The 121,896-nt window shown below is 47.4% G+C and overlaps 1 protein-coding gene across 2 annotated transcripts; it reads left to right on the forward strand.

The window, feature by feature from the left end:
• The first annotated feature begins 11,342 nt into the window (after positions 1-11,342).
• LOC135909563 (protein Wnt-4-like) lies at positions 11,343-118,722 on the forward strand. 2 transcript variants are annotated; one of them, XM_065441548.1, is made up of 4 exons: positions 11,343-11,472; positions 99,318-99,574; positions 111,070-111,625; positions 115,550-118,722. In XM_065441548.1, exons 2-4 carry the CDS (start codon positions 99,328-99,330, stop codon positions 115,749-115,751), a joined length of 1,005 nt encoding a protein of 334 aa, XP_065297620.1. In that variant the 5' UTR covers positions 11,343-11,472; positions 99,318-99,327; the 3' UTR covers positions 115,752-118,722. The 2 variants fall into 2 exon arrangements, with proteins under 2 accessions (XP_065297620.1, XP_065297614.1); XM_065441542.1 differs by lacking the exon at positions 11,343-11,472 and adding an exon at positions 53,706-54,025.
• The last annotated feature ends 3,174 nt before the right edge of the window (positions 118,723-121,896 follow it).

Genomic DNA, 121,896 nt, shown 5'->3' on the forward strand with positions numbered 1-121,896 from the left:
AGGCCAGTGGTGCCTAAATCGACCGCTGGGTAGACGTCTTCACATTCTAATAGAACATGCTCCACAGTTTCCCTAGCTTTACCGCAGCAAGCACATGCTTCTTCTTCCTTCTTATATGTCGCTTTATAGGTGCGTGTTCTAAGGCATCCCGATCTCGCTTCGAAAAGTAATGAGCTTCCCTTTGAGTTATCATAAATGGTTTCTTTGCTGATTTCGTTTTTTCCTCTTACGTAGTTACTTATGGCAGGTTTCTTTTCCATTGCCGCCACCCATGAGATTATTTCAGCTTCTCTGACTTTCCGCTTGACCTTCTTTGTTGCTGTGTTGCCCACCCTACAGGCCGCGTACTTGCTGGTAAGCTTCCTAGTTCTTTTCCTCCACTGTGAATCAATGTTTTTCCTGTACAGATACGGCAGCGCGATCTGAGAGCGCGGCATCTCGGAGGGTAAGCTCACCACGCCAAGTTGACGTTCATCGAGTTTGTGCATAAACGTTTATTCACCTCTATTGATATTCGCAAAATTTACTCGCCGTACACGACTTATATTGCAGTCCTGCGTCGTCTTCAGGGGATGGCTCGATTATTCCATTCAGCTTATGACCAGCGTTTCCTTTTTTTGTTTTTTTGTTTTTCGTTCCACAAGCGATTATTTTTGCATCCTTGCTAGAATCGAGCTTGTATAATGCTCTGCTAGTGAAAATAACCATTGTCACGGTGACTTTGATTGTCTGTAAGGGTACAGGGACCCTGTCAAGCTTGTCGACTGACAAAGCATTTTTTACCTGTTCCCTGCATTTCTGATGCATGAAGTGCGGAAATAAATTGAAATTGAAAATGTAAAATTATAGGTAATTGCAGAGAAAGTCTCGCACTGTGCGTCTGTACCCTTAGCCATACCTGGTCAAGTTGAGTGCGGATCTATTCTTTTTGTTACAGAGTAACACCCAGAATTTTTAACGAAATGGCAGGCTATACGGGATGTGTGACCGGTACTAAGGAGAGGCACAAAGCGCGGAGTTACGGAATACGCTGCGTACGACTCTTTCATCGCTAAAACTCGACGTCTCGCGTGTCTCCGACCCTCACGTTTCAGCAGAACACAAGGACTAAATATCACGAATTAAAAGAGTGTCACGTGAACGTGTTCTTTGTCAGACCAATTATTCCGGAATTTTTCCTGATCTCGAAAACCGTGCGTACAAGGATTCGTGCATTGCTGAGAAGCACTTGATAAACATCCACAAGAGATAGAGAGGATCTAAGAGAAAGAAAGGAGGTTAACCAGGCTATAAGGCCGATTCGCTGCCCTGCACTGGGGAAGGGGCAGAAAGAAGAGAGAAGTTCACACTCTGCAGTGTACGAACACAATGAAGCGTTTCAAAATCTGCAGCTAGTAAGGAGATGGCATGTTGCGATGGCGCCAATCTCCACTATTGTGAGTAATCTCTTTGAATGAAATTGGAAACGTTCGCAACTATTTGAATAATTGGGAAAAAACGCCCGCTTTCGGAAGAAATAGTTCCATAGGATCTTGGTTGTGACTGGCACCTGTACTTAATGCTTTGATAACCCTACTCCCATGTTTAAGTCCATGGCGTCGTCTAAAAAATGATAATTGTTGTGCGCGCTTTCTTCTTGTTCTTCGTCACCTTCGTTTAATTATTATTATTATTATTATTATTATTATTATTATTATTATTATTATTATTATTATTATTATTATTATTATTATTATTATTATTATTATTATTATTATTATACTTATTATTATTATTATTATTATTATTATTATTATTATTATTATTATTATTATTATTATTATTATTATTATTATTATTATTATTATTATTATTATTATTATTATTATTATTATTATTATTATTACAACCTTCCACATTGTTGCTCACACTAAACGCACTGCTATGCGGTATCTCCACTCTCTCAGCTCTGTTTGCAGGCTATCAAAAGAAACTCTCCATCACCTTTTCCCGCAAGTTGTAAAGAACAACATTTCTGCCTCAACTTGAATAACGCGTCGGTGGTCTGTAATGGTACTTCTAAATCTGAATTTCTAAAATGACATCACAGAATGGGTAGAGAAAATTTTCTAAGGATATACCATCACCACTTTCCTAACACCGGCACTGGATCTGGTTCTAGCATTGTTGAATTATCATCACTGCCATCACTTCGTTGCCCGAAGCAATCATGCTGATCTACTGTTTCGCTTCGAATTTCCTCATAAAACCCTTACTTGCCCCCAACTACTCAGTTGCATCGTGCTTCAAATAGCGCGCAAGATCACCAGGAAGCATACATCCTTTCTATATGTGTTCCTGCTTGCCATAGCCAACGTTCAACTGCCCACCAAATACAACGTCCTTATAATGTTTTTTTTTTATCTCGACATTTTTCACATGCCACTATCATTGTTTTTTTTCTGAGCTTTCCGTTGTTGTTTCATAGTTAATTTCACAGATTGTCCAAGTCCTTATTTCCTCCTTTTCCTATTGAACTTTCCTTGCGTTTTGTTGTGTGTAAACTGTTTTCATATTTGTCCGTTTACATTGTACGTGGTTGTTCTCACCTAATATACCCAATTGTTCTCACTTTTTGTTTACCTTTTGCCCCTTTTTTACTTATATTCTCCGGTAGCTGCTTTTTGTTTGGTTTTCTTAGTGTACGTGCGTGCCAGCACTCAAACCTCCATGGTCTTGCTAGGCACGTTAAGTAATTCATTCATTCATTCATTCATTCATTCATTCATACATTGATAGTACAGAATATTCAAGGCGCTATTTTGTCTTCACCTGATGAATAACAGCCGGACGTACATTAAAATTAAACAATGCGTTAAATAAGATGGCTGCTTGATTAGTGAAATCAAGACTGTCAAAATACCGTTGAGAGCGTGGTCCAGAAAAAAAATCGCGACACAGTTCGACAGGTACACCAGGCCACCAATCGCATGATGCTGTTATCAGATATAGGTCGCATGTGAGCTTCGGTTGCACATGAGCTGTGGAACATCTCCACCCTGCGACGAATATATTGCGCAGAATGGATTGAGTCCCGAATTTCACTATAGATACGGATAGTCTAAGGATGACAATGAGAAAAACGAATCCCTCGCTATTTCAACTTTTCGATTTCTTTTCCGGTGCTTGCACGTCGGCGCTGAATATTCAGAAACTATTAGAAAAATATTCGGGGTTTCGAATGACTCTTTGATTCGATCACTGAATCCAACAGAAATATGTTCGATTCGCTATTCGAAATCTTGTAATATTCGTCCGCCCCAGCAATGATTTCTAGTATACTGGGTTCATAAAGCATGAAGGAAGGAAAAATACTAGGAAGAAGTGTCACGTGACAATTTCACATCCTATCCGTAGAAAAATATGAACGGAAGCCTAATCGGGTATAGATCCTCACCTCGCGATAGGCGAGCGGTAATTTCTAGCCACCGAGCATGTGCAATGTGCGGGGAAGAGCGGAGAGGAGAATGGGACGCGATCGCTGACCGTGTCGAGATCGTCCCGAAAAGTTTACACATGCCAATACTTCAGCAACATCGAAGGGCCTGCTTCCCTAGAGACAATGCACATATAGGCCCCGAAGCCCCAAAGGGAGGGAGGGGAGGCGTCCGAGGAGGTTGGCTGGCCGATAGTTGCTTGACGCCACACTCCCTCCTATATGGCTCTTTTTTTTCATGTTGTTGTCCGGGTATCGTACACGGCAGCTGTAGCCTAGGGTGTTCCATGTTGGCCGTTTATGTGGTGCAAGCATTGTAGCGTTGGTTATGATAGTGCTTGTGCATTTTAGCATACTGGTTGCGTCTTTTTCTGTTCGGTGCGAGATGTTCGCTGCTCAAGCACGTCATGTTCTTGCTGGGGTCCTTGAGTAGGTGTGTGCGTGTTTTGTGTTATTGTTCACGCTTTAAGTACGGGTCCCATTCTTCAGTGCCAGTATTTGACAAGGAGCTCTTACGCCAGAATTGAAGATGTCAGCCAATCCTGACGCTAGACATATAATTAGCGAAAGTGGCCGGCCAATTGCAAAGAGCACTTACGAACGAAAAGCTCCGTGCAGTGGGGATCCCGACGGTTCCTTCTATATACGGCATCGTTGTCCGTGGCCACGAAAGAAAAAAATGAAGAGGGCCCCGGTATCTAAAAAAAAAAATAATCTCTCTCTAGCGTCTGCACTATTGTTGTTTAGAAAAGATCGAGCACAGCCTGGATGAATTGTAAATTTAGGGGCCAAAGCAATGCACAAAGCCTGTCGTTCGGAAGTGCCCTTTACCACTGGCTGGCCGCTTTCACTTTATGCAACGCTATTTGCTGGAATTTTCTCTTACGAACTCTACTAGCGTAATAACTTTTTTATGGATACGAGCCTAGATTTACAGTACAATGCCAAGATTTCACACTTACAGATTTTCAACAAAGTGGCTTGCGGCATTTTACCACCCTTCACATACATTATTCTGATGGCCAACGAGCAAGTGACCAATCGTAAGTCTTGACGAATTGGCGACCGAGCGTCGATACCGAGCCACCAACTGGGAACGAACGCACTGCGCGCGCGCCCGCTCGCAGGTGGACCGAAAATACTACGTGATGTTTTGCGGTTGCTCCTCCAGCTGGCGCTGAGAACGAAAGCCGAGAATTTTGGCGCACCAATTTGTCGGTGTAGCCGCGGTAGCGATTGATGCGGTGGTGACATGGTGCTGGCCTATACCAAATTTAATTGATTAACGCAAATCACTGCAGGGTCAGCCGAACATTAAGGCGCCACTACTTGCCAAACTTAGCAGCGCTGCCACTGATGAAAAATATGTAACATCTCGTTGTGCCGTGACGTCCAACAGTCACATCTATTGTTCATGTGAATTTCCAGCAGTGAAAGCTTAATATCCACACTGATATCAGTAGAGCCGCAAGCTGTGACCGTACGGTATTACGAAGCACGATAACGCCAACATATTAGTCTCCCACTGCAACACACATCCGTGTTCGTCCGTGTCCGCGCTCGTCCTGAGTTGTTCCTCCTATCGGGCACGTACCCAAGGGGGGGTCCGGGACTCCCCCTGCCCCCCCCCCCAAATTTAAGTGGCATACCTCCCCCCCACCCCCTTGCCCGCACCACCACTCCTCACAAACATTCCTATACACGCATTCCTAAAGCACCGCCAAATCAATCTTGAGACTTGACAGCTATTCGGCGGTCAACATTTTGCTGCCTCTTTCCCTCCTTTTGGAGAGCAGTAGTCACCGGCATCTCCTGGGGTGTGAAGGCCAGTTTTCCCATCGATTCGGTGCCCGCGCGATTAACTCGAGATGGGTTCAGTTGTCACCATCTATTGCAACGGACTTGCGCATCACTGTTCCTTCGTTAGTTCAACATTCTTTGTTTACACTCATCCAGGGACCAGGAAAGGAATTCAGTTTGTAGTAAGCTGGTCTGTATGCTCGGGGAACGAGTTGCGGCCGGAGAAAACGCCAGCTGTGTTAAACTTTTCCTTTTGCCATATTACTTCCTCGAGTGACGGCTCGCCGCGATGCTGGCAGAGCCTCAGAGCCATATAACATAGCCATATATATATATATATATATATATATATATATATATATATATATATATATATATATATATATATATATATATATATGGGTGAGAGAGATGAAAAAAACAAGATCACGTGGAAGAGCATCCGTCATCAAACCCTGCAATAACCATTAAACCCATAAGCAATACGAATGTCACCCGTTACCTCGTCTGGTTTTTCCCTAATTCTACAGCCCTTTTCGCGCAAATTGGCAGCTGGAAACAAGAATCGCAACGAGTTTAGAAATTACACGACCTGCTAAGGGAGAGAGCCGAGGCAACAGCCAAACAGGAAGGAAAAGCGAAAATAAACGAAGTTAACCATTGTGAAAATATTTATGGGTCAAAATCTTTTGGTTTAAAAAGGAAGTAGAAAAAAACACCGCCGGAAGTGGAAAATGATTCCGTGTGTTTTTAATGACGCTTGTGCAGTTATCGGTCGAGCCGCCTGACGTAGCCACTTCACGCTGGGGGCAGTACGTCTAGCGTCCGGCGCTCTACGCGGTTGTACGGGACCGGCGGCCTCGCATCGTTACGCAACTTCCCAATTAACGATACGAGTCCGTTTTGGCACTTGGTAGAGCAGTAAATGAGGGATTCAAAAGGACTGTGACTGTTCCGCATATATATATTTCTTTATAATTCTTACAGACCTAATTCAAAGAACGCTACCAGAAATCTTTATTTTTTTTCGCTTGTTTACTTGTTCTTGGCAGTGTTCTTCCTGCGCGAGTCCATTTGATGTTGTTCCTTGTTTGTAAAGTAAAGGAAAGGTGTCTCTCACAGGCGTACCTGTAAGATACACCTTATTTCATTTGATTTTTCTTTTGCGGGTTTACGCATTTCCATAGCGAACGGTAAGCATTACTCACGCTTATACTAGTAAAAGTACCGATCCCCCCCCCCCGTTATTTTCATAGAAAAGTAACCCTGGCTTGGACCTAGCACCCGAAAGAAAATCACCGGTACGTGGCTCCCTCCTATTCGTGTTTTTAGCGCTGTTTTTCTACCATGGATGCACACCAACGATGTCGCCTTCAGAGCATTTCAAAATATATTTCTTAACACATTGCTCGACGTGCTGTGTTACTTCAACAAAACTGAAATTTCCCAGAAATATGGTAACGGGTCACAAGCTTGTTAATTTACCATCAAACCGCAATAAAGTAAAGAGAAGATTCACCATTAACAGGCGCTATTTACGTTGAGCTATTGTCAAGTAACTATAATGACACAAAGGTATTTCGCTCTCGTGAGCAGCAGTCCTTTGGACAGTTACTCGGGCCAGCTTCCCACGCTAAGCGTGCCGCGCTCGCACCTGCTTAAGCTTTTCCAAGTCTCTAGAGCCGCTCGAGTTCCCTCTCATCGACGGGCGGCCATTTTTTCCAAAAAAGTATGCCTTCCAACCACTGCCTTCCAACATGTAACCTGGCGCTTGACGGACCAACCGACTGAGCTATCTCTCTGGGCAACATCCAAGGGTCACGAGTTCAAATCCCCTGTTCTCTTCCTTTTTTGTTTGTTTTCTTCCTTTTTTCCCTTTTTTATCTCTTTTCTTCTAGTTTATCACTATACGAGGGAATTGCATATCTTCGCCACGACCGTCCACACGGGGACCCCCTCCTATAATATGTAATGCCACTCATGTGCAGGTCATAAACTACCAGGTTTCTCCAGTTGAGTGTCATCTGTGCGGTTTAACCAAGCTCAGATTGGTCCACCTTGACTAATCGAAGAAGGCACCACTGTAGGTTAAATGAGGCGTACAACTGCGGTGGCGAAGAGGTAGAGTATCCGCCTCGCGTGCAAGAGGACCGTGATTCGAATCCCGGTGCCGCGCAATTTTCCACCGGAAAAAAAAATATCTGCGTGTTGAGAAAATTGCATAAACAGGCCTGGAGTGCGGCCTGATCCCGATGACCAGAACCGGTAACGCACTCTCTCACCGGAGCAGGATTGGCCACCCTGGTGCAGTACTTCGCCACAACCTCCGATATGAATACAACAATCAAACCCCGGCCCTCAGTCCCCAGCGGCCACGAAGCAACTGACCACGGCGGCGGTCGGATCTGTGACTCTGCAGAGGGTGCTAAGAATACCTGGCTCCGGACCGGTGGCCATTGGAATCTGAACCTGGCAACGTTTAACGTTAGAACGCTATCTAGTGAGGCGAATCTAGCAGTGTTATTGGAGCAATTAGAGGGTAGTAAATGGGATATAATAGGGCTCAGTGAGGTTAGGAGAACGAAAGAAGCATATACAGTGCTAAAAAGCAGGCATGTACTGTGTTACCGGGGCTTAGCGGAGAGACGAGAACTAGGAGTCGGATTCCTGATTAATAAGGAAATAGCTGGTAACATACAGGAATTCTATAGCATTAACGAGAGGGTGGCAGGTCTTGTTGTGAAACTTAATAAGAGGTACAAAATGAATATTGTACAGGTCTACGCCCCTACATGCAGTCATGATGACCAGGAAGTCGAAAGCTTTTATGAAGACGTGGAATCGGCGATAGGTAAAGTCAAAACAAAATACACTATTCTGATGGGCGACTTCAATGCCAGGGTAGGCAAGAAGCAGGCTGGAGACAAGTCAGTGGGGGAATATGGCATAGGCTCTAGGAATAGCAGGGGAGAGTTATTAGTAGAATTTGCAGAACAGAATAATATGCGGATAATGAATACTTTCTTCCGCAAGCGGGTTAGCCGAAAGTGGCGTGGAGGAGCCCAAATGGCGAGACTAGAAATGAACTAGGCTTCATTCTCTGCGCTAACCCTAGCATCATTCAAGATGTGGACGGGCTCGGTAATGTGCGCTGCAGTCACCCTAGAATGGTAAGAACTCGAATTAGCCTAGACTTGAGGAGGGAACGGAAGAAACTGGTACATATGAAGTCGATCATTGAGTTAGCGGTAAGAGAGAAAATCGAGGAATTCCATATCAAGCTCCAGAACAGATATTCGGCTTTAACTTAAGAAGAGGACCATAGTGTTGAAGCAATGAACGGCAATTTTATGGGCATCATTAAGGAATGTGCAATATAAGTCTGTGATAGTTCCGTTAGACAGGATACCAGAAAGGTACCGCAGGAGACGAAAGATTTCATCAAGAAACGCCAATGTATGAAAGCCTCTAAACCTACAGCTAGATTAGAACTGGCAGAACTTTCTAAGTTGTTCAACAAGGGTAAGACAGCTGACATAAGGAACTGTAATATGGATAGAATTGAACATGCTCTCAGGAACGGAGGAAGCCTAAAGGCAGTGAAGAAGAAACTATCAATAGGCAAAAATCAGATGTGTGCGTTAAGAGACAAAGCCGGCAATATCATTACTAATATGGATGGGATAGTTCAAGTGTCTGGGGAGTTCTATAGAGATTTATACAGTACCAGTAGCACCCACGACAATAATGTGAGAGATAATAGTCTAGAGGAATTTGAAATCCCACAAGCAACGCCGGAAGAATTAAAGAACGCCTTGGGAGCTATGCAAAGGGGGAAGGCAGCTGGAGAGGATCAGGTAAAAGCAGATTTGTTGAAGGATGGTGGGAACATTGTTCTAGAAAGAGTGGCCACCCTATATACACAATGCCTCATGACTTCGAGCGTACCGGAATCTTGGAAGAACGCTAACATAATCCTGATCCATAAGAAAGGGGACGCCAAAGACTTGAAAAATTATAGACCGATCAGCTTACTGTCCGTTGCCTACAAAGTATTTACTAAGGTAATCGCAAATAGAATCAGGAACACCTTCGACTTCTGTCAACCAAAGGACCAGGCAGGATTCCGTAAAGGCTACTCAACAATAGACCATTTTCACACTATCATAGAGAAATGTGCGGAATATAACCAACCCTTATATATAGCTTTCATCGATTACGAAAAAGCGTTTGATTCAGTCGAAACCTCAGCGGTCATGGTGGCATTACTGAACTAGGGTGTAGAGGAGCCATATGTAAAAATACTGAAAGATATCTCTAGCGGCTCCACAGCCACTGTAGTCCTCCATAAAGAAAGCGACAAAATCCCAATAAAGAAAGGCGTCAGACAGGGAGATATGATCTCTCCTATACTATTCACAGCGTGTTTACAGGAGGTATTCAGAAACCTGAAATGGGAAGAATTGGGGATAAAAGTTGATGGAGAATACCTTAGTAACTTGCGATTCGCTGATGATATTGCCTTGCTTAGTAACTCAGGAGACCGATTGCAATGCATGCTCACTGACCTGGAGAGGCAAAGCAGAAGGGTGGGTCTAAAAATTAATCTGCAGAAAACTAAAGTCATGTTTAACAATCTAATGTTTAACAGTTTAACAGGTAGCGAGGCACTTGAAGTGGTAAGGGAATACATCAACTTAGGGCCGGTAGTGACCACGGATTCGGATCATGAGACTGAAATAATCAGAAGAATAAGAATGGGCTGGGGTGCGTTTGGCAGGCATTCTCAAATCATGTACAGCAGGTTGACACTATCCCTCAAGAGAAAAGTGTATAACAGCTGTGTCTTACCAGTACTCACGTACGGGGCAGAAACCTGGAAGCTTACGCAAAGGGTTCTGCTTAAATTGAGGACGACGCAACGAGCTATGGAAAGAAGAATGATGGGGGTAAAGTTAAGGAGATAAGAAAAGAGCAGATTGAGTGAGGGAACAAACACGAGTTAATGTCATCTTAGTTGAAATCAAGAAAAAGAAATGGGCATGGGCAGGACATGTAATGAGGAGGGAAGATAGCCGATGGTCATTAATGGTTACGGACTGGATTCCAAGGGAAAGGAAGCGTATCAGGGGGCGGCAGAAAGTTCGGTGGGCGGATGACATAAAGAAGTTTGCAGAGACAACATGGCCACAATTAGTACATGACCGGGGTAGTTGGAGAAGTATGGGAGCGGCCTTTACCCTGCAGTGGGCGTAACCAGGCTGATGATAATGATGATGATGATGATGACGACGACGACGATGATGATGATGATTGTCGAGTAAAAATACAATAAAGTTAACCATTTCTGCATTAACTTTGTGTTTGATAGCTGCAAATTATCATTGCCTAAGTAGCGCGTCATTGTTCTTGATGTCTATTTTTGTTACACCTTGCTATAGCTTGAGGTATGTGGTCTTGGTCAGTGTTATAGTGTGCATTTGCGGGACACCATTTAAGAAAAGGATAAGGCTGTCATTCACAGCCAGGATGAAATTTGGTACGGTAGCTATAGCTGGGCGAGTCAGTAGAATTGCATCTTCACTTACCGCGCGAACGAACCGACAAGGGCAAAGAAAAAAGTGTCAGCGCTCGTCTTACCTCTTTCTTCTTTGTCCTGGTTGGTTCGTTTGCCCTGTAAGTGAAGATGCGGGTAGGCTTAAGGACGTATATCCAAGTTGGCACACACTTCCGCTTTCGAGGTACCATGACATGCGCAGAAAATCATACCCTATACTAATATACAGGCTGCACAATACAGAAAGGCTGACCTCGTTCAAAGAAGGATTGTAGTTTTTACCGGTTTTGATATTACCTCCACAAGCGATACTGCCTAGTCTTGCGGAACATCACCTCTCTGCGCGCGTCAACATTTCGAGTAGTTCAAGTATTCAGCCTTTTCCTTTCCGGTTCTTGAACAATGCGTGTGTAATGTTATCTGGGTCAGTAATAGAACTAAACAACGAGGAATGGAATGGAATGGAATGGAAAAACTTTATTGTTATTTATCTCAGAGAGATTGTCGGTGGGGCGGTGTCTTCACGTCTTGAGTCCTGGCCGCTTCACAAGGTCGGCGCCCCTATTCCAGGACACCGCTGAGTCTTGCTGCCTCGCAGGCGTGCTGCACTATTGCCCGTTGGGCTGCGAGCTCGCTGTTGGTGAGCAGACCCTCACATTGTTCCGCACTTTGGTTATTTACTTTATGGAATGCGAAATTACGCTTGCGTTCCCACGTGATGTGGTATAACGTGGGGGTTGCCCCGCACCACGGACATGTATCCCTATACTGGGTAGGGAACATTTTGTGTAGTGTGTGCAGGTTGAAGAACGTACCTGCTTGCAGTCTTCGCCAGCTGACTGCCTCGTGTTGCGTGAGTGATGTGTGGGGTGGGGGAGGGGAGTATTTAAGTCTCCTTCCTCTGTAGTGGTTAAGTATTTCTGCATACGTCGGCTCCACCGTTAAGGGGACCTCTAGTGTTACAGATGGGCCTAAGCAACACCTTAGAAGAACTCGCGGAAGAGCAGCTCAACAACGAGGAAAATTGGCACAGGCGAAAGTTAATACGGTCTGCTTCAGATTCACGTATAAGTGGATACGAGAAGCGAAGGCAAGAATGAAATATTTAGCATCGCCAAAAGTCGGGAAAAGGCAACGAAGGACATGGTGCAGACCAGGCAGATAAAAGAGAAAAGGGCGGACGAAGGGTTGACCATAGTAGTAACTTGGCTTGACAAGCTATAAGCTTTAGAAGGTTCACAGGAATGGGCGATAACGACAGCAGAAAATAGGAGAGGTTTGCCGGTGGGCGACCACAGCCTGCCAGTAAGTCTGTCCTCCATTACAAATAATAAATCGGGGCTTGATAGATTCGTCTGCTATAGTTTCTCAACTAAAAGAGCGAATAATGTTGACTGAAAAGTGTAGAAGAACTTGGACTAAAGCACAGAACACCACGCAGAAAGAGTACACTGTTCGACTGCGCAATAAGTATCATGTGCGGAGATAGCACATGGATCGCCTCAAGTATATAGCTTTCACGGAAACACTTAACTTTATTTTTGATGTTGTAGAAAGCGAAGGATATGAGGAAAGCACATGATCAGGTTTTATCCCTGAAAAGCTTGGAGAGAGAGAGAGAGAAAGGCAAAGGAAAGACAGGGAGGTTAACCAGAGATTATCTCCGGTTGGCTACCCTGTACTGGGGGAGGGGAAAGGGGAAGCGATAGGTGAGAGGGAGAAGGATTAAAAAAAAACACGAAACTACACACACACGCACGTACACGCAAACTGTTTCTGTGGGCACTGTCACGCAGCCCGCAAAGGCGTTCCTACTGTGATGCAGTGCACCGTACAATCCTGAGTCACACAGTGAAGTCACAATCTGTCAGAAAGTCCAGTGTCTTTTAAATACCGCAGCAGCGCCTTCATGGCCGATCGCGCTGATGTTCGCGTAGGCCAGTGTCCAAGAATCTTGTTTTCTGACAGTGGGCGCTTGTCCAGTTTGTCTAGGGTGGCTGAGAGGACTGCTCTTTGCGGGTTGAAACGAGAGCACTCACAAAGAAGGTGCGCGATTGTTTCATTGCACCCGCAGAAGTCACAAAGTGGGTTGTCGGACATTCCGATAAGAAACGAGTACGCATTTGAAAATGCTACTCCAAGCCATAGACGAACTAGAAGGGTACAGTCGCGTCGTGGAAGCTCGGGCGGAATACGGAGTTGTAAAGTTGAAAAGCTTGGAAAGTTCAGAAATGGGACGGGAAGTAATGGTAATGAGGGATACCATAACGAATATCTACGAACGATAACATGTTACTTGAGAATGGAGAGCAGGCCAAATGTTTCCGCCGGCAAGTACGAGCCTGACATTCGGGACGCCAAGAACTACAGGAAGACCAGGTCTGCATAGCACACCATGAGGTCTTACAGATGGGCGATGAGAAAAAATACATCGAGAAAAGATCAATATCTAATACTGACAATTTTGGCTGGTATCTGTGGTGTCTGCTACCCATGCGACAATTATCTGCCGGGCACATGTGGCGAAGAGTTGTAAAGAACAGCTTCACATCATTTTTTTTTTCATTTGACTAAAGTCCGGAACATACTGCAATGCATGCACAAAGCCTGAAGGAAGCCCCAAAGCGGACGGGTATGTTCGGCTGCGTGGAGAAGGGCGAAAGTGCGGCTGCATATAGGCTAGGGTAAATAACCGGCGGACAACTAGAGTTACAGAATGAGTACCAATGGATGAGAGGCGCAGTCAAGGGCGGCAGAAAATTACGTGCGGTGGTGAAATTAAGAAATTTGGAGGTGCAAGTTGGAATCAGCTAGCGCAAGACAGGGGTAATTGGAGATCGCAGGGCAGTGGACGTCGTGGCAGTGGACGTTAAAATAGGCTGATGCTGATGATTGCAGGCTACACCGCAAGCTTGGAAAGGACGTACAGTAGGCCTCCACAAAGGTTTCGCACCATCCTTCTCGCGCGTAACACGATCATAAATGTACTAATAAGTATGTCGACTGAAGACTAAAAGAGAAGCACCGTGGATAATTCTCTGTGCAACTTGCAGTGTCTCCTGTCCAACGCAAAAAAAAAAAAATCAAGAGGAACGTCCTTAGATAAAACCGTAAACCCATTATATGTCAAGATAGATGATCAAGCTCTTTAGAGCAAATTCGTATGACGATAAGTACATGAGAGTGGCTTGTTGGGCTAGTTGGTACATGGTTATGCTAGGAGAATGCCAGCAAACTTTAGAGTAGGAAAAAATCGAGAGGCAGACATAGACAACGAGACATAGACCACCTTCCTGTCTCTTTGTCTATGTCTGCCTCTCGATTTTTTCCTACTCTAAAGTTTGCTGGAATTCTCCTAGCATGACGATAAGTACACTCAAAATAGAGTTTGTAGACTGCGCAACGACTAGTTGCTATTTGACGACCTCGGAAGCTTGGCAAGCTGCTGAGCAGATAAATCACTTTAAGCACTCTACTTCGTCAAAAGATTAGTAGATTCAAAGCACTGTAGAATAATTGAAAAGATTTGCCAGAATGAGCATGTATGACAAGGTACCAGTGAGGTCGAAGGCAAAAGTTTGCAAAACAGCGGCACGTTCAGCAATACATGCTGCTCATAGAAGAGAAACTATTCATGTGAAAAAAGGCTTAACGTCCAGATGATTCGAGTGGCCAAATTAAGTATGCCGAGATGTACACCTGAAGCGACAACAAAATATAGTTCTCAGGGACTACCGCTGCGATACGGTAGATGTCACATGCAGTACAGCAAGAGAGAGAGAGAATGAAGAGGAAAGGCAGGGAGGTTAACCAGATATGAGTCTCCGGTTTGCTACCCTACACTGGGGATGGGGGATAGGGGTTAGAAAGATGACAGAGAGGGAAACGCAAAAAAAAAACGAACGCGCACACATGGAGACACACACACAAAAGGCGTTCCAGTTAAAGTCGTTCACACAGGCCGGTAGATCGCAAGAAGCGCAAAAGCGCTTGCACGGCCTTCTTCTGTGACGGTAGGTCCTTTCGATGTTGCAGAATTCTTTTTTCGGATAGCGGTTGGTCGTCCAGTTGGTCTAGTTCCTGGCTGAGGCATGCCCTCTGTGGACTGTACTGCGGGCAGATGCACAAAATATGGCCAATTGATTCTTCATGGCCGCAGTGGTCACAGGTTGGGGTGTCGGTCATCCCTATGCGGAAGGCATAGGCTTTAGTAAAGGCAACGCCCAGCCAAAGTCGATATAAAAGCGTGGCGTCTCTACGGCGAAGCTGTGATGGCGCTCGAAGACTTAATGTTGGATCAAGTGAGTGCAGTCGCGGATTTCTTAAATGTGGCTCATTCCATTGCGACGCGGTGCACTGCCGAGCAAGTAGGCGGAGCTTCCGTGCAGCGTCAGTTCTAGAAAGAGGAATGGGGACGTGGCGCTCCTCAGTATGGGCTGAGCGGGCAGCGTGATCCGCCCGTTCATTGCCGACAATCCCGCAGTGACTTGGAAGCCACTGAAAGGTTATGTCGTGGCCTGCATCAGTAAAGTTTCCATAGGAAATATTGAGATGGTTTGACCACTTAATGAGAATATATGAGAGCTACAAGGGCGTCAAGGCTATGAGGCTGCCTAGGGAATGTCATAACGATATCGAGGATCATATCTGTGAGCAAGAGATTGAAGAAGGCGTACTAGACTGATTTGACATCAAGGTCACTAACTTATCGGGGTCACTAACTCTAGATTACGCATTAACAGTTAATATATTTAAACTGCGTAAAACATGGACGTAGGACGTAGGACGTACGAGGACGTAGAAAGAAACAGATACACAGACACAGCACTGTCTGTGTATCTGTCTGTTTCCTTCTACGTCCTCGTTCCGTCGCGCCTTTACACTCTACCATGGATTCTAACCAACTAGCCCGCTAACGTGTTTTAACCAAGTTCATGTGTAAAACAAATTTAATCACTGAGCTCATGGCTGTCCTTTGTACAGAATGCGTAGGACAGAGTGAGCGATATAGACCAGCTACTGGCTATTATTGCTGCCAGCTCGACGGGCAGGCACGCACCGCAATGAAAAGCTTTAGCGTTTAACAAAAGGCGCTGCTATCGGGAGTAACAGCACACGAAAAACACCTTTTTCTAGCCTAGTTCGCTGTGCACCGACCCCCTCCTCAAGGCATGCACATTTTTTTTGCGCAAGATGACAGCGTGGAACACGTAAAATGCAGACGGTCGCCTGAATGGCGTGCTTCGTGGCGATGACCGGACATTAGCGACGAAGAGATGGCTTTATTGAGCGCATCCGCCTTTGTTATCCTCATCCGTGCCCCCTCCTTCCGTTAGCGTAGCATGGCCAGCACGAACAGAAATCGAGGAGGCTGCAGGACAGCGGCTAAAGTTTTGTCAGATTTATATCTGCCGAAAGCCGTAGTCCCCGAGAATCGGCAGCACGCGTGCTGGGCCTGGCGGCCACCTATGTCCGTTTACGATCGCGACGAGGAAGACGAGTGAACGGGCAGAAAGCGCGAGAGGGAGAGAGGAGGCGGGATTAATGTCCATTGTGTCCAGAAGACGGGGCATAAAACACGCCGAAAACGGGGTTTCATCAGTGCGAAACGGTGAGGCGCGGATGCTAAAGAAAGAACGAGGAACGGGGCAGAAAAGGTAAAATGAGTAAAGAGGCGGACGCGCGATGCCTGGATGCGATGGCCCGACGTCGGCGGCTGCGGAACTGCTGCTCTTCTCACAAAGGTGGCACACACACGCACGCACACATGGTTCGCCCAGTCTGCTCCCCTGTAGCCATAAGCAAGACGCAGCGCCCCGGCGCACATTATAGGGATACGGGAAACTTAAGCGTGTCCCCACCATGAAAACGCCCTCTCTTTATTGGATCTATCCCGTTCTTCCCAGCCAGTCCGGCTGGGGTCCATAAAGACCAGCCGGCCAAACAATACCGGCTTTACGACTGGCCTCTTTCGCTTCCCCCTTTCTCCTGTACAAGCTAAGCGGCACCTTCTGTCTTCGTGCCGAGGCTAAGTTACTCCTTGTTTGTATGATCTGAGCTATACCTTTTGTTTGGTTGCTGGTTTATTGTCAAAGTCCTTTTTTCCTTTTCAGGCGTCTTTCTAACTTCTTTGTCTCGTCGTGTCGCCAAAGGAGTGGTATGCGTTCCCCTGTCGGAGGGGCTCGAGCCGGCGTTTTATGGTTCTACCAGCCGGCACTTTGTTGGTGTTGCCTGCCAGACGTAAAATCGTAGGTGCATGGGGGGACGCTTTTGAGCCCCCCAGACCGCCTCCCCTACGCCTCCCTCCTCCCCACAATCATATACTCCGGGAGGCGATCTGGAGCACTTTAAAGACAGTGTACTCCCTGGAGGTTACAAAGGAACAAAATCACTGCCGGAGGATCGTCTTTTCAAACACTGCGCAAATGCCTTTGGAACGAACAAACCTCTTCGGGATAAATAGATGGTACAACATGTTGGAGAGGTCCCGGTTTTTCTCGTTCTGGCAAATCCTGTAACGCCAGTACATCCGTGCAATACGAATGAATATAATAGGAACGACGCCAGGAGTGCGCACCGTATGATGATTACTCGAGTGATGTCTTCTGTTACAATCTCTCAGAACTAGAGAGCCCTCCCCACGAGGCGGCCCAGAAGGCATCATTCTCAGAGTGAACAAACGACCCGAAAATGTAAAGAAAGCAAGCGCTGCCCTTTCAGGTACCGACAGTCCTCTGGGTTGATTTCTGATGTGCCTTCGCTCGTAGAATTATGGGAAAGGTCTATAGGCATATCCGATTAGCAAAGCGTTTCGATGTGTGCCCAGCTGGTCTTTCAAGGCAATTTCCAGTATAAAATAAGTGTCGATGTTTATCTAAAGATGGCGTTTGTGCTACCCGTACAATGCGGTTAGTGTGTCGTGAAAGAGGTCGCGGAGTGATCAACTCATTTATGCATTGTATGAACATTCATGACATAGAAGTGCCTGCGAGATCTTTGCGTCCCATAGTGGTCGCCAATCCCAAAGTTACCTTCGGCTTCGTCGCCCCTTGAGAATTTGGCACAGCCCTGATCACGGGACGCTATACATTGAATTATTCTACACGTAGCAAATTATCGCGTCATGCTAAGTAAGGCACCCTGCCGACGCCGCAGTAACGCTCGCTGCGTCCGTACTAACTGCAGCAGGCAAGCGACGGCACAGGCAACATGCCGTGGCCTCTGAAGACGCTTCGCTCCGGACGCGTTCCTACAAATATCGGACACGGCGCGGTGTGCTTGGGTGCCGTAAATCTCGAAGCCGTGGCGTGACTTCTATTTTCCGCCGGTTTCCATGGGCGGCGCGAGTGGTGGTGAAGCCGGCAGCGCCGTTCTATCGGGGTCCCCGACGCAGCCCGAAAGCTCCTTGCTCGCCACGACAGCCGAGGTAACTTAAGGAACACGGGGGCCAAGGTCGATATCTGGAAACACTGCACCAGTCGTGACCCGCCGCTGGTCAGCGGTGAACAAAAACAATGCAGACTACACGTAATGCCCGCTATGAAAAACGAAAGCGTTTCATTAATGCACGCAGAAAAGCCAAACAAAGCTTGCGTAGTTTAGCGAAAGTGGTTCTAGCACACTGTTTTGTATTAACCACGGCCATGTATCGCACAAAGATGGCAGAAGGACAAACTTGGCATGATCTGTCTACTTACTATAGCGTCCAATAACGGCAGTTGCGACGCAAGAATTTGGACATGCCGTTTTGTTTAAACTCACTGTAATTTCTGTTACTATAAACGGCAAGCGTCTCACGTGGCAGACTTCCTAAAGAATAAGGCTGTAACCATTTTCTGTATATCCGAAAATGTCGGGAATAATTAGTCAGGATACTACTTGCTCGGAACATGTCTTGTGCCTAAGCAAAGCGGGATGAAATAAGATGTAGCATACCCCGAATTGAATCCTTCAAGAAAAAAATTCTGCCATCCAGACATTTCTGTCTTGTCATGACGGAAAGGTCATAAACACGTGACACGCTGACACCCATTTTTCTAACGGTGCGGTTCAGAGCGCAATAATGAGCGCAATATTCCAGCTTTCCGTTTATTTTATATTAGTACGTACTGGTAAGAGAATTTCTACTATTATCGGCGCCGGCCACACCTTTCTCACACGGCAAGCAAAACAAGAGCGCAAGAAAGTGACACGCATTGGCGACAGTCAAATAGTGCCCACGTTTGCAATGTTCTACATGCAGAAGAAAGCAGAAAGGACGCCAAAGGAATGCACAGTTCCGTGAACGAGCGAAAGCGCACAACAAGACGCATAAAAACATATAACAACGCCACAAGAGAGCTACAAACGTACAAGATATTATGCAACCTCTGGTATTTGAAGAATAATGTAATAGTGTGGCGAACCACGATATATATATATATATATATATATATATATATATATATATATATATATATATATATATACATATATATATATATACATATATATATATATATATACATATATATATACATATATATATACATATATATATATATATATATATATATATATATATATATATATATATATATATATATATATATATACACAACCTAATACATTTGTTCTTGTTTTTCAAACGTCTTTAATAGCCACAAGTGCTTTTTTCTGTAGCTCTACTGTTGGCCATGCTCCGCTCTGAGGACCCGGCAACGCAGGCCATCGCGACCAGCCGGGCTGCCAGTGTTATGGACCTAGGGAACATAAACGCTTGAGTGGAGTACGGTCGTGCGGGGGCCCAGGGGCCTGCGTGCCCCGAACACCTTTGTTTGATCAAAGTTTTTACCAACAACAACATGATCTAAGTTCTTTTTCCTTTCCTATTCTTTTTTTTTTATAGTGAAAGACCTGTGGTCTAACAACATTAAGTAGGCCTATAGTTTTCCCCTCGCCGTATCGTGTCGCGGGCCCTCGAGAAGAAGCTGTTGCACGTCTTTCGTCAACGTGGCCACGATGGCACTGGAGACTAGCAACGCGTTGAAGTCTGTCCCAAACCGCAGATGGTGCAATAACTTTACGAAGCTTCTACTGTCCATCCCGCCAAGCTGAAAAGTTTTCCATCCCGCCAAGCGGGATGGTCAACTTAATGCTAGATTCTATAAAGAATAAATTAGAAAATTTGATTTCTGAAAAAAAAAGCAGGTGTTTGTGCTGAATCGACAGGAAATTTGTCTCAGCAAGAGGCGGATTTCACTATGGGTAAGATGGAGATTTATGGTATTTTCACTTTCGTGCACCTGTTCTGCAGCAGCGTCGGCTGCAGTGTTTCCGAGAATATATTGCAGTGACCTTGAAACCACTGAAACGCTATAATGTGATTTCTTGCGCTCGCTTTTGTGTGTTCCCTGATGTTTTCATATACCAAAGGTGCATTTAACGTATCTGTGCTATATACTGACGTGAGGGAGGCTTGGGAATCGCTAGAAATAAGCCATTTCTGTGCGATATCTCTTGTTATCCCTTGTACTTGTAAAGTATTGCAAATAGTTCGGCCAGCGTAGATGTCACTATACATAATCTAAATTTTTGTTCGAACTTCAAGTATGGTATGATGAATGCAATTGCAGACAAGTTACTTTAGCACGATCCGTCCATATACACGTGAATATACTGTGTCTGTGGATGTATTTCAAATAATGCTACTTGTTGTGCAGCTGTGAACGTATCTCTCTTGCGTATGATATCCTCGGCTGATAATACTATCTTGGGCATTGACATCATCCAAGAGGGATAACCGAAATCTATTCAGCATATTTAAAAACTCGGTAATAATGTTCCATGGTCCTGAAAACCTTATGAATTTGACTTTTGTTTCCTCAGTGGATTCCCTTCATGTTGCGTTAGCATGCGGTAGGCGTTTCTACAAGTTTCAATTGTTCGCATAACTGGAAAAGGTGAACGACGAGCCTCAGCGATAACAGGACTCGAGGTTGTTTGAGGAACGCCGAGACACGCTCTAAGCCCTCTTGCCAATAAATGTTGCAGTTTGCCCTCCGAAGTTCAGAATATACCATGGAGAATGGGCGCCGAATAAGTTATTCCTTACTTTATCACTGCATCGTGAACTTGCAGTAGTGATGAAGATCACTACTGCAAGTTCACGATGCAGTGATCACTTCTTCAAGTTTAAGATCACTTTTGCAGCGAGATCATTTTAATACCGCTTTCTTTTTTCTAGAGATTTCTTGTCTGCTTTCACACCATTGCAACAGACAAAAATGTGCTCGACGTTTGGGTAACTAACCTCAAAGTTATCGCTGTTATGGAAGACGCGACTCGCGGACAGCGATCTGGAGGAGCAAAAAGCTCTTCAAGAATAGGTCCAGCGAACAGCTCGCGCTATTGGAGGTCTGTACCAAGGGCGCCAGCCTTAGGCGGCTTATTCTTTCCGTTATTTTAACTCTTCTTCAATAAAAATTCACACACGCACACACACACACACACACGGACGCGCGCGCGCACACGCACGCACACACACGCACACAAACACACACACACAAACACACACACACAAACACACACACACGCACACAAAAGCAATATTAGGCCAAAAGTATTTGGCCTCACTGTCCGTTTCATGTGGCTGCTGCTTCGCATCAATGCGAACTTTCTGCACCGATTGTCATGAATATTGCATGCGTAAGCAACAGGTAAATTCGAAATTTGTGAGTCTATAGATTACGAATAACCGACTGAATAAGATGCTTAGGTACACCGATCAACGACATCTGAAGCCACTTCACCGATTAATGATACCTTACACTAATACCTTGCTTCATGATGCGGCTTTCTACTGTAACCTCGCACAGCGCGTCGCTTTCAAACAAGTTAAATTGTCTGAACGCAAGTCAATGTCGCAAAATCTGAGCCTGGGGAAGCTGGTTTGATAACAAGGAAAGACATGCTGAAAGACATATGCCGACTTCTGGTCCCTCTAGAGGAGTAAGTAAACAGGACAAGAGGCGACAGCAAAGCGTTTCTGCATATACCTGCACGAGGCAGCGAGCCATAGGAGAACAAACGATTTCCGCGTTGAAAAGTCAAACAACCTCTCCCTTCCATGAGTAAATTTATCGAGTTTCCTCGTGGCATTCTGGGGCTCGCTGCCAGCGCTTGCACTAATCGCCGTCGCTGCACAATGGCCCGCTCAGCCTCGCACACACTGCACGGTTTGCATGGTGCGGTCGAGAGTGTTTGTTTTTGCAAAAGCACACCGGAAACAGCGACCTACGCGGTACGCGGCTCTCGCAATAGGCCTAGGCACGTGACAGTTGCGATGACGTCACGCGTCGCCTGGCTGCAACGAATAGAAACAAGGGGCACTCGAAAATAGCCCCTAAAGAAGTAGGTTCGCGCGGTACCCCTTTGAGATGTTTCCGTAATGTAAACTGTTCATTAGCAAGATCTCGAACGCAGGGAGGAGGCGGCGTACTGGAAAGTAATCTCCAGAAAAAGAAAACTGGGTCACCGTTTCTCGTGGAAGTGATGACAGCTCCTTTATAGAAAGCAACAACGAGGGACTATAAAATGCTCATACTTTCTTGTCTGCATACGACCAGTTACCGCACGCCGCCCTTGCCTGGCTTGCATTCAAGCACAGTAAAACCGTGCAGTACTGTGAAGTTTAAAGCTCGTCTCAGTCCTAATCAGCGGCTGAACTCGTGGAGCTGTTCTCACGTTAGAGCCCGTGCGTGAAGCCGTCACGTATGCGAACAGGGATGTGGTGGAAGAGAGCTAAGGCCGGATAATATATATATATATATATATATATATATATATATATATATATATATATATATATATATATATATATATATATATATATATATAGGGGTAAGTTTGCAAAGCCATATGTGCGTGATAGCTCATTACCATTGGTCGGCCGCCTTCATCAATATCGTGCCCTGCTCCATATGTCATCATCGGAGATTTTAATGCGCACCATCTGGCATGGGGAAGCAGAAGGACAAATGCAAGAGGACAAAGACTTGCAAACTTCGCCTGCCACCACGGCCTTTCACTCCTGAATGACGGCAGCCCAACGTTTATACGAGGCTTAAATTATGGCAGCTGTCTTGACCTAGCTTTCGTCCCCAGATCTATCACAAGATGTGTTAAATGGTTTTCAGATATCGAGACACATGGGAGTTATCACATTCCCACGTACCTTGTCATCAAAGGGATGTCCAGGACCTTTCCACGGAACACCATTCAATTATTTGACTGGACTAATTTTACTTCCACCATGGAAGATGCTTGTCGAGAGGGCTTGTCCTCTGGATTAGAGGAAACTATCAAGTCTGCAATGCGAGACGCCACGCGCATGGTCACGGTTTCGTCGTAGCACAGGGAACTAGATATAGAGTTGGAGCGACTTCGTGTGCTCCGTCGTCGTGCGGAGCGGCATTACTGGCGTAGAAAATCCATCGAAGACGTTAGGACAGCCAGACGACTACAAAAGAAAATTCAACGTCGCATGGATAGATTGGCATCTCGACGTTGGACAACGTTTTGCCAGTCACTAGACCCTCGAAAGCCACTTTCCCACACCTGGAGACCCATACGTGGTCTACGTTCCCTCCCTGAACAACGCTTCCCATTCAGAGCACTGGCGCTCTTCCAGGGGCGACTGGAGGCTGATGTTGCAGAAGACTCTTGTGCAAGGATCGCTGGCCAAGTAACCGGTCCAGGCGTTCCAGCCCCCGGTCACATCCCTGTTTCACGTGACTGCCGTGTGGATGTTCCTTTCATAATGGAGGAACTAGAAGCGGCTCTTGCTCTATGTAGGCGTTCTTCATCCGCGGGACCAGATGGAACATCCTACCGCGCCTTGAACAACCTAAGTGATGTCGCACGGAGAGAACTGTTATATCTATACAACTTATCTTGGCAAGATGACATGGTTCCCGAAGAATGGAAGACAAGCCACTTGGTTCCTCTCATCATCATCATCAGCCTGGTTACGCCCACTGCAGGGCAAAGGCCTCTCCCATACTTCAACAACCCCGGTCATGTACTAATTGTGGCCATGTCATCCCTGCAAACTTCTTTTATCTCATCCGCCCACCTAACTTTCTGCCACCCCTGCTACGCTTCCCTTCCCTTGGAATCCAGTCCGTAACCCTTAATGACCATCGCTTATCTTCCCTCCTCATTACATGTCCTGCCCATGCCCATTTCTTTTTCTTGATTTCAACTAAGATTTCATTAACTCGCGTTTGTTCCCTCACCCAATCTGCTATTTTCTTATCCCTTAACGTTACATTCATCATTCTTCCTTCCATAGCTCGTTGCGTCGTCCTCAGTTTAAGTAAAACCCTTTTCGTAAGCCTCCAGGTTTCTGCCCCGTAGGTGAGTACTAGTAAGACACAGCTATTATACACTTTTCTCTTGAGGGATAATGGCAACCTGTTGTTCATGATCAGAGAATGCCTGCCAAAAGCACCCCAGCCCATTCTTATTCTTCTGGTTATTTCCGTCTCATGATCCGGATCCGCCGTCACTACCTGCCCTAAGCAGATGTATTCCCTTACCACTTCCAGTGCCTCGCTACCTATTGAAAATTGTTGTTCTCTTCCGAGAATGTTAAACATTACTTTAGTTTTCTGCAGAATAATTTTTAGACCCACTCTTCTGCTTTGCCTCTCCAGGTCAGTGAGCATGCATTGCAATTGGTCCCCTGAGTTAGTAAGCAAGGCTATATCATTAGCGAATCGCGAGTTACTAAGGTATTCTCCATTAACTTTTATCCCCAATTCTTCCCAATCCAGGTCTCTGAATACCTCCTGTAAACACGATGTGAATAGCATTGGAGAGATCATATCTCCCTGCCTGACGCCTTTCATTATTGGGATTTTGTTGCTTTCTTTATGGAGGACTACAGTGGCTGTGGAGCCGCTACAGATCTCTTTCAATATTCTTACATACGGCTCGTCTACACCCTGATTCCGTAATGCCTCCATGACTGCTGAGGTTTCGACAGAATCAAATGCTTTCTCGTAATCAATGAAAGCTATATATAAGGGTTGGTTATATTCCGCACATTTCTCTATCACCTCATAGATGGTGTGAATATGGTCTATTGTTGAGTAGCCTTTACGGAATCCTGCCTGGTCCTTCACTTGACAGAAGTCTAAGGTGTTCCTGATTCTATTTGCGATTACCTTAGTAAATAGTTTGTAGGCAACTGACAGTAAGCTGATCGGTCTATAATTTTTCAAGTCTTTGGCGTCCCCTTTCTTATGGATTACGATTATGTTAGCGTTCTTCCAAGATTCCTGTATGCTCGAGGTCACGAGGCATTGCGTATACGGGGTGGCCAGTTTCTCTAGAACAATCTGCCCACCATCCTTCAAGAAATCTGCTGTTACCTGATCCTCCCCAGCTGCCTTCCCCCTTTGCATAGCTCCCAAGCCTTTCTTTACTTCTTCCTGTGTTACTTGTGGGATGTTAAATTCCTCTAGACTATTCTCTCTTCCATTATCGTCGTGTGTGCCATTGGTACTGTATAAATCTTTATACAACTCCTCAGCCATTTGAACGATCTCATCCATATTAGTAATGATATTGCCGGCTTTGTCTCTTAACGCATATATCTGATTCTTGCCTATTCCTAGGTTCTTTTCTTCACTGCTTTTAGGCTTCCTCCGTTGCTGAGAGCATGTTGAATTCTATCCATATTATACTTTCTTATGTCAGCTGTCTTACGCTTGTTGATTAACTTCGAAAGTTCTGCCAGTTCTATTCTAGCTGTAGGGTTAGAGGCTTTCATACATTGGCGTTTCTTGATCAGATCAGATCCTCTCGGAGCAAAGAAAGACCCTACTTGAACTCACCTCATACCGCCCACTAGCGCTGGTCAGCTGTGTGGGAAAGATAATGGAAAAGATGATCCTTGCCCGCTTGGAGTGGTACCTGGAACACTACATGTTATCAAATTGCATGGCGGGTTTTCGTCGAGATCACTCATCAGAAAACAGTGTTGTTGATCTCGCTACGTATGTCCAACATCAAAAGTCACGCAAAAGATTATCTGCAGCTTTGTTCTTGGATGTCAAGGGGGCATACGATAACGTATCTCACGAGGCTATCCCCGATGCTCTTGAGATGGTTGGCCTAGGTGGTCGAGTTTTCCGATGGATGTCTCATTACTTCTTTGTGAGATCGTTCTTTGTGTGTACCGGCGATGGTAAAACAGCACGACACTACACCTACCGAGGGGTTCCTCAAGGCGGTGTACTAAGCCGTACCATATTCAACCTCACACTCATTGCTCTCGTTGATCATCTGCCAGCAGCGATCAAGATATCAATGTAAGCAGACGACATATGTATATGGACTCCAGGTGTGACACGTCCTCAGATACGTGCAAGACTTCAAAAAGCTGCTACTCTAACAGCTATATACCTCCGCAACCAAGGTCTTGAAATGTCGTCATACAAATGTGCACTGGTGGCGTTCACTCGCAAACCAATGATACCCTACGCCATCTCAATAAATGGCCAGATAATTTCTTATGAGAAGACTCACAAATTTATTGGCATACTCATTGATAGAGATCTGTCACGGAGCCCGCACGTGACCAACTTGAAACAGCGTCTGACAGCAATCTCCCAGCTTTTCAAGTTTCTGGGCGGAAAGACTTGGGGAATGTCAATGCATGCAATGTTGTAATTGTGCAGGGCTCTGTTTCTGGGCTTCCTGAAATACAGTTTTCCCGTACTTACCAACACTTTCCAGACAAATCTTCGTGCTCTACAGGCTATTCAAGCTCGGGCTCTCAGGGTTTGTCTTGGTTTGCCAAAATGCACGTCGACAGTAGTGACTATTGCAATTGCCCGGGATCAACCCATGCAAACACACATTGTGGTGGAAGTGTTGAAAGTGTACATTAGGCACGTTGCCCGTGGCCGTTCCCACCATCTGGCAACACTACCGTCAGAAAGGCCGCAGGCATCATGTTGTACTATGATTTTGGATTATTACACCTGCCTTCCACCAGGCTTCACCCCCGCAGCTAAGCCATTGATTCCTCCATGGTGTCCGGCTCGACCTGCAGTGCACCTCACCGTACCAGGAATCAGGAAAAAGTCGGAGCTGTCATCACCTGCTCTTAAACGACTAACTCTGCTCCTTTTGCACGAGAGGTACACCGACCACATACATATTTACACTGATGGATCGGCAACTTTCAGGTGTTCCTCTGGAGCCGTGTTCTTCCCAGCGAAAGCCACAACTATCAGTTACAAGACATGTCACCCAACGATACCGACGGCTGCGGAACTTGCAGCTCTTCGCGCTGCACTTCGTATCGTCAGCCAAGAACAACCTCGAAGATGGTCAATATTCTGTGACTCGAAGGCAGCATTGCAATCTTTGCTATCAGCCCTGAGGCGCGGACCGCACGAACTGGTATTCGAGATTAGAAAGCTAATCCATACCTTGACTGAGAAAGGACACCACGTGACATTTCAGTGGCTTCCAAATCACTGCGGCGTCATAGGGAACGAACAAGCCGATAACGCTGCTCGGTCGGCTCTTCAAGGGGACGAAGAGGAGCCGATACCGTTATCAAGGACAGATGCCGCTAGAAAACTTCGAATGCTCAGCCGTGATATCGCGTTCTCCTTGTGGAACGCACGAAGTTTTCAAAACAACCGGCTGCCCAACCTTAACTCCTCTCTACGCCTTTGCATTCCAGCTGGACTCTGCCGTCGCGACGCTACCCTGCATTGTCGAATATGGCTAGGGGTGGCCTTCACCAAGTCTTTTGCTTTGCGAATCGGATCGGTTGACGACGCCTCGTGTGATGAGTGTGGTAACGAGGAGATTCTTCAGCATCTTCTCTGTGACTGTCCTCGCTATAATTTACAGAGACGATCGCTCGCAATCGCGATAGCGCGCTTTGACCGAAGATCTCTAACAGAGTAAGTTATCTTAAAATGCCACCAGCACAAGCCATCGAGCAGAGGGCGACGAGGGCACTGTTGCAGTTCTTAAAGGCAACAGAATTGTACAAGCGGCCGTAGCCTGAACAGATGTTTATAGTGCTGCAAGTGTTCCTGTGCTGTGCGGGGACGGTATGCGGCGACAGTGACCGACTGTGATTGTATTACTATGCTCCTTTCTTTCTTTATCTCTACTTTGTTATCACTTTACCTCCTCCTCCCTTCTCTCCCCAGCGTAGCGTAGCAAACCGGATCTTCCCCTCTGGTTAACCTCCCTGCCTCTCTCTCTCTCTCTAGCAGCCCGTTTAAGGATAAGACATGTCTGTTTTTGTCTGTTGTGTAACTGCCCACAACACATTTCGGCAAGAGAGAGAGACAGAGCAAATGATAAATGAAAGGTAGGGAGGTTAACCAAGACTGGGCCCGGTTGGTTACCCTGCACTGGGGGAAGGGAAAAGGGTACGGGAAGATTAAAAGAAGAAGAAAAAGTCCACTGGGTATATCATTAGATCACTCAGTCTGGATCACAGACGCTGACTCAATCCGGTATATAGCTTTCAAATACCGCAGCAGCGCTTTTGTGGCTTTTTGTAACTGCGATATGCGGGGCCATGGTCCCAAGATATTGTTCAAGATAAACGGCTTTCTATCTAACTGATTTCAAAAGATGGGCAGTAGCACAGTAGATGTTCTATAGTTTCCTCGACACCCCAGGCATTGCACTCGGCGCTATCAGCCATTCCAATTAAAGAAGTATATGCTTTGGTGAAGGCGACGCCCAAGCGTCGGCAACAGCCGCAGTTGCATTTCGGCAAAGATTACAGAACGGGCACGGTGCAGCGACGCCGGGCGACACCACGCCGAAAACACGTGGCAAATGTTGGATATCCGAAAAGTGTCTGTGTAGTGAGAAAATAAACAAAGAACATGATGATAATTAGGAATGACTTCGCAATCGCTGGAAACGATGAGGATTGGTCGTGTGTGTGTGCGTGTGCGTGTGCGTGCGTGCGTGCGCGCGAGGGTGTGTGTGTGTGTGTGTGCGTGTGTGTGTGTGTGTGTGTGTGTGTGTGTGTGTGTGTGTGTGTGTGTGTGTGTGTGCGCGTGTGCGCGCGAGTGTGTGTGTGTGTGTGCGTGTGCGCGTGTGTGTGCTCATTAGCTATACTCCTTATTACTTTCTTTTTCTGCAGCACACCTACAAACAATGTTTACGAAGAAGGGAGCAACCTACAGGAGACAAAACAGTCTACATTATGCCTACATTCTACATATTGCCAGCGAATGCGCAATTTTTGCTCGAGAGCCAAACAGCGCGAAACACGGGATAAAGAACGAGAAAACACACAAGGCGCCGCTGAAGTTGCGCGCACATAAGTGTGTAAGCTGAGTCGACGCCCGGTTTCGTACGCGGATCACGCACTTTATAGTGGTGCGAGACACACACGAAAGTGCGTGCGCTCGGGGACAGTGGGGGGGTGCCCTGGAAGGAGGGGGGGGGAGGGGGGGGGGTCTGTAGGCGACGGCCGCGGCGCATTCCACTCGTGCGATCCCCGCCGCGGTATACGCCGGAGAGGGCAGACACAGGCCTTAATGTCGACCGCCTGCGAAGGCGTCAGAGCGGCGGCGCGAACAAATTACAGGTCCTGATCGCGTTTGTATGGGTGTGGCCGCGGCTACGGTGACCGGCGCGACCGTGGGACGTACGGGAGCTCACGCTGGTCACGGACCGGCCGTCCGCACGTGAGACTCGCGTGAAAGGCAAGCAGCACGACGCGCAGAGTGTGACTCCAACAGTTCTTACAACGTGAATCTTTGCGTTCGATGGTTTCTTTTTATCGGACCGATGATGAAAGAAGGCTGAACGGCGTACCAAACTTTATCTAAGAACTCTGGTACTAAAGAATGTTGATAATGAATGGGCGCGTTACACCCACCCCAGTGTCGCAATGGGGCTGAGAGACACCGTGGCAGGAGTACAACGCAAGAAGGAAATGCCTTGTTTTACCAGCTAGCGTTGGTTGTATCACACTGTTGTTCGCGTGAAGCAAACTTATTTTAAGACAGTAAGTACTACTAATACTAATATACTAATATATATGCTAATATATTAAAAATATACTAATAAGTCACTGCGGGATGCAAGACCTCTTTTTATGCGGCTAATTCATTTCTAAAATAGTTTGCCTGCTTTATTTCACCTTCGAAGTAGCCTGACTGCAGCATATGCGTGCCTGACAAGTCTATTCCAGAAGCCTCGATGACTGGTCGATCCAGATCATGCTTTATTGCTTCTTTCACGCGTCTATGCTGCTGCAATGCCCGCGAAGTCCGGGTATGGAAGCTGAAGTTCTTCCACCGTAGACTTAATCCGTTGGTGGCATTGCGGTAAACGCGGGTGGCAACCCAGAGCTTGGACTTGATTCGAAGTCTTCAGGCCGGACGACTATCAGGGGAAGTTGCCGAGTCCCGGAGGAAGTCTGTGAGGCAATCGTGGAAGCCACTTGGGCAGTCAAACGCATTGTACGGGACCACTCGTGCAGGTAGGCATGTCTTCTCCCTCGCTTAATTGTCGCAAAGTAATTAAAATATGAGATTTACCGTACCAATATCGCAATCTAAGTCACGAGACACGCCACGTGTAGTGGTGGACTCCGGATCAGGTTCGACCACCTGAGGCGTTTCCATGGGCACCCAATGCACGGCACGCGAACGTTTCTGCAATGCGCCCAAAAGGGAGTGCGGCCGCCATAACCGGAACCGAATTATCGCAAGAGCGAGGCTCCACAGCCTAGACTATAGCGCGCACACCCACACCAGGTAGCCCAACTTTGCCGTTCAAGGTGGGACATCGAGCAAAGTGCGTGTTTGAGCACTTTGGTAGCTCACGGTAACAATTAAATTACAGCGCGTAACAGTAAAAACTTCTTATAAAATTCAGAATTAACCATTTTTAATTGTTACACGTGAAGGTCGTATCACTTAGGTAAATTCGCTATTTGTTTTTGTTGATCTGTTTGTTTCTGTATTTCTTTGTTTATTCTACTTTGATATGAGTAACTGTGATTCTTGCACCCGGTGATTCTTGCACCCGGTGTTTTCTTGCTTCCCTCTATGACAGCATATAACGTCGATCCGGAAAAAAAACCTATTTAGTAGTTGGAAGACCGAGTTAGTTATGCCGTTTTCCTTATCCATCGTTTTCCGCTCGAGCTGATATTTTCTTACATGGGACATTTTTCACGTCCGACGCGTGGCACCGTAAAAACGAAAAACTGGGCAAGTTGGTGGACGTCCATTATAAGGGTGTTTCAGCGAACACTTTCAAAAATGTTGAGAAAGTGCGCGTGACAGATAGGACAATTCTAGTCCATGCGCTTGTCTACTCGAAGATGCGGACATTACATGCACAAGAATGTAAAATGCATAATTCAGGAATTATCAAAAATTCGTCAATTAAGCTCTTATCTAATTACCTTGTGGGGCATATTGCAATTTACGAATTCCAGCTGGTGACAGCGCAAGGCATATTCACTTGAAATGAATTGTTTGGACGACACCATTTACGAGATATGCGCCGTCAAGCTTGCGGTAAGAATGCACTGTCGTTCCTCCTACTTTCTTAACAAAACGTCGTATTATGTATGGAAGCCCACAATAAACTAGAACGCCAATGCATTTCTCCGCAAAGTTTGGGAATGAATATCTCGATGCTGGTGTCATTCTGAGAATTCATTCCAATTGGAACCACCTTGCGAAATCTCTGGCTATAGAATTTGTAAAACTGTAATACGTGTCATAAACAATTAGCTAAAAACTTAATTAGGGTATTTTTGTTAATTATTCCATTATGCATTTCAATCTTTTTGTGCAAGTAATGTCCGCCTCTTCGAGCAGAGCAACTCATGGACTAGAATTGTGCTATCTGCCTCAAGCAAGCTTCAAAAAATGTTGAAAGCGTTCGCTGAAACACTTACAGCAGCGCGTTCAATAGAGCAGTCGGCGCCGATGCAGAAATTGTGGTGCCAGGCAACTAGCGACCTTTTAAACTATGTATCGCGTTAAAAGTGGGCGAAACACTTAAACTGCACTGCCTTTTAACAGCGCCTTCTAAGGAACGCAGCGATTTCGGGGTGAGAAAAAAAAAGAAAGATCCAAACCGAAACGTTATTACGCCAGCTGCTGCGACTATTTTGGGAGAAGTTATGATCGAGAAAACGGGATGATGGTGTTCGTTCGTAAATTCGCACTCACGCTCTGGTTCAGGCCCACCACAGAACGACAACGACGACACCAACACGATTACGTTGAAGACGGTAGCATGACGATGACGCTGGCACGGGTACAACATTTCGTTGAGTATAACATCTTCCAAGACTGCGATGACGCAGGACTCTCAAGATAACGTGCATGTCGGTACACGTATGGAGGAACCGGAGGCTGTAGTGGCTGCTCTTCCGCAGTCGTTGAGTCGTGTCCTGCGAATCAATTCCTCTCTTCGATACATACTTTGTTCAAAAAGCGCGGCTGCCTCCCCTTGAAGCTAGTACCTCCTCGAACCAACGGAAAGCAGCGAGAGTCAAAGCCTGCCTTCCATCTCAGTTTCCGCGACGCATGTGCAATTCATATCCTCAGGCACGTGCACGCTACGCAGAGTCATCATCGCGTGCCTGTTTCATTGCGGCGCCTGTAATGTTCCAGCGCCGATTTACATCAGCCGAGTGTCTGCCAAATTGAGAAGAAAAATGAGTAACAATCCTCCAGTGGACAATTTCCTTCTCACTTCTCTCCTGCTGGTGGTGCGAGGGAAATGGAGTGGTAACATGCGGCACACAAATCGACATTCGTGAGGTGTACCGACGCCGAGATCAATTTGGCGTGTCCTTACGCTTGAAGAAGTAAAAGAAACTCAGAACGGAACGGGGCTCGTGGTGTCAATGGGTTCTCCGCGCTGAGGTCATCTGCCTGCAATTACAGCGAAGGTTTCTTCGGTATCGTTTAACGAAGCAGAGAATACTGCATAAGCGCAACAAAAACCGTAAAACTTGCACGCGATCGTGGTATATTGAATTGAGACAACTTTTGGCCTGCTGGCGCGGTGACAGGCTCGTTCAACCAACAAATTCACAGGAAAAGAAGCCACTAACATGCAATTCGAGTTATAATGCTCCTATTCGTGCTGACCAATCCTCTACACTCCATATACTACAAAGATATACATCGATGCATGTGATTAATGAAGCACACCTACGTGCGTAAATCAGACTTATGTATCTACAGATCTTTCTGATCTTTTTCTTTCTTTTCTTTTTTCGCATGAATATTTCATGTCAGCACCTTGTATCAGGCGTGGTTGGCCTTCCTTCGTGAGTTTTTTTTTTTTTTGACGAAGTAATCTTCATCTCATTTTGGCGTGAACTACTTTCAGTAGTCGCTTGGACCAGCGGCAACGTGCTCTTAGTTGCGCACAGATGTATTGGAGGAAATGGAATTTGCAAATGGAGATAACGTACACGCTCTCTTGTGCTCGCACTAAACGAGCTGCTGAAATGCATCTGTCATGTTGTGCGCACAAACGCAAAAACTCAGAGCAGAAGAAAGAGGACAACGACAGGCAACGTTTTTATATGCAAAAAAAAATGAGGTCGATGCCACTCGCTGTAGGGGTTGGAGGACGGAGTTCGGGATGAAAACCCAAAACTTGGGAGTATTTATTCTACATTATGTACAGAGAGGTGAGCGTCAAGTAACAGTAGTACAGTCATTACGGGCCGGCAGCAACTCGGACGCTGCGGCCCGCGGCAAGAAGTTCGAGAGAGGTGAAACAGGGAATCAGGGCATGTCCCAGAATGTTCAGGTCTCTCTGGAAGGCTTCTTATAAACCCTTCGAGCACTGTAAGTCACGTCATGTTTCACCAATGGGAGAGTCCGCTCCGATGACGCCACTTTCAGCCAATGGTAGCCGCCCGTGTCGCGGTGTCACACCTGGCGGCTTTCTGCGGTCTTGCCTCGCAGACTGGCAATGCACTTCTAACGAGGAGAAGGGGAGGGCTGCTCATGCTCCATTGTCGGAGGCCCACCTGCTAATCCCGGCGGCGCACGAACTTGTTGGCACGTGAACTTGTTGCCTTAAACTTGTTTGCTCGGCCGCTTCTCTGGAATGCACTTTCCTGCTTCTGCATTCCTCAATTAGCTGTGCTGCCATCCGATGTGGTCTGGGGAACTCGAAGTAGCCTCAGGAAACGGCGCCATATCTAACAGCTCGTCCTCGCCCCGGTAGTTCTGAATGGCCGGTGAACTCAATTCGCTGGCCATGAGGAACGCTGAAAGAAGCTGCAGGGTACTGGGGTCGAGCCTCGTTTGACAACCCTCGGGATACTGGGCCCTGGAGAACATACGTCAAACAAACCAAACAACACAGCGCTGCCCCACGTGTAAGCGCAGGCTCTTCACCCCTGACTCGCCAGGCTATTACTGAGTCAAAATGAACCCTGATCTTTTATTTCCCCAATTTTGACAAAGCAGTTCCAACCACCCTTCCAAACAGCTATCCATTTCTCCTCGATTGCCGACAAGACCAGAGTACTATTGTTGTTACAAAACAAAAGGGTCGTTGACGATGCAAACAACAAATGAAAACAGCCGAACATAACTTAAGTGGCCTAACTACACGAACAGCATGTTTCCAATCTATCGCAGTGGCGTACTTATCGCACGTATTGGTGCCACTGAACAATCTGGTCAACCTCACAAGTACGTAATCACAAGCGCACTAGCCTTGTGGTCATTAAACAAAACGCGTACTTGCGTTGTAGGCAAACTCTTCATTACGCTTACTCACGTTTCTTTCCTGAAAGTCCTGCAGGACACGTGACGTAAACGAACAATTAAACTTGCGGGACTTACACACTCCGCAGAACCCTTAAAATGATGCGTCTTCTACTAACTCTTTCCACGCACGTTCACTAAAGAAGTCAGAATACGGCTGCCCTCAACACACACTAGCAACCCAGTCATAAAGTCTGCTTCCTTCCGTCCACACAGGACACGCGCTAATGGAACTAAGAACGCTTCTCCGTGCAAATCATGCACTCACTGAAAATCTACGCGCTTAACCTTAGAAAATTTAACACTTAAAAAGAAAAAAGGTTAATAACACACGCGCTTTACCATAGGCCTTTCGACTATAACCTTGACCTTCAGGTTACTCACACACACACAAAAAAAAACCTATCTACTTATTTATGAGCATCTCGCGAGACTACATGTTTACTTAAAACGCATCTTTCAAATCTCGAGCTTCTCGAACGAAAACACAAACAAAGCTCATACGTTTACATATTGAAAGAAATCCTAGTCTCAAATCGCGAAAAACTTTCCGATGCTCAAAAATAAAAAACAAGACTTCATTTCTACGGAAGCGCTCCTGGCCTCCCTTTCCAAACGCTTATGTCTGACTCATACTCTGAGCCGTCCTCGCGGTGGTCGCGGCTTGAAAGCTACTCTGGCTGCCGAGAGACAACAAAAGGGCTGACTAACTATCAGCTCCCCCAAGACGTTACGGTCTACTGCCAATTTGCGTCCCCGCGCCCCGCTTTCAACACAAACTCGATTGACCGCGTCGCTACTCCCCACCTGGTCTCGTCCTACCACCTTGCGTTTCTTCGAACTGCACGCTGAGCTGTGAAAAGAACTACGGAACGACGAGGAGCGTAACTGCCTCGTGCCCTTTGTCCGCGTCCGTGCAGAACATTCTTCGCGGTCCCCCTTTGACCTGTGGCTCGAACGTTTAGGATGCGTCAACATCGTCAGTGACGACCGCACCTTTCTTCTCCTCGCGCCCTGCCCATTTGGGTTTCTCGCCATTTTTGGCGGCGCTACATTATTTACCGACTTTCGGTCTTTACCGCGCTTCTTTTTACGACGCTTTCTCTTTGCACTCGCTTTCATGTCGCCTCGTGCCTCGTGCTGGCCGGTACACATTTCGTCGGCCCGGATCGGTCTCTTACCCGCACAGTCTGAGTGATTCTCACTTAAATCTACTCTCTCTCTGCCTCGACTGGCGGACAGCTCAACCGACTCTGGCACAATGCAGCAGGCTTTACTCGAGTAAGACAACTCGCACTCTTGCGAACTGCCCTCTACTACATTGCCCAGCTCACGCTGTGCATCGGCACACAGCCCGTCGGTATCGATCGCTGTCTCACGCGCACAGTCCGAATGATTAACAACTGAATCATCCCTATCTAGGCCATCTAGACTGGCGGAGAGCCGCACCGATCCCTGAACAATGCAGTTGTATTCTCTTGAGCTACGCAGCTCGCAATCCTGAGAATTACCCTCAACTGCACCGCTCAGCTCGCACTTCACTTCTGCACGCACATCTGGCTCTACATGGGTGCTCGCGTCCCTCGGGTCAGCAGTACCCTTTCCTTCGCTAGCAACCTCGCTAACCTTACTAGCGACGCACACACGCGGTAACTGTGCCAATTTGTTCGCAGCTGGCCTAGCTGTCTCCACAGTCATCTGTTGGCACAGCACCTCGTCGCTCTCACTCTGGCCTTTAACGGCCTCTATTGCCACTAAGGCATCGTTAGCAGCTAGCCTTTTCCCTTCACTTATGAATCGGCAGCCAATCTCACAGGCACTACTCTTTTCGTTGGCTTCTGGCGAAAAACCACTAGACACTTGCTCATTCTTTCGCTCTGTACTACCTACAGAATTCTCAGACAGCCGTTGTCTCTGTGCCAATAACTGATCACAATACTGTATCTCTTTGATCAGTGCTGCCTTCTCTCTCTCATACTTTTGTTCACGCTCAAGTTCGCGTTCATTCTCACGTCCGTGACGCTCACACCTAAGAGTAAGTTCTTGAAGCTCATGCTTCCGTTCATTCTCGCGTTCTTCACGCTGACGCTTACTCCTAAGTTCACGACGCTCTCGCAAACGTACACGACGCACACGCTCCCGTGGCTCCTGTATCACTTCCCAAGCAAGCTTAATGCTTTCATCATCATTGCCACTATCGTTAATCGCCTTTATGATAGCTGGCGTTTTCATCCGTTCGTCCGCCTCAACTCCCAAATCGTCGCACACCAACAACAAGTCTAACCTCGTCAACCTTCTAAGATCCATGGCAGCTGCCCCGACAGGTGGTTAAAACTGTTTTCCTTAATTAATTTGTGCAAACACACAATGCAACAAACTCCCGATTCCCAGAACTATCAAAATTGAACACACAACCTTTGAGTCTGGCGAATCATAAGGAAAAAAACCACGCGCTCACTTACGGTTGCAGCACCCTGCCATCCGGTTCATTCGTCCGCTGTCCCCGGTTCCTCCGGACTCCCTGGGTCGAAGGCTCGCTCCTTCTTCGCTACTCCCAGTTTCTTCGGACCTTTTTCGACGAAGGCTCTCTCTTCTTCGCTCTTCCCGGTTCCTTATGATCTCTCTCGACGAAGGTTGATCCGTAGCGCTGCCACCAGCTGATGCGTTCGGAGGCGATCCTACCGCTGCCAACCAGATATAGGGGTTGAAAGGACGGACTTCGGGATGAAAACCCACACTTGGGAGGAATTTATTCTACATTATGTACAGAGAGGTGAGCGTCAAGTAACAGTAGTACAGTCATTACGGGCCGGCAGCAACTCGGACGCTGCGGCCCGCGGCAAGAAGTTCGAGAGAGGTGAAACAGGGAATCAGGGCATGTCCCAGAATGTTCAGGTCTCTCTGGAAGGCTTCTTATAAACCCTTCGAGCACTGTAAGTCACGTCATGTTTCACCAATGGGAGAGTCCGCTCCGATGACGCCACTTTCAGCCAATGGTAGCCGCCCGTGTCGCGGTGTCACACCTGGCGGCTTTCTGCGGTCTTGCCTCGCAGACTGGCAATGCACTTCTAACGAGGAGAAGGGGAGGGCTGCTCATGCTCCATTGTCGGAGGCCCACCTGCTAATCCCGGCGGCGCACGAACTTGTTGGCACGTGAACTTGTTGCCTTAAACTTGTTTGCTCGGCCGCTTCTCTGGAATGCACTTTCCTGCTTCTGCATTCCTCAATTAGCTGTGCTGCCATCCGATGTGGTCTGGGGAACTCGAAGTAGCCTCAGGAAACGGCGCCATATCTAACATCGCATAGGCTTCTGCAAAGTGCTTGGTGCTCTATTCTACGACGCCATAGCAGGCTACAGTCCTGTAGTACTCCTTACGATTGATAGTGTAAAGAGCTACCGTGCCGTAACTCATAGTCCGCCTTTCCTTTCTTATAATACGGCTAATAACCTAACCGACCTCAGCTAACTCCTTCGCATTCAGGGGCAGCTGCTACGACATTGGTGTGTTTAAAGGGCAAGTATTTTCTAGGGCACTATAAGACTCTTACAGGACGTGGGCAGCGCGCGAGTTCATCTAGTTCTAGCATGCCGCTAATTCAAATCCTCATACAGTGTTTCCTTGTCAGAGCTGCTGGACGTGTGGGCAATTACGGCTGACTGGGAATGCAGTCCCTGCACGGCATTCGGCATCCGTCTTTGCCGCAAGCGCGCACATACAGAAGCTCCGGAGGGGGCTCTGCGCATGCTTCTAACATAGATGGGGTTTCACTAGCTGCCATAACCCGCCGTGGTTGCTCAGTGGCTATGGTGTTGGGCTGCTGAGCACGAGGTCGCGGGATCGAATCCCGGCCACGGCGGCCGCATTTCGATGGGGGCGAAATGTGAAAACACCCGTGTGCTTAGATTTAGGTGCACGTTAAAGAACCCCAGGTGGTCCGAATTTCCGGAGTCCTCCACTACGGCGTGCCTCATAATCAGAAAGTGGTTTTGGCACGTAAAACCCCAAATATTATATTATTATTAGCTGCCATAACGACAAATCCCAATTTTTACTTTATTCAAGACCGATTCTTAGTGATTTCGAAAGAAAAGATCCACTGCGTTGATCCTGCTAAGGTCCGTTATAACTGTCTCCCGGCCTTTCATCTCTATCTCTCTATCCATCTCTCTCTCTCTCTCGTTCGTTGTGATAACCATTGTCGCACTGTTACAGAGTTTGGGCCACTGTTTTCACTTTGAAGAAGCCTCAACACCACCACCCTCAAAGATGCCTTATACAATTCAATATTCCTATGTAGGCGACGATTTCAACCCATCTTCGGGGAAGGGTTGAGCTCTATAAGTCCGTCAACAATGGTTGAACGGTGAGCCACGTTCGTCTTACTCCGCCTGCAGTGCTGTCACATTCATCATGCGTGAGCCTATAGGGATCGAAACAAAAGAGAGCGGATGAACAGAGCCGCAGAGGACGACGCGACGGAAGGCGACCTGCTTTGCTTGCCGTCTGCGTGCCGAAACGCACACGTTTGTCCAGTTCGACATCACAGATGAAATCTTTCTCGATACCGGAAGAGAGCGCGATGTTCCCGCATCGAATGGGAAGCATGAAGAACGTAAAAATTCCCTAGCGTATATACCTTTGAATGGTCTCGGTGAGTGGGACGCGTATATAAGTACATACTGGTACGTGACGCGTGCGACATCGCCTACAGAAAGTATACGACGCAGGAGACACGCATCCATTGAGGCTCCCAACGTTATCGTAGTCCGAGCTACGTGACCGTAATGGCGACGTGCGTGCCTGGCTGTGTATAAGCCATAAGTTTCCGCGTGACCTCTTCGACGCAGCGTGGGCGCTGTCGTTGGACTCAACTTAGTAGATACAACGCAAAGAAAACGAGGTTGTTGCTCGGAAGGCTTGAGTTAGACTGCTTACCTCGCCCCGTCTTTGCTTGAAAGATATAGCTAAGCCTACGCTGCTTGACGTTTCTCCCCAGTGTGGGCGTGGTTAGGGTTCACGTTGAAACAATGCGAAACTGCAAGCAGGGTGCATTTGTAGGCACGTGAAATGCAACTCACAATGGCTGAGTTTGGTTTCCTGTTGCCGTTTCGCGTGACGACAGTGAGAAAGAAGCCTGCGCAGGTCAAGCGGACATGGCTTGTCAGCGACGCGAACAGCTTGGCGTTCGCTACATTCTGGCTCAAGGTATCGCCGGCCTGCACGATAAAGACGGGGCCTCGCGCTCTCGGCTCGCTCGGGTGGATTTACTGACGGAGCGAGTTACGTACCGGCTTTAAGACCGTCTCGAATTCGGCGCGCCGTTCGCCTTGTTTCTTATCGCGACTGAACATCGCATCTGAGTAGCACGACAGGATGCCTTCGGACCGTCCCGTGCGCACCCCGCTTCCACTCGCACACGCTGCACATTCTTGCCTGCAGTCTGCCCCACTCTCTCCTCCTTTCTGTTGCTGGTGTCTAATTTTGCGTTTCTTTGTTTTACTGAACACGTCGGATTTAGTGGGTACGAAACCGAACGGAGGAAAAGAAGTGATAGAGCGGTGAGGAGGTTTGATTTGTCGTGTCTCGAGGGGCAAATACCTGTCCTCGATGGAATCCACGAACCGGAAGGAGTTGCGGGCTTCTGTGGACGCAGACCGAGCGGGGTGCGGTGGCGCATCTCTGGCCGTCAATTTTAGGAATTCGTGCTCTACGCACGGGGAACTAGTCGCGTGGGCTCACCGGCTGTATCGCATCTTGAGAGCTAATGGTCGGCTAGTAAAGTTAAGCAACTCGTTAATCCTTTCAGCGCTGACGGCGCGTTACTGATACAGCCGATGCCCGAGTCGTCGTATGTTTGCTTTTGTCGTCGTCCGTAAAGATTAAGGTCCTACATCATCAATCCCCGCCCGCCGCTCTCTTGAGGATAGCACTCTGCAGTGCAACAGGACAGAGCGCGCACTTACCATGCCTGACATAGGTAGAATACGAAATGAGCACGAGGCTGCGCGAGCGTACTTCAGTATGAAATTGTGAATACCAAATACCGGACATCGAAGTTTCAGAGAAATCACTTTCACATAAGTTCACGCTGTTCAATACGTTAATATATTACATCAAGCGGATGATCGTCTTTCTAAAGAAGTTATGTTCAACTTCGCTGAATATTTCAGGGTAACGCGATGCCTTTGAACAGCGTTTTGATAAATTATAACTTCGCTTACATTATCTGATCTTTCTTTCGGTGTCGCATTTAGTCAGGAACTCCGTTAGCCATATCATAGGAGTAAATTGTCCGCTTGGTAGTTCTTCCTTCGTTGTTGCTGTACACCGCAGTCGCGTTATAAAGCCAGCACAAAGCAGGAACGCTCTACGCAAATTCATGAGTACACTTTAGCACTTCTGTATTTAAACGATTGGCCACTTTGCCCTTGTTCTCGATACAGCGCGCAGCGGCTGTCGCTAGCGGCCGTGTTGGCACGCCTTGACGAGAGGCCACTTTCAGAACTGCAGTCTTGGAATGCCGACATGAACTCTCGTCGCACCGAAAGTCGGTCAAGGCTTTGTTGACCTTCTTACGCGGCAGGGGCCTCTTAGAAAGACTATTATGATCCCGTTTTTCTTTTCTTTCTTTTTTCACACCTTTCTTTTTTGTCCCCGCTCTTCTTTCCGTCTTTACTTCCCCTTTCCCTTTCCCTAGTGCAGGGTAGCGAACCGGAGGCGTGAACTCTAGTCAACCTCCCTGCGTTTCTCTCTTTTGCATCTCTCTCTCTCTCTCTCTCTCTCTCTCTCTCTCTCGTCTGTGAGGGTCACGTATAATGCGCGTTCAACGACCGGTTAAAAAACTCAATAAACCCGTCAGTTCCCTGTGTTTTTTTTTCCTTCCATCCGTTCGCACTTAGTTCTGGCCCGATAGTGCAGTTCCAGCATGTGGGTTCAAAGGGTCGGCTTTTAAATGTGTACACGGCACACACGTTCGTCCTCTGCGTGAGGTGTCGGGTCCGTGCCGGGCACGGCGCCGCGCATTACGCACCCAAATGAGCGGCAATATCGGCCGGTACTGCACTGCAGCGGCGCCCACGTGTGCCTCGTTGCTCTCCCAGGCACGCCCGGGCTCGACACACGCTGCCTGCCCCCCCAGCTCCACCTCCTCGTCGTGCCGGCTGTCGCTCCCCGATATCCTCGGTTGTTGTGGGGCTCTCCCTCGTCTTGTTTCGAGCCGTTCCGCAGCGTCTCCCGGCGACGCGATGCCCAGCTGATGCTGCGCTCGATCGAGCCTGTTCGACCAGAGGGGCCACTCGGAGTAGAGGGCACGGTCGACAACTGCGAGACCTTATCAGTGACAACTTTTGAGGACGTGAGGGCTTTCTGCAATAAACCCCCGGGGAACGCGCGCAGAAACCGACTCAAGTGGGAGGGAGGGCTTCGCAGCGAAGGAGCAGGAGGAAGCCGGAATACGCGGGCGAATAAATGTCCACACGCCATAGCAGGACACCAGGGTGCAGGTACGGCCTAAAAGAGCCTCCTCGGGAGCTGGCCTGAGACTCCACCACGACGAAGGTGAAAAGAAAAACAGCTCGCTCAGATAACCTGCGCCGAGCATTTTGAGAGCGTCGTGGACACGAAGGGGAGGGGGGGGGGAAGCCGAGGAGGCCAGGTACACAATAAAGCGGGCAACCATGAGCCAAGAAGGGGAGAGCAAAGCGGGGGGGTATCGCTCTCCACTTACAGGCGAGCAGCAATGTCGCGAGATGACGTCTGTTGATAACCGGCGGTGGTGGGCTCTCCGCGGTGAGTTGTGATGATGGGCCAGACCGCGGGATCAGACCGTAGAAGAAGCTGACGAGGAGAAAGGGAACGGCTGCAGACATGATCGCTTCCACGGCAGACGGGTGTCACGTACAAGGCTTAATCGGGGAACAAGTGCATTCTGCGTCGAGCTACACATGTCTACGTGGCTGCCGCCCGCTTCTTCCCTCGTTCGCCAAGGACGAACGAACGAACCTCTTCGTAGCGATGCAACGGCGACCGGCCTACCCTCTCGACTTCTCTCCATTGCCGATACCTGCTTGCACGATCGCGCTGTATATAGAGAAAGAACGGAGCAAGTGCTGGGAGGGTGTTAAGCAAGCACGCGACAGTGGTGATAGCTCGCCTCTCGGACTGAGAGGAGACGAATGCTTCTGGAAGGGGGTCGCGCATAAGACGTTAAGGTGTCATCGCGCACGGTGTCAACGCACTTGGCCTGGTGCCCGTCAGGCCGGCCGGCGCTGATCTTATCTGCGGTAAAATTGAGCTCTTAGGATGGAATTATACTGGCGCGTTTTGAAGCTGTCGGAGAAAAGGGTGGAGGAGGGTGACGACGTGTTCTTCGCTTTCATTGGCCTTCGGAGTTCGCCTGTCGCGGCCAATAGAAGGCTCCAAAGTGCGACGTATTCGCTCAAGCTCCGCCACGCAGGAGAAAGGTCTGGCATAATGTCTTTGGCACATATTATTGCGCGGCCGGTGTCAACGCTGATGGAAGTATTCGCGGCATACAAATACTAAGGCGAGTAACCCATACTGAGGGAATGTGTTTTATTTCAAGCAAATAAAGCGTCTTGGAACCAAGTGCGGACGGCAGTTGTACTTCGGTCAGCATCTCGATTTTTTAGACGCAACCTTCATTGCAGAAAGCTTAAAGTAAATCAGCGATGATGTCTTTCCTTTAACTTGAGCAGACTTCATGTGAAGAATGCGTTACAAGAAGGGGTTAGAGGACTATGGTCGTGGAATGACAGCAGGGACACAGAAAATACCCGTGGAAATGTCCGAATAATCTGGCAGTCCGAAAAAGAAATAATTCATTGTGTGGGTAAGATCAATGTCGCTTATATTTACAGCGCCAGCGCACCGCAATTTTATGGTACATAATTTTGCTCAGTGTAGTAGTTTGCTCAAGTTAATTTCATTAAAATGAAATTAACTTCTCGGTTCTCAGTATAGTTGCCGGCTGGTCGCCCGCGGACCCAAGCTCTGCTTCGTGCACGTGACTTTCGGTGCAACCCGCGCGCGTGATTTCGCGCCCAATCGCGGATACGGTCGATTGGTACTAAAAATTTTGAAAGTGAACTTCCGGCAACGGCTTGCCACCCGCCGCGCCCGTCACTTCCACCTAAGCAGCGCCGCTTCGTGAGAGTCGGCGACCGTCGGAGTAGCGGTTTGTTGTCAAGTGCGCGTTACGATGATGATGTCGTCATCGGCAGCACAACAAGTCGCAGTTAATAGGGGGTTTGCGGAAATTAATCAGCACGCACGTGCACGCGTGATGCACAGTGAAACTTCATTTTTCAAGATTTCCGCACTCCGAACGAGAGAGAGAGAGAGAGAGGGGGGGGGGGGGGGGGGGGCTTTGCACAAGTATATACGGTATCTCTAAACTAGGCCAGCACCTCCTAGAAAAGTCTCTAGGAGATGTCGGCTCACTAACAATTGATATTCTCACATATAGTTATATGACAATGTGTATTTTTTTAAATTTTCTTGTGTCCTTTCCTTTGTTTCTTGCATAACGCATGTGAGATTTTGAGATAGCCGGCTCTGACGTAGCCTACCTTCCCATGCTTCTACACCGAAAAAAATTTTTAAAAACAACCTTTCGTGTTCTCGATATCGCGCCGAAGTCTCCCACAAATAAAGCATATATTTCTGTCGCCGGCGGCACCATGCGGATTGATGTTGCTGCGCCAGTGACGTCAACGCCCACCGCATTTAGGCGCTGTGATGATTGGTTCATGTTTTAGTTAGCAACCCAGTTGCTGTCTCGGTGCCAGAAAGAAACAGGGTCAGCTGTAACTGAGCACACGCAAATGAAGCGCCGTTAATACGGCAGAAATCAAACAGTGTCGAGTAGCGCCATTGCGATAAGTTGAGAAAGCTTCAACGTCAATTCGCTAAACGGTTAACAAAATTCAAGTACAGACAGAGTGCATGCAATAAACTGCACAGGTTTAAGCAAAATCTAGTGGGCATAATGCCATGGTGACAAATTTCAAGTGCTAAGAGGCTCTGAGTTGTTCTCAGCAAAACTTCAGGGTGGAAAATGGAGCAGATCCAATGCGCTGGAATCATGTGTGAGTGCGTGTGTACTCAGAACACGAGTGCACGCACACACACACGCACGCACGCACACATACAAGCGCACAGTAATTATACCGAGCCTTTTGATAAGCGGAGTTGCTGACTACTAGCCAGTGCGACAGACGCCTCGAACGCATCGTGATTACAGAGGCAGTATGCTCATACGCACGTAGCGCAATGCGAATCAATTTTATCCGCAAGGAGCATTTGCTACCTCACTACCCTGGATGCTTGAAGGCGAGCGTTCTGGTTCTCTTACTATGTTCACTATGCTGTGATTACTGTGTTCACTATGCAACAGCGCACCGCTTGCGTTGCCGCTGTTGCAGATGCGCAGAGGCAAGCGCCATCTGGTGCTGCTGCAAGGCAACCAGAGGCGCGCGCGGCCAACACCACCTAGAAGACTTCTCAGAGTGGTGTTGTGATGTTGTTGGCGCGGCGCGCGTGCTCCGCTGTGATTGGTTGGCCCATCCGGCAAGGGAACAGCCAGGCCGCAGCTCCCACGGTCACGTAATCTGGCAAGGTTCAGAAATAAATGGTTCGCTTTTAAAGGCTTAGCGTTTTTCTGCGTGTGTCTGTTTCGTTTTTTTTTTTTTAGAAGACCTGACAGTGAACCCTCAAGACGCATACTCTCAAGAATTGCGTCCGCTGTGCGATAGGACAAAACCAGCTATAGTTTTAGGATAGCGATTGCAAAGCAAGCGCTGGTGTAAAAAGCGTGGGTCAATATAAATGCCGTTCAGTTAGCCCAGCATGAGCTGGTTAGGACTCACGGGAGAAGAGCTCAAGGAAAGTGCTCAAAGGGAGCTGAAAGCGATCGAAGAGGAATCAGACCGGTGCAGCTGGTGCTCGGACGCCTCGGAGTGCCTCGGAACGTCCGCCGGAACTCTGGAGAGAGGCGTCATGCTTTGTGCCTGAGCTTCGCGACCTCAACCTCGGTAACTCTTTTTCGTGGTTTGCGAGGGTGTAGGGGCCACTTCAAGACTTCCCGACACGGCAATTCCCGGTGTTCACCTCAGGAGCGAGCGGGAACCTTCGTCGCTGCCTACTTTATACAGTCGTTACGCCAGAGCCGTGCGGCGTAACGCCATTCGGTAAACCGTTCTCCACATTTAGACTAGAGCTGTGCACGGGCCGCAATTCTGAGCCCGCGCCCAGCCCGGGCCCTACACTACCACAGGCGGCCCGGTCCGGCCCGACGCTAAAGAGGCCTGAGTTCGCCCGGCCCGGCCCGGCTCGGCCTTAGGCCGGTTTAATGCCCGGCCCGGGCCCGGCCCTACCTGCAATAAGGCTACGCCGACACAAAAAGAAACAATATCAGGAAAATCAGTTTATTTAAATGACCTTATAATGTTGAACTCCTGCATTCCATATGACAAAATCATGAATATATACAGATGCAGCGCGCGCACAGCATTGTTATTCTAAGCTATTGTGCAAAAACAACAAGTTGTCCATTGATGAAGGGTTAAGGCAAGTGCGGCGCTCCTGCAGTATGAATCCGGCAGCGCTGAAGTTTCATTCACTGCTTGAACTGGTGGCCGGAATGGCTAATAGCCTCTTAGCAAGAAGAGCAAGTTTTGGGTACGTGGCTTCCTTGCTTTTCCAAAACTGCACTAGTCCAGATTCCGAGCGCGGTGTCGATTCTGCGGCCAAGTAATCGGTCAGCTCGTCTTGTTCAGCAGTCTTGTTGCTGGCTGCGTCGCTCCACTCGCTGAAGAAGTCCATGCATGGCTTTTTTGCGGGAGGTTGTTCTTGCAGAGTGCACGAGTACTCCCGTGGTATCGACGTGAGAAGCTCTCTTACGCGATCGCATACCTCCTCACGCTCTTCGGCGGAAACCATCCGAAGGTGTCGAAATTGCGGGCACAACATTGTGGCCATCTTGTGCTCCATGCGAGACGACATGCATACTTTCGCATAAGGTACGCAGTCGAGATCGGGGAGCCCGACCGGTCCGTCCGAGACATAGAAAGCCTGGCCCGGGCCTTACTCGGTCCACGCCCGAGTAAGAGAATCTCCGAACGGCCCGAGCCCGGCCCGAGCCCGTGCACAGCTCTAATTTAGACTCCTTGGCTTCCGCATCCACTGCATAACATCATATGAACTTCGTAAGGGAACGTTTGATTTTTGAGCGGACAGTTACTTCTTTTTTTTTTCTTTGGGCCATTACGTGCAGTTCATTGGTTCGTTTAAGTAAGCTGTGCCATTTTTCTCCTGTTGCAGAAAACTTGTTGCACTCTTTATCGACGTGAAAGGTGCGCATGACAACGTTGCACATGACGCCATACTCAACTCCCTGGAGGCTATAGGAATCGGCGGCCGTATGCTTCGCTGGTTATCCGACTGTATAACTCGCCGGTAGTTTTTTTTTTTTTTACAAACAAAAGATGGCCCCCAGCTGAGCATTACACCTACTGCGGCGTGCCTTGAGGAGGAGTATTGAGCCTCATGTTGTTAAATAGGACACTCATTGGACTGGCTTACCTAAAGTTTTACCTAAAACAATCTACCTCTCGGTATACGCAGATGACATCTGCCTTTGGACTTCTGCGGTCACTCACCTTCAGGTTCGCGCGCGATTGCAGTGGGCAGGAACTCTGACATCAGCATACCTTCAAACACAAGGCTTGGCTGTACCGACCAAGAAATGTGCATTGATTGCATTCTCGCGTAAACCTATGACACCATACCCAGTCTCCATTAATGGACACACTATCACCTATGGAAAGACCCATCGATTCTTGAGTGTAATAATCGACCGAAATCTTTCCTGGAGCCCTCATTACACGTACCTGAAGAAAAAAACTCATCGATTGCCCATGGGGTGAGATTCATGTGCGGGAACACATGGGGTACGTCTGTACGCCCCATGCTTCAGTTGTGCAGAGCCCTATTCCTAGGGTGTCAAGGCTACAGCCCTCCAGTGTTGTAGAGTACGTGCAAGTCAAATATTCTATCATTGGAGAGCTTACAGGGCCAAGCATTAGGCACGTATTTAGGACTTCCTCGCTGTGTGTCTGCAGCTGCAACAATTGTGCTCACCAGAGATCATCCCATCCAAACATACGTTGCTGTGGATTGTCTCAGGACGCATAACCCTCATCTTTCCCGCGTCCCTGATCATCACTTGGCGTTCTTGCCATCGCAGAGACCTCGTGCAACGTTTTCTGAAATTATAATCACCCATAGAGATTGTCTCCCATACAAGTCGCAAAGCCTTCATTGCTCTTGTGGTGTCTCCAACAGCCTCAGGTGCGCCTAAGTATTCTGGGTGTAAAGAAGAAGGCCAATCACCCAAAAAGAGCTCTGAAACAGTGGGCACTGCTATTAACCAATGTGACATACGGGGACCGAACACATATCTATACCGATGGTTCCGTCTCACCTACCACCTCTTCACGTGCCGTTGTCATTCCGGCTACTATATATATATATATATATATATATATATATATATATATATATATATATATATATATATATATATATATATATATATATATATATATATATATATATATATATAACTTTCACTGGTTGTTTCCGGAGGCGCTCATGCAAAACTGTAACAGTCGAGAGGGGCGGCGTTCTACTCCGGCTGCAAATGCGCATGTAGCGGCTGCGCGCGGTCACGCGGTCGTATCTTGAGAGCGATCTGCGTTGGGAGCAGAATCTAGGTGCGTCGGTCGCTCTTAGCTTCGCGCGTGCTTTGTGCTCTCGGCGCTCACTTTGCGTTGAAGCGATAGACAGCAGGAAGATCACTTCGCTCGCTGCTACTGCCGCGTTTCCTCCCGCCAGCGTTTTGATAGCGAGTAGCCGTGGTCATCGAGTGTGATGTGTTCATGTGTTCGGTGCGCGCTGACACCATGTTAGTTAATTTAGTTAGCAAGCGAATCTTTACAAGTTGATGCGGCTGATAAAAGTGTTATCCTTACTTCGTATGGCTAATTTGCTATCGCAATCGATGCTTCGCCTTTCGAGAAAAACTGCGATATCTTTTTTATCTTCGGGCTGCCAGCTTGCGCAAGCGACTGCCCTTTGTGTTAGCGTGCAGATTATCTCTACTGATTTATTGGTTGTTGTAAATTTCCATGAACTTCGTTGCTCCGATCCTTCAAACCCAATGTGCAGTCTCTGTTTCTCTCACATTTTTTTGAAGGATTTAAAGGGACACTAAAGGTTAATATCAAGTCAACGTGGACTGTTGAAATACCATCCCAGAAACCTTGAAACGCTTGTTTCGTGCGAAGAAGAGACTTATTTTAAGAGAAAATGCGTTCTGAAACGTCCGCGTACCTCTAGCGCAGTTCAAATCGCCCGCCCTCCGACCGAGGAGTGATGACGTCATTGTCTCATAGTGACGTTGCGCCGTCAGTGAGTAAAACGGCGCCCGCGGACGGCGCTACGCGTTTTCTGCGCAAAACGCAAACGTGCGGCCAGAAATAGAGCCAAGACAGAGCCGACAGCAGCGCGAAAGCGGAACTATGGTGGCTAGCAGAAGGGAAAGCGCGCGACGGTAAGTTGGTTCTTTGTTTTATGACGCCAACTTCGACGCTCGTTGCAATGGACGACCCTGACAATGACACATTGGCTCGCGATGCTGGGCTCGACTTCAGCGATTTAAGCACTGACGAACGTGACCTGCCGCTGAGGGCTCGCGCTGCCGGCGTCGTTGCGTACCACTACGACGGCGGCCTGCTTTGAAAGGCACTCCACACGATTTCAGTAAGTCGGCGTTGAACTCGTAATCCTCTGGACGAAAGTGCAGCGAGCACACTACGTGATTTTCCGGCTCTTTGCCAGCGCGCTGTGGCATAGATATACGGCACCTAACCGCTTCGAATGGAGAGGTTCACTCGTTTGCATACAGTGATAAGTAACGTTGGATTCGCCGCTGCAACTGCCCTTGACCAAGTTCCGCAAACCGTTCGCGCATCCCACGACATCACATGGACGTGGCACTCTCGCTGCTTGTTCCAAATGCAAGTTTAGCGAGCCAGCAGAACCACCGCAGCACGACGCGATAACGAAACTGAAACTCCAAAGCGCGCGCGGCATGAAGTCGAGCACGCACAGTCGAGCGAAAATGAAACCTTTCGATCACACCCATACTACGCAAGGGTAACGTCAAAATGTTATTTTTTCTTAGAATCGAATAGAAGTAGACAAGTGGCATTTTCTTCCGTTGTATAACCTAATGAAACGATCTTTTTAATACGAGTAGTTGAGTACTAGTGACATAAATTATGATGAAGAGTGCTGGACCATATAGTTTTTACTCACACAGTGTTCTACTGAGTGTTATATTTTGTGTCACTATTCACCCTTTTTACGTAAATTTGTTTCGTTTGCCAAGTGACAAGGAGTAGCCGGTGCCACCATAAAGGCGCCAACCTCTCCTAACATTTCACTTCAATAAAAAAAAAAAAAAAAAAGATGAAGAGTGCCTTCGTCATCGACTGGGGAGTCTCAAATCGTGTCATGCATTTACCTCAATTTCTCGGTTACTGAAGCTCTGTTCGCGATTATATAGACACCCTATTGACGTTCTAGAGCATTGCTTTGTCACTTTAACTTGACTTCATAGTAAGCTTTAGCGTCCCTTTAAATTGTCCATATGTACTTTTTATTACCCTACGCCTGGTTGCCAACTTTCATCACCTCTTCCTACATTCTGCGTTCACGCATTTCAGGTACAGATACTTGCGCACTTTAGCCACCCACTTATTTGCCGCCACGTTCCTTAGCCTTTCTTCAAAACTAATTTTGCTCTGCGCTTCTCTGACTTCAAAGGAGGCTCAACCTATGTCACCCTACACTACCTCATTTGTGGTTTTGCCGTGGGCTCCCAAAGCCAACCGGCCTTCCGATTTTTGATTAACTTCCAGAATGGCACAGAATGGCATCTGCGAGCGTTAGCGCTGGTACCGTGGCTCCTGCCCAGATTGCACGCACCACCCGATACTTATTGTGGCCCCAAATTGCTCTATGTTCCGTTATTGCTGCATTAGGCGTAATTTTTCTTTTGAGATTATCTTGGTGGGTGGTAAAGTCTTTCCTTCGTTTAGTATACGCCGAGGTACTTATATTACTTGACTATCGGTATGACTTGCTGTGGAAATGATACCACGCAATTACTCGTCTCTTCATTAAAGATCATAATCTCTGATTACGATGTGCTAAACTGTAAGGCCTAGATTTGTCGCTGCGTTGCCACGCATACTCGCAAGTCTCTGTAAATCTATTTCATTGTCCGCTAGTACTACTATGTAGTCCGAATACATAAGTCCAGGGATTTTGGGTCGCACCCTTTGCCCATTACGCATGTAGGCTAAATCAAATCCTAACTCACTGTTTTCCAGTCGTCTTTCTATGCCCTTAACATGAAGTGTGAACAGCAACAAAGATAGAGGACACCCTTGCTTCAGTCGTTGGTGAACTTCCACCACATAATTACACTGTCCGTCTTCTCATACAATTTGAAATAGGTTGTCTCTATACATCTCCCTCTGCAGTTCCACAAAATCTTCATCTATGCCTTTGTGCTTGACAATATCTCGTAACAATTCCCTGTCTACATTGTTGTAGACTCCCTTAATATCTGGAAATTCTATTCATAAAGGTATATTCTGCGCTACTGAAATCTCTGTGGACTGAGTTAGTACAACCATATTATCCTCTAAGCGTCGGCTTGGTCTGAACCCACTCTGCAGTTCCCACCAGCATTTCATTTTTCTCCACCCACTTCGACAGTTCTAATTTTATAGCTTGCATTGCTATTCAGTATATCAGTAACGTTACTGTAAATGGCCTGTACGAGCTCGTCTTATCCCTATCACCTTTGCCTTGATAGGTGAGGTTCGTTTCGGATTCTCGCCATCCAACTGGATTTCTTTTTATTTTAATCCATTGCTCTATGGCATTAGCTCGCAGTACCTTGATGTTTGGACCCAGATTTTTGATTAGCTGTATTGATGAAAGTAATGATGCGCCGGGTAATGGCCGAGCAAATAAAAAGCCTACTCTAACATCGGACTCAGCGTGCTAACTCGGCGTTACTGCGAGCAGCATGCTTGGGGTTATTTTGTACAAAACAATACGGTGCCACGAATAGCAGCCAATTTTATCCGCCTGTTATTGACCGCCTCATAGTACCCCTTCTTCTCCAGGATTTCTTCTCCGTTTGGCAGCACTATCTCGTAAAACACAAGCTGGGTATAAGTATAGCTCATAGATCAATCGGTAGCGTCGTTTCCAACTGCCCCCAACAAAGTCTAGAATCCCCGCCCAACGCTGCCGGTACAGCCATTCACAAGTATCGAGGCCTGCCGGTGACAGCCGTAGTCGTAGCTACAATCCGCTACAATAACTACAATCATGGCTACAATCGTAGTACAGTGCTCTAAAAGCATCTTGTACAACGTCCAACCTCCGAATTCACTCATTAACCACATTTGGCAGACACACACAGACCACCTCTCTTCATCAATGGACTGTGATAGACATTTCTACACCCAGCATCTTCTATGAAACAATGCACGTAAATACCTGTGAAACACACAGGAACTATTTTACACCCTATAAAACATATACTACGAAAATACATCTCAAACCCTTTCTATGACTTTGCCGACCAACATTACCGAAGCCCTTGTGAAGATCATCATTTACATTTTCGTTTACAGCGTAATACGTGGAGAGCACTAAGTAACACATCTGTTCTAACGTTCAAGCAATATAGGATGGCAAGTACAAATAGGTGAAGAACAGTTGATTTTCTTTTTCAGTTTCTTTCTTTATTTTGCGAACAAAACTTTTCGCTTAATATTTCTCCTTCCACCTTTAGTACATCCGGGAACTCAATGCCGATGTCGTAAATATAATTTGAGCTATAGCATTAGGCACAAAGGAAATTAAAAATTCGCTGCACAGTTGATCATGCTTTCCCCGCATTATCTCGTCCTGCCTACGATCGATACTCCATCATTGGTGTATATTTTTAAGAAGCGTCAAAAATGTATGGTCGAAAAAGAGCACAGGACCAGCGCTGGTCCTGTGCTCTTCCTTGTCCACGCGTCTTTTGGCGCTGCTTAAAAATGCACGATCCGTGCCAACTAGCTCGCGCCCAAACCACTCTAAGTCATAGATGTCCTAAGGAGCTCATCAAATGAAATTCACAATTGGCATCAAGGTAAATGTGCAGGTAATTCAGAATATTTTCGTGTTAGCGAATCCTGTGCAATGCTCGCAGCTTGCTGGCGGGCGTTGTTGTTCTTTGGTAGTCCCACGAAACAAGAATGTTCTAAGCCATACTTTGTCCTAATGCTTTATGAAACTTGCGCAATACAGGAAACCGTTCGCATCGTGTGTGGAAAGGTAAGACGTCATAATCTTGTGCACATGGTACCAACCACAACGTGAAAAGAAAATAACGGTGTTCACTTCCGAGGAACACCAAACTCGCAAAAAAAAGAATAAGTGATAACGGCAACTTTATAAGCTTCCAGCACTTTGCAAGAGATCCATACCACGTTAATTGATATGGCTCGCGAGAAACCCGCCGCTTTTAGACGGTTGCGTAAGCCCGGATTCCGCGTTATGTAACACGAGAAACTTCGAAAGCTGCCCGTGCTGGTTCCCTGCATCTCTCCCCATCCAGTGCGGGTGCGTATACTTTTGCTTTCGTTGGAGTAATGCTTGAAAGAAGAAAAAAAGTACGAATTGTAGGCAGCCAGCGGCAGCCCTCGCGTATGGGCACACTCTCACCCATAAACTCTGTTTAAGCCGTGCAACAAGAACAAAACCTCCAAAAAAGAAACACTATCGTGGAGGTGGTGTGGGGGGAAAACACAAATCGGCCGCCTCGTGACGCGATTGGTGAAAGGGGGGAGCGGCAGCGCCCTCTCGCCCCAACCTCCATTGGTGGGCGGGCTGAAGCAGACGAACAGCGCGCGCGCGCGTCTGCTACGGCGGCTCGCAGACGACGACGCGGTTTTCGGGTGCGCCATCGACGTGCGGTCCGGGCACCGTTCCGCGATTACTTTCGGCTATGGATGTCTCTGGTGAATTCGGGGTCCGCGTCGCAAACCCGGCAACAGCGGAAACTTGACGCAAACGCCCGCGAGAGGACGACGGTGTGAGGTGTGTGACCCCGGGACGGACACAACGGCATGGGCGTGAGACCGGGCCCTCTGCTTGCGGTCTGGTTTGGGCTCGTCTGCTTCTCGTACCGGCCCGCGCACTGCAGTTGGTGGTAAGCGAACTCCCGCTCCCACGCTAGATCCTGCATGCAATCCACCAGTGTTCTTTCGTGGATCCTGACCGCAGATGTGACGCACGAAAAGTGAAACCTTTTTTTTAGATTCGTGCCGTTGCTGGCGCATCGCACCCTACCGGTACACGCATCGGAGAAGTATACAGAAGTCAATTTGTCGACGCTTATTAATGTACAATGAATGTGTTATACGTTGCTCTCCTTCATGTCGCACAGGAAACAAAAAAAGCAAGCGTCACATATAGGAGAGCATTCCAAACAATACGAAGTCGTAAAACTCTGCTGGAGCATGAGAAACGCCTTGTTCAACGACGGCTCATCACAAAGAAAGGCAGATACGCGCACATTCCTACGCGCGCATATTCATCAAAAAATAGCTATAATCCACTCTCTGGTATTAGCTGAAGCGGTCATTTATACTATCAGCCATTCGTTAATCTGCCAACGTATAGTTTTTGACAGTGTTACTTTAGCCTACAGAAGTACATTTCCGTCTGGTGACGCAGCGCATGGAGCGCTGCAAAAGCCTATGCGCTTGCAAAACAGCTGTTCAGCACGAGAAATTCGATTTTAGTGTGTAAAAGCAAGTATATATCGATGTCATAACATCGATAACGTTTTCTTTGCAGACAATCTGATCATATGTATTGCCCCTTCTGGTTCCTTTATTACGTCTTGGTGGCTCCTGTCTACATCGCCAATATTTTTTTGTTTAATATCCAGTTCTCTTTGTCCGCTACATGCGCAATGTGAAATTAACTCAATAATTTTCCACGGTAAGCCTATTAGACCTCACTATTATTTATATACGTGATGTTCAGGTTAAACGATTTCCTCGGTTCATATAACTGGACGTAATTAGACCATTTCTCAAGCTACAAATACCCAGATCTTTGTTCTTCGCTTTTTTGTGTGTGTGTCCATTTACCGCTACTCATTGAAATGCATAGATTTGCATACGGCGACACAAGTATTTGGTCATTCAATATGGCAGGACTCGAGAACTTGTATCTGTTCATAATATGTTGCTTCTTTCCAAGCGTTACAGCAGTTTAATGGCAGCCTTGCCAATAACCCCTCGCGTGATGCAAGTAAATTCATAAAATCATTACAGCCTCCTTAGGTTGAAACCCCGTAATATAAATGTATGGTTTGTAATACAGTACAATTCGATGTATGAATTTAATGTCTACCACTTTTCGTTAAATTCGGCACATATATTTGTTCCCTGGCCCTAATATTCACTCCTTTCAATAGGACGCGAAGAAAGGGGGTTAACCGAGGGGCCCGATTTTTATTAATCATATCATGAGAAGCCAACAAACAAAGACACCAAGGAAAGCTTAGGGGAAATTACCTGTACTTACTAATTGAATTAAAGAAATGATAAATTAATGGCAATGAAAGTGGATGAAAGAACAACTTGCCGCAGGTGGGAATCAAACCCACATCCTTCGCATTTCGCGTGCGGTGCTCTACCAATTGAGCTACTGCGGCGCAGTTTCCCCATACACGTTCTTGGGTATTTATGTGTTATTACTAGAACTAACCTTGGGAGTGTTGGCCATATGTTGTCCTTGGTGTCTCTGTTTGTTGACATCTCATGGTATACTTTCAGTAGAGAGATGCGGGCATCTCGAGAACAAATGCTTGTTTCTAAACGTGTGATGAGTTGCTGCAGTTTGATTTCACCTGTTACATGCACTTACTCCTACAAGTTCCCTTCTCAATTTTACGGGATATGTACGCCGAAATTATGTCTCACTGAATAATGTCTTTAAGTTAGCCTTTTCAGTTTACTATACCGACACCCAATAATATCAATTCATATTTCTAAAACAAACAAAAAACAAGTTGGAAAGTGAGTCAAGGCGTTCGTATCTCTCTCTCACAACTAAATTATTTCAAGAAGACAATACAGAGAAAAGTTGTGATTTAGTTAAATCAAATTTCCGAATGAACCGAAAATATACGGGATTAAGTTTGTCGCAGTAATGATACCTTTTTTTAGGATGTGCGTATCACGCGAACGTAGCAGAATTACAGTCTCACAACAACGATTATTAAATGACAAGAAACCAACAAACTTAGACAAGAGTGATAAAATAGAAGAAAACAAACAACAAAGCCAAACTGGCATCAGGGTTGAGGTATTCTGTCAGGACAACTTCGTTTTAACTCTTTAACTGGCAGATAAACAATAATGCGGACCTTACAGACAATCAGCCTGGAGTGCGTTAGTGTTATTGTTCTTCCTACTTTTTCCGCCTTCTTAAACGACGCAGATTGTTCGACTGTGATTTTGGAATATAAGGCCGCTTATTCAAGGTCATAGTTGGCACTTTATCTCAGCTGACAAACCATGATAAACCGCAATACATGTGGTTACATCATAAGAAGCCAACAAACGCTGACACCAAGGACAACATAGGGGAATTACTGTTGGCTTCTTATGATATGACTAATAAAAATCGGGACCCTCGGTTAACCCCCTCTTCTCGTTTAATACATGTGGTTGTCACTTACGAATGCGTGACTAAATGTGAGCGCGACTCATGTGTACTATATTTCACCCTTGTGTGATGGGGGACCATCCCAGGTACTGGACTGTGCTTTTGATGCTGGTGTCCATAGAGGCAGTGTCCATGGGCTTGTGATGTGTTCGTGTTTTTACTGTAGTGATCGTTGATATTCTTTTTCGATTTTCCGTTTCTTAATCTTGCCTGAGTGACAAATATGTAGTTTCGGGATAGCTTGCTTTAGCGAAGCCTATCTTATCACTTTTCTATATCTAAATAAATTAATAAGTCAGTCAATCAATCAATTTATCAATCAATCAACCAACGAAACACTCAGTCAATCAATCAATAAACCAATCAATCAATCTCTTAATGCGGGAAATAAATTACAGGCAAGTATAGGAATGTGGGACCTCGGAACCACGAGGTTGCAGGGTGTAAAAGTACCTATGGTACCCTTCTTGAACACAAATTTGCAGAAGTGTGTATTGAGAAAATGCGAAGTTACGCGTGGTTACGCAGGTATATATTACAAATTATTATTAAACGTAACAAAGCGGCAGACGTAGTACCACTAGTGAGAGCCGGTTAAAACGAAGAATCTTATGTGCTAAATAGAGCTAGACATATTATGTGTCCCAGCTAATGTTAGCCAACCTTAGCAAAGGAAAAAAATAGATTTAGAAAACACGGTGCTATGGGTACAATAACAAAATTTACGGTATTGGGTTGTCAGAAGCCTGCAGACCAAACACTGTAGGCATTAAAATCTTATATTGCACCATGTTCTTTTGATATATGCTTTTTTTTTCGTTGAAGAGCTTGGCTAACGTTAGCTGAGAGATCCTATATAAGGTAATTCGATATACTCAAACTCGCCTGTAACAAACTTAGACAAAATTTTGCGATGAGTTCATTAAATACCGATTTGTTTTCTCTAGTGGAGAGAAGAATAAAAAAAAGCAAGCCTTTCATTGAAAATTATTATTATTATTTGTTTTAAACACAGATGTACAATTAACAGGAAAGGGAAAGTGAGGAGCAGGCTCGCAACTGCCAGCGGAAGGGGCACAACGCCTGCCGATACTCTTCAGAAGAGGGGTAACAGCAACACAGAAATGGAAGATAGGAAGGAGGGGAGGAAAGAGGAAAGGAAGATAAAACTACGCATAGTAGACAGTAATTTCTGTTAAACATGTTTTCGACAGCGGCAATTTGCATTGGAGCGGCAAGTTGGACTAATTGGTGGAAGTGCTACTTCTGTTGTCCTCTTGCTTATAGCGCAGTACCCCGCTTATTACAAGCGGCACTTTTCATGACGCGGCTCCAATTTGCTCTGGGTTAAGTATGCCATAACAACGTGGTCACGTAGACTTTTTAAATTACGAAAAAATAATAAAACAAATGTCTCACCTGAACGCTGCGTTCGCGGCGTGCAACTGACTTTATGGCGCTGGCAGCGGACGCCCCAAGTTTGATACATCCTATGTTCAATTCGTCATTAGGAAGTTATTTTACGCGATTATCGTGCGGGGAGTTCGGCGTGTTCGATATAGAGAACAATTCGCTTTATCGGGGTTTGTCATGTTACGGTATGACTGCGTTTGTGAAGATCAGCCGTAGTGTCTGGGAAGCTCGATGATCCGCGACTTCCGCAACACTAATACCCGCGCGCACGGCCACCGAGCCGCACGTGTGTCGGATTGATTTCCGAGCGTTGCCCGACAACGTGCTCGCCCGTTTTGCGGCGCGCTCGGAGAAACGCGGCGGCATTGCTCACCTGCGGGTACATCCCCGTAACGACGGCAGTGATTCACCCGGCGCCAATGACGGCATTTCGAGAAAGTTCCCCGCTGTCGTCGGCAGCGGTCTATGCATATACCTAGATGTGCGCGCCCTAATAGAGCAAAGAAATATCGGCCTACTCCGCCTTCTGTTAGCTCGGTGCGCATAGGCAACACATTCTTACAGGGACAATTGACTCCCATAACTGCCACAGTGTAGAAAAGTTGGCCAGTTGGTACACATTCGTGGCACCTTGAACGGGCGAATCTGCATGCCCTATTCCCTTTCTGTTTGTTCCGTTTCCGTCATCTGAAAGAAAGAAAGAAAGAAAGAAAGAAAGAAAGAAAGAAAGAAAGAAAGAAAGAAAGAAAGAAAGAAAGAAAGAAAGAAAGAAAGAAAGAAAGAAAGAAAGAAAGAAAGAAAGAAAGAAAGAAAGAAAGAAAGAAAGAAAGAAAGAAAGAAAGAAAGAAAGAAAGAAAGAAAGAAAGAAAGAAAGAAAGAAAAATATAATACTGCAAGTGCTGCAGTGTTTAAGCACTTACTGACTGCTGCTAGCTACTGCTGCCTGTAAGCATACAGCAGTCCCTATCTCGTTCGCTGTAACATTCACTGTAGCGCCAACTGCGGGCCCTGCAATCGAACAGCGACCTTATATAGTAGCACAGTGTCATAGATGCTTAGGCAATGCAAAGGGTATGCATTTTTGTTTTCTTGTTTAACTGAAACCGTGAAGTGCAGGCTATTATTAATGAACCTTGTATACTTCTGGCATGACGCCCTTCTGCCGCTACTGAATGAATTGAATTGAACTGAATCGAAAAACGTTTATTGTATAGGGGTTGTGGAAGCATTACTGAATGAAATTAGAGAAATAAAACAAGAAAGAAGAAGAGGAAAGTGTTGGCATACGCATTACAAGAATAGTAGCTGGAGTAATGAAAGGAAAGCAATATGCAACAAAGTCCACAGTAGAAGCTCCATTGGAAGCTTTGATGCAGACTCCTTAGATAGAAAGCGTGGCAAAGCTCGATTTTAGGCTTCAGCCCAATTCATGTAGGACTTCATCAATAATTTGAGGCGACTAAGAGAAACGCTGAGGAACGTGCGAAAGAGTTATGCAACAGGTTGCCACATATGTCAGCACTAACAAAGACATTATACAGCTCCGCTGTCGTTGCGCTATTCCTAAAGAACTGTTCCTAATAGTGTTGCCACAAAACGCACCTTAAGGCGAATAAGTGAGCCTGCTCAGTGCTGACATTTTAGGGCTGCATTTTATCCTTGCATCTTTCTCCTACTGACGCTTTCGCTCAGAGACGCTTGCACTGAGCCCTGTGTGTCCATTTCTATCTCTACCTAGAGCACTTCTTTCCTTACTTCAAGAATGACCCAAAGTTGATTTCGCTAAACGTGCCTGCAGTCCTTTTTTTATTCGTTTCACGCGATCATCGAATCACATTGCCGTGGTACTGCAACAAGAGGTGAAAAATCGATTTCGACACAAACGTACGTGCGTCAGTCCAACAATCGTTCCTTTCTTTCCTCCTTCCTCCCCTTCTTTCTATCTTCCATTTTTATGCCTCTGTCTCCTCCTCTATCAAGAGTAGGCGGGCGCTGTGCCCCTTCCAGTGGCAGATGCCAGCCTGCTCCTCGCTTTCCCTTTCCTGCCATATGTGCATATGTTTTCAAAACAAATAATCATAATAATAATTCGCGGCGCACGCCGTAGTCCAGCCGCAGAGCTTCCGGGGCCTGGCTAATAACAAAACTGAGTAAGATGCACGCCACGGACGGCGATCGTTTACATCGACAGGCACACACGCGGGAGCTTACGGGGGCAGGCACAGAAACAATCGACGATGCTGGCTTTGTGTTTCGTAGACGGTCTGTAACCTCATTTGAAGAAAGCAGCCACGCAAAGGACCTATGACATTCTGCGGGCACATACTTCGTTCTTCGTTTCTTTCTTCTTCTTTTTTTCTCAGTGCTTCGCTCAACTCGGTAGCTGTAGGCTGTGTCAGGCAACGCACTAGCCATCCGGTATGCGTCTGTGAATGGTGCGCATTTTACAGGTCGCGGCATATGTATATACGTATTATACGCACGCCTCAGCGGATTACAGGCCTGCTGTGGCGACTCTCATCACTCAACGGCTAAGCATATTCATTCATTGTGTTTTTTTTTCTCTTTCTTTCAGGTATGAGTTGCGTATGCTATGCAGTATAGATAAAAGTGAGGTTAGAAGGCGAGCACACTTAGCCTGCTTCTGAGTAGAACGTCGTCGTTTTTCCTTTTGCCTGCAGCGCAAGTAAGGCAATGGGGCCTTGGAATTGTCCTTGCAAATTTGCCTGTAGTTATAACTTTCTCTTGCGCTATGTTCTTTTCTACCGTTGCGTTTCTCTTTTCGCCTTGTGTGCGTGGTTGTGGTCTTTAATGTATAATCTCCGTTAAGCGGTAGGGAGCAAAGCCTGCACAAAGGAACGCCTATCTGACGATCGCTTCTGAGGATTATAACCGGGGACCATATGTCGACCAGCAATTATTTTCTGCACTCCAGCTCCCCTCCCCCCTTCTTTTTTTCCTATTTCATTTTTTTAAGCACGAAGCTGTCTATGGCTAGGATACGGGAAAAAATGTGTCCCAGATGTTGACAAAAACAAGTCGTGGCGGTCGCGGTGGTGCCACATGTAAAATGTGGGATGGCGGCTCTCTTTAATTTGCTCCCATTGGAGGGTCGAAAAGCATAATAAAATGCGATCGTGTACCCACTAATCGTCGATTTTAACGTCGACCTAGTGCGCCTCGACGGCAAGTGGATTGTATCATTCCTGTTGGAACGGTTTGGAATTGACTGCTCCACGGACGAAAATGTGCCGACCACGCATCACCGGTCACGTATCGATTTAACCTTTGGCAAGAACGCGTCTAGCGTAGCAGAACAACTATCGCGGTGTACCTCAGCAACCACAAAGCTATTCACTGTGGTAAGAAATGAAACAAAATAAAGAAGATAAAAACCACGAGGTTACGTGTGTGTGTTTTTATTCAATCAATGTAGCGATAACCATATAAATCAATGTAGTTGTCAATATGGTAATCCCAACACAACTTCGCTGCTTATCTTTCTTTCTTATACTATTGCTATATGTTTATTCAAAAGCACTTCTTCAGTTTATTTTCTTCTATTTGCTTTGGCAGTCGCTCGCCGATACTTATTTCAAGAAGCCCGGTGCACCATTAGCGTTCACCCAGCCGTATACACATGCAATCCTCGCATGCAGTGAGGTGCATATTTTTTTTTTCTCTAACGACTCCTTCGACAAACAATTTCTAAGCATAGAAGTTCGTATACCTTCGCTATTCTTCTGCAATGAAAATCAGTCAGGCTGGCAAAATTGCTAAGGGTGTTCCACATCGTTTAGGATCGTAAATTTATCGAGTGTCTCAATGATACTCGAAACCGCGTACTGAGAGCTTCGAGAAGCAACGCCGATAATATTCGTAGAATACTCCATAGTGTTCCGCCAGGGGCTTTCTGATGCTATAAAGTCAAGTAAAACGTCTCGTACTATATCACTCTCAATACAAGTTGAAACGCGTTGGACACCATATTTCTTTCGCCTAAATAAAATGGAAGATGTGCACGCTCGCTATATAAGCAGGGATACGGCGTGGCAGGAACGACGCTTAATTTACCGACTTTTCCTTTGTCATGCCCGCGCTGTCGCACCGTCTTGGAGTTCCTTGGACCACGGGCTCGTCCCGCATTACAACTCGTATTGAGCAGGATAGCACACTTAATAATTCAAGGCAGAACACGCTCGTAACATCTGATATCAATAAACGCCGATCGCTCAACAATCGTGCTATTCACAGTCATCGCTCACTGTCCCCACGACATCATCCTTGGCTTAGACTTCCTCTCCGCTCATTCTGCTCTCATCGATTGCTCCGCCAGTACTCTCCGCCTCGACCTGCCTGTTCTGCATCCTGCTGAACAACACCCTACTCGCCTAAGTTCCGTCGACTTCGTTCGCTTGCCACCTTCGGCAGTGACTTACGTTGACTTCGTGTCATCCCCACAAGTCCCCGATGGTCACTACATCGCGGCTCCTATGCAAGACGTCCTCCTTCCACACGGGATCACAGTACCTCATACAGTTTTATCTATTACGGCGAATTGCGTCTGACTGCCAGTGGTCAACTTTGGCTTGACGACACAAGTGCTGCCACGCGGGATGTCTCTGGCCCAACTTTGCTCATTCGAGGATCACTCTGTAGCATCGATTTCAGTAGACGACCATTCAGCCGATCCACCTCTACCGTCGCAGTCGGCAACTTGTACCATCGCCAACTTACAGAAAATGATTGCACCCGACATGCCTTCCGAGCACGCTCGTGCGCTCTACCACGTATTGATTTCCTACCAAGATATTTTTGACTTTAACGATCGTCCTTTGGCCCAAACAACAGCTGTCAAACATCGCATTATTACCGGCGATGCCCCTCCTATTCATCGCCACCCGTACCGAGTATCACCGGCTGAGCGTCAAGTTATTCACACCGAAGTTCGCAAAATGCTTGCCAAGAACATTATTGAACCGTCATGTAGTCCATGGGCGTCACCTGTTGTGCTGGTAAAAAAGAAGGATGGCTCATGGCGCTCTTGCGTGGATTATGGGCACCTTAACAGGGTTACCAAAAAGGACGTGTATCCCCTACCTCGGATTGATGACGCCCTTGACTGCCTTCACGGTGCTCGCTATTTCTCCTCTATTGACCTTCGCTCCGGCTATTGGAAGATTGCCGTGGACGATCTCGACCGCGAGAAGACTGCCTTTGTAACACCCGACGGTCTTTATCAATTCAAAGTGATGCCGTACGGTCTATGTAACGCTCCTGACACTTTAGAACGCATGATGGACTCCCTTCTTCATGGTTTCAAATGGTCCACGTGCCTGTGCTACTTGGACGATGTTATAGTATTCTCCCCAACATTCGCTACGCACCTCGAGCGCCTCTCAGCAGTCCTGGACGTTTTTCGGCGAGCCGGTCTGCAACTCAACGCATCGAAGTGCCAATTCGGCCGTCGCCAGATTACCGGCCTTGGACATCTCGTTGACGCGAACGGAGTGCAACCGGACCCAGGCAAGATCCATGCTGTTACGCACTTCCCTGTTCCGAAGTGTGTCAAGGATGTGCACAGCTTCATCGGCCTTTGCTCGTACTTCCGCCGTTTCGTCGAAAATTTCGCGGCCATAGCACGACCACTAACCGAGCTTTTGAAAAAAGACGCCCCTTTCCAGTGGGGCGATAACGAGGCCTCTGCATTCTCGCTTCTCATCGATCTTCTCACAACGCCTCCCGTTCTGGCCCATTTCTATCCTTCTGCGCCTACCGAAGTCCGTACTGATGCCAGCGGTCACGGAATTGGCGCAGTACTGGCACAACGCCAGCGTGGCCACGACCGTGTTATCGCTTACGCCAGCCGGCTCCTCTCGCCCGCGGAGCGCAACTATTCCATCACTGAGCGTGAGTGTCTGGCCCTAGTGTGGGCGGTTGCGAAGTTCCGCCCATACTTATATGGCCGACCATTTTCCGTTGTCACAGACCATCACGCGCTTTGCTGGTTATGCTCATTGAAAGACCCTACAGGAAGACTTGGTCGCTGGGCCTTACGCCTCCAAGAATATTCGTTCTCTGTCACCTACAAATCTGGCCGACTTCACAAAGACGCTGACTGCCTGTCTCGCTACCCGGTAGATGAGCCTGACGACGCCGACAGTAGTACGGCCGACGGCATTTTCTCTGTGTCTGCCTTCGCTAACATCGCCGATGAGCAGTACCGAGACCTATCGCTGCGAGTACTCATCGAGCGTCTGCGCTCTACACCTACCGACGCGTCCGTTCGCCGATATGTCCTCCAGGGTGGCATCCTGTACCGAAGGAACTTCCTCCCTGATGGCCCTGATGTTCTTCTTGTCGTGCCAAAACATCTACGGCAGACTGCGCTCTTTGAGATGCATGACGCACCCACTGCAGGACATCTTGGGGTAACCCGGACGTACGACCGCGTCCGCCGCCGCTTCTATTGGCCTGGTCTCGCTCGCTCTGTCCGACGCTATGTTGCTGCCTATAATCCCTGCCAGCGTCAGAAGACACCTCAGTTGCTACCTTCCGGTTATCTACAGCCGATCACCGTCCCTGTGGAACCGTTCTTTCGTGTTGGATTAGACCTCCTCGGTCCCTTTCCCACGTCATCCTCTGGGAACAAATGGGTAGCCGTCGCAACTGATTACGCCACCCGATACGCTATCACGCGAGCTCTCCCTGCCAGTTGCGCCACTGACGTCGCGGACTTTCTCTTGCGTGACATTATCTTAGTGCATGGCGCCCCGCGACAGCTGCTTACTGACCGCGGTCGTAACTTCCTCTCAAAAATTATCGCCGACATTGTGCGTTCCTGCTCTATTCAACACAAGCTGACTACCTCATACCATCCTCAAACCAATGGCCTGACAGAGCGGTTAAACCGCACTCTTACCGACATGCTGTCCAAGTACGTTTAGAAGGACCACCACGACTGGGACGTTGCCTTTCTTTACGTCACATTTGCTTATAATTCTTCCCGGCACGACACCGCCGGATTTTCTCCATTTTATCTACTCTACGGTCGCGAACCAACCTTGCCCCTTGACACGGTACTTCCTCCTGCTGCGATCTCAACAACCGAGTATGCGCGCGACGCCATCGCCCGCGCCGACCATGCACGCCAGCTTGCCCGTGCTCGACTGACGGACTCGCAAACCACGCAGCAGCGTCAGTACAACGCCCGCCACCGTGACGTACAGTTTTCGCCTGATGCACTCGTGCTCCTGTGGTCGCCCTCTCGTCACGTCGGACTTTCCGAAAAGTTCCTTTCACGATACACAAGGCCCTACCGCGTGCTGCGCCAGGTGACGCCTGTGACGTACGAAATTGCTCCTGTGAGCTTAACCTCGTCATCTACTCTGGCATCTACTGATGTCGTGCACGTCAGTAGGCTCAAGACCTACTACACTGCTTCAGACTCCGGCCTTTAGTCGCTCCGGGACGGCGCTTTTGCCGCCGGGGGTAGTGCTACGGTATAGTATTTCCAATGACGAAGAGCCGAGCAGTAAGAAGACGACGACGACGATTAGAAGCTAGCGCGGGCTGGTGCCTCTTGGCCAAGCGCAGCGTATTTTATTGTAAATATACTTGTACATAGCTTTTCGTCTGCGTCTTCCTCCGTAACAATATCAATAAACGCTGCTTACACAAATTTCGGTGACATCTATCGCGTCATACTAGTACGAATGGCAAGTCGATAACCAAATAATGAGACGCGTTTCATTTTACTTCATTTGTTGCACCCTCAGGGCCGAAGCATTACAGATGGGAGTGGTCAAAAGGAACACATGAAAAACACATTTAAACAAAAAGGACACCAAAAACTAAATATACATTAAACTATAAAAACACACAAACACTGAAGCAAATAATGTAAATCCGGTAAAGAGTGTACGCTTGGTACAAGATGGAACAACAAAGAACGGATAAAGGGAGATTTTTAACTCTTAGTTAGTCTTAGTTAAAGTGTCCTTGAAAACTGGCCTGCTATATTATAGCTGGCCTGCTATATTAGCAGGAAACGCAAGGAAAGTGGTTATACAGTTCAGAAGTCCTTGGAAAAAATGAGTTGCGCAAAATGGAAGTCCTACAGAAAGCGATCGCCACCTCATATCCGTGGTCAATGCAGGATGGGACATACTGGGGAGCAGAAATCAATTCCTTTTCGTAGTGAATGATGGCCAAATCTGAGAACGTGAGGTGAAAAAAGCACAAACGAGAGGCGAGTGACGGCAATGGAAGGGGAGATTTAATATCAGTGATACTTGAAGTTCGAGCATTTGTTAGACATGATGAAACGCGTCAGGTTATTCTCGACCATTTCGAGTGAGCGAATTCGACTGTCATGAAAAAAAGTCCCAGACAAAGGCGGCATATTACAGTTTCGAGCGGATTAGTGTTCTATAACGAAAAAATCACCGCCCAAGCACTCCGTACAGATTGTCGACCAGCGAAGCTGAAACGTGCGGCCCCTGTGTTCATCACTGGGTTAATTCTGACGGTTATTAAACGACGGCTTTGCAGTTGCTGCTTGCGCTCGGCTTCTCGAGCCTGTTCTTGTGCCCGGGCACAGCGTAGACGAGCTCGTTCTCGGTTCTACTCGCGGCATTGCCTATTGAAAGCTGCCTGCTCCTCAGGAGTACGTATGACGCGTGGCCTGACCATTTCGGAGCCCGAGAGAAACTGCTGCGCGTGCGCTCGGCTGCGACGGAGAGCAATGACGTCACTACTGGCGCAGCCAATTGCGCTTCTCTCTTCCTCTCTTTCTTTCGCGCATGCGCATGAGGTTGCGCCGAAAGAGTTTTCAGCGTAAAGGCGACAGACGGACGGACGGACGAATCCGCTAGCCATATACAGCTTCGCTGTAAATGTTTAAGATCCTGAGAAGTGCGCGAGAAATTCTGGCAAAGATATGCAAGCGATTTGTTCGCGTTACCGATCATGAATGGCTCACCAGCACACCTGCCAGTCCTCCCAAATTATTCGTTATCCTCACGAATTGAGGCTCGTTTTATTACTTTCCGAAAGTTGCGTCAGGCTTCGAGAAAAATTAATTCCGTTGGCTAAAAAAATTCGCTCGTTCACCACTGAACTTTCCGATCGAAGTCTTTTTTTTTATGTTAAAATGACACCAGATGCTTCTAACAACTTGCCGAAGCACGTGAAATCAGCAACAGCAAATCAGCTGGTAAAGTCACGGCGATCTAAATAAAGTGTGTTATACATCAGTGCCATGCTGTTCTAGGTTGGTGTTGCTTGTGTGAAGCTTAAATATTGCTAATAAAGTGCGAATGTATCCCTCGAAAGGCATGTGCTCAGGACAACGTTAAAGAAAAGAAAAAGAAAAACTCCGTGCACCTAACCACCCAACCCCCCTCCTCCCCTCCTCTGTGTGGCATCCAGAGATTTTACTTATTTCAATGTTCACCGGTTGGCATGCATGTTTACCAGTGGCCGAATTCACACAATTTGTAAGTGCAGTTTTGCCACTGACAGGCCGACTTCACTAATAATGCGCCCAGCGTCAGAATCGCCTTGAATTAGCTCTTACTAATAGAATTCTAACTAATAACGTTTTTGTGAAAACTTGTCCAGGACTACCAAATACACAGGGCTGTCGCCATTTCGCAGGTGCCGATTTAACAGAAGTCACACTACATAACTGGAAATTTAACCTTCCGGTTTGACCCCTTCAGACGCCAATGAATATTCTGCATGGAAATTTTAGTTCGGCCTAATTTTTTGCATATTCAGAAGCGTGAAAAAATGGCCAGGCTTAGCTTGGTTAAGCCAAGAATGCGTTGCATATTGCACGAGTTGGGGCCCAGCTTTTCCTCCGGCTGTCGTGACGTCACGTCACGTGGTTGCGCTAAAGGTCAATGGTGGCTGCCCGGCCGCGCCCAAGGGCTGAACTGAGTGATTGCAATATGCAACGCATAAAAATAGAAGCAACTTAATAACAAACATAGCAAACTTAAAAGAGAATAGACCCACATATGAGACGCGCAGCAATGAACAATGGCTCATACACTCAATGGTATGCAGGCACGTACCCAGGGCGGGGCCCGGGGGGGCTCGGGCCCCCCCCCGAAATCAAGTGGCATAACCCCCCCCCCCCCTTTCCCCACCCACGCCACCACTCATCACACATTCCTAAAGCGCCGCCAGATCAATGTTGAGACTTCGCAGCTGTTCATCGGTCAGCATTATGCTGCCTTTTTCACTCCTTTTAGATGGCGGTAGTTATCGGCATCTCTTGCCATGTGAAGGACAGTTTTCTCGTAGATTCCGCACCCGCGCGATTAACTCGAGATGCGTTCAACTGTCACCATACTTTAGTGGTGCAGGTGGGGTACACTCAACCCCTCTCACACTCTGTCACCATCTATTCAACCGTCACGCGCATAGCTGTTGCTTTTGTTAGTTCAACCTTCTTTGTTTAGGCTGATCCTGGGACCAGGAGAGGGATGCGGTTGTTACTCAGCTGGTCTGTACTCTCATGGAACGAGTTGCGGCCGGAGAAAACGCCAATGAGTTTAACTTTTCCCTTTGCTTCATTCTTTCCTTGAGTTACGGCTCGCCGCGACGCTGGCAGACGCCCGGAACCATATACACGTGATATGGGTTAGATAAGGTGGGAAATAAAATAATGTTAAAGAGTGTCCATCATGGAACCCTGCAATAACCCTTAAACCCATAAGCAAGATGACTGTCGCCCGTTACCTCGTCTGTTTTTTTCCTAACTGTATAGCACTTTTCGTGCAAAATTGGCAAATGGAAACAAAAATCGCAAGGAGTTGAGAAATTAGGCGATCTACTAAGGGAGGAAGCCAAGGCAACAACCAAACTGCAAGCAAAAGCGAATAATAAAAAAGTTAACCGTTGTTTATGAGAATATTTATGGATCAACATCTTTTTATTTAAAAAGGAAGTAGAGAAAACGCCACCGGAAGGGGAGAACAATTACTTGTTTTGAATGACGCTTATACAGTTATCGGTCGAACCACCTCACGTAGCCACTTCTCTGCTGTGCTTATGTGGGTGTTTTTCTAACCTTTCGCGGTGAGCGCAGTACATCTAGAATCGCAGAGTCCTGCGCTCTACGTGGTTGTATGGGACTGGCGGCCGCACAGCGTTACGCAATTCGCGGAACTGTCAAAACTGATCAACAAGGCGAAAATAACTGATACTCGAAACTATAACATGAGAAAGACTGAAGAAGCCGTAAAAAATGAACGCAGCCTGAAATCTGTAAAAAAGAAACCTGGCATAGGACAAACCATGATGTATGCACTAAAAGATAAGAAGCATAATATCATCAGCAATCTCCAAGATATAGTAAAAGCAGCGGAAAAATTCTAAGCTGACCTGTGTACAGTACCCAGAGGAGTCACGATAGTTCACTTAGAAACATTAATGAACAGGATACAGAAACTCTACTATAACTAGGGATGCGGTCAGAAGGTCCCTGCAAGACATGAAACGATGAAGAGCGGGAGGATAAGGTGGAATAACAGTCGATTTGATCAAAGATGGAGGAGACATAATGCTTGGAAAACTGGCGGCTCTTTATACGAAGTGTCTATCGCCTGAAAGGGTCCCAGGAAACTAAAAGAATGCAGACATTATACTAATCCACAAAAAAAGGAGACGTTAAAGAATTGAACAATTGTGGGACCATTAGCTTGCTCCCAGCATTATATAAAATATTTACAAAAATAATCTCCAATAGAATAAGGTTAACACTAGATTTTGTCAACCAAGGGAACAGGCTGGCTTCAGGAAGAGATACTTTACAATGGATCACATCCATGTCATCAATCAGGTTATCGCGCAATCTACAGAGTACAATAAGCCTCTCTATGTGGCTTATATAGATTACGAAAAGGCATTTGATTCAGTTGAGATACCAGCAATCGTAGAGGCACTACGTAATCAAGGAGTACAGAACGGTTACGTAAAAAGCTTGGAAAATATTGCTAGATGCGTGAGGTATTTGTTTGTTTGAACGAGGCGCGTAGGCGCCATCACTCCATAAAAGAGGAGGAAGAACGAACTGGGCTCGCGCTGTGAATCTAACCGGTCAGTGCTGCAACCGTTGTTGTAAATATAATCTGTAAATAGTTTCTCATCTTACTGACTCGTCTTTCGCGTTAGAATATCTACAGAGGTTCTACAGCTACCTTAATTCTACACAAGAAAAGCAGGGAGATACCTATAGAGGAAGGGGTCAGACAGGGAGACACAATTTCTCCAAAGCCATTTTCTGCGTGCTTAGAAGAATTCAAGCTATTAAACTGGGAAGGCTCAGGAGTAAAGATCGACGGCAAATATCTCAGCAACCTTCGATTTGCCGATGACATTGTTCTATTTAACAACAACGCAGACGAGTTACAACAAATGATTGGATACCTTAGCAGAGAGAGTGTAAGAGTGGGGTTGAATATTATTATGCAGAAGATGAAGATAATGATAAATAGCCGGACAAAAGAACAAGAGATCAGGATGGCCAGTCGGCCACTAGAGACTGAAGGAGTACGTTCACCTAGGTCAATTAATCAGAGGGAACCCTGATCATGAGAGGGAAATTCACAGAAGAATAAAAATAGGTTGGATCGCATACGGCAGACATTGCCAGCTCCTGACTAGAAGCTTATCATTATTATTGAAAAGTAAGGTGTGCAATCAGTGCATTTTGCCAGTGAAATATGTCCAGTGCCAATGCATTTGCCAGTGCATTTCCCAGTGCATTATGCCAGTGCATATGGCCAGAGACCTGAGAGCAAGTTAAGGACCACGGAAAGAGCGATCGAACTAAGATTGCTAGGCATAACATTAAGAGAAAAAGATGGTGGTTTGAATCAGAGAGCGAACGGGTATAGACGATATTCGAATTGACATCAAGAGGAAAAAATGTAGCAGGGCAGGTCATGTAATGCGCCGGTTAGGTAACCGTTGAACCATTGGGATTACAGAATGGGTACCAAGAGAAGGGAAACGCACTCGAGGACGACAGAACACTAGGTGGAGCGATGAAATTAGGAAATTCGCGGGCGCTAGTTGGAATCGGTTGGCGCAGGACAGGGGTAATTGGAGATCGCAGGAAGAGGCCTTCGTCCTGCAGTGGACATAAAACAGGCTAATGATGATGATGATGATGATGATGATGATAGAGGTGGTGGGCCCCCCCCCCCCCCCCGAAAAAAAATCCTGGGTACGTGCCTGATGGTATGGCTCATACCCTCAATGGTGGCTGCGCGGCCGCGGCCTAGGGCTGAACTGAGTGATTGCAATATGCTACGCATAAAACACTTAACAGGTACTGACGGTCTAGCTAGTAGTTCAACGATTTAGTTAAGCAAATCATTTGAGGAAAAAAGCACGGACACACCAAAAGCGAAACAAAAATAAGGACATACACGAGGCACTGAACTGCAGCTATTCGTTTATTACTCAAATATGTGTTTCATCGTGAAACTCGCGAGAAGCGTATACAGCTGCTGAACAGACTGATAATTTTCAATTCCTTGGCGAGCTTTGTCAATTTGTTATAGATTGTGGGCTCCATCCGGTAACTTTCTACGGCAATGTGAGATATGAGAACATCAATTATTCCAGGTCTAGCATACTTACAGATCACATATCTGCCCCCTGGAAAAATATGCCTCCGATGTAAAACATTGCGATAAAGAAAGAAGTGAACCTGTCACATGAGAACATACTGAACCAGAGAGCAAAGACCCAGCCATTTTTTATTCTACCTTCCAACTCGTTTTACTAAAACACTTTACCTATATTATCCAAACTTGCAGCACAAGTTCAATAAGAAGTGTTTCAAGATGTATGCGACATATTTTCTACATCGTTATTTTCGTCAGGGCATTTGCTTTTGATGCACTATCCTGACATGCACAAATCTAAACACAACGCAGTAAAGTTTCGAACATTTACTTTCAGAAAATTAGAAGGAAGGTAAAAAACAGTGCTAATTAACGGTACTTACAGAGCTTAGTGCCGGTATAATACAAGAACATCATTTAAACTCTTCCAAAGCGAGTACTTGCGCCGATCGACATTCGAATTCACGGTTGAGACGTTAGCAGCAGGTGATAAATTGGGCACACTATGACCAGGTCGTAACACAATATTGGCAAAAGAGCAATCGCCGCCCTCACCTATTATCTGCATATAATTTGCATCGCAGTTCCTGGCCTGAACAATACCAATAGGATGACAGGCCCGGCTTATTCGTCTTTTCGTAATCGTGCTGTTACCTGCGTTTTGCTAGAAAATTCAGTATGTTTCATTCTATATAGCCTATGTGATCACACAGGATCCTGTGAATTGCACAAACATGTATGTTGCAATATGCCCACACCGGGTGCTTAAAATGAGGAGATCCGAAATGTTTAAGAGAGTCAAACGGAAATAATGTCTTCCTTGTGGTGGCGGAATACAAGCGGTGACGGGCCTCGAAAAATGCTTGATAGTTACCAAATAATAACCATTCGATGATAACTAGCTGATTAAATATTAAAATTATTATTATTATTATTATTATTATTATTATTATTATTATTATTATTATTATTATTATTATTATTATTATTATTATTATTATTATTATTATTATTATTATTATTATTATTATTATTATTATTATTATTATTATTATTATTATTATTATTGATTAGTTAATATTATTATTAAATTAAATATTAAAAAGCACAGATTCCAATGACAGGGTTGAGAGAGAAAGTAAGGAGAGGAAAGGCAGGGAGGTTACGCAGACGAGCGTCCGGTTTGCTACCGTACACGGGGAGTGAGGAAAAGGGGAATATAAAGAGGAAAAAGGGGAGAGAGTGGAGCATTGAGTGCACCTGTAGTGATGCACAGGGATATTATAAGTGGTCTCTTAAATCGATGCACTTCAATTAGTGTACTAGCGCACGAATCGCTTTTTGTGCCAGTGAAGAGTGTGGTCACGGTCCGAGTACCTTTGACTCGGAGAACGGTCTCGAGTTCAGTGGGTTTAAAGTTGCCCTGAGAGAGAGAGACGTTGTACGTCGTAGGTACAGTAGGTGCTCGATGGTTTCCTCGCACCTACAGGAGTCGCACATTGGACTGTCGGTCATTCCCATACGATAGGGGTAAGCGATCGTGAACGCCATTCCCAGCCACAAGCGACGCAGGAAGGTTGTTTCGCCGCGAGAAAGACTAGATGGCAGTTGTAGCCGTAGCAAGGGACACAGCTTATGTAATCGGCAATTGACGGCACTCGAACTCCAGAAGGGTCGTGATTTTTTTTTGTTTTTTCGTGTAAGCAGATGAAGTTTCCTGACGGGGTTGAAGCTCGTCATTATTCAAGGCATGTACACTCAGCAGTGGAGGTATACTGTAAGAGTCCACCTAGTGGACTGTCCACTTAGGCCGCCGCTGATTGGCTAGCGCCGCTCGTCTCCTCCTCGCTCGTACAGCTGCATCCAATCGGCAGCGGCCGAAATGGACAGTCCACTAGGTGGACTCTTACAGAATACCCCCCCCCCCTGGGGGGGGTATTCTGTAACGTAGTACTGGGGGGGTACCCCCCCCCCCAGTACTACGTCTAAGTACAAGAACGTTTTTGCATTCTGCCCCGATCAGCTGGGAAACGAATTCGTGACCTCGCGCTGAGCAACAGAACGTCGTGTACCGTGTGTCTACGTGCCACCACGGCGGGCGTGTGTTTGTGCGTGTGCCTGTGTGTCTTAACTTTCGTTGAGATAGAACGGGTCGGTGCCAACTGTCAACGTGTCAACTAAGTAACTTCTGTTCGTCCATGCAGGTTAGCATCTTTTTTTTTTCATCGTTATGAAAATGAACGCACTAGCGCATTTTATCACCTAAGAGTTGTGACGTCGGCTCCTTTTTGCTTAGCGATAAAGAGGTTATAAAAATTAAAACTTAAAGCCTGTATTCACAAAAGTCGCTAGAATTGTTCGTAAGAGAAAACTTTTAATCAATCGTGATGTAAGACGTAACACTAGTGAAGGCGGCCAGCCAATGGCGAAGTACTTTTAAGAACATCAAGCTTTGTAAATAAGGCCCCGTAAGAAAAAGGCTAAAAAGGTGAATTCATACGCAGCACTGTTTTGCCCCCGATCAAGTGAATGTGCATGTGCTTCCTCCGGATTCCTTCTCTACGTAAGCTCGGCACAGCCTTGTGCAGAGAAATTCGCTTGCATTACTTCTCGGAGTGAGAAACATAAACATGAGAATCGAGGCAAGTTAGGAAGTGCCTCCGAAATTGGCACAGCACCTGAGCTCTTCAAATGGGAAAGAACGGCACAGGAAAATAAAACAGAAAAATCACAAAGGGAAGAGGAAAAAAATGGATGAAAGGGAGAGGCAAACAAGAGCACTATAGAGATGTAGCATCTCGGCAATTTAAGCCACAACTCGACAAGCCTACGACAGCTAGCATCAAACATGCCCATCAAGATACGCATCCATAATGCGTATCTCTCTTTCGCTATAATTCGTAAATGCGCTCCTTGGAAACAAATAAGTGTAATGATATCGTGGTGCACAGTACAGCATGTTGACTGAAAGCCTCCGGACACGTTTTCTGCGTGTTGAATTATAAGGCGCCATTTGAACTTTCTATGAAGTACTAATGTCGACGCCATCGTTAAGAAAGAAACTGCACTGCAAGAACTCTGATTTCCGAGTTATGTCAGAAGTACCCACATTTAAGCACAAACATGTTCATTATTTGCCAGTGAGATTTATTTATTTATTTATTTATTTATTTATTTATTTATTTATTTATTTATTTATTTATTTATTTATTTATTTATTTATTTATTTATTTATTTAGTGAGTGAGTGAGTGAGTGAGTGAGTGAGTGAGTGAGTGAGTGAGTGAGTGAGTGAGTGAGTGAGTGAGTGAGTGAGTGAGTGAGTGAGTGAGTGAGTGAGTGAGTGAGTGAGTGAGTGAGTGAGTGAGTGAGTGAGTGAGTGAGTGAGTGAGTGAGTGAGTGAGTGAGTGAGTGAGTGAGTGAGTGAGTGAGTGAGTGAGTGAGTGAGTGAGTGAGTGAGTGAGTGAGTGAGTGAGTGAGTGAGTGAGTGAGTGAGTGAGTGAGTGAGTGAGTGAGTGAAGAGAAGCTTACAAGACATGCGACAATCACGAGCCAAGCAGACATAAAAACAACACCCGTATGACCTCTGAAACCGGCATTTTAGAGCGTTCCTCCAAAATGGTGCACTACGCAACAGAATATGAAAGATAGAGCGTGACACCATGGAAATACAAAAGATGCTAACACTGTGTCTGGTGTGTGGTTTCAGTTTTTCTTTCGTGCTGTTTCGTTTCGTGCGACGTTTAATTGCGACAGTGTCGAAGCATTCGTAAACCAACTAGTACAACGCGTTGAGTCACTGAGCTGAAATCGGGAAGATGTTTGTTGAGCTCGCGCACGCTCCGCAAAGGCACCTGCGGGAGCCCCATGCGTACAGAAAGGGCCGACACAATAGCTTCCAAAAATACTACGTGCCGTGATCGACGTGCGGCCACCGGGTCCGTGAAAGCGAAGCGGGCACGAGAGCCGACACCGGTTGCTGAAACTCGATCCCGTCGTCGAAGGGAGACGGGTATATAAGCATGACACGCGGACGACAGTGGTTTCTATTGCAGTGTGTGTTAACACAACTCGGTATGCGTTCCGACTCTTTGTCACGGTTAGTGCAGTACTTACCTCGCCGCGCCATGTTAAGCTCTATACCAAAGTTCAGAGAAAGATCTTTTTTGTGAACTTTGGCACAGAGCTTAATATGGCGTTAAGCTGTGCGTCATTCCACTTGAGTGGAATGACGGTGAAATTAGGACGCACAGGAGTAACGTGTTTAAGCATTCGATGAAAGTGGCAGTCTTGTAACAACAGAGAACCGATGACCAATCTCGTATCTGTCACTTTCGAACGGAACACTTGGCGCAATTGAAGACTGACCACTCTTCTTGGGAGTAGTTAGAGGATGGACTGTCTCCTGCTGCGGTCGCTGTAACTGAATCTCTCAAAGCAGGCCGAGACCTGTTACTATTGCGCAGCAAGGTAGGAGCAATCAGGGTTCAACGTTGCAAGGTGTTCCACCTTCCAACGAATTTGCGGGCCCAACTCCTGTTCGCTCCGGCGATCTAACGAAAAGTGACGTATTCAGCACAGCACGGTCGCTGGTGCGACTTCCGGAAGGATTTTCTCAGACACTCGACACAATGTTATTATACATGTGTGAATGTACGACAATGCGGGCCCCCGTCGCGTATTTTACGAGAAAACACGTTGCCCGTATGCGGCTGAGACAGTTTTTGTTGGTTCTAAATTCTCGACAATGAGAATAAACGCGTCGGTAGATGGAGAGAGAGAGAGAAAGAGAGAAAGAGAGAGAGTAGCGCATGCGCCGGTCAATTAAGATACACGTAGAAGCGAGTAAGCGATGTCCCCAAGACACGAAGTTTAGCATTTAGTGCAACGCGCGCGCTAATAGCGAAATAGATACTCAGGTGGAACAGTTGCCGGCCAAGCGCGACAGGATAACTCCGCCACTTGCAACACCACCGCCACCGCATTATCAATGGCCCTAAAGAATATCGCCGATTGAGGGATTTTTGCTGGTCTGCTGCGAGAGAGTCGAACTACGGAAATGAACATCTAGTATTACAAACGCTTGCGGCCTCAACGTCCAACGAGGCGGAACGTCCATTAATGGAAACTGTTTCCGCAACTGTGCCTAGTTGCGTAATTGTAAAAACGTTATCTGTGCCACTTCCATCAGTGGACATTCAGATTCGTTGTATATTAAGGCTCACTGGACATTTCATCTCGGTTAGACATATACTGTCCCGGTTGGATATTCCGTCTCGGCTGGACATTATTTCGTCTCGTTGGACATCTCGTCTCGCTGGTCATGCGACCTGTTGGACATTTTGTCTCGCACATTCCGCTTCTGAGTCGCATAACGAAGCATATTAACAGCGCTAAAGAAGACGAGACAAAGAACACGAAGAGTACAGCAAGTGTGCTGACTGTGTTGGGAACTCCATGTTTCATGATTTGTCTTCCTTATCGATGCTAACTTATTTCACAATGTCAGTCACCAACTCGCCCAGTTTTCAGCCATAAGAGCATCTACGTCGTTCCTGTTACATCCTAGTATGTACTGGGCATTACAATAGCGGTGAATAATCGAGGCGGTTCTCGAAACCTTTCTGCATGCTCTTAATATATTCCTTACAGGAAGGTCCTGAACATTAACAGCGCTATAACCACACAAATGACTCCTGCCGAAAATACGCAAGATGCAAGGAATTACATTTCATCAAAGGAACTGTTCTTCTTTAGCATAACACGGTGGTGGGCGAGTTGGCGCATAGCAAAAAAAAAAGAACAGAAAGGATTAAAATTGAAAGAAGATATACTTTCAGTGATTAGCTCACAAATTTTTTTCAAAACGAACAGCATGCAGAGGAGACATATGCAAGCGCTTGTGTACGTCTCGTCTCCTCTGCTGTCCGTTGTTTCTTGAAATTTATGCGCTAAACACTGAGATGTACCAAAAAGGCCGCAACTCAACGCTTGTGAGAAAAAAAATTCTTTTTTATTAAGGCCACAGTACGATGGATTTTCCCTTCTGTTATCTACTTGTCATGAGTACTCACTCAGAGCAAAGGGGACGCTTAAAAGTCATTTTCGCGGAGGATATAAATACTTGAACCTGGCAAGCAGTGCAGACAACGGAACAAGCAAGAAATGTTGATACGAACAGTATGACAACCAACTTGTCCAACCATTAACTCCACTCTCAAAAGCTGTCGTATGTTACGCCATTAAGTATGTTCCCTCTGCTTTCGTCACATGGCGGAGGCCCGAACGTTCTCTATCGCAAAAATAAACGCTCTCCTATGGGGTACGCGAGAGCACTAAAAAAGATTAGGGTACGCATCTGAAAAAAGTAGCCACACCCGCATAAGTGGACGCCTTCTCTCGGAGCGTAGGTAACGAAATTTCCCTTTATTTATTACGCGTTTGAGGAAATTCCAAAGACGGATAGAGAGATATATATCTCCCTCTCTATCTCGCTCGCTCTCTTTCGGCGCTTTCGTTTATTTTAATCGCTCACGATTGCATTCCAGCAGACGCAGCTCGAATTCAGCGTTGGAAAAGAACACCAGTCGCAGGGGACGCATGCGAGGCACGCCTCCGCATTTCAAACGCACCACACGCACACGCGGACGAACCGCAGACAAGGTGCCGAGTGGCGCACGGGGGCCCGCGGAAAACCAGTTAGATGAGTTTAGGCACCGAAGGGAACGCGAGACGCGAGGGAAGCCCCGCCGGCGGGCGATAAGGCGCGACTCCGACGCGCAGCGGGTCCGCAAAAGGCAGCGCATGTGCATGCGTGCCGTACACATGTTGCGCGCGTATCGGACAAGCAGATCATCTGCTCGGACCGGAGCGCGCGGTATGGGTTTACAAGACGGCTCGGCGGGTGGAGAGGGAGCGGGGTGACGTATTTCGAGGTCTATTTTTGCGCGCGCTGGGAGCCGGCTTTAATGCCGCCCTGCTGGGTCCGTTTCTTTCTTCCCTCGGCGACATTTATTTCTCGCCCATTTCTTTCATGCATCGTGTTGTTGTCGTCGTCGTCGTCGTTGTTTTTGTTGTTGCTGTTGTTGTTACTTCTCTACTTCTTCCTCTTCGTCTTCGCTTTCTTCCGCGAAAGCGTCCCAAACGTACAGGTATTCCTGTACAGGTTCGACTTATTCTGTAAAAGCACGTTGAACGACTTTTCTTTTTTATAATTTTTGCTGTTTTCGCTCCTCTTCTTTTTTCTTCCCCCTTTTAACTCTGTTAAATTGAAGTTCGCCAGATGGCGTCGCGAACCGCTGGGTTATACAAAGCAGTTTCCTGCGTGATGAAATGGTGTACCGTGTTTGATGCCCTTGCGCTCTTTTAATTGATATGTTTCCTCACGAAAAAAACGTATATAAATGGGACTTATACCTAACATCCTTGTCCCTTCAATCACCAAGCAAAACTAGTTGCTGTCGTTTTCTTATCTATGCATTCTCGTTCTTTCTCGCTTCTGTTAAGGAGGAAGCGGTTTCGCTGCAAATGGTATGTTACGATCGTCTCAATTATTAAGATGAATAAGAATGGCAACAGTGGGAATTAGCAAAGGAGAGCGGGCGCGTGCTCAGGCGTGTCTTGTTCCTATCACCTCCAGTCATTCTGATCGATTTTTGTTTCTTATTTGTTTATTTATGTGTGTGCGTGCAGTATATATATATATGAAGGCACATCTGTGGCATTGCTAGCAGGTAAAAGCATTGACCAAGGGCGATGCCTAGATAATGCCGTGTCGTCGAGAGTTTATTATGTTCCCAAATATCTAAATATATACAACACGTCGTTTCTTGCTAATGACGGAAGAAATCTTCATCTGCTGTTAGTGCATCTAAAATTATTTTATAAGCGTTGTTGGTTTCCAGCAAGTAAAGTGGAGCAGATGTTGCCTGGCCAAGTGAAACTAATATTTGGTGATATTTGTGAAGACTGTTAAGACGAGTAAAATAGTGGTCTCATTCATTCATTCATTCATTCATTCATTCATTCATTCATTCATTCATTCATTCATTCATTCATTCATTCATTCATTTTTTTATTTCTCTTTCTTTCTTTCTTTCTCTTTCTTTCTTTCTTTGTTGTGATTAACGTAAAGCAGCAAAGCATTGCTTATGACGCCCCGTACTGGGCGACTCCGGACCGATTTCGAGCCCTTCTTTTCGAGCAAAGTTTCGAGGAAATAATCTTTCATCAATTACATCCTTTCTGTAACAAGTACGCGATAACAAAATGTCAGTACGGTTTTCTCAAAAATCGATCAACAGAACTTTCTTTTCTCAACCAGAAAGAATGTACATTGGAGAAAATTGAAGAAAGACAGTTTATTCTTTGAATTTTTGTTGATTTTCATCACCATCATGATCAGCCTGGTTACGCCCACTGCAGGGCAAAGGCCTCTCCCATATTTCTCTAACAACCGCGGTCATATACTAATTGTGACCATGCCGCCCTTCAAACTTCTTAATCTCATCCGCCCACCTAACTTTCTGCCGTCCCCTGCTACGCTTTCCTTCCCTTGGAATCCAGTCCGTAACCCTTAATGACCATCGGTTATCTTCCCTCCTCCTTGATTTTACGCAAGCCTTAAAATTTTATTTGATAAATTAAGTCACTATGGCATCCTGGGCTTCTCCTGATGCTATTAAAAATTTATCTTTCAGAAAGAGGTCAGTTTGTATCGATGAATGATATAGTATGAGACAGAAAGCAAATAATCTCAAGAGTACCATAGGATAGCATTCTCGGGCCTTTGATCATTAATTTATACATAAATGACATAGTCCATATTTCTTCAGAAGTTAAACTGATGATTTGTGCTGACGACACCAGCATATTTGTTACGTCTTCATCAGACACCGATATTTTTCATAAAGATAATGCTGTTTTAGACGAATTAAGCACGTGGGCAGCTAATAACCAATTAACGATAAATACAAAAAAACAAAGGCTGTGATTTTTCATTCTGTTGGTAGGCATGTTTCTGTAAAAGGTAACCTTGTTTTTTTCTCCTCAGAGATGGAGATAGCTAGCTCTATTACGGTACTTGGTGTGCATTTTTCAGAACAGAATCGCTACAGTGGGATGACCACGTAAATGCGATATTACAAAAGTTAGGTGCGATAACGGGAATTCTGTATCGAAATCGCTACTTAATTCCGAAGTTAGTAAAATTGTTGATCTATAATGCCTTGTTTGCTTCGTACCTAACTACTGTCATTTGGTCTGGGGAACCGCTACAAAATCTAATCTCTCGCAGCTATTAGTTATGCAAAAAAGATTTTTGAGAATAGTTGAGAATGTGACAATTCTGCATCCTATTTCCCAGGTATTAAAAAAAATAGATTAATTAAAGCACAAGATGCATATGAATACAAATTGTTGCTTGAATGTCACCTGAATTATGACCGCGATAATTGTCTCATCATGGTGTGAGTAAATCGGCATCCGGAAGAAGTATCATATTACACAAGAACAACAGAAATATGGAATGTTCCGTACTGTCGCACTGGTTGTGGTCAGCAAATGCTTCACAACAAACTCGCGCGTTTACTAAATTACTGTAATAAATCAGTATTCGTGAAGTAAAACTACCTGAATTATACGCGCTCTTTCTAGTCTAACATTTACCTCTAGAGCGGTCTTTAATTTGTATTTAATCATATTCTTAAATGCCGCTATTACAATGCGTGTGTTGTAACGAAGAGTTGTGCTGATGTGAAGTGATGCATGCTAATGCGTGACTCTGTGTATGGCCGTAACTAGTGACGTGCTTGAGTTGATGGTTTCGTCAAAGTGTATGACAATGTCCTATTTAATTTGATGGCTTTGTCAATGTGCACGAGAATCTAAACAAAACTACTCTGCTTCAGCTGCTGTCTCTGCTAGTATGTGGGAGAAGGATTCCCTCAAGACATCCTTGAATGGCTTTTCCCTTCGCCTCCCATCACATCTATTGTTATAAACCAATCAATTTTGGCTATTTAACGTGCACCTAAACCGAAGTGCACGGCAGCCTTTTCCCTCTCTTGAATGGGGCCGCCACGGCCGGCAATCGTACCCGCGACCTTGTGCGCAGCAGCAAAACGCCATAGGGAAGAGCTGCGGCTTGAGAGTCAAATGGGGGAACTCTGCGCCTTTCTCTCGTACGCTGAACGAAGCATTTAGAACCGGACTAAGCAACCGTCTGGCAAAGAGCGGAGAAGTTTTGCGATATCGGCGACGTCGACACTGGACTTTTCCTTCTTCCCTTAATGTCCCCCTCCCCTTTGCACCGTCCCTCGTGCAGGGTAGCCTATCGAGCTCAGCCTCGTTAGCCTGCCTGCCTTTTTCTTACAACTTCTCTCTCTCTCTCTCTCTCTCTCTCTCTCTCTCTCAATGAAGGTGAACCTTTCGTATAGAGGGTGAACAAGGGAAGGAAGAGAGATTAACGAGGCGGACGTTCGTTTGGCAGCCCTGCATGAGGGACAGGGGATTGGGGACCAAAAGGAAGAAGGCAAATGCAAAAATAGAGCTCGCGTACACAGCGGCATACACAATGAGTCTATATAAGGGTCTTCTGAGGTGAATTGATATTAAGCTAGCCATTGGAGCACACCTAGCTTTCTGGGTTCATTATCGGCGAGGCCATGCGCCCAGCTTTTTTACCTGAGTGCAAGGTACAATAGGGTTAGGACAGTGATAGCAAGAAAACATTTTCGCAGTGAATGAGTGAAGTGAGCTTACCGAGAGGAAACGGCTGTATTGTATGCAAACCGAAAACGATGAGCTTGAATGAAAGATGTTTTTACCTGTTGAAATATAAAAACATTCACATTTCCTCTGGGTCTCTCGGCTTGAGTGTAACAGCTCTATAGCGTGATCCGCTATTCTTTTCCAACACGGCTAAGCGTATATTTGCCAATAGCGTTTTAAGATATTCGCATTACGAACAAAATTAACAGAACGCCAACCAAAATGATGTTGAAATGGTTAGACGTTTCGGCTTTCAGTTAAAAAGGCTTCCGTGTGGAAGCCGACAACACTATTTTTGTCAGCGTTCAGTTACTTAATTGCGCTTCTTCTACCATTGAATTCAGCGCTTTAAGACAGTTGATTTTCTTAAAATCACATGCAAGGTTACCTTCGTCGTTATTTTCCATTCATATGCCTACCTACCTTTCGATGTATTTTGCATACGCATGTCGCTCGTCTCTTTTAAGTGAGCTGGCTGATGACAGTGCCGCCTGCGCCGAAATTACGGCCCAGGTGGAAGAGGCGTCACCGCAGGACAATTGTTGCCACGGCGCCGGCGCACTCTTGCGAGACCGTTCCTGATAGCGAGCGAAGTTGTCTCTTTCTCGTTGGTGTCGTTGGCGGGACACGTCGTTGCTTATCGGCTTTCCAATTTGCCATAAATTACGACAAGCCGCAGGCCAGACAGCCTCCGTGTGTGTATGTGTGTGTGTGTGTGTACCTACACGCGCATGGGCAAAGATAGTGGCGCTCTCGGCGTAGCCAGCGTGTAAGTACAGGCGCGACCACTTTCGCACGCACGCACGAACCGCGCACGCCACTTTGTCGTAAATTGCCCTATCGCTGTGGCGATATAGCGCCCCCTTGAGTGCGTCCACTCGAGTCGCCGCATTGGATTCCACTTTTAGCAGCGCCCCGTGGCTTCGAACACGGCCGAGCATAGCGCTCTCAAGCAGAGCACGTCACCGTAGATGACGTCACCGCGGTGGCCGCCTCCGCGCGCGATGTGCCCGCTCACGCGCAGGTCGTAACTCCCCCGAGCGCGACGGAATCGCGGCCACGAAACTCGTATTCAGCATGCTATAACCGGGCATTGCGATCTATCTCGTTTGCCTCTCGAAACGAAGGGCGCTGATTCGGACATTGTCAAATTGCGCCATATGGTCGAATTCGCCATCTTGCGAGCCCCAATTGGTCAATAGAGCTACCACGGCCTCTCTGATTGTCTTAAAGGTTAAAACGGCAACATGGCGGAATTCGGCATTGTCCAGACCAGCACCCCAATGTGGGGCATTTTAAATTTGTCCTTCTCTTGTGAATCGTGCCAGCTACGACCAATAGGTATACGTCGAAAGTATACACCCGAGATCGAACTGGAAAACATGGGTGTCGAATTTGCTATTTAACAATAATTTGATTCCCTCTTTTCTCTTTCTTTTCTCTCTCTTTGAAAACGCGAAGTGGCTTGGCAACACCAGCACGACGAAGTTGGAACCTAACTCTATGGTTCCAAGCCCAGCGTTTCCGACAAAAGTTTACTAGAGATACTCTGGCCCTAAAATGTTTACAGGAACTGAATGTATGGCGGTCGAGCAATGATTGATGATGATGATGATGATGATGATGATGACTTGTCTAACTTGACTTCATCCTTCTAGCTTCAAGCGGTTCTGCGACATTGTAAATTGATCATCCTCAGAAAAAAATATTGCATTATAAATACAACAATTCGCCTGGGCATGGACGTATTTGAATAACTATGATTGCGTGGCAATATAGAAATTAAGAAATAGCACCACAAGAACACGCCTGAAGCCGCACTTGCGAGCACGAAAATTGGCAGGCCTGGGAACAGCGCCAGAAAACGTGGGCAGAGACAAGAAAAACACCACGGCGCTCGTCTGGTACCTTTCTTGTCTCCATCCACGTATTTAGCGCTGTTTCCACGCCTTATACGATTAAACAACGAGCGCAACGTCGCACCCTCCGTGCATTAAGACTCGACAAATCTATACAATAGAAATCATTCCTATGGCGGCTAAGTGATCGCGGCGCCGTAGTTCCCTGCAGTAAGTTTTTGCAGGAAACTCTATGGTTGGAACATGGCCTTCGAGATCGGACTGCAGCTGCAGACACCGCGCGTCACGTAATCTCGAAGGCCACAGTTACAACAAATTACAACAGTTACACAGTCACAACAAGCTACAGGCCAGTGTAATAGCGTCGCGTGCATACGAGCATTATGCGGGCAAGTAGAGGTGAAGCGCTCGTTCGGGACTATGCAGTGAGGGTAGGTGTTCGTATAGAGCCTGGAGCGGAGAAAGGAAGCTTCAGCGTTAGCTTCAGGGCTATTTTGTGGTGCGGAAGGGAGCATAGTAAGGGAGCTTTCAGAATTGATGTGAGGCAGCCTAACCGTAATGAAGCTTTCCTAACTGAGTCAAGAAATGTCTCAGTATTTGTGCCTACTAAATTCCATGCGGAACGCCTGAGGCAAGCAGCCTGGACACTCGTAAACGCGCCCAAAACGCCTGCAATTGCAAACGCGGAATTGCACGACTTCGCTTACTCGTGTAGAGTGTGTGGTAGGTTGCGTTGCCTCGTTCTCAAAAAGAAAATATTTATCAAACGTTGTCACTGTGTCGTAATACGTTCTTCTGGTCGGCCGAAAGAGCTTATCTCCTCCGGTCGACCTCCCTTTCTCTTCGTTAAAACCTTCATGTTCTTCTTCATTGGGAAAGATATCTCAAGTGCGATCTTAAATGTGATAGAATTTCCGGGTACTTCACCTACTTTTTTAATCTATCTATTTGCTCTCTCTCTCTCTCCCTCTTCTATCATGAAAAAGTGCGATTCAGGAGTTTGACAGTAGCACGGAGGCGTTATTGGCTCGTGTTTGGCTCCTTGATGAATGAAGGCTTTAAAGTTAACGTTACAAACTTTGGTGACAATATTTCTCAAGCACATATCTGTCACGTAAACGCTTCGTCGAAGAAAAAGCCTGTCATCATTTAAGCTTACGGGGACAAGAACATATCGTGTAACTCTTGTTAAACGTCATCGACGAACCTGAGTCGGAAGGCATATGTCGACGAAGAACGCCTTCCATTACGCTGCAGATATTCTAGGTTTGTCGCAATTCCTGAATGAACGTCTCGTCAAAACTCGCGCAGTATTTTTGAAACGTAAACGCTGTGACTGTTGAGTTAGAATGATGAGTGCAATCATGCACAACCGGTCTGCTGTACAGGTAAAATTTTCTTTGAGCGGTGTGCGTTGAACTTGGTACTGTTATGTCAGTAAAATTAATGCGTTGCTATGCATGTCATTGCTGTGAGTTAATACGACAACAATCGAACGTTGAGGTATTGAGGTAGACCTAGCGGCAAAACATGCCAACTTTTCAAATATTATCAAATCTATTAAGCGACATATCTGCGTCATATCTGGCGAAGTTTTTCTAAACATAACTCACTCCTGACATGCTATGGACAGTCTCTCTCAAATGAGGATTAACATTAAGTTGCTCATCATGGAAAGTATGGGAACCCAAAAGTAACCCGCGCCGTTGTTTGTTATAAGCAATATTTTGCTATACGAGGAGTTAACATAGCGATGATGTGTTTTAGCAATGTTTCCAATGTTCAAACACGGTCAAAACTTCTGGCATGCCGCTGAATAGGGCAAAACAATCTAGATACCCTAAGCTATTCCGTCGCGTTCGTTGGGAAGCTACCGACATGGCATGAAAAACGAGTACAGCGAAATGGGAAGGAAAACCAACTTAACCGCTTTTACGCAACAAGCGGGATATTTTTTTTTTCTATGCGACAAATAAAAATCAAATACAAATTTACCAGCGCAACATTTCCTTTTCTTCATTAAAAGTGACTGCTATAGATACACATACGCCACTGTAGGTTGAAAGCCATATCGCAGAAAACTTTTTCTCGCGTTGCTCACCAATCCTCACTTTCCCCTTCCGCCCTCCCCCCCCCCCCACTTCTCACAAGAAAATATATTCGAGGCGGAAACGCGCTTGCAAGGACTCCGCAAAGTGAGGCAAACTTCAAAGAAACATTTCGTAGAGGGGAAACGTGGACGTTTGGTTTATTTCACGCGTGTTTTTGCTAACCCTCCAGAAACGACTTTTTACTTCTTTTTTTGTCTCAGTCGCACCTATCGGCCGCCAAAAATACACCCACTTTACCGGGAACTGTTGCCACACAAGTCGTGCTGCTGCCATTCGTCACTTCCATCGGCTTCCTTGCAATGGCGATGCATAGCGAACGCCGTGTCAGTATAGTCAAGGCACGCGGTCGGAAGTTTCTTGGGGCGCAGTCTATCACTCTTCTATGCCAGAAAAAAAAATATCTGTTTTTTAGTTGGTTCAATGTACGGGACATTTCTTCTTACGTTTTCAAATAAAGGTAACGTGCGAAATGCCTCAAGTGAAAATATGTATAGCTTTTTGCATATAACTCGCGATGGCATTGATTTGTATAACTGTGACTAGCTACAGAAAGTATGCGTAAATTAGCACGAGGTCGCGGGATGAAATCCCGGCCGCGGCGGCCGGCCGCATTTCGATGCGGGCGAAATGCAAAAATGCCCACGTCCGGTGCAGCGGGGGCACGTTAAAGATCCCCTGGTGGTCAAAATTAATCTAGACTCCCCCAACTATATTATATATATATATATATATATATATATATATATATATACACACACACACAGGGAAGTAGACGCGCGTATGAAGCGGTTTATTGACGTTTCGGCAGGGCTCCGGCCATCATCAGAATTCATTGCATGGTGTCAGTACAGTTAATAATATACATGTGCATATCAACCAAATGAAGATATGTCTACATGAAAAACGAATGAAATGGGCGAACAAAATGCATCTGAATCGTTCAAAGGACAAGGCCGGACAAAGACAAGACCGGACCCCAGCCGAAACGTCAATAAACCGCTTCATACGCGCGTCTACTTCACTGTGAATATTTACCCGGACCCAGAACAGCTTTCTTTCTTTCTTATATATATATATATATATATATATATATATATATATATATATATATATATATATATATATATATATATATATATATATATATATATATATGTAGAGAGAGAGAGAGAATTTTAGTGGGAATTGAATCTGTGACCTTCATGCTCAGCAGCAGAATGCCATATATCTACCGACCTATACAGCGGTGGTTGACTTTTGTTCAATGTTTACACACCGCGGGCTCTTTGCGGCTCCGCTGGACACTTTTCATTCACACTGTCCATGTCCTCCAAGATCAGCTGACGCGTAATGCGCCGCACAATCTAGGATGCTATGCATTTTCTCAAAAAGCATGAAGGAAGGTGCCCTGATCGACATCGCACTGTTGGAGGCGCACTGTCGCATTGCAGCGAGTCCGAGTACAACGTTGCAGCACGTTGGGCAGAGTCGATACGCACAAGATTGGGAATGCATTGCATGGATATGACATCGTCCAAGAACAGACCGTAGGGTAATTGAAATTAATTATATTCCGGAGTTTTACCTACCAGACCCACGATATGAATATTAGGCACGCCGTAGTGGGAGGACTCCAGATTAATTTTGACCACCTAAGGTTCTTTAATGCATGGTGCACGGGTGTTTTTGCATTTCGCTGCCATCGAAACTCGGCCGTAGTGGCCGGAATTTCATCTTGCAACCTCGTGTTTAGTAGCATAACGCCACAGCCACTAAGCCACCACGGACCATATGTCGTGGGACAGACAAAAATAATCTCATGGCATCCGGTATTTGACATCGTGAGATGCCTGATCACGCCTACGCGGCTTAAATAAGCCAACTGTAGTCTTCGCTTTAGGCGACAATCGCATGTGACTCAATTTAGCAGTGATTACAGTGCGGTTATCGTGCAACGCATAGCATATGCGACAGCTCCGCCGCTCCAAGAGTACGCACGAACTACGCTGTATGGTGTCCTCATGAAACCTAAGAGACAGAAATCGTACCGGAGTTGGCTAATTATCTTCAGAGCAGTGCAAACATTATGAGAGATTTATCAGACCTCCCAACTTCCATATGAAAGTTGTCGTCATCGTCGTCGTTGTCGTTGTTGTTGTCTCGTCTCCATACTTAACTATGATGAAGCGGTCCTTTCATAAAATGGAAACTTAAAAGCCATCTAATCCGACGCTGGTATACCAACAAACGCACCGAAATTATCAACACATTTCAGCAGGTCACAATATGCCGGAGAAGTCATGTCACCCACGTGGCATCCGACCTATCGGATGATTTTGACATGCACGTGTGTTTCCCACATGACTACCACTCAAAAGATATCCATTCTATGCCATAAACTGCCGGAAACTCCCAGGCATCCACGCCGATCTAGCGCATCCCGTCCTGCAGGCCGAATCGACAACCATTCGCCAGACAGGTTCCTAACCGGGACGTTCAACCTGAACGCAATAAAACGTCTCTCGTGATTTCACTCGCATCTTCACGCTCCAGATAAGTTCTCAGGTCGAGTCAGACATGGGGAGCCCTTCGGGCCTGGCGCCTTCTCCGGGCCTCCCTCGTGGTTTGCACGCGCGCGGCACGCAGGCCCAGAGGAGGGGGCAGCGCCTTGCACGAGCAGCGTTCATCTCACCGCGGCGGGGCAGAGGACCACCTGCGAGGCATGCGCCGTGTTTTAGGTCGTTCTCGGGAAATCCGCCCCCTCCCTCGGACAAAGCGGCGGGCAGGGCCGCGCCGAAGCCGGCCCATGGCCGTGCTCGCGAGGTGTGAATTTTCCCGAGCCGTAATTACAGGTTCAGCCCGTCCGCCGCCGACTCGCGTCGGCCAGCAGCAGGAAGCGCTGATCGCTCAGTCACGCATCGCAACATGCTGCGCCGGGGCCCCTGTGCCGAGACACTATGCTGTGCCTCCTCGAAACAGCTTCTCCTTTCACGTCGCACACACCACCGGCAATGCCGCTCCTACGTCTTGTGTTTTCTTTTCTTTTTCATCAATGATGTGCATTTCATGTCTCTCGCCTGTGGACGCCGCTACGTTAAATAATGCGCGTTTTGTGTCGTTGCACAGCCCCGCCCCTTCAATCGTGGCGCGCCGTCGCTCTGCAGCTGACATTTCGAGTTTCTAAATTGGTGCCCGGCGCTCAAGGTCGGGAAGTCATTACGAAGTCGTCCGTCTCTTCGAAACGCTCTGGACAGCTGTGTCGGCCTGTTCTTTCCTGTGCTATAGTGTGATGACTGCATTTATTTTTAAGTATGCGTATACGATTCACGTTGTGCACGGCAGCACACGCGTCTACAGCGTTGGGACATGTCGAAAACGGCAGCATGTACGGGCAGCCCCGCTAAACTGAAAAGCTACAGAAATCGCGTGCAAGTGTGAAAACTAGCTCCAAGGCAATTGATATTCAATCGTAAGGAGTGTAGCAGGCCTCCAGAATGTTTCGTTATGTTAAATATTTTGTTAGAATGATAAACCCAGCAGCTTTCTTTCAGATAATGTGTTTATGAAATGGGAAATTTCTACCATGCTTTTGTGAGTGAGTGAGTGAGTGAGTGAGTGAGTGAGTGAGTGAGTGAGTGAGTGAGTGAGTGAGTGAGTGAGTGAGTGAGTGAGTGAGTGAGTGAGTGAGTGAGTGAGTGAGTGAGTGAGTGAGTGAGTGAGTGAGTGAGTGAGTGAGTGAGTGAGTGAGTGAGTGAGTGAGTGAGTGAGTGAGTGAGTGAGTGAGTGAGTGAGTGAGTGTGTGTGTGTGTGTACTGAGTGAGTGAGTGAGTGAGTGAGTGAGTGAGTGAGTGAGTGAGTGAGTGAGTGAGTGAGTGAGTGAGTGAGTGAGTGAGTGAGTGAGTGAGTGAGTGAGTGAGTGAGTGAGTGAGTGAGTGAGTGAGTGAGTGAGTGAGTGAGTGAGTGAGTGAGTGAGTGAGTGAGTGAGTGAGTGAGTGAGTGAGTGAGTGAGTGAGTGAGTGAGTGAGTGAGTGAGTGAGTGAGTGAGTGAGTGAGTGAGTGAGTGAGTGAGTGAGCGAGCGAGCGAATGAGCGAGCGTGCTATAAGTCTGCGTCATGTCATAAAGTCTGGTCGGGAATTCGCTTAGACATAAATGACGCTCCGTAATTTAAAAAAAAAATGGTGCACATAGGATCTGCAAATCAGCAGTAGCGCACTCTTTCTTTAAAAGAACAATGACAATCTTTAATGAAATCTCTAATGCGAAGTGTCGTGAAAAATACATAATTTACGTACAAGATATTGTCGTCAAAACGCAGATTGTATAGAGCACGGCAAATTTCTTGAAATGACCATCCCATCGAGCTGGAACTCAATGCCACTACAACGAAACCAGAAAAGACGCCCGTTTCGTACGTCCGCGGGTGCAAACAACTCGCTCTGCGGTTCTAAAAACAAAAAACAAAAAAAAGAGAACGAAAGAGAACCCAGCGACTGCGCATTCGGAAAACCGAAATAAAAGCCCGCGTTCATAGCCAGGTCAGCCAGATATAAGACAACGAAGACGCGCACGGCCAGGCTTTATTGTGCCCGGCTGCCTGCACGCCGTGCGGCGGCGGCGGCGGCGGCGGCGGCGGCCGGGGCTCGACCAGCTGTGCGCTCGAACCACGCCGGGCATACCGGCACGCTGGGCCCGACTTGGGTCAGCGTCTCGCCTTTTTTTTTCTCCTAAATCAGGAAGAAGCACCGGAAACTGAAACCGCGCCCCGCCCGCGCGCGCACACAGGAGCAAATGCCGCCGCCGCCGCTCCCGTCTGCCGCGCGCGCGAGCCCCGTCGGCCTGGCTTGCGAGTCGTTTCGAAGAGAAGGTGTCTTCCTCGCGAGCCGTTTCGCGCGGGCGGAAGGCCCTGTCTGTCCGTGTTTTAAGTGTACGTGTGCCGTGGCACGCCAGCCGTGTCGGTAACCGGCGCCCGTCGCCTGACGTCATGCTCGTTCTCCTTAGACTAACTTCACCACGGGGGATCGTTCACACCGGCAGTTGACTACGCTGCGTCTTGGAACGAATCCCCCCCTCAACGCCAAAAAGCCAAACGCTCGTCGCAGACATCTCAAACTGGCCGGCTCGATACGAAGCCAGCCAGAAGTTTCTCTTATGGCGAACAAAGGAAAAACGGCGAGTAAGAGAACTTCACATTCGGAAAGCGGACTGCGTTGCTCTGGGTTAAGCAGCGGGGTCAGAAAACAGTAGCGGCGAACCCCACCTCACCCCCCTCTCATTCCCACCTATTGTTTCGGAATGTTCGCTGAGCGTCGTTTCGAATTGAATGTTCATTCAGAGAAGGTGCGCCCGGCGCAGAGGACGAACAGTATGTGCGGCATCGACATAGTCGTAATTAAACAAAGGCATAGGCGCTCACACACGGTATGCAGAAATTGGAGAGCGATGACGATCCCACAATACCGGGTCACTGAATTCGCTAGCACTGAGGAATATACTGCGATTGCAATCGCGATATTGCCCATTCATCCCTTGTTTTATGCTTACGTTTCTGCGCGCTACTACGAGACGAGCGAAATCGAATTCGCCAATTATGATGGGCCTGTATACGGTCAACGTGAAAACACGAGGCCATTTGTTTCCTTTGTTTCGCTTAAGCGGCCGCAACCGAGGGTGTAACAGCGGCCCTCTCAGCGTGGTCCATACCGCCCCGCTCTCACAGTTTTGCTATCGGGTTTCCCCAATGCAAACTCGCGGGCCGCGTTCGGGTCGCACGCACCCGAATGCCGCGCTCTGCGCACCGAGCTCCAGAGCCAGTCACGTGGAAGCGAAAGCGGACCGCCTTTTCCACCAGCGCCCGCGTGGCGCGGTGGGAGCGACCGCGCGGGGGTTGTCCCGCCGCCGCAAGCTCGACCCGCAGCAGCGCACCAGCACGCGCGACGGTTTGTGACAGCAGCAGCAGCAGCAGCAGTAGCGGCGGTCGGGGACCGGTGAAGTGGCGGCGCGCACCACAAGGCTGGGTCCTTGTGCCGTCGCGCGTGGGAAGCGGGGCCAGATTGGCTTAGCCGCGCGCTTCGAGCACGGAGATCGCGGTCCCAGATCTCTTTTCCCGATGATCGCATCACTGCCGGGTCATTAAGAGCTCTCCTCGGTCCGCGGGAATACGCGCTGACTCCGCAGCCGCGGCCGGTCGTCGCGTGTGCGCAAAAAAAAGGATTACGCCGACCGGCCCGGCATCCGGAGAAGTCCGAGCGTCCTCTTTCCCGGACTCTCGGCGGGATGCGCACTGTGATACTTCTTCCCGCGGCGATTTGAGTGTCCATGCCCACCTTCCACTTGGGACTTTTCTTTCATCGAGCCTTCTGTTGCTTGGCCGAGTTCCGAGTTGTGCGTCCGCGTTTCTTTTTCTTTTTCCTCCTCCTGTAGTCCGGCAGCAGACGTGAGCACCTTCCGAAGCCGAGGCGGACACCGTGCGATCTCGTTTTGTGGAACGCGCTCACCATAGCGCGACTGCACAGAAGTTGGTCGATCTTTTCCTCCTCCTCCTTGTCAAGCTTTGTCTCAGATGGAGCTATCCGATACGTGATCTGCCCAGTGTACCACTAACTGCGTAATTTCGGGCAATTCTATACCGCCGCTCTGTTCCAGTTATTGCTCTTCACATCCCCGTCATCCTCCTCCTCCTTCTTCTCCTTCTTATCTTTCTTTTGTCGGAGAAAGTTATGGTGTTATTTTTATTTATCTTTTATTTCGTACTCGAGCAAAGTTATCGTGCGCTGCTGCTGCTTTGAGCTCTAGTGGGAGAGTTAAAACACGGCATTTAATCCTTGAAGGGTCAATCAGCGAATTCTAGTATATCACTCCATAAACTCCGCAGACATTTTGTTGCTTTGAATTAAGGTTCATCGCCTGTTTAGAAGGGAATTCTCATTGCGTCGTCGACTGCTATGCACCCGTCAATGAGCGGCGGAGCGTTCAGCTGAATTGTGGGAAAGCGCTGCCTCTGTGTCGTATTAAATGAAGGCTTCGATCAACTTTTTTGCGAGACACTGGCCTGATTTATTGAGCAATGAGACTAAAGCTACCCAAGCATTTTTCTTTCCTATCCTGCATATTTGTGTTGATGTTCTTTCTGTTACTGAAATAACATTGTACCTTAGATGTTTATTTTTTTATTGGCCAACAATTTATTCACAGTCACACGTTGTATTTTTCATCTTTTGTGTATTATAATATCGATTATAATTTTCGAGTTGTCGGGCTCCTGTGAAGTCCTTGTTTTGGTCAAATTATTCTTGATTCTCACAGTGCATAAGGGGTCCCAAGTCAGTGTTTTTACTACGGGAACTCCTTCTGTATGTGTACATATCTTGTAACTCCTAATTGACTACTGAAAGTATTTCTTATTTTGAAATAGGGACGATATGCAAGAACGCTCGTGTACCGTTATTCGATACGGCGTGCCTAATAATCAGATGGTGGTTTTATTCAGAAAATCCCAGAATTTATTAAATTTATTAATCGTGTTCTTACTCTGATATCCTCTGGGTGAGCGGTATAATTGGTTCCACACGTGAGGTCATCGGGAATACTTGAAGCGTGCAGCTCCATTATGCTGTCTTCAAAAGTGTATGTAAATGGAGTAACTTGGTACGTGTAGAAATTTTAAAAAATTTATGCTACAGCTGGGCTATGAAAGACGACGTACTAGACATGCTCCCGACTAATTTTGGCTCTTGTGTGGTTCTTTAACGTATACATAAAACTAACCAGATATGCGGTCTTGCATTCCGACTTGCAGGAATTGAATCCGCCATCTCACGCTGAGCCTAAGAACACCGCAGAATTCCTGCATCCAAGATGTCGCGAAAAGCTAACAAATAGTTAACTTGGCGTGAATATTTAACGCATTGAACGAATAGCTAATGACGCGAGTGCGCTCAACATAAAAGAGCGGCGTAATCTGTAAGCGAGAAAGAAAGCTAGATTTCAGTCGCGTCCAGGCCCACGTCTCTCCAAACGTGAAAATCGTGAATGCAGTGACAGGGCATTGGATAGAATTTGAAATAGAGTTGCATGTCGTGGTGTAATAAAATACCGAGTTAAAATGTATAAAGCCACTATAGTTCATACTGTAGGCTACTACATACATAGTTTCGCTGCCATGCATCCTTTGACATATTGCTCAACATTCAGCGGACTTACCGCAGGAATAACTTTCATCCTTGCTTCAGACGTTTGACGAACGAATTCAATCCAGTCCTCTTGATTGTTTTGTTAGCGTGTAGGCTTTTCAATAGTTGCGGTATAGCTAATAACTTTGGAAGAGAAAGAAAGCAAGAACAAGGTATTTAACGAGCGGCAGACGCCGCAATCTTTCGAAGCCTTCTCGACGTCTGCAAAAGAAGCTGTTCGAGTAGAACGCCATAAATCTCACAAACGCGAGTTCACTCGAAGGATCCAGCAGAATGTGAGCATACATGTACAGACACCTATAAACCGCATTCTTAATGCCTGTCGAAGACGCGAGCTAATGGGCTTCGCCTTCGCCTCCGCGTCTGACAGCACGCACAAAGGTACGAGCCGCCTGCAGATCGCTTTCAAGATGGCGCGCGCGCGACCGCTCGCGGTGGCGCAACGTACGTAGTCGCTGGGGGAGTAGAACGCAGTTCCCACTTTCCCTCCCCAGCTGCTTCATCGCTTCCCTCCCTTGCGCGCGTGCTAGATTGATCTACAATCGTCGGTAACCCTTGCGCGTTCGCGAAATACGCAATTACTGCCGGAGTAGAACGCCGCCCCCCCCCCCCACCTCTCCCCACCCTCAGGACCTTTCGCGCGGCAGATGACGGCGCGTTTCCTCTCCGCTTTCCTCCCTTACGAGCGCTAGATTGGGCCACGATCGTGCATATCGTGTTTTTGCTCGTGCATACAGCATGCGGCGCGCGGGTATGGTGTTATTGCCCTTGTACTTTATACGGGAACACCACGGCGACGGCGATGGAAAAAATGCGCCTGGGGTGTCCATATGGTTGAATAAAACAAAACAAAGAAAGAAACTCTGCCAGGAAACTTAGCATCACAGATACGTCATTCTCTCGTTATGCTCTACACGGACAGAGTGCTTTCATGAAACTCGAAGGAAGCGCGATTGTGCGCCCTACAGATACACGCTTGTTAACGCCGTAATGCTGGAAGAGCAGGAAATGAAAAATGTAGTTGCAAACAAGAAGCTAAAGGAAGTGTTTTATAATAGCGTGCGATGGAGGTGATGGTACAATTTAAGCAGTCACAAAGAAATCCTCAAATCCCGTCGACGTCGAACCGAGAGCCGCTGCTGATCGAATTTTCCAGAGCCCGCTGAGCCGCAACGCTTCATTGCAGCGCGGCGAAGGCAACTTCGGCGAGCCACTCAAACCGCTGCGCGTAGGACGGAGAGAGCCTCATACTGGCCGTGCTCGCGGTCCACGAACCACGAACTTTTTGTCTCGCGAACCACTTGACTTTTCACATTGCACCGAATGTTGAGTCGCCTCGCTGTTCGAAAATAGAGGGCGGGGAGGGGGGGGGGGGGGGGGAGGACCGGAACGGCTGAGAGTATGTGATCTTCGATGATTCCTGCCCGTGCTCCCATCCCCCCCCTCCTCCCTAACTCCTGTTATATCATTTATATTTATATTTATTTCATTTCCTCTTCTTCCTGCCCCAGCATCAGTGAACGCTATGCAAGGGGTCACTGCGTCTCGCTAGATTTTTTTTTTCTAACCGCGTTACTACATGGAGCGGGAAATGCGATCACGGCCAATTGGATTAACGCATGGGAGAAAGGATGGAGGCCATCATGGTGTAAACGGGAGTGGAGGGACAGAGGAGAAAAAAAAAGTTAGAGAACAACTTAAAGCGTGGGGAGATAAAGGGAAGGGAGCGAACATAAAAGCTGAGGACGGGGACAATTTTGCACCGTAAGAGGGCATAACGAGGACAAAGGGCAGCTTGTGCATCGCGCGAGGAGATATCGGCTTCGGGGGTCGGTAGTGTAACGGTTTCACCAAAGAAGCATCCATGGCTTCGAGCAGACGTCTCCTGAACCGCGTCGTCTTCTCCGAGCGAATCAGAGCGTGCGAACGCTTTGACTTTTAAACTCAATTATACCGGGCGCTCTATGCCAAAGCTTCTCGGAAATTAAGTGTCTTGCGGTTATTCACTGTTCTTTTTTTTCACAGTGGCAGTACTCCAGTAGCCAACTTTCGGGGCCGTCTGTCGCAGGTATCATAACCATGTTTGTTATTACGTTACCTCCGCGGGAGGAGCGACCAGAAATGAAAGGTCCATTTGTCCCCACCTAGGATTTGATCTGGGGCGCATGACTAGTGGACCGTCGTGCTGTCATCGTCCCGTTGTCGTGTCGCTGTTGTCATTGTGCCTTGTCAGGCTTTATGTCCTCTCTCGGTGGCCGTCATCTTGGCGGCGTCCTTGTCACGAAGTCGTCGTTGCGGACCTGTGCAGTAGTCGTCATCGTGCAGTAGTCGTCACCGTGCAGTGGTCGTCATCGTGCCAACGACGTCGTTACCGCTATCCACATCGTTATCGTCATTAGGCCTGCTGACAGCATTTAACGTGAAATTTCGGTTCTTCTTTCACAATCTCACTAGAGCTTTCGAGCTGTGAAAAACACACTGCCACAAAGCTTCAGAAAAGCATTCGGTGCGGTCGTCGGACTCCCCGTAATCTCCCGTTCCTAATAATTTCTGCTTCGACAGAAAACATAACTTGAGGCAGCGACACAGAACAACGTCCAGAAGGATACGTCAAGACATCAAACCACTTCGTCAGAGACAAGGAACCGGATGTTCGACACACGCGTGCCTCTTTCTGCGAGCCCTCCCTCGCGCCGCGAGATTTTCGCGAAGCTTCGGGAACACAGGAGCACTCCCGAGCCAGTTGTATTTTTAACCTCGACTTTCCTACGCGGCGTTATCAAAGTGCGGACCGCGCGAGAAGGAGCCCACGGGGACCCATATTTTCTTTAATCTCTTTCTTTTTCCCCCTTCGTCGTCCGGCAGAAAACAAAGGGAGCGCGCGCGCAAGCTTTTTTGTCTCCGGGAGGAGAAAAACACGCAGAGATTTATGTTCGGCGATTTGTGAATTCGTTCCGCTCCCCCTCCCCACATGGCTGGTGCGCCTTGGTGCGTTTCCCTTTTAGGAGTGCGCGGCACAGAAAGAGCGGGCGGTAATGCGAGCGTATTTATTCTCCGGCTGGGGACCAAGCAGACCATAAGTCGAGCGGGGACGTTACGCCCGTGCTAGAGGCAAGAAGAGGAGAGAAAAAATTCTTCAGAGGTCAGAAGAATGTGTGACGAGCGCACCCCTCGTTAAAGGAGAAAGAAAAGCGAAGATGCGCCATATAATGCCAGCTGGTGACGACAAAGAGCTACAGCTGTTTCAATGGCCGTCGTATATACATACTGCGCAAACTTGTCGCTCGGGCGCATGGGACGCTGAAACGCGCTGACAGGGTAACGACGCAGAGGGCATTTTAGCCCAGACCCTCGATGTCGCGGCGTGTTATATAGCTTGGTCTCGTAGCTCGAAGACGATGGCGAACTGAATGACCTGTTCTGAAGACCAAAAGTCGCAGGGTATTGTCTAAGGGAACACAGTTGGAGCGAACGATATGGTTTACTAAAACGCCACATCGGCAGCGCGCCACTGTTTGGTTTGCCTTTGGAAACATCTATTGATTTAAGCTGAACAGGCCAGATTTCTCGTTATCCACTGAAGAGGAAGCTTTAGCTCGGGCCCAACTCCGATGCGACCTATTCAAATACATGTAAAACGCAAAAAAACGTTTTCTGAAATAACCCCTGGACCGATCTTAATTAAATTTGTAGCACTTTAAAGAGAAAGTTAAATTCTAGTTACTGTTGGAAGCAGAATTTCGATTTAGAGCCTGAATTTTGTTAAAAGGATTTTCAAATATTCGAAAGTCTGAAAAAAATAGAAGCACGAAGTTTACAAGTTAATAACTCCGCATCAAGAACACACATCGCGGTCCTATAAACGGCATCCATCAGATCATTCAAAGCGGACAAATTTGATATGTCAGTTTATATCTTACGTGAACTTATTACGTTATGCACAAGGGTTCTGCAATAGCTGTATTTCCGCATTAGTGAAATTTTCCAGATTCGTGTGTTACATATCAATTTTGTCCGCTTTAAATGTACTATCATATGTAATTCGCAGAATTGTGCTATCATTTTTCCTTGCTGAGTTACAGAGTTGTAAACTTCATAGTTTCGTTTTCTGAAAATTTTCGATTTTTGCCAATTTTTAACGAAAAATTGACGACCTAAATAAAAATTCTGGAACCAGCAGTCACTAGATTTTACGTTTTCTTGTTAAGAGCAATAGCCCTCGTCACATTTAGTGTAGTGGTTGTCAAGAAAAACGAATTCTCCTTTTGCGTGTATTTAGATGGGAGCATCTCAGCTATAAAGCTTCCTCTTAAGCTAGTTCACATGGGACTTGGAATTAAGGCAGGTGTTGTTGAAAGGCAAGGCTAGACTGACGTTAAAGAACTCCAGGTGGTGAAAATTAATCCCAAGCTCTCCACTACGGCATTTCTCATGGGACCCTATGCATAGTGCTCCTATGCATCCTCCCACGGGCACTCAGTGGTCAATCCCTTCCTTTTTTCCCTCTTTCTGTTCCCTTTTTCGCTTGCCACCAGTATATGGTAGCGAAGCGGGCACTCGATCGTCTGGTTGACCTCCCTGGATATCTTGTTCTTCTTGCTCTCTCTCTCTCTCTCTCTTTCTCTCTTAGTGCTTCAAAGTGCGCAATTTATTATAGTGCCCCCCGACTAACGGCCGCGGATCATTGCTGATAGGTCATGACACCCCTTGTACTGTGTGTCGAAGCGTCCGTGCGCTGATCACGCGGTTCTCGCGCCCTTCTCGCAGGCTGCTGGGCATGCCGAGCACGTACCAGAATATGCTGACGCTGAAGGCGTCAGCCCACTCGGAGAACTGCCACAAGCTCCGCTACCAGGTGAAGGAGAACCGGGACCTGTGCGTGCTCAGCCACCGGGCGCTGCAAACGGTGAGCCGCGGCGCCAAGCTGGGCATCGACGAGTGCCAGTTCCAGTTCAGGGACAGCCGGTGGAACTGCACCACCTTCCACAACATACCATCCGTCTTCGGCGGAGTGCTCAACGTCAGTGAGTACATACTGGCATTACAAACACATCTCATCGTCGATAAGGAAGCCACCGATACATAGTTTTTACAGTTCAACCGCTGGCTCGTTCGAGTTGTATGATTTTTATTTTCACTGAGGCGACATTTCGCAGTGCATGTCGTACGGTACCCCGTTTTGAGGCAGTAGCTGCTTGTTTCGTTCAGAGTAAGCAAGAAGTACGTGCGCGACGCCTGCGGGGATGCCAGTCGAAAAACGTAGTAATGCTCAGCGGAAGGAATGGCGGGCCGTCTTTCGTTGAAGGGCGAAACCACTCTGCCCTACAGCGTCACTGCGAGCGTATCACAATGTCACGACGGAAGTGTGTGCGTGGTTTTCCGAATGACTCGTAGCGGTTAAAGAAATCGCGTATTTGAATAAGACACTATTGCCACGATATCTCCGCCGACCGCTGCGATGCGTGAAAAGGACGTAAATGTGGGCTTTCTGCGCACACATTCGACAATTTAGATGTCAAGTGCACCTTGCTTCACTTTACATTCCGCCCTTGCTTGACCACCTGAGCGAATGTATATATAACCGACATTCCTTCCGTATAGGTCCCACGACCAGCGCCTCGTTTACGTTCGCACGGACTCTTTATCCATGTTTTCTCACCCTGGAAACGCGCCTGTCCCACGGGCCCGAAGCTCCCATCCAAAAATGAGCCCTCTGCCCGCTCCAGGAACCTCCTATCTCGCTTACGGTATGCGCCGTCGCGGCACGACCGTAGCTGACGTGGCCCCGCCGAAGGAGACCACGACGACGTGCCCGGACATTCCTTCGCGCGGTACCACAGCGGCGAGCTGCCGCCACCGGCATACCAGCGCAGAGGGCGCTCTTTTGCATGCCCGCCACGTTTGTTTGGGCGGCAGAGACACGGGGCCACTTTAGGGTCCGCTATCTTTACGACCAGGGGCCGAAGCTTGTCCGACGCCCACGGCTCCTTCCACTGCAGCAGTGATGCAACCATCGGCGGCCGATTATCGGCGGGGCCGCGCCCGCACTGCAGGAGAAGAGGGCGGGAAAAGTACGACCAGCCGGACTGTTGGCGACGGACGGCTGCTAGCGCTGACGCGCCGCTTGTAGGCGGCGGGTGGCTTTACGACTGCCGGGAATGCCGCGCGCTCGCGGGACGCGTCTCTTCCGCGCCCCGAAGAAACAAAACTAGGCGCCGCCGCTGCTTGCACCGATGTGGAAGCCACTCGACGTTGTCAGTATACCCGTGCGTCGCTTGCACTGCACGCGGCGTCTCGGAATGCTGTGAATCCCGCCGACACAGTGGGCTGCCTTCGCTTGTTCAACGTTTTAATTAAGAATCCCCGAAGACGTAATCTTGGTGCGTTTACGGGAAAGGCTTCTGACATTACTGAGGAGTGCATGTTGCATGCAGGCAAACGACTCGCAAAACTTGTTTGGGGCGTAGAATACGAGCGCGCTAGTTCGACGCTACGCGCAAGCGTGAAATAATCTGCAGTCATCACTCTCAAGTTTAGTTAGTAGCATACACTCCTCGAAGAAACAGACCAACCTAGAGGCAGTAAGGGTAAAAGCAGACCAATTCAGGCTGGTGCTTGCAAACAAATATGCAGCCTTAGAACAGAAAGATGAAGATGGCATGGAGGTAATGAATGAAACCGTAACTAGGCTGGCTTCAGAGGCACCGAATGAAGTTGGAGGCAAGGCACCAAGGCAACCAGTGGGCAAGCTATCCCAAGTACAACAAAGGGCCTAATAAAGAGATGACAAAGAAGCAAAGTGTCCAGCTCAAGAGATAAGAAAGAATTCGCGGAACAGTCAAAACTGTTCAACAAGGTGAAAATAAGGAATATGCGAAATTATAACGTGAGAAAGACTCAAGATGCCGTAAAATATAGATGCAGCCAGATCAATGAAAAGGAAACTTGGCATAGGACAAAACAAGATGTATGCACTGAAGGATAAGCAGGGTAATATCATCAGCAATCTTGAACCTGTTCATTACTGCTTCCATTTGAAGCAGTAATGAACATGTTGCAGAACCTCCACCTATAACCAGCGATGTGGTCAAAAGGCCCTTGCAACACATGAAGCGGGGAAAAGCGGCAGGAGAAGATGGAATAACAGTCGATTTAACCAAAGGAAGGAGAAATAATGCTTGAAAAACTGGCGGCTCTCTATACGAAGTGTCTACTGACTTCAAGGGCCCCAGAAAAGTGGAAGAATGCAAACATTACACTAATCCACAGAAAGGGATGGATGGATGGATGAAAAACTTTATTAGGGTCCTTTAGGGCGCACCCTAGCGCGCAGCGCGCCGCTCCCACGTCGGGACAGAGAGGCCGAGCCTCTCCGCTGCGTCGCGGGCCCGTTGGACAGCCCATAACTGAGACGTTAAAGAATTGAAAAATTATAGGCCCATTGGCTTACTCCCCGTATTATATAAAGTATTCCCCAAGATAATTTGCAATAGAATAAGAGCAACACTGGAAGTTTAGCCAACCAAGGGGACAGGCTGGCTTCAGGAAGAGATACTCTACTATGCATCACATCCATGTCATTCATCAGGTAATCGAGAAATCCGCAGAGTACAATCAGCCTCTCTATATGGCTTTCATAGACTACGAAAAGGCATTTGATTCATTAGAGATACCAGCAGTCATATAGGCATTATGTAATCAAGGAGTACAGACCGCTTACGTAATTATCTTGGAAAATATCTGCAGAGATTCCACAGCTACCTTAATTCTACACAAGAAAAGTATGAAGATACCTATAAAGAAAGGGGTCAGAAAAAGAGACACAATCTCTCCAATTGCGTGTTTGGAAGAAATGTTCAAGGTATTAAACTGGGAAGGCTTAAGAGTAAGGATCGACGGCGAATACCTCATCAACCTCCGATTTGCAGATGACGTTGTCCTATTCCGCAACACTCCAGACGAGTTACAACAAATGATTGAGCACCTTAACAGAGAGAATGTAAGAGTGGGGTTGAAGATTATTATGCAAAAGACAAATTTAATGATGAATAGTCGGGCAAGGCAACAGGAGTTTAGGATCGGCAGTCAGCCTCTAGAGTCTGTGAAGGAGTACGTTTACCTAGGTCAATTAATCACAGGGAACCGTGATCACGAGGAGGAAATTCATAGAAGAATAAAAATGGGTTGGATCGCATATGGCAGACATTGTCAGCTTCTGACTGGAAGCTTACCATTATCACTGAAAAGGAAGGTGTAGAATCAGTGTATTTTACCGGTGCTGACATTATGGGGCAGAGACTTGGAGACTGACAAAGAAGTATGAGAACAAGTTAAGAACCGCGCAAAGAACGATGGAACGAAGAATGCTAGGCATAACTTTAAGTGACAGAAAGAGGACGGTTTGGATCATAGAGCAGATGGGTATAGCCGATATTCTAATTGACATTAAGAGAAAGAAATGGAGCTGGGCAGGTCATGTAATGCGCAGGTTAGATAACCGGTGGACCATTAGGGTTACAGAATGGGTACCAAGAGAAGGGAAGCGCAGTCGAGGACGGCAGAAGACTAGGTGGGGCGATGAAATTAGGAAATTCGAGGGCGCTAGTTGGAATCAGTTGGCGCAAGATAGGGGTGATTGGAGATCGCAGGGAGAGGCCTTCGTCCTAAAGTGGACATAAAATATGATGATAATGATTGCGATGATGATGATGATAATGGTCTTGATGATGATTCCTTTAAAAGCGAATGAATAATATTTGCCAAGGGTGGTGGCTTCACGCGCGCCAGGTAAAAGAAAAATAGTAATGAAGGAAACGTAGTGCCAAGGGACCGATGATGACGCTGAACATTGTATTTCCAAGGCAACTCTTAAGGCGTATAGCATGCTGTCGAAGCAAAAAAAGAACGAGAAAAGAGCTTAAGTTCCAATTCGCAATCGAATAAAACAAACAGCCGGAATGATTACGTTCTGATAACCTACTCAACGTTATAGGGCCGATATGAGCCAATCGCTGAATTCCCGGGATCTGACTTTGTGCAGAGTTCCTGTTGTTAATCAAAAATACAAACACTTATGAAAAGACAAGGTTTCCCTGTAAAGTTCAGAATGTCAGGGAAGAAGCGACTGTGCCACTGAAATGTCCCTTTTGCGAATACTTTCATTCACAGTGCTATGTTCAATCGCTGTAGCTCCCACGGTGATCGGCTAAGAGCCACCCGACTGGCTACCACAAAAGTTTGACTGAGCACATTCCGCTTTCCTCTGAATCTCGCCGCCCCCCTCTACGAGAAGCTATTCTGCGCACAGTATTTTCAACCTGCTTCCTCAAGAGCGCCCTGCAAGCACGCACCGCAAGATTTTTCTCGCGGTTACGTGATAATACGTAACGGGTCGAAATACGGAGCAGAGCCTCTCATCCGAAATATAAACATTGGCCACGCGAGCAAAGAGCGAATGTCATAACTTCTTGCCCTTCCGCTCGCGCGTAACAGCTGACGCGGTTAACGATACTTTGGCACCTGTTTACGCTTCGCTGGCTCATAAATCAACCCCAGTGCAACCAAGTTGCCCGTTTGACCAGCGGGACGCAATTGGCCCGGTGCCGCATGTTTAGTCTGAAAGACCCCGATTTCCTCCGGGTCTTTGTCTTCTCCGCGCAACGCGGAGCCTGCCCTCTCTCGTACGTGCTTGGCTGCGTAGCTTTCCAGAGGCTGTGGGGTGGGGAGGCGAAGTGCCCTGCATCGCGCCTTGTGTAGGCTGACCGAGTGGCTGCGCCTTCGTTGGCTACACACAGCAGGATCGAGTGCGCTGCGAGCACGTTTCTGAAGGCACCTGGCACCAAAGACGCATACCCGCTTAACCAATCTCGATTACCAGACACGTTGCACTCTTGCGCCATTGTTTTAGTTCATTGGCTGCGACAGAATGGGGCATTGAGAAGGTAATGAACGACAGAAAACCCATAGGTTGTTGCTGAAGTTGCTGTATGCCGCTCCTCTATCACGTCGACCATAATTTTTCACTGACACCTCGATTGATAAAACGTTCAATTAATCATTTCCAAAAAGTTGTAATGAATGATTACATGGTAGGAAGAAAAAAAACTCGTTACTAGCATAAATACCATCCATAAACATTTAGTTGTTGCCTTTTGCGTAGAACCAGCTTCTTTTGCTTGATTAGTATCGCCGGCATTTTGGCGGGACTATAGTCCTGTCAAAATGCCGGCAGGACTTGTACTTGTATGCACTCTTATATACTTGTATGCACTCTAGTAAAGCGATGAAAGGGGCTAGTATGTGCACGTTCATGATTCTGTTGAGCTGAGTTTTCACAATGAATTTATGAAAGACCACAGCAGATTCTTTGTCCTTCCTTCTCGTGGTCTCTTATTCATTCACTGTTAAAGCTCGGCGCTACACAACCACGGACTTGTATACTAGCAGAGGCGGCAAACTGAACATAATTTTTTTTCGCAGCACTGCGGAATATGTTATAACGAAGGCGTTCTTTAATCTCTCTAAGATATTTACTGCAATTTCCTTTTTATCTATGGAGGTACAGGAGTACGAAAACTACGAACATAGAGGATACTACAGCTTGACATTTCTGTCAAAGGTTTTCGTTGACGTTCAGCCACAACAACACGCACTCGCGAACGCACGGACGAAGGGATGCAAGCGCAAGCACGCTCGACGTTCACACGCACATACACAAAGGGGAGAAAAAAACAACACACAAGAAAACACACGTGAAGCGCGAAAGAAAAGAGCGGCCGGTATAGAAGATATCGAGAACGTTGCGGCGGGGCGCCGACGATGACCAAAAGAGGAAACAGTCGTGGGCCAAACGCACGGTCTTGCCTGCGCATACGTCGAGCCGTCGGCGAGATTTCAACCGAGCGACGCCGGCAGCGCGACCGAGGTCGACCTATCTGCGGTTTATTTGTTGCTCCACGTGCGAAGCCGTGACGGCCTGTGAAAGATATTCATTCCTCGCTGCCGTCGGTTTATTATGGCCGCCGCCCCCCCTACCCCGCCCGCTACGGAGACCCAGTCAACAGTCGAGCCGCCGAACGCGACGTCAATGGGAAGCGCAGAGTCAATGCCGCAGATGCTTTGGTCGCATTGCCTGATTTGGAGACAGAAAGGGGGGTTCGTCCATCCGACGGGTTGCTCTTGCGCGTACGTTTCGGTAAACATCAGATATAGGGAAAAAGAAAGTCTCGTCAAGGACTGACCTAGCCGAGTACCGTTTGCATTTGGTGGTATTGCAGAAATCACCGCATACATTTTTAGCATGACGTCGCCGATGGCAAGGCCTTCGAATAAAAGGGAAAAAATTACCGACGATTACGTTACTTCCTAATGCGAAATTTGAGCGCAGCAAATAAGCTGTTTCACCTTTTCGATAGATTGAGGCAAAGAAATCGAGCAACACATGTATGCGCTATCACAGAATTTTTTTTTATTTTTCACACGTATTCCTTTAACAAAGACTCCACTAACAGTTCTTGACAGTCATGAAGGAAGCTTTGTGGTCGGAGAAATATACTGATATATGTTCGACTTGGTACACCAATGCTTGATTCTCAAAGACGAGATCTATACAAGTGCCTCGCGAGGTTGTCACAGCCGTGGGACGCGTTACGAGCGAGAGGAACGGGATGTTCTCCCGCATAAGTGTTAGGAAATTGCTGTTTGTCTTTATGTCAACATTAAAGTCCCCCACTACTAACATCGGTGTGGATCGATGGACGGTTAATGCGAGCTGCAGGAGGTGCACGACGTCTTTCGTGAGTGCGGTAGGGGCGAAGTAGGCAGCTACTACCAGCAAGCCGTTGGGCAACTTTGCGGCGCACAGTTCGCCAACTTCAAAGTTCGAGCCGGCGCTTTGACAACCGGAAACTCGCAGGAAGAGGTGGGAAGGGGGCGGCGTGTACACCCAGCGGCAAACGATGGGGGCAGAAGCGCGTGCAGCAAGCGGACAACACGATAAAGGGAGGAGGGAAGAGATAGCAGCGACTGACTGATGCCGCTGACGCCGATAGTTAGTCAACCCCAGCTGCGGAGTTGGTTTCAGGGACAACGCCGCCGATGCCGACACAAACAATATGATACCCTCGCTTCCGCAGCGCTAAGAACCAGGGGGGGGGAGGACCCTTTCCTCCTCTTTCTGCATGGCGGCGACGGCGTTCTATGCAGTCACGTTATCTTCACTCTCTAGCGGCGTCAGCGGCATCCAGCGGTATCAGTCGGTCGCTGCTAGCGCTGGGGGGATGAAAGGGGGGCGGAGCTGGTTACGAGGCCGACGACGACGACGACGACGACGACGCGAAACCCAGGAACGGACGCCAAAGAGCTGCGCTCTAAAAAGTTGACTCAGCATAAACGTCAACAACGGGCGGTAACCACAGCAGAAGTTGTCGTCGGCATGCTGTTGCACTCGAAGCGTAACTTTCCTCTCCTTTCGCCTGTCCTCATTAGGTAGGTTTGTGAGCAGATCCATCTAGCAAGCTGGCGTCACTGGTCCGTGGCAGTACCGCTTTTACTAAGTCTTTCGCGTCCCAGACTCGCCGCTGCAACGTGCCATATAAAGGCGAATTTAGCCAGCGAGAATACCTGACTTCCCTCATCGAGATGCAGCTTTCTCATCAAGGTTTCATCTTCCCACTCGGTGAAATCCGACAAGAGCGTCCCCCACAAGACCCCCGTACATCTCCTCTGCGCACAGTCATCGACAGGGCACAGCTCACCGGCCATAAATGAAAAGTCGTATGGAAACGTCACTCTCACCCTCCCGTGCTCTTAGAATCCCCTCTACTCACGCGATCTACCCCACCTCCCAAATCCCCCTGACGGAGACTTTGCCTGGCCATACGGCACTTGGCAACGCGGCCCAAACCCTGCACGCCACAGATGGGCGGGGAGCGTAGGATCGGCGAGCCACGCTACAAAGCCAGCGAGCGCTACCGCCCCTTTGCGGGTTCCGACTCCTGCTCCAGATTAAAAGCCCGCCGCGGACCGTGGCCGCCTGCGAAGCATCCGCTGCTCGTTTAACAACCTTGTCCCGTCGCCTCGGACTGACGCTCTGGGCGTTCACTCGTCCCCCATCTTGTTTTTGAGCCGTCGCCTCTATTTGGGGCAGAGATGAAGCAAACCGCGGCTGGCGTATTCCGATGCATCCCCGCGCGAATAACGTGGAAGCGGCGCCGCCGGGGAACCGGCGTTGGCCTCCTCTTTGGGGATGAAGCTCGTAAAACGGGGGCCCCCCTTCGTCTTTCGCAATGAGTCCCTCCGGTACATACGTGGATAGGTGGCGCGCGGTTTCGATCCCCGTGCGCCTCCCGACTCGACGCCGTTCGGCGCTTGGGCGTGCGGTGCAGGCTTAGCAGGGGTGGCGGCTCGGGCGCCTAGTCGCCGGAGAAATTGGTTTCGCTCACCGACACGGCGCGCTGAAAGGTGCTATATTACCGTGTGTTATACGGTTGTCGTTAACGGCAGGGATCTTCCCGCGTGTCTGGACAGGGTCTCGACTTTATGGCTTCGCCAGCGACGCCTGGCGGGCACGCGGTTTACTCCCTTTTTGCTTTCGTGCTGTTTTCCTTTTCTCTCAAAGGCTCTGTCTTCTAGCCACGTGACTTTTTTTTTATTCGAACAGCCGAAACGAGCAGCGTTCCTTTCCACAGTTTACTGTCGTGTTCTTCGTCACCTGCCATTTCATTTCCGTGGGCTGTAATGGCTTTTACATTGGCGCTGGGCCCTGCTGTATAGTATCGCAATTCGCGTTCGCTCAGTTTCTATCTTTGTTTTTTTTTTTCATAAGGTATCTGTGAGCACACCCTTTGAGAGCATTTCGAAAAATTGCAGTTTCAACCTTAGTGCGAAGCAGGGAAGGGATAGCTGGCGGAATATTGTACGCAGCAAGCCTTGCACTGTTTCGTTTAGCATCGGTTGGAGTAAACACTCGAAAATGTGCGCGAGCAATTTGCTTTTGAGAAGAAGAAAATCTTCCCGAGTGTCGACTCTAGCCCACGTCCTCTTCGTTTGTGGAGATGGTACTTTCCGGTGACACATAGACATGGGAAGAGACATGGCATCTTCTTCCTCTTTCCAATCCTTTAAATTATTTCAGCTATACCTCGGCGAGGGTTTATACATCGCTGCAGAACGTGGCGTCAGCTAATCATAACTCTTCAAGGGCACTATTCTCTTCTACTGTAGCATTGGCAGAAGCGAAGTATATCGCTCAGCAATTATTTCCCAGTCTTGTGCGATATTCGCAGAATTCCCAGATGCTCGGGGAGCGCCCTCCTGTGGAGAATAAGAAAACTTCATTGTGAAGGTAGCATTCCCCTGAGGCGAATGTGTCAGCGTGGCTAGGTGCCACTGCCTTTAAAGGTCATAATCATATTTATCATCATAAAGCGGAGAGGCACGACTATATTTCTTCTTCCCCATTTCTGTCCAGCCTTTCATATGTTACCGCTGGCCCCATTTAACTTTCACTTAAGGCGCTGACCTAAAGGTAAGATGCAGAACATGGCGTGTTAAGTGGACCATATATATAGCAGCTAGCGGAGTGATCACGCTCTCCAGGTGCAGTGTTTTTCTCTGAGTACTGTAGCTTCGAGGGAATCACTTTCATGTAAAACCTCCGAATACTACACTTTGTGGGACCGGAGTTGGAGTGCACTTGCGGCACTGATAATTTTCTTGAATTCGTTTATTTAAGTACATTTTGCAAATCACTCTGCGATGATGACCGCCGCTGGTGCGATGCACCAGCGGTGGTCATCAAAACGACTGGACGAGTGAACCGATAGCAACTATAGCTGTAAAATAATATTGTAAGGGCGGAGTTCTGGGCTTGTTGGCAAGACATCTTTTAAGTGCTTAGCGCGAAAGCTTTTGACGAAACGGACAGAGGACGATTGTGTGTGTCTTGCCAAGTATCCGCGCGAAGCACTATAAAAGATGCTGTAAAGTACGTTGAGCTGTATTAGAAAATTCCCCATGGCTTCGTGAGCCAGAAAAAGAAATGTAAACACGAAAACGGGCGGCGAAGGCACCTTGATGTCCCGCACCAGATCACCATGACGTCATGAATTTTGACGGCGTCTGCTCGTCATGTGTAGCTGCCTATAGTTCCTATCGTCACACTTGGCCTACATAACATTACATAAATGAACCCAAAACTCAGCTTAGCGAGCTTATAGAACACTTGCTGTGGCGAGCCAACGAGAACGAGAGAGGATACCTTGAAATCCGTGACGTCAGACATACGTACGTATTTGTACGTATGTAGATTCTAGAGCAGCATGAAAAACTCCCGATACAGCTTTAAATTATGGGGTTTTACGTGCCAAAACCACTTTCTGATTATGAGGCACGCCGTAGTGGAGGACTCCGGAAATTTCGACTACCTGGGGCTTTTTAACGTGCACCTAAATCTAAGACACGGGTACACGGGTGTTTTCGCATTTCGCCCTCATCGAAATGTGGCCGCCGTGGCCGGGATTCGATCCCGCGACCTCGTGCTCAGCAGCCCAACACCATAGCCACTGAGCAACCACGGCGGGTGCCCGATACAGCTTTCTGTTGCTCAATATGTGCTACATGAAAGGGTTTTGCTGAGCGTAAAAGAAGCCCGCGAATACACGCAAAGTGGCTCGAGCGGTCAGTCACGCGGTAATTCTGCGCGTATACGCGGTCTTCTTTCACGCTCGGAAAAACACTTTCATGTAGCACGTATTGGGCAACACAAAGCTGTATCGGCAGTTTTTCATGCTGCCCTCCAATTTTCTCATTGATACTTTTTATCTAAACGTAATATTTGTGAAGTTGATTAATTAACTAAGAGTACATATGAACTTAGGCGGAATGCGAAAAATAATCTGAGAATCTCCGAGCGACGGCAAACAACACTACCTTGGTTCTGTCCAGCGACGTGGCATTTGCATATTCTTAAATCTTGGTGCATGATAGTTGGGACGGCCCGTATAGCATGTAAAGAAGACGCGTCCAGCTGTGCAGCTGAACGCGCGGCTCGGCTCTGCGCGCGCTGCTGGTTGCTGGCGTCTGTTTGGACGGTGCTTTGGGTATGATGGAAACCGGCTGTCCAGTCAGCAATAGTTCTTACGACCGAAAGAGGGAATAACCTTTAATAACAAGGATGGATCAGCGGCCTAAGGCAAGGAGTGAGATTCAGTGGTGGGGATCATAAAGTGAACAAAGAAACAAATAAGTATAAGAGAAAGAAGGCGTTCATAACCTGCCGGTCAAGCTGGGCTCTCGCACGATCTCCCATAGAGAGTTCGCAGGGTTGAGGACGTAGTTCGTGCCTGCATGATGCCACATCTTTAATGATTACGTCTTACTATCGCGAGACCGGGACAGACGGTTCTTGGGAATTCGGTCCCTGAGGCACCATGTAATCTCTTAATGCTGATCGCAGAGCAGCGAACGCATGTGCATGGCGATGACACCCACGAGCACCCGCCCTTCTCTCCCGTCGCAGTGAGCCGCGAAAAGGCGTACGTGTACGGCGTGTCGGCCGCCGGCGTGGCGTACAGCATCACGCGGGCCTGCAGCAAGGGCGAGCTGAACGAGTGCGGCTGCGACAGCGCCATCCGGCAGCGCAAGCCGCGCGGCTCCTGGGAGTGGGGCGGCTGCTCGGACGACATCGGCTTCGGCGCCCAGTTCAGCCGCAAGTTCGTGGACGCCGGCGAGGACCCGGCCACGGCGTCGGGACTCATGAACCTGCACAACAACGAGGCCGGCCGGCGCACGCTGCGCCGCAGCATGGAGACCGTGTGCAAGTGCCACGGCGTGTCCGGCTCGTGCTCGGTGCGCGTGTGCTGGCGCCGGCTGAAGCCGTTCCGCGCCGTGGGCGACGCGCTGTCGGTCAAGTTCGACGGCGCCACGCACGTGCACATGACGCGCGCCGGGACCAGGGCGGGCGGCCGCAAGCGCCGGCCCCGGCTCCGGCCCGTGCTCAGGGACGTCAAGAAGCCCGGCAAGAAGGACCTCGTCTACCTCGAGGAGTCGCCCGACTACTGCACGCGCAACGAGACGTGAGTGTCAACACGCGCGATATGCCTTCTTGCCGAACTTGCTTTGTTTAGCCTTAAAGGGACTCTGTGGCGCTTCTCGAACGCGGTAAGCGAAAACGTTCGCACAAAGCTTCCATAGACGTATGAGTCTAGAGTGATTTCGCTGCATGCAGCAAGGAGCCAATAATCTCGCGTAAAAGAGCACACACTCTTATCTGAGGCGTTCAACGACACTTCTATTCCACACCCTTGCAATCTTCTGTCAAAAGGAGCAGCGGCGGTTGCTAACGTGTGCCACCTGCCCTGCCACCGGTACATTGCGGCTCTCCAGCTGCCAGCTTTGTCAAACGCCAACCTCAGGGTTACCATAAGTGCGCCACAAAAAGAGGTCAGAAGAGAGCAATAGGCAGGGCATTGCTATATGCGGCGCAGCTCGAGCTGAGAAAAACGTTGTGTTGAGGAGGAATGGACAAGGTGAACGTTGCGTTCTTCATAACTTCCTTATTTGTACGATCATGTCCAAAATTTCTGCGGGAATATATTTTGCGAAAGGCATCCTACTCAGCCCTGTACGTTATCATCCTTCAAATAAAAATACTGTAGGGCCCATTTAGTTAAGCGCAGAAAGCACGAAAGCGCTCGAGGTAGCACGCTGAGAAGCTTTCTAATGTCTCGCGTGCCTTCGTCCATACTTCGAAAGCAATGTCAACATACTGCCCAACTGTCGACCTTGCTACAAGATTTGCTTCGTATGGGACGGTATCATCGAATAAAACGTGGCCCGTTGAGTAGTTTGCTTCTGGAGTTTGGTATTTAATTGATCCCCGGCCACCCTCACAAGTTGCCAGTCTTTGTCGACGCTCTCCTTCCTGATCCGAAACATCGGGGTGTGGCCCACAGTGAGCCTTGTGTTATGTTTGTGCCCTTATACCTGACTTCAGTTTTGGTATTGTGGGGGTTCTCACTCGTGCTCTTGGGACAAAGGAACGACAACACAGTAGTGCAAGCAATCACAAAGGCATTTATTGCACCTTTCCTAGACTAATGTCTCCTAGCCGAGCTGCTATCCACAAAACATGCTGATGGGTGCGCGACAAATCGCGGAAGTCCGACTCACCGCGACCGGATAACGAGCGAGCCCCATGCTGGGCACCAACGCCTGGTCGTTCGGGTGTACGCTCACGCGAACGGTGGCGCGTTCGAACGATTGTGTTCGTCCATTCAGGGTAGGCCTCGCGAGACGGTCTCGCAGAAGCATGGATCGGCGCACGCGCAGAACGTCCGCGCCGCTTGCCGATTCCTAACCATGAGGAATAGCCATCTCCTTTTTGCACCCATGTAACCCCGCCGTTAGGTGGCGTTAGCAGAGCAACACTCGCGCCATCTCTCGTACTACGCTGCAAGCATACCAACCGCTGCAGTAAAGCCACGCGGCGAAGCCGGATTACAGGAGACGGGAGCTATGCGAGAAAGCAACATATCAGGGGACGGGTCAGAGTCCCGCATTCCCACAGTATATATGGGACACACCGATGAGATCTAGCCACGCGAATAACAGTTTTAACTTCAACGTGCACGTATCCCAGGTAACAATTTTCTATTGGGTCAATTGTATTATTGTGCAGTTCCGATTTTTCTATATTTAGAGACATCAGAAATCAGCGATAAAACCAGCTGTGCAAGTTGATTCTGCTGGTCAGCTACGTTTCACCTGGTATTGGCGCCACCGCTTCACCAAATGGCCAAGGCTGAGCCGTGCACAGAAACTCTTACGGCAACGTCTTGCGGCATACTCTGCGACTGTGTTTTCTCTTCAGCCGGTGTGATTAAGATTTCCTGTAATGTCGTATATTTCTCCCCGCCAGAAGCGTCGATCGCGCAACTCAAGGACGTTTCAGCGCGTATTGGTTGCCCATTTCGCTACAAGGTGTCGCTGTCCGCGCTGCCTGTCGAGCCGTATCGGATGAGCGGTGCATTCGCATGGGTTTACGAGAGAGGAAAGCTTCATTCACTGCATGGACTGAAGCGTGGGATCTGCGGAAGTGGTGTTCAAATGCGGTGAATTGTAGTTCTTGCCGTAAGGATAGAACTCCATAAAACAAGAACTGTTGTGTGCGGCTGTTTTACTGGTTGTGTACGCGCTCCTCGTTGTATTGGGTCCGACGCACAGCCAATCTTCAACCAGTAATACAGATGCGCAGACGCTTTAATAGAGGACACTTTTTTTGCCTTGAAGTAATACACGCATAACCTTCACTTTGTTACCGCCAGGACGAGACTCACTGAGAAACCACAGATATCATGACGACACCTGGTGAAGTTGTATTAAGAAAACCTTTTGTACAAGTTTTGCTGCTACGTGTAACTTCGACCTGCTCATCTCGTTGCCTAATAGTTTCGGTAGTCACGTACAGCAACTTCTTCCAGCCCATGACAAAGGTTTGTCATGTAGCGTTTCTAAACGAAGAATGTTAATTGCATATAACCTGACGAGCTGCTAACAAGTGTTGAGGGGAGATGGATGTATCTGCTGTATACGTCCAACACTGTAATATGCAAAGAGCTCAGGTCAGTTGCGTTCCCCAGTTTGAATAAATGGTGCAAGCATCAGCACAGAAAGCTACCGCGTAGTCGTGAATAACGCACAACGTTAATAGTCTTTTGTAGCTGAGTATTCAGTTCTGGTGCTAATGAACGGACATGGCACACAGCGACAAGGAAACATCCAAAATAGCTCGCAGCTCTCATACTGCAGACATACGCGCGTGTGGCCCCATACCTTACTAAGAGACGAGTTTTTCTTAAGAGGGGCCTATTGAGAGCACCTTGGTGCGATAGCAAAAAATAAAAAAAAATAGGCACCGCGCATTCCGCCGCAGCGATGAAAGTAAAGGAAAGGAGCAAACGAGGATTCCAAAGCTATCATCGGTTTTCATCAGACGCAACGCAATGGCCCGCTGACACTAATCCTTACTGGGCAATAAGCAGAAAAGATTCGTCGATCATTGCTGTTGGCGGTCGAATTCCTCTCTTGTTTTGACAGACCGATTTTTATGGCATGGCTTTCTTTTTTTTTTTTTAGTTGCCAGCGAAGTTGAAATGGAGGTGGGAGCGGCCAGAAGATCAGACGACTGGAGAAAGACCTTGATGTCCTTCATTGAACACGTTTCAAGAAAGACGAAACGAAAAAAGAAAAGAAAATAGCTATGCGTGTGCGTGCTGTGTCCTCATAAACGTTTCAAAAGCTCAGAGGCGTGGCTTTACTGGCAAGGTGTAACGCCCGAGTTCGATTCATGGCTGCTAGTTTTGCTAGGCGTGATTTAATTGCGTGCACCTTGTAAGAGCAAGACGAGCCCAAAGTATAAGAAACGGACGAGAGTGACGATTCGACGCTGTGCTCTTTCAAGTGGGAAACCTTGCGTACTCTCACTCCACCATTTCAGTAATATGTCGTGCACAGCCTGCGCCAAGGATTTGCTAGGCTCTAACACTTTGTTCATAAACATCTGAAAGCTGTTCTATGAATGGGTGAGCTCGAAATAGTACAAGAACGCCAGCCGGTGGTAAGTGACATGCTCTAAGCGTTGATTGAATGACTGGCTTTGGTTCGATGTCTTTTAGTTATGGCTTGACGCTGACCTTTTGCAATGGAAAGTTTGCGAATCTCAAGCCTGACGGGCAGCAGAGACAAGAGGCGTGCAAAATCTGGAATTACTGATGCAGTGGGTGCCCATCTAGAGAAGCAAAGAAAGTACTGGGATGAGCTGTAAATATCCAGTTTTGCAGTTAAACATGACCGACCAAAGTAAGCAGACTGATAACAATTAATGTCCAATGTACAACCTGGTCGCGGGGCATATATCTTCGAGTCACGATGACCATTACAGTAGCGATAGCCCGTTGCCGTCCGGAGTCGTGTCTTACCGTGCATCTTGCGTGTCGCAGGCTAGCCGTGCTGGGCACCACCGGTCGCTCGTGCAACAACACCAGCTACGGAATGGACGGCTGCCGGCTGCTGTGCTGCGGCCGCGGCTACCAGACGGTGGTGCGCGAGGTGGACGAGAAGTGCCACTGCAAGTTCGTCTGGTGCTGCAAGGTGCAGTGCCAGACGTGCAGGGTCACCAAAGAGGAACACTTCTGCAAGTGAAAACTGCGCGCGTCTCTTCCTCCTCAGCCTCTGCGGGGCGGCTCTAGTCCCTGGCACGCACCCGCCGCCACCGCCGCCGCCAACCGCGCCGCATACACGAGCGAGGCAACAAAAGCCAGCCACACGGACGCGCGGGAACACAAGAAGGGGGAGAGCGCCTTGTCGCATGCGTCGCACTCGGTAAAGCCAGCGTACTAGGCGGAAGCGCATCCGCGAAAGAAGCGAACGGTTCCATGTCGACTGCTGGAGCGACCAATCTGGACTATCCTCACGCGTTGGAATGTGGCCTGGCCTGACGCTGAAGATATGAAGTGATCCGCAGACGGGCGGGCAGCAGTTCGAACTGCATGAGTGAACGTACGATGGTTAAGCTAGGTTTGTCAGGCACTGGCAAAGCATGAGCGATTTACTATACAGGCATACACACTTCCTGTCTGGAGCGTCCGATCAGTTTGTTTTGAAGCAGGGAAAGCGACGATTTAGTTTGATTGCTAGGCTTAGGCCGACACTGCGCGCTATGGTAGTCGCAACAGCACTGAAGCCATATAGTTTTTATTCCTGTATACCAAACTTAGCGTCGCTTGACCGCTCCAGACGTAAGTGTGGACGTCTGTACACGCAAATCGTTCATTCGTAGGTAAGAGAAAGTAGGGGACCCAGCACGAGGTACGGCAAAGCGGCAAAATTACGGCTTACGAGGCTATCATGGCATTGCCTCCTGGACGACCTCCAGTATTGCAGGGAACAGTCTTCGTCAAAAAGTAGAGAGCACCGTGCTTAAGATCAGCGCTCTCGTTGGGCGGTGTTGTAGGTTCCCTGTGGTCATCCTCCTGCGCTATACGGTGGGGTGAATAGCTTTTTTTTTCTCCCTCCTATAGAATTACATGGCACTGCAACAGAAGCCAAACCACACGGCCTAGTGGCGTACAGCTGCAGTCACGCTTACAGTAGCGCCTGTACAGCGTTAACAGAGCCGCTATCCAGAGGACAACCTTCCTCCCTCTGTGGCTGGGAGCAGTGGAGGCTCGCTTCAAATGCTGAGTGGTGTAGATGTGAACGTTGTCTTTAGAACCGAGTCAACTCTGTATGAAAGAGCGCAACTTAAAGGAGCACCGAAAGACAGCGTTTAGATCAATCTGAAGTGATAGATGATTGCTAAAAAATGCCCAGTGTATCTTTTACCGAGAACAGAGCATTCGTATAATCGAAGGAACTGCGTAAAGGTCGGGCAGGAGGATCGGCACCACCGCTGTAAAATTGCTGGACCACATCGCGGTGACATTGTGTGTCCTTTTAATGATTGCGTTAGAACATATAAGAAAATATAGTTTGGAAAATTTTATTGATCTCCCCCGCAAAAGAAAGTCTGCGCTGCGCCGACATTCGAGCGACGTACCTTTACCGGCCTTCACTGACGATCCGCTGTGCTAAGTTGCGGTTTTCTTATCGACTACGTCGTCATTTAGCCGACAGAAAATGCAGCGACACCCTCGGAATGATAGTCTATCAGTGTTTAAGGGCAGACCAGAACGGTATGCTACCTTTTCGTAACGTTATGTTCACCCTTTCGTCGGGTAAAGAAATCCAGCTTATAGGCCGATAAAGCGAAGGCTGAAGCTTCCTTCATTGGTGCAAGTTGGGCTTGTTGGTGACTTGTAAGGGCATCAAACGTAACGCTTTGAAAACGAGGACAGACAAGGAACTACAAACAGTTGATCTAGTCCAGTGTGTCCAGTTCCTCGTTTGTACTTCACTGCAACGCCATCTCTTCTTTGAATTTCGCCAACAGACCATATTGCCTACACGGCTTCAGCCTGCAGTCACAAATATTGCGGCACTTTCACGTGTTTGAGTTATTTTGGTGTAGAAACGGCCTCAAACATTGCAATGTTGTGTTTCCTTTCATCTTTTGTGCAAGTTATCCCTTAAGGAATTCAGTCAGCTCCGTAATTAAACAAACTCTATATCGTCGGCCAGACGTAGCCACAGGATATGACGTCACAGGAGCTGGCGCGAAAATTACAAGGTGGCATCACCACCTGTATCTTGTTTTATATAGTTTTCTGAAATGCGAAGTCTCTGTTCTCTGTAAAAGTTGTCTATTCGGTACTCAGGAGGAACAATTTAGCAATTTAACTTTATCCCCCTTTTAATATTCCACCTAATACTCGCAAAGTTCCTTCCAAGCTCTCGCTCGCGGCTTCAGGGGCTCACGCCGTCTAAGCGAAAATCTGTTACGTCAGGCTGTTGCTCACTGTGTTTGGTAGGTTGGTTTGCTTTCTGTAGGATACACCGCGACAACTCTGGCAAGGCACGCGCGCGGGAAAGGTGGTGTCGCAAACGCTTATGCACAAGGAATCGTGTCTAGACTATCGTTTTAAAGTGTTTTCTTTGCAGAAGCCCAGCGAGAAATCATGCTTTATGTACATAATTTCCTGCGAGATCCGGTCTATGGCTTCTAGAACTGACGGTGGCGCCAATCGTGCCATTCCCAATGAGGAAGCTGAAGTGAACTGACGTAGAAGATGGAAAGACGCCACCCAACTCCTGTCCAATCGACCCTCACGGTACGCGAGTCGTCACCTGCGAGAAAAGCAGCTTCACCCAGTGTGCGGCCAAGAAGGAACCCTCCACACAAATACACACCGAACCGGTGAAGTCGCCGTGGGCGCCCTGGACACCGCCATAGCCATTTCTTCACTCCCTCTTCTTTCATCTCGCGTGTGTGACAGTGCATCGTGCATGGACGCGCGCATAAATAATGCATTAGTCAAGACGCGGCCTGTTGCGCGGTTGTTTTGTTGCACGAACCCGTCTCCCAGCAACTTTCACCAGGAGATCGTTCGGCCATTGACAGCTGCCGTGGCATACAGTATACTCGGTGTTGCAGGACTGGAACAATGAGTTTCTTTTTCTCTTTCTTTTCTTCCATTTTGCCTGGCGGAAGAAAAATCTGTCCGGAGCATTTTTAGCACTAGTGTGTCGCTTGCGTTGTATATAGTGCGCTTGTTCAGTACGCATTTACTGACCTCGATCTGTGAATGTTCCCAAAGAACGTGTTGAAAAAGAAGTCATGTGCTGTATTATGTGTGAGTTCTTTTCCTTCGATTATGTTCATCTCTTAACATCCGTAACAGCAAGTGGCCAATACTGGTGATAGCGAAGGCTTGGAGCCATAATAGCCAATGATGAAATTAAAGCAGAATGGATAATGAATAGAATTCTTACATAATGCGGCCCAGGACTCATTCGACTGCGTTCTGCTACTGCATTCTACCCCTCAAGTGTAAATGGTGCGCTACTAGGAAAAATGATAAAAGCAACAAGTTGCGTACAAATTGCGTACAAACCCACGTATGACGGTTCATAAGTATATCGGCTGTTTCAGCGAACACTTTCAAACTTTTTAAAAAATTGTCTTTGGGAGATAGTACAACTCTAGTCCATGAGCTGGTCTACTCGAAGAGGCGGACATTTCTTGCACAAAAAAATTGAAACGCATAATCGACGAATTAACAAAAATTCACTAATTAAGGTTTAACTAATTACCAAATGGTACATATTGCAATTTAGAAATTCTAGCCGCGGTGTTCGCAAGGCGGATCCGCTTGGAACAGATTCTCAGGATGGCACCAATTTTGAGATACTAATTCCCGAAATTCATGGAGAAATGTATTAGCATTCCAGTTACTTTTGTGATTCAATGCATACAGTGAAGTTTTGTTAAGAAAGTAAGTGGAACGACACTGCGTCTTTACCGCGTTTGACGGCACATATCGCGTCAATGGCGTCATCCACACAATTCGTTTCAAGTGAATCCGTCTTGCGAACTCTCCGGCTAGAATTTGTAAATTGCAATATGTGTCATAAGGTAAGTAGTTAAAAACTTAATTAGTGATTTTTTGTTACTTAGTCGATTATGCATTTCTTTTTTTTGCATATAATGTATGCCTCTTTGAGTAGATCACCTCATGAGCTAGTATTGTGCTATCTGTCACAGGCTGTCATAAAATTTGAAAGTGTTTGCTGAAACACCCTGTATATGTTCAGAACAGAGCAATGGTTAACGTAGGTATACGTGCTAAATAGTACATTTCACCGGTGACGTCTTTTAGCATATGACTTGCATTGATGTCCACTGCAGCCACCGTTTGTTGTCATCGCGCTACGACTCTAAACAAGCGTTAACCGCTATAGAAAGAAAAGCTCCGTGCGTTTCCAGCGACCAGCAGGGCTGACGAGACGAAACCAACTTTGGCCGACTTTCGCTGCCCAGAATATTTACTAATGCTGAAAGTGTTGTCCTTGTAACTGTAAATGCGATAGGAGCTTTCAGTACATCGTCAAGAAATCGTGCATCTTTCATTTCGTAACGAAAGAGGCAAGAAGTGTCCGGGCGGCTTCTTGCCCGCCATTTTTTTTTATCTTTTATGTACGTCCACTCCCCATTGTTCCCACTGACATCGTTTTAATTTAAGAGACTCGAGGTAACAGCAAACTCTCATAAATGGCGTCGACACCATCCCTCCAACTGCACATTTTACATTTTTCGACCTAATCAAACGAATCGCTCCACTTCTTTCTAGTGACTGTAGAGGGAAGACCAATAAAATCGCAGATCATAAACTATTCACTCCTATGTGTTGTGTTTTCCTTGCAAGAACCGTTTCTCAGTGGAAACGTATTTGCTAATTAGACTGTCAGGTGCAGCTTGCAAAGTGAAGGAAGCGGTACAACAACAGGACGAACTTGAATATATAGATGAGTTAGCAGTTCCTTGCCAAACAGCTTCATTTTTATTCTTGATTAGAAAAGCGAGAATACTCAAAGGAACCTGGCGAATGTAGTGTCATGCTCGAGTGCACACTTTGTGTTGTTTTCGTCGATTGCTAAGACAGTTCAGAATATATAAAGTTGGCATAAACAATATAATATCAGGTTTGTAAAATTTTAGGATAATAGCCTATATTTAGCAGCATAGAGGTAACTAATTCCTAAATAAAGAAAATGGCACCGGTTACTGCGCAAGGAAGTTAACGCAGCAACAAGGACGGCGACGTGTCACGGAAATGGCAAGGAAACGACGATGACGCCAACACGGCGACATTGGCACGAAGACGACCACAATGACGACAACGGTGTCGGTCGACGACGGCATGCATGATGATGACAGTTCGTTGACTAAAATCTAACACAGCGATGAGCTGTCTTTGTGAAAGCAACGCTAAGAATCAGTGCTGCCCTCAAAGCCGCGCAGCCGACACCCCGCTTCACCTGACCAGAGGTAAGTCTGCGCCACGCTTAACTATTAATTATGATTATACCAATTATTCGACGATCCTGAAAGTATGCAAGTTTCGTGCGCAGTTCGCCAACTCTTTCTCGCTTAAGTTAATTTCCGTGTCTTTCTTAAGGCTGTCCCAGAGAACGGTTTTAAATGTACACTGAACATGACGCTCAAACTTCGTCCCACGACATTGCTGTTTTGCGCAGCAGAGAGAGAAAGATAAAGTTAAGGGAAAGGCAGCGAGATTAACAAGAGAGTAGCGGTTTCTGCATTCCATCGGAGAAGGGAAAGTGAAGATAAAGGGGAGAAAAGGCAAAATATCCGGCAGAATCCATCTCACGATGAGTGTCGACGTTAAATTCGATTAGCAGTGAAGCAATTTAGCGACACACCGTATTGTCGCGACCGAAACGCGTCATGTACGAGGCGTGCACTGCAGCCGGGTTCCTCTCTCGCACTTCCCTCTGGATAAGCTGCGCCACCTAGCGGCGCGGACTCCAAAGAGACGCGTGGCCACCGAGATTGCACCGGCGACGCGCCGGTGCGCATATGAGCCGTGCACTGCTGCCAGAATCCTTGCTCGTGCCTCCCTCTGGACACGCTGGATTCGTTTTACAGGTCACTTCGTTGTAAAGGTCACGCATCGCGCAGCTGCCAATAGAACTGGGACAGTAGGCCTATTTTGCTTTGCTCGTACAAGTCATTTCGCTGTAGAGGCACTCGACAGCTAGCTGCAGTGAGAAAATTTCCCACAGACCTGTCTCTATGTTATAGCTCAATCTTCATGCCAAAAACGCGTAGAGACTGACAAGAGTGACACATGCACGAGCCACCTGGAAACGTGTATGACCTGTCAGC

Source organism: Dermacentor albipictus, chromosome 1, assembly GCF_038994185.2.
Source record: "Dermacentor albipictus isolate Rhodes 1998 colony chromosome 1, USDA_Dalb.pri_finalv2, whole genome shotgun sequence".
Classification (NCBI taxonomy): Eukaryota; Metazoa; Arthropoda; class Arachnida; order Ixodida; family Ixodidae; genus Dermacentor; species Dermacentor albipictus.

Excerpts from the sequence above, each read along its gene's own strand:
- LOC135909563 (XM_065441542.1), top strand. The coding sequence starts at position 53,943 with ATGGGCGTGAGACCGGGCCCTCTGCTTGCGGTCTGGTTTGGGCTCGTC. Across the intron at positions 99,575-111,069 it reads CGGCGGAGTGCTCAACGTCA|TGAGCCGCGAAAAGGCGTAC; the intron begins GTGAGTACATAC and ends CTCCCGTCGCAG. Across the intron at positions 111,626-115,549 it reads TACTGCACGCGCAACGAGAC|GCTAGCCGTGCTGGGCACCA; the intron begins GTGAGTGTCAAC and ends TGCGTGTCGCAG.